Source organism: Falco biarmicus, chromosome 5 (genome assembly GCF_023638135.1).
Source record: "Falco biarmicus isolate bFalBia1 chromosome 5, bFalBia1.pri, whole genome shotgun sequence".
Classification (NCBI taxonomy): domain Eukaryota; kingdom Metazoa; phylum Chordata; class Aves; order Falconiformes; family Falconidae; genus Falco; species Falco biarmicus.
The window spans coordinates 48866479-49010657 of record NC_079292.1 but is presented as its reverse complement, the minus strand read 5'-3'; the positions used below and the strand labels follow the sequence as shown (position 1 = coordinate 49010657).

At 40.3% G+C, this 144179-nt stretch overlaps 1 long non-coding RNA gene across 1 annotated transcript; it reads left to right on the top strand.

The window, feature by feature from the left end:
- The first annotated feature begins 62841 nt into the window (after window positions 1–62841).
- LOC130150612 (uncharacterized) lies at window positions 62842–124476 on the top strand. Its single transcript, XR_008822295.1, has 3 exons — window positions 62842–63222; window positions 116709–116820; window positions 123959–124476. It is a non-coding gene; the product is annotated as an uncharacterized LOC130150612 (long non-coding RNA).
- Window positions 124477–144179: the final 19703 nt, after the last annotated feature.

Sequence of the window (144179 nt, the reverse complement as noted above, 5' to 3'; positions counted from 1 at the left end):
AATAATGTCTTCTGAAAGGCTCCTCCCTCTCTTTCACTGGTTGCATCCTCCCCCCTGAAGCACTAAGGAATGACAATGAATGGAAGACATTTATGAATATATCAGCTTATCTTGGAAAGAGATAAGGTAAGGTGACTTCTATTGGAAATACAAATTGCAAGCATGCAAGACTGCTGTGTACACATATGCTGATCTATCTGCTGTGACAGGGAGAAGGTCATGGAATAATGCACATTCTCTTTGGGTGAAGGACTTGCCCAGGACCCTGTCTGAAGCTCATGAAAGTGCTGAAATGCTCTATTGTGAAAATTACCTTTAAAAATTACTTTCTATAATGAACGAAAATTAATTCAGTGCATCTTGAACAGTGGAAGCACAACTACTGTGTCCTTAACTCATTGGAAAATGCTGACAAAGAGCTTTACATAAACACTTTGTTATTTTATCTTGTCTACACTTAGACCTACTCTAAAGTCAGCAAGGTACTTTCTCTTCATGTTGCCTATTGAGATTACTGATTTATACTCACAGTTTCACAGTATAAATTATCCTAAAGTTTCTCACCATTTGCCTGTTTTTTTAACCTCACACCAGCTTCCTCACCACTAATGCATGCACCATCTCTTACTACCTCAAAATCAAAAGAGTTTTTTCATCGGTACAAATACAAATTCACAGGACATGAGTGGTTCTCCTGCTCTGCTGTTGGATACATTCACTTTCCATGTACATTTTGGCTTGGAAAGTTGAACTCTTAATGGGATATTAGTTATGGTATTGGACTTCTAGTTTTCTATCTTTTTGGAGTAGATTTACCTTATATCAGCAATTAAATGTTAATTGCATTAGACAGCTAGAGACCAAGTCTCGGTGGTGTGATTGTGTGTAATTGGGTGTATAAAGGCATAGTTCAAGACCTTACTCTGCTTGATTGGGCAAGCCCGTTTTACCACATACCTGCAGAATACTATAATGACCTCCACCCCACAACTACAGGCAATTTTAGAATAAATCTCTCTCTCCTCTCTCTCTCTGCTTCATCTTGCTTCTATTAGAAATGCCATGCAGTTGAAATGCATGGCACAATAATCTTTTTTTCAGACACAAATGCACTTCCCAGGAGACCTTTTAAGCGACTTCATCAATGAAAACAAAAAACAAACCAAAAAACAATAACAATAACAACAACAACGTCATAAAGTAAAGAAACAAAAAACCAAAAAAAAACCAACTACAGTTAAGACAGTTTAGGAGATTTTCAGTTGCCTTTAATGGTAAGAAAGTGAAGGGTTATTTTTAACTGAAGCTTTTACTGAAGCAGCAATTCTTTTTATTTTCAACAAGATGGGAGTGTCCGGAATGTTACTTATTATTTTTAAAATAAGTCATCATTTTCACCATCAGCACTCAGATAGGAGTCACAGTGATCACAATACTAGTGGTTGAAAGGTCTGAGCATTTTTGTGGGACATTGAATAAATATCAGTAGTTCAATTTTAGTGTTCTCAAATTTGTGGAATGTGATATTTGGAAGAGTATAAGAATTGAAAGTCATTCTACTCCAAGAATCAAATGCTTTCAGTCTTATAACACTGGCTAGAAGAAAGACTTTTTGGTTTGCTTTACTTTTTCCCATAGAGGAAAAAGAATAAATAAAGTCTCTGCAACACTTAACAGTAATTGATAAAAATGTACTCACTCATTAAAAGATTTTGTTTCTTTTAGATATGCTGATCATACTTAGCTCATCAATACTCTGTATTCCTATGCAAGAGTAGTATTCAGTCCTGATATTGTAAAATGTTTTCTATTTTCAAGAGATACAAGCTGAAAAAGCTCCTATTTTTTATTTTTTTTTAATTTTTTTTTCAGGAAGGGGACACAGTTGTTTCCGGCCTCACAGTTTTGATTATCTGTTTCTACTCAATGTCTTCAGTTCATACTGCAAAAAATCCAGTCCCAGAAACTACACGAATACTACAGCATTTATTTTCTGTGTGAAGTCTCTGAAGACAAAGGAAAGGTCTTTTCAAAATGGGAAAAAAAAAAAAAAAGAAAAGAAAGAAAGAAAGGAAAAAAAAGTCCACAGCTGGCCAGAATTGTCCTTACAGTTTATTACAGTTTATGCTGTGCAGCATTCTGTATTTTGTGTTACTCAGCTGGCATCACAAGAACCTCACCTCTGCTACTGTACCTACTGCCAAATGGGACACATTCATGAGGAAGCCACATTTGAAGAAAACAACATCTGGGAACACTACATACAGTAACTGTGCCGGTCAGAGGCAGAGTTTCTTCCCTTGGATGAGAATTGTCATATAAGTGCCAAGAACGCCTGTAGCTGGAAAACTGTCATATTGCCACAAAACAGGGTGACTAACATTCTCTTTGGTACTGTTTAAAGTATCCAGGGCCCTTGAGACCCTATAAACACTGAAAAATACTATTTCTAAAATACTGTCCATAGCATTTGACTCTTTAATTGCACGCCACTGTTAGAAGTGTTGCTTATGAGCTTTTAGTTTGGCCTAAATTGCCTAAAACTGATGGTCCAAAGGAAAATGACAGAAGACTGGAAGGATCTGCTATAGTCATTGTATTTGCGCCTTGGTACCACTGGTTACTCGCCATGCAGCCAGCTCCAGAAGTGTCTCTAGCATCATTTAAAGACTGATGAGGCTTTACAGCCACTCCTACACCTCCAGAGTGTTCATGCTTGTAACTATTCACACAGGCTATTTTCATGCCCGGTTTTTGCAACTTTTTTCTGGTGCCAAGAAAAAAAGCGCTGAAGCAAGGGGAGATGCAGAAGAGAGTTAACAAAGGAGACAGACTCACACATGTACACACAAAAGCAAATACAAGAAAGAAACAGGGAAAGGAGAGGGAGAAAGAAAAAAAAAGAAAAAAAAACCACCACAAACCACAGTAAGGAGATAACAGGGAGACCACACTTTCTCACTGAATGAGACCAAGAGCTACAGGAAAGAATTTATTAAATTCTTTAGTTATTAGCAGTTAAATACTCAGTGGGGTTTGCAGAACTGACATCTGTTCTCCTGCACAATGTCCAGATCCCTTTGGAGCCTAGGGATGGCTTGAGAGATCCAGGTGGATGACACCTACCCTCTCACCCACTGGGACTCACTGACATGGCATTGGGCACCCTCACCTGACCAGTGAGATGATCTGGGTTACAAAGTCAGTCAGGAGACTAGACCCACCAGTACCTGGTGGTACCAGGAGTCAGTCATCTGTTCAGCCACAGACAGGCAGCTGACGCTGTCCTTCCCCTCCCTGTCCCCATGGGAAGATCAAGGGTGAAACAACTGCTAAAACAAGATTAGAGAGCTTTGAAATTGCATCTACCACCATTTCTTTCATCTCTAGCTACAACTTTGCCATGTAAATATCATGCTGTGAAAACTTAAACAGACCAAAGTGTTGGCCTGACTTTATTTTTTTTTTCTTCCCAGAAGATGAGAATTCCTTGCAAGAGGAGGGGTCCCCTACCCAGCAATCCAGGTCAATGGCTTTCTATTTCAGTTCAGGAACTGACAATAAAATAAGTAGTTGCCTGTACCCGTTCCAGCTAGGGGCTCCTGGCAAATAAGCAAGTTAAAGGAAAACAAACTCATAAAGCAGCAAGGATAGTTGTTTGGGTTTTTTTAAAAAAAAAACAAAAATTAAAAAAAATGAAAATTCAGCTGGTGTGTTGATTTTCATACATAAATAATGCAAAACAAAATGAAACAAAAGCCTGTCTTTGTGTGTGGTAGAGCTAAAAGACGTGTGGCAGGACTTGTCTGCAGGAAAGGAAAAGAAGTAACCTACCTAGCTGCCTGGATTGCTGTAATTATGACCTTAAGCAGAATTTATATGCAAAAGCTCCCTCCCAGGTTTTTAAAGGAAAAATATTAATCTGGCAGAAGGTAAATCTGGCAGTTGGTCAATCAGTAAGCGCGAGATGTGTGAGGAGAGACAATTACAGGTGGAGAAAGACAAGATGGGAGAAGTCATGGCTAGGGAGAGGCTTTGTAGGTTTTGATTGCTAAATGAACAGGATTCCAGAATGAGGGGATGACTGTATGGATGGACGCTGTCTGGAACTGATTTATTGATTACTGGGGCAAACACAGTAAAAAAGGCATATCTTTTTAAATTCATCTCAAAATAATTTCTGGAACTACTATATGATTCATTTTAATTAGTCTCTTCCTTCTCAGTTTTGTAATTGGTTCTTCTTCCTCATCTTTCATAACAGACAACGAGAACCAGGATAAGCAAGTGTGACCAAGGGGAAAACTTGACCTAAGAGTGGGCCTGGTATGTACCTAAACACAGTTATGTGATTACTGAATTAATCCTGTGGAAAAGATTAGATTACAGGGGCATGGGGAGGGAGAAAGGGAGGAGCATACATTCATACATTGAAATCGTGGTAGAGGGGATACTCCTGCTTTTAAATACAGTCTTAAAAGTTAGCACACACATTCAAATTACAGCTGTTAGCATCCTCATTCATAAACAGAACAGATGTCAATGTCCTCCTAGCCCCCTCAGTTCCCCAGAGAAAAAATAAGATTTGCAGAATTTCACAGATATGACACAGGTTCAGGATCCTCCCAAACCCCTCAAGCCTCCCAACAAACAAACAAAATGCACCACATTTCACACACAGGTTACATAAAATTACAAGTTCCCCTTTCCTCCAAAAGCTGCTTTATTTGCATGAGGCAGCTGCACTGGGCACAAGGTCTGTGTGCGGCACCGCAGTGAAGTATCAGCCTGGCTTTTGAGTTGTTTTGCACAGCTATGAAACCAATGCAAGGGAGAGCAACAGCTCCTGGGAGGAAGCCTGCGCCTCCCTCTGTGGCTGGTTTCACAGCGGCACCCCGGTAGAAAATAATGTGCTAGAGGCAGCCGCTGCTATTAGTACTGTAGTAGAAACAGTAAGCATGATGTGGTTTACTTTCATTCCATTTAAGTTTCAAGAATCAGAACTACGTGGCTCTGACAAATAAATATATCTGTGGCTATCGTAGCCTTTACACAGGGGCTTCCTTTTCTGCTTTTATTTTCACAGAAATCCTCTGCAAGTGATACTCCTCTGGCAGCCCAGTTATGCGTGTGTGTACGTGTGAGAGTGTGCATGGAACAAAAGGGTGGAGAGGAGCTCTGGGCTGTAGTTACTACTTGGAGTATATCTGCTTTGTACTTACTAACCTGCTGCTGCTTCCAAGAACAGCTCAGTAAATCATGCCTCTTCCACTGAAACTGCATACACACCACCGTACATTCTCAGCAGGGATCCAGATGTGAGCAATTAGGCCACGCTGTGCTATTACACTGCTTCCCATATATGAGACACAGCTAAATAAGAATAAACCAGCTCCCTCTTAAAAATGTGCACAGTGCTTCCCAGACAGGCAGTGGTTAGCCCGCAGTGGCAGATCCAGCGAGCATTTTCCAAACTCATGGTCTAAATACATGCCTAGATGATGTCCTGACTGCGTGGTGGGACGAAGTCCTACCACTCACCAGCCCTCGCTTCCCTCTTGCTCCACCAACATGAAGAGCTCTGGCTCCAAGGCTGGTGGGCAGCTATGTTGTGCAGCTCCCCCCTCCTCACACCCCACAGCCACCCTGTTCAGTAAAAAGGAGCACTCTGAAGGCCAAAGACAGCTATTTGGACTGAACCCACCATGAAACATGTGCAGGATGGCTCTCAGTCCCTCTTGGACATGAAGTTTGCCAGGCACATTGGAGGAAGCCGTCATTTCCACTTGCTGTCACTTCTGTGACGAAATCCCAGCAAAAAAAAGCACAGCTAGGGAAAGCCAGTCTGCTGGAGAGAAAAAGTTTAGGTCTTCAGTAATGTCTAAACAAATGGCAACAAGCCACTCAGGTTGAGTTTTGTTTCCTTGAGAGATTCCAGACTGCTCTGAATCCAGTAAACAAAAGCTGCCACTGGGGAAGGCAGACATATTATTTTTTTGTAGAAATTGTAGATGCTATTCTATGTTATGTGGTGGACAAAGATGTTATTCTATGTTCTGTGGTGGAGAAAAAGTTTCTTGAAGTAACTGAAAGGTGCTCATCAATCAGATGCTGAGAGCAAGGCTTGAAGAAAGCCATCCACTTCCTCTTTGAAAAGACACTGGAGTTGGATAGGCATTAAAGAGAGACATTACAGACAGACTTTGAGACATTAAAAATATCATTCCAGCCCACTTCCAAAACTGTAACACTGGATTGGCTACCAGTTGCTCACTATGATATCTGAAATGTTGTTCTAGCATTGAAGTATTTATTTGACAAGTCCACTGGACCAGGCTAGGTTGATCCTTGCAGATGACTATGGTGAAAGTAATCAAGTCATCCTACCTTTCTGTCCCTAGATTTATCTCTGCAGCATATAGACACACTATGACAGGGGCAAAGTTGGCTATGATAATAGTGGTAGAGGGAGCGAGAGACAACTATTTACAAGAAAGTCTGACACTCTCTAACTCTGTTCAAGCTGTGAAAAAAACCCTTGCGAACCACCGAGAAGAAGGGAGCAATCACAGGCTGGGTGGTGTAGCTTATGACTAGTGAGTATTTGGGGGGTGAGGGGAGAACAGCAGTAATTTAAATGGATGTAATGGCTTTAGCATGTTGGAAAAGCTATATTTATTTACTAAAAATAGCATATACATAAAGGGTATATATTGCTTATCCAAAAAAAATTAAAAAAAAGTTGGTCTTTTACTTCCCAATGTGTTTACGTCACTTCTGTACAGAGCCTGACACATACTAGCATTTTAAACATTTCTGGAGATCATGTATTTGACACCATAATCATACTTTGTTTGCTAGATCTTCAAACAGTTGGCTGCAGGAATGCATCTCGCTGTCTGACTTGCGAATGTTTTGGGCACCCTTGACAGCTACAGAGCAGAGGTTTGGCTCTGCCTGCTGGCTAACCCGCCACCTGTCAGAAAGCCCTTCCCTTTTGGTGCAGATTCCTGGTCGACCAGCCAAGCAGCAACGTTGAGTGTAGCAGGGAGAACTCTCTCCACTTTGGTTTCCCCACAGGAATGTCTGGGGCTGCTCCTCAGGAAACATCCTGCTCTAACCCTGCAGGCAGCTGAGGAAGCAGGGAATGTGCTCCTGATGGCCAGCACACCCTCAAGAAATGTTCGTCTGCAGGTCTGGGTGTATTTGTTTACTACCTTGATCAGTCTGTTACAACAGCCGAGCCTCCTCAGTGATGATGGATCTCTTTTACAGCACTCTTTCTCTCTAGTCTCCTCTCAGCCTGTCTCAGTATGCCACCCCACCAAGCCACTTAACACCTCCAGCAAAATCATTTTTGTGTGCACTTTCTCATGTTTTCTTCTTTTTGTCTTGTGTCTTCTGTTCCAGATATAGATGAGACTACTTACCAGGGGAGGCATATGCAAATAGCATCTACTTCATTCCCCTTTCTTGAGAAAGAAAGGTTACTAATGCTGGGCTTAGAAGGAAAGAAGTATAGGCGGCCTCTCACTGGCTACCATGAATAAACGGTGTTTGCATGTCTGTAGACAGCAGTAAAAGGTGACTTTTCAAACCTCCCCACGCTCAGACCATGGCCAAAGGCAGTAGGAGGATATATTTTCTCCAGCAATTTCAGTGGACTTTGAATTAGACAGATGGACCACATGACCATGTTCATGGACACGGAGCACCTACAGCATACAACAGCTATGTCTAGCCCTACCTGTTCTGCTGTTTGAACTTTCTCAACATTCGTTGGGTGACCAGTCAAGAGATCTCCCCTTCCAACTGCTGCAAAACACACTTTTCCAAAAGTCCTGATCTTCGGCAGCTACTTCCTGGGCTGGTTCTTTTGTCATTGAGTCTCTAATTTCAGCTAACTTCCCAGCTGCTCAGAATTTCACCTTGCGGTGGTCCCTGTGACAGCTTCACCAGTTTTTCATTACATTCACTCATTTCCACGCAGCCAATCCTTCCCCCCAACCAGATACTCTTTTTGAGACAGAGGAATATTTGAATCCAAACTTTAGGAGCATTCCTTGCCAAAAATTCTTCTTAAGATAAACATGACCGCCCCTCAGCTTCTGCTAACATGTTACATGAGAACAGAGTTCCTCATGCAGGGTGAGAGGACAAGCTTGCGTTTCAGTTCTTCTGGCAGTATGATGAGAATAGGGGTTTGATATGTTGTGCAGGATTTGTAAAACAATGTTTAATTACGGAGCCTTTTTTCTTTTTTTTTCTTTCTTTTTTTAATTTTTATTTCAGTTGAAAACTAATGAATAGAGTGGTATTTTACAAGCTCTCCAAAGCTGAATGCATGGAACATTTCAAAGAAAGAGTATATAAAAAGGCATTATATTTATCTCATGAAGTTAGAACATGGTCAGCAATTTATCAGGAACCTTCCTCTGTCATTTCATGCACAATTCTTTCCAGTCCCTCCTACGTGGTATATTAATGATCTCTTTCTATCCAAAGCAGTGGTAAGACATGCTTCAAAACAGTGCACTTTTGTAAGACTTTGTGTGACCTTTCCATTCTGTAGGTCTTCCCAGAATAGGATGATGAATATAGTCTAGTTTGTTTAATGTTGCAAGTGGTCAACAATGTTCCTGTGGCATGCGGTGACTACAAAGCCTACTATAAAATGCATGGAAGCTCGTTGGTATGAGAAGTTACAGTGCTGGTAGAACTGGATGGCTGTAGCCCTAAAGAAGACTTCCACAAAGCCACAGCAGGAGAAAAAATATACATCAAATCCAGTTAAAGGTTTTCTGAGGCTGGCTTGAGAGCCCTACCTGCAAAAGTAAGCGTATAGCTTAGATACCACCACTTTTAATTTTCAACCTGACTCCTAGACTGCCAGCCTGAACACCAGGCAGCTGGAGAGGATGCCGGGATGTGGCAACAGGGTGGACCACCGCAGGGTTCTGCCCAGTGCCCCACAGAACCAGCACGTGGTGACTGCTTCCCGGTGCTCCTGGCCCAGCAGCCTCCGCGCTAGAGACTGGCTACTCCTGGCCACCTGCCCCCCAGCCACCTGTGCTCCTACACATTCAATGAAATGCTGCAACAGGCTGGGAAACCTTGGCATGCCTTGGGGCAACATCGTTGTGCGGCTTCTTTCTTTCCAGGGAGGTCATGGAATCACCATTCCTTTAGATGTGTAAAAAATGTGTAGATGTGGTGCTTGGGGACATAGTTTAGTGATGGACTTGGCAGTCCTGGATTAATGGTTGGACTTGATCTTAAAGGTCTATTCCAACCTAAATGAGCCTATGATTCTCTCCTCTTTTGTTCAACATCTGTGTTCTTTCTTCCCTCTCTGCATTTAATTTCTAGATCTGTTTTTGTTTAACGCTGAAATGCAGAGGGAATAATCTACATTTTTAAAAAAGCAGCAAAGGACCCCCTGCCCACTCCATCTTCAGACACTTCTGCAGCAGCAAACCTCAGCGCGTTTTTTTCTGTTCAAAGCCACAAACTGGCCTGAGTTTGCTAAAACCTGGGCTAGCACACGTGAAACATTCAGCGTGCCTCTATAGTGTCCTGCGGCTCGAGAAATTCAGAGCGGGTCTGCCCCTTTTTCCCCAGGAGTCCCCCAGATTTGCTGCCAGAAGGCGCCGGTGCCTTTGCGAGCCCCAACACCGCCCCTGCGTGGCTGGAGCTGGCCGGCACCTGGCTGGGCCGGCAGCAACGCGCGGCTGCCTCCCACACCAACGCACTGGAAAGCGCTGGTGTGTTTATGGAAAGGGGTGGGCTCCCCCTGCCATCCCATCCTCGCTCCCTAAATTCCAGTCCGAGCAGGAGATCGGACAGAACGGGCCGTGTGTCCTCCTCCAAAACAGACTTTGCCTTCTCCACCCTGCACCCATGCCTTAGTCCTGAGCGGGCAGGAGCTCCAGCTGGTCACACAAGTCTTTTACAATATTTTATCAGCTTTCATGTTGTTCTCTGAAAACCAAGGGTCCCCTCATGTGTGCGACTACTTTCTCTTCCAGGCAATATGGTACAGCAGACTCAGTGCACATGTCTGCGGGGCAGGGGAAGAGGCGCAATGGAACAGGGCAAAAGTCCCTGTAGCACACCTTTGCATCTCCTCACATTCCTGGCAAGCCACATTATAAATTAGAGCACTTGCACAGTTGCTCTATTTTGCTTTTTGCAGCAGCCAAGAATACTCAGTGCACAGCCCTGTCCCTGCCGGAGTGTGACCGTCACCCAGTCCCTACAGGAAGGCTGCTAAAGGTGTGGACAAGAGCCATTTTCCTCATGCATCCCTGCCTAGGATTCCTCTCTGCTTTCATCGACCCAAGCACAAATCACCAAGGGCCACCAACAGCCGTGCAGTCCCCTCACTCTGCTGGGGTGGTAGAAAGGCCGAGTGCTCGCTCCTTTGGGATTTCCTTTCTCCATTGTAACTTGAAACACTTTGGCATGAACAGTGTAACCAGATGTGGCTGGGGTCTGACATCCGCAGATATCCCAGCACATCCCTTTTTAGTATAATGACAGGATTTATACCTGAGCAAAGATGTAAGGCACTGGTCTCGCTTGCCTAGGTGGGAACATGGCCTGCTCCTTGGTGCCGAAGTGAGGATGTATTTTGTGGCTTCTCTGCTCTCTGCAGCAGGCTTTTTGTTACCACATTTACTCTGTTGCAAGCCTTTTACCTTTTTTTTCCCCTGAGAAGCTGATGGCCCCTTTATCAGAACCAGTCAGCGCTAACTGCTGTATGACACAAGCCAGACGGCCTGCATCTGCTGCAGGCTGGGACAAAAGATGGAAGAGAAAGATAATAATGAAGCACAGCTGGCCGATAAGCATGTTTAAATTTTACAGAGATTAGCTGTGAGAACAGGAAGGAGCTCTTTCTCTCCCTTCTGTTTCTTTAGCTTTCTTTAATTGTTTATTTTTAGGATGAAAAAAATGCCCATTCAGACTTATCAAGCAAGTTGAAGCAAGGCACGGGGAGAGACTTGCCTCGTTAGACACATGAAAGCCCCATCGCAGCCAAAAGCAAACAGGGCTTTCCACTGCCGGGAGCCACGCAAGCTGCCGCGGGCGGCCGGGCTCCTGGCCCTGCTGGCTGGCGCTGCCCGGGGTCCGCCGGGGTCCGCCGGGGTCCGCCGGGGTCCGCCTGGCTCCCCTGGCTCCGCGACAGGCAGCGGGCGGGCGCGGGGCCGCGCCGGCGCCCCCTGCCGCACGGACGCGGTACAGCAGCGCCGCGGGCCGCTCGCCCCGCCGGGGCCGCCGCAGCGCGCACTGCGGGCCCCCCGCGAGGTGCCGGTGAGCGGCTGCGACCGGGCCCCACGGACGGGCAAGCACGCTCTGGGAAAGAAGCGTCGCCGTGAGGGCAACGAGCAAACGCACATCTGAAGGAGCTACAGCCGGAGGGCCTGACGCTGCCGCCGCCGGGTGACGTGGAAGTTTTCCCTGTGTGCCTCCCTGTGTGCCGCAAGGAGGGCGGCCTCCAGCAGCTGAGCCGCCATTGCAAAACGGGGTGTTTCGTTGCCCCCCTTCTCTCGCCTGCCTTGTGCGGAGGGCCCGTCCCTGAACCTGCACCGGCCTGTGATCAGTCCCCACAGCTGCCGCCCTGCAGTCCCCGCCGCGGGTCCTCGCTGGTGTGAGGTCACAGCCGTAGTACAGGGGCTCCCCTCTCCTCCCCGCTGACCACTGGTGCACGTGGGGGGTCCTGCAGAACATGCTCCCGCAAAGATTAATGCAGAAACTCCATCCGAGCTCGCTGTTCACACCCGGTCGTGGTTCTGATGGAGAAAGAGGCAGCGGGGCCAGCGGCACGCCGAGTGCCCGCTGCCACCCCCGAGAACAAAGCTGCTCTGGAGCTGGGCTCCCTGTGGCCACTGACCGTCATCACCCCTCGCCGGCACAGCTAGAGCTTGGGCATTCGTAACGCCATGTTAAAAGACGCTGGTTCAGGCCTTTAGGACTAATCCTTCACTGGTCATGAGGGGCTGAGACAGCACCAGACTAGGAGGGTAATTCCTTGATGCTCCCCTCCTACCTTACCTTTAAAAGAGTGCCAGCATGAAATGGAGAATGAGACAGAGCCACTGAGGTCAGATATGCTCTCTCCATGGTCATCTTCAGTGGAGAGGGGAGAAAAATTTTGTTCTGTTTTTCAGAATATATTAAGAGGCTATTACACTTATATGTGGACAAAGAAAGTACAACTGATAGAAACTGTGCTTTTTGGGTTTTAAACGATGTGGTTTGTTCACATGAGCCATCCTTTTGGGTCACACGAGCCAGCTACACAAACTGGTTTGCAAGTGCAAATGTACAGAAACCAGCTGTACTCATAAAGCTTGTTAGTTATGTCGAAGCCTGACAATCCCCATGACTCAGCTGAACATTGACCTGCGGCTTACCCTATTGTCCCCCCTGTTGTTGCCACTGCAAGGGTTTTTGTTTCATGTACATTTATGAAAAAAAACACCCACATTTTTTTTTTTCTTTAACTAAAAAAAACTCTAGGACTTGAACAGTATCTCTGAAAAGCCTGTAGTTGGCTCCAGAAGCCCTTTCAGCACAATAATGGGAACTCCGTTAAACCTAGTAGTGCTGCAGCCTCTGGAGGGCTGTGCTGCTGGGGCTCCCCCATCCACGTTGCTGGGTAGCAAGGCATGGGGTGGCCAGGGGCCGGGAGGAGGGGGTGACCAGGTAACGCCAGCACACCCCCAAGAGATGCACACAACTGCCTGGACACTGCAAGCACTGCAGAAATATAGCACATTGTTTCTCTGACTTAGATTGCAGGAGGGTGATGAGAATGATGATTTATTTCAATAGGTATAGCAGCTGGCGGCACCTGTTAAGACTGAAGCCTCCTAGGTAATTACAATCACCAGTAAAACAGTGTTTGCCCTGAAAAGCTTCCTATCTAATTATACATATTACTCCAAAATTATTACAAAGAATTTTTTCCTGTCTGGGTTCATTTATATAAATGACAAGTATTTTTATAAGTACCTTAAGTACATATCAAAGATTCAAGATGACAGAAGGAATTGCAGATGCTTTGTACATGTATATCTTCTGTAAGATCATGCTGTTTTGATAGCTCATGTAAGACAGAAATATGAATATACCATATAGGTAATTTGAAGGCGTCCATATTCCCAGGGCGCGTTTTCCCATTTCTACCTTTAAAAGTGTAAAACAAGGTGGATCGAATTCACACAGTAGTGGTACTTGTGTGCTTTGCTGCACTGCTGTCTCAGAACCCAGAATATATCAATTCACTTGTATGAAGCAATATTTTTCTTTCTTAATAGTGGAGACGGGATGGAAGAGAGCAGATTTGAGATGCCAAAAGGTGAAGGATAGGCACTGACGCAGGAAAACAAAGCTTCAACCAAGAAAAGTACCAGTGGGTCCATGCAGCTGCTGTGAGACCTGGTTTATTACCTTTGTACGATGTGTGCTTCCACATAGGAGAAACACCAATAGAAGCACTGATACTAGCATGTTATAAATAATCAATTGGATTGGCAAGATAATGAGGTAAAATACTTAAAACCTGTGGTTTTTTCACTGGTTTAAATAGGTCACTTCTTTCCTCTCTGACTCTGAATCGAATTTTCCTCTGCACTGAGGGCCAAGCATGTGACTCTTTGTAGCTGTAAAAAAGAAAGCAGCAGCAGACCCTTGGGGTATAGAGATATTACAGCAGCCACGCAACACATTTCTGCATTCAGAAAAGCTTTAGTGTTGGGTCAGGCAACAGCTACTAAGCAGGGACATATGATTTTTTTTTTCTCATGTTGTCAGAAGAAAATGTGGAACTGATAAGAAACACCTGTGGAAATGGAAAACCATCTCAGAAACCAGGGTTTGTTTAGATGATGAAGAGATAAAATCTGAAGGCATGTGTTGCAAGGCAAGATAATCTTGAACAGAATGTCTGTTTAAAAAAACAAAGGAAGAAGAAACAGTAGTATGTTTCAGGTAATCAGCTTTCTGTGCAAAGAAAGGTCCTAGAGGATCATAAGGCAACATTGGTGCAGTATGTAAAACTGCATGAGCTGCATGGATGTTGTTTATTCATTTTCCTTCATGGAAACATGATTCCATTTACATTTTATTTGCATCTTGTAAATATTTTCTTAGAACTCCAGCAGGACGCTGGAAAGCATAAAAGCACACATTACCAGCTGAACACATGTAACCAAAGTCTGCCCTTTGCTTGCAGCTCAGCTGATTTTGTCTGCTCTTGTTTAAAGCACTGTAATACACTTACCACATAGGAATTCTGTTTAGCTACGTTTAACTTTTTTGAGGGAAGATTTGTCAGATCATTTGTTTTACTTAATACACACATATTTTCATGCCTTTGTCCTGCTTGATGTGAAATAAGCATTTTTTAAAGGAAGTCCACCTCAACATTTATTTTCACAGTCTGGAAAGGATGCAGTAGTTAAATACTGGGAAATCTGCAGTGTGGTGTGTATTTAATGGAAACATTGCCATGATTCTATGCCTCGGTGTTGTGGCATTAAATCAGTGAGAAGACAGAGGCAGACTGCTGGTGTGTGCAATGCCCAGAGGAGGAGGCAGTTCCAGTAATAATTTTAGAGACTGTAAAGTGACTCTAAAATGGAAACCTCAGCAGTAGTTCTAAGAGGGCCCAGCTGAACAAAATACACAAGCGCATGCCCAGTTTTAAACATATAAGTAGTCTCAAAATCAATGAGACCACCCACAGGCTTACAACCCCTTGAAGAATTGAGCCTTTAATTGCTCAGTAACTGCTGCAAAAAGACATCGAGTTTCCTTTGTGCTACTTAATATTTAAAAGGGCTTTGCCAACATAAAACACTGGAGAAGCCCAACCCAACCCAAGTGGATAAAGTCAGGAACTAAGACAGTCTTGCAGAAGGGCTGCCTTTTGCTAAAATACTCCTGTTTCAGCCCACGTTGAGTTGTTCCTCCTGTTGAGGTCCATGCTCAGCAGCACTCATTTTAGGCAGGCTCACCAAATTACAGTTGCTTCCCTCTTTGAATGGTGAACAAAGGACAAGTTCTGGAGGTGGGAGGATTATTTTTTTTTGGCCACAAAGTCCTAATGAACCCCTTGTCAGCAAAAAAGTTATATCTGCAGCAAATCTTTTTAAGAACTACTTGGGATGCCAAGCTTCTTTGCAAGGGCATTTCTGCAGCTTCTCAAACTGTGTTACATGAGTGGCAAATGAATTTTAATGAGCTGATCCTTTTGCAGTGTATGAGGCAGGTAAGTGTTAATATCTCTGTTTTACAGATAGACAACTGATCTGCAAAGGGTCAGAAACCTCAGCTGCAGAAAATCCGGAAAGCTGAGCTGACTTTATTGGAGCTGCACTGATTTATACCAGCTGAACATATGGCCCCAGAAGATAAGTAGTCTGTGTGAGAAATCTGTGGCACATCTGGGACACTCCAGGGCCTGAGTCACAAGATCATCCTTTCTGCCCATAACGCTTGCAAACATGCCTCTACTATGCAGGAGCCTCTGCTAGCTTTTTCTCTAACCTCTTGGCAAAGCAATAATGAAATGGTTTGAATGACTGAGCCCACGGAAAGTTGAGGTTAGCTTATGCTGTTGACAAAGTTGCTTTCTCTGGTTACTGTGTGCATGACATTATTTTGTACAGGTAAGCCAAAACTACGTAAAATATTGGGGTATTGTATTTGCAGTCATATTCTAAACAGAGACGCAGCAGAAGGAATTTGCAGTCCAATATGGGGAAAGATCCTGTCAAAATCTTACAAAACTGGATCTGTGTTTCCTGTTTGCCTCACCATGTGCCATACTGTATATGAGTATATGTATATGAGGGCCAATATGCCACTACAGAGGTGTTACCCCACATACTCTTTTTTTATCACCAAGGGTTTTACATAAGTCCAACAGTGGCACATGCTATCCTAGCTATCTTTTGCCCAGGCAAGAGGGAATTTTTGGAAATACAAAAGGTCTGAATAAAGTCACATACATACTTTAATAGGCTATTAAAGAACGATTATTTTGTCACTGGGACAGCTGTTGTAACCACAGAAATTTATTTAACTATTGCTCCAGGATAAAAAAAAAAAAAAAAAAAAAAAAACCCAAACAAAAAACCCCAACAAACCAACCAATCAACCAAAACCAAACACACCTCCACCCCCCTAAATGTTAAATCACAAACCCAGTCTAATTGTGATTCAGAGATTAAAAAAAAAATATATATGTTAAGGTGAAGCCTGCACAGTTTGTGGGGAAAAAAAACCAGCAAAGCTCTTCAAGTGCAGGCTTCTGTTGATGTGTGGAATACTGTAATATTCCAAGCACAGCTTCATAATTGTATGATATTAACTTGTTACAACATTCATGTTGCAATGATAATTTCAGATAATGGTACTGATGAAAAAAGTAATGGAACCAATCAGTCAGAAGTAACAGAAAACTTGTATTACTGCATTATATTTAATTAGAAAAAGATTTTATATTGAAGGGATCAGTATTACAAACAATATGAAACAGTCACTGACAAATAAGCAACACTGTACAGCATTTCTAATTCCTAAGGGGGAAAGGAAAGTAGAACTGAACTGTACTTTAAAAAAAAAAAAAAAAAAAAAAAAAAAAAGAGAGAGAGAGAGAAAAGGCAGGAAAGAAAAAGAACAGTCTTCTTGAATAAAGAAGAACAAACACATACCCCACATTAGTCTGGAAAATGAATGAAATAAGTAATCAAACTGTTCCAGAAGAAACATAAAACTTCTTTATCAGTTTTCAAAAATATATGACAGACAACTTGCAAGGTTTTTTGAGGATTAATAGCATCTTATGGTGTGAGCTATATTTATCCTCAAATCCAGAGTATTTATTTTAGCAGGATATATTTTTAAAACACATTTTCAAACATTTGTTAAACTAAGTACTTAAAAGGGGTAAACATTAGGTGACCCTCCAACAGGGAGGGGAAAAAAAAAAGGAGAAAAGTTTGCTTAGCATCCATTTCCAGCCTGTTATTCAACAAGGAGGCAACATCTGTGAGCAGTTTCTCAAGTACTCTGCATAACCCAGCACCACCACCTGCTGTTTGGGAAGCAAAATTCAATTTCCCTTGTCTCGCACATTAAATCTCCAGTACCATGCATGCAAAGAAAAATCACCCATTTCAAACATGCAAAGAGGAGGAGGACAAACAGACAAACACAGGGAGAAAAAGGAAAAAAAAAAAAAAAAAAAAGGAAAATAAAGCAGAATTTCCCAACCCCAGTAATATACAGGAGAGGCCCATTTTCACCACGGGATGATCCTTCCTCAGGTATGGGGTGAAGAAGCTGAGCTGGTCACGCCAGCCGTAACAGCATGCTGCTTCTGCTCCCTCAGCTCAGGATTCCCATGAAATCTTTATAGACTTTGGCAGTGCATATGTCTTGCCTCCAGTGTGCTACCTGTCTTCCCCCAAATCCTGCAGCTTGCTAGAAAATAGCTTACGTTGGCTGTATTTCGGCTCTTCTGCCTATGGGGGCTGTTGAAATTTCCTTGCATGATGCTTTCATTGGGAAGGTCACATGAATATGGTAAGGTCCAAAGCTTTTCCTTCATAAAACCTGGTGAGGAAGCCCTTCATCCCTTCCCATGGATGGGATGGAAAGCAGAACCTGTACCATTCCTTTTCAATCAGTAATGGACCGAAAAGAAAGAGAATTGTACCACAGTAGGCCCTGAGAAAGCCAAGGGGAGATATTAGATACCATTTCTCCTACCTCTGTTCAAAGATGCAGCTAAAAGCTGTGTTGGCTACACCGGGGAATATGACCTTACTTCGGACTGCAAGATAAAATGATTTACAACTGATGGGAACAACTGTGAGGGAGCCAAGCTCCATAGGGGCCGTTAAATCACAGCTCAGAAGCTGCCTCTTTTTTCCATCAGCTTTCCCTTTAGACAGGTAAATCTCCAGCTAGCCATTTAGGTCTATCTGCGTAACTAATTCTTTCCAGGACCGATGCTCTGTCCTATATCTTGTGCAGACATGCACAGAGCATGTTTAAAAGGGCATGTCACTGATTAATGGTAAATGGTGCAATTCTTAACAGACAGTAAAACATCCCCCTGCTGCTAATCAGTACTGTCAATGAACTGCGATGTTCAGCATGTGCATTTCTGTGTCATGAGTTTGATGAAACGCCATGGTTTGGCTGTGGTGTCCGTGATTCTCATTCACCTTAAAGAGGAAAGGGTTTGGGGCAGGTGAGAGGGGTTGTTGTTTTCTGTTGGGGTTTTTGCTGTTGTTGCTTCCTCCAAAAAAGAAGTCGTCTTTCATGCTTTAAGGCTGCCGTTCTTACATTGTCTGTTTCCATTCAGCTCCCAAGTCAGGGTGGTTAGGTTATGTTTTATGTGAATGCCCAGCACACACCTGGCAGTTGTAGAACTAAGCTTACTATCAGGTTGAATCAGGTAACATTTTTCTTCTCTCCTGGTCTGCAGTCCTAGAGCTGTTGTATGAAGCACAGCACAGCCTGATTACCTTGGAGCATCCAGACCTTTGAAAAGTTATAGTCTGCAGTTTCTGCCCTCCCTAATTTTCCCCTTCGCTTAAAAGATTAAAAGAGCTGAAGACAATGTTAAAAGTAGAGGTTTTTTGGTTGGTTGGTTGGTTGGTTTGGTTTTTTGATGTTGGGCTGTTTTTTTAGGGGTTTGTTGTTTATTTTGAGGGGAGGGGAGGTGTTCCACCAAATGGAAGAAATACATCTTCTGTATCAAGACAGCTGCAAGTACTTCAGTTGGGAGTTGGACCAGTTAGGTGGCACTAGGGCTGTCAGAGCAGGCACACAGGAGCCCTACCACCATGGAGGACAGCCCTACAACAAGTAACCTCGACAAGGCTGAGAAGTAAATATTGGACACATGGGTTAGATATCTCTTGCCAGCTCTTTTCTGTACCTATCCCTGCAGCAGGGATGCACTGGGAACATAGCAGCAACAGCCATTGCAGTGAATTAGTGTATGGAGGTGGAAAAAAGGCTTTATATCCACCTGATAGCTCAAATGTGGGTCAAACAAGGATTGTTTCACAGACACCTGAACCCATGCCCACTTTCATTAACTCCAGGGACTTCTAGAAGGTGATCAGGTTTTAAGTACTAACCTGTTTCTGTTGGCTGCAGAAAAAGCTAAAGGCTATTGTCTTAGATTCAGGTGCCCTGTGCAGTGCTCCTGTTCAAGTGCTCTGAGGCTGGAGACTGCATCACTATTGGCACCCCAAATGACTACAGGATCAGAAAAAACACATATATGTTGAAATCATTGTGTGTATAAAACGAATACGAAACTAATACCTAAAAACATATCTACATTTTTGTAAGCGCTAAATGCATATAGGAGAGGTCTGGAATATTTCCTACTACAACCATCAGTGGATTGTTGTAGTAGAAAACCTGCAACATTACTTAGGAAATATATAGCAATAAGAAAATCTGATGAATCCCTGCAATGACATACTACAGCACTGAACTTACCAGTGACTTTCAATCAGGGTATGCTGGGAATTCCCCTTTTGACATGTTTAGAACTTCTAAAAAAACACGACATCTTTTAACTGCAAATATGCAAACTGTCAATTGCATAACAGACTAAACATGATGAAGTTCTTCCTGCACGGAGCAATTAAAAGATAAATGTATTTTCACTTTATTTACTTCAAGGAGACTCTGAGTATAGAGATTTTAAAAAACATTATTGATAAATACTTTAAAATAAATCTGGTGTTCTCCTACTCTTATGATTGTGATTTTTTATTTAAAGTGTTTATTATTGCATCAGCAGAGGTCAAAAGCTAATCTATCCATCCTTTCCTTCTGAAGAAAATTCCACTCTGATATCTCCATGTGGCCTCCCTCCCCTTTTCAACATACTTTCAATAAAAGTGGACTTCCCGATAGCCTTACAGGTTTCTAAGTGCACCCACACCATCACTAACAAGGTTTACCTGGTTATTCACTAATCACGCAAGAAGATGGCTCTCAACATTATGACTGCCAGAGAAAGAGTTCTATGGCACAGACTGAATATGAGTATCAAAGAGAAAAAGAGACTGTAATGTCATAGGAAGGTGATTAATATCTAATAACTAGTTATGACTTAAATCTAAGAGAAAGAGACCTTGCAGGCAGGCCCTTAAATGTTCTATGCTGCATGCAATAGTTTATTATTTCAGAGATCAAACTGAGTGAGATTTTCTAGTTTCAGAAATTCCTCTTCCCTCGCTGAAAACATTATGCTTCTGTCAAGCCTGAGCTCTTTCAGATATGAGTGCAAATTCTAAGGTACTCCAGTGAGCAAATACTGCCCAGTTCAGGTTTTCCAGTTTACCCATCTTACCAAAAGCCGCTTTCTTAATGCCCTTCTCAGTAATTTGATTGTGACTGAGATCAAGCTTTTCTAGCTCTGACAGCTCACTGAAGACATCAGTAGGAATTAATGATATTTTACTGGCTGCTCGATATAATTCCTTAAGGGCGAGGGGGAGAAGTGGGGGTATGAATGCTCCTCAGTTGACTAAAGTTCATCTTCACCATGTGCAAAGATGTTAGGGAATGAAATGCCGCTTTGATGAAGGGTTGGTGGGTTAATCTGCTGCTGTGGAGGCTCAGAGCAGCCAGGTTCCTGCACTGAGTCCAAGCCTGCTCCTGCAGTGCCGTGGGTGCTGCTACTGCCCAGCCCCAGCTCTGCCATGGCAGTGGGCAGATCTGCTGGGATGCTACTAAGATTACAGTCACCCACGTGAAGACACACGAGCCTTTGCAAGCCTTCATAGGCTTCTTTTACAGCTCCATCACTGAATTGCTTGTTCTTCAGTACTAGGAAATCTGGTGACAAACATTCCTTCAGAAAACCCAGCCGGATGAATTTTATCCTGTTATTCATAAGCTATCTGGCACTAAAGGGGATTCCTTCAGGGATATCTGAAAGCCTTTTGCCTGAGAACGAAACCACTCTGAAAATAAGATAAGAAAAGTGAAACCACCACTGTTATCAGTAAAAGCAGAGTTTCAAAACTATTTATGTGTAAATTCCTTTCTAATATCCATTTAGCTGTAATAGATGTATTGCCATTTACTTCCCTGCATCAGTAGTATGAATACAAAATTGTTACTATTTACAGTTAGACCACTAGTCATCTGTCCTCAGTATGTTTTATAAACTAAGCTCTCTAGGGTTACATAATTTGTTTTTATTTTGAGCTGATTTTCTGCTTCTCTTTTTTGAGCGTATAAGATGCATGTTCTGACTGATACCAGTATCCCCCATGCTCTCTTTGAGCATCTGCTTTCTACATTTTTACAATTTTTTTCAAGAAAGGGAAAATTATTAACTCATGCTTTGAGGTATGCTGACGTACAGTTTGTTCGTTTGGTAATCACATGCATGGGATATATAACCACAAAGGAACTTTATATTAAATGTGTCTCTAATTATTTATATCCTATGCTATGACCATTATTCACCTATGACTTTCCACCATACATCATCAACATGTATAGCTACATACCTTATGATAATTATTTTCAAAGAGCTTATACTCAGAATGTTACTAGATGACTCTATCAGGAGGGCTCAACTGCCAGAGCAAGCACACTCTGGAGGGCAAGAGTCATCCTCGGAAAAGGCTGGTAGTCTGATCTTCTCATCTTCCATGTCCCTATAGCATGACTGCTTTTCTTTACATTATTCTTCATCCTTTCACTTCCTTTGCTAGATTACCGCGTGTTTCTGAGCTCTTTGTCTTTGCTTTTTTATGGTTTAATAGTTCTTGGCTCACACATCCTTTTCTATTTTTTTCTTAACTCTTCGCTTCTCTTCCATTTGCTAGGAGGAATGTTAGTGGTCCTTCTCCTGACATTTCCTTCTGGACTAACAGTCTGACTCTCTGGCATGAGAAAACACGCACCCTTGCTGGATTTGTGGGGATGCTCCTACCCAACAGACTGGCCTTGATCTGTGCAGGAGAGGCCGTAGAGGCATGTGAGGTGTAGCGACAAACAGAAGATCACTGAGCGATTCACAGGTTGTACCCTCGCACTCTTCTACAGCTGTGGTCTCACCCGCACATTTCAAGACTTTGTGCTATTATGTTTCAAAGGCAAGACTGCATTTTTAAACTTCTCACTGAACTTAACAACCAATTGGAACATCTTCACTGCAATTTTTCCTGTTTTCAGGATTTTCCCTTTTCCTCCTACATTTGTCTCTGTTAAGGAAAAGGCACAAATACTTCTGGAAAAAAGACGGGAATACATATAAGCATAAAACATAAAACATACAGTCTATTAACATAAAAACCTGTGGATTCATTTTTTTAAATGACATAAATTAAGAAAACTTTTCTTGATGCTTCTGGTTTTTTTTTTTTTCTGATTTATAACAGCCCTGGGGACCGGGATCCTCTGGTAAAAGAGAATGCAAATTCTTTTTCTGTTATAAATGCTCATGGATTTTGAAGCAATTAAATACATTTCCTGTATTTCAACATGGGTCAGAATAACATCGCTTTTTAAACTGGAAATTGTATTTAACCCACCTTTTAACATACTATCAAGTCACTTCAGTATTTTTAGATATATGGCACATAACCTTCCTGTGCTGGGGGGACAAATTGCCAGTGGAGGTGTAGAATTAGTAAAACCTTGTCAGACAAACCAGTTTGTCTACATCTGTTGGAACTGTTTTTTAAATACTGAATTATTGTCTGTCTGCTCCAGGAAAGTAGAAAAAAAATTGGAATATTTATTACAGGCAATTATTTACATCCACACAATTATAATTAAGAAATTAATTTCTGCAATTGTTACATTCTTTCCTACCTGTCTATCTATTCATCCATCCATCATTTGTCAACAGACAGTCCACTAGGCTATCAAGTGTGACACAAGAGTTATTTTGTTTTAACTCCTTGTCCCCTTGTAATTTCTGAAAGTGCTCCCATCCTAGGTATTCAGAAAGAAAATCTAAGCTTACTTAAAACTCACTGTCTTGTTTTGCAGCTGAGAGGAAGAGAAGTGACAGAGTCATAATGATCTTCCTCACCAAGTCAAAAGTTTCTATCCTTTGCTAAAATGGATATTTAAAGAAAAACAAAAAGGAAAGATTTTAAACTTATAACAATTACATTGAAAATGGTGAAAATCAAATTAAAGTATTTCTTGCAACATTACTTTGGTTTTATTCTTACTTATATCCTGTGAGTATACTCTCCCACAGCCTTTCATTGGAACACAGAATTCAGCTAAACCCACCGTTGAAGACTCTGTTTGGCACTGACCGCTGCGCCGCAGGCAGCAGCAAAGGGCGTCCTGCAGCTTGTGTACCTTGGGCTACCCTTCCCAAATGGAGTGCTTGCCTGGAAATGTCTCACATTAATGTTGACTTGGAAAAAAAATTTACAAGTCAGATCAAGAAGGGTTGGGACTTAATAAAAGGACAAGGCTGATGATGCCACCACCTTTGTAAGGGATATGTTTGACGGTGGTTGAGTTGCTGCAAGACTCACTATTGCTTCAGTATTGAAGTCTCAGAAAAGAATTTGAAAAGACACAATTTTTTTACAGTAAAGAATCTCTAATGTGATACCCTAACTTCCCCGTCATGTTCCCCACAACTCCTCAGGACAATATCCTGTGGTAATCGCCACAGCCCCTGCTGCCTGCGACCACAGGGAATGCTCCCAAGCACCTTCCTGCAGAAGGTCCCATTTTTCTCTCTTTATGCAAGTTTAACTTCCTACAACATGCTCAGCTTCTTCCCATGCCACAGGTCTCCTCTGAAAACCCTGCTTTTCCCCAGCACTCCTGCAGTAAAGCATCTGCAACTGTCCTCTCTTCCTCCTGCCTAACTTTGTTGAGCCCGAATCTGAGCACAAGATACAAGATGCACTGGCAAAAGGAAGCTATAACTGCACTGCCGGGCAGCCTGCTCCCCCGGTGGGAGCCCCGTAACGCTATTGTTTCCTCATCCAGCAGCTGATTTTTTAATGGAAATTCTAAGACCTTAGTATTTAGTTCTCTATCAAATTTGACTGAACTTGGCCAATGGGATTAGAAGCTATAGGGTTGGGAGACAAACAGTATGATTGGGTAACCTCTGTTTTTTTGAAACAGAGTGAAATTAGGGTAAAAGTAACTTAAAAATAACATGTCTTATTATCAGTTTATGTAGTAGAGCGTGATTTTAGCACAAGCTTTAATTCTTTAAGAATTATCTGGGTTTTCCAAGCAAAAACCTCACAAATGAGGTTATGTAAAAGTCAGGATGTTTAGAGCAAGCCAGATATTTCAAATCTCTCTATCATCAATGGAGGAAATTAAATTCCTTTAAGTGTGTTATTTATACCCTTTAAAAGAGTCTAAAATATATTAGGATGTGGGATTTCCAACCAAATATTGCAAAACTTCCTTTTTTTCCCCATCATAATTTTATTTTGCAAACCCCCCTAACTGCAAACAAGGTATAGTTAGGCTTTCTCACACTCTGTAAGTTATTTTTCTTCCAAGGGAACCAAGATTATTAAAAGAACAGACTAGAAAAAAAACCAACCAAACAAACAAACACACCAAACAACCCTTGATAATTAGTAGAAATTAATATCTTCATTTTGTTAGCAAGTATGAAAATTAAGATGATTTTCACTGCTTGCTTTCATTTTTTTTAATCTAAGATGCACATTTCTGGTGGTACAGTAACTGCCTAATGATTATGTGAAATAGATTTCCTACCACTACCTTCCGTAGAGATCTCTCATCACCCTGATGTGTGGCTCTATGTTATATATCTGACTCCAGCACTTTTTGATACAGTAATTAACATGGCCATGAAAAAGGAAAAAAAATAAAATAATCCAAAATACTTGCATTTTCAGAGTGCTCTGAACTTTTTCAGAGGTAGTTTCAGTAACAGGACACCAGCTTGGTAAGAAGATTGTGCCCAGCACATCCTTCACCTGCAGGAAATGCAAGAGCTCTCACTGCTGTAACACAGACCCCTGCAGCATCCCATAGTACTGATGTGCTGCCTCAGCCTGCACCCCTGTGAAACCACTGCACACCCCAGCAGCACCCCACCTCTCTGGCTGACAACAAGGAAGAGGGGCATGAAAAACACAGGGGCAGGGGCAGGGGCAACAGCACAAAGATTCATTCTCAGCTTGGGCATGCAACTTCCCATCTGAAGCCCCTCTCTAGTGGGGGGTGCCCCACAAGAGTTCTGTGCCCACAGCCCATTGAGCAGTATTTACCCCTTGCCCTGAGGGACTGCAGGGGCTCTCATGCTGACAGCTTTCTACAGTGTTCAGAGGGTTTCAGGAAGGCTGCTGAGTGCAGTGGTTTGCCAGGGAGCCTTCCATTTAGATTCAACAGCACCTAAATGTTTATATTAAAAGAGGTTGAGGATGGTTTTGCAGGGAAAGCAAAGGCCAGGGAGTCAGACCACCGTGATGTTACAACCCTGACAGTGGCTTTATGTGAAACCTTAACCTGAGTGTCCCACTCCTTGTTCCTGGAGTGAGATCTCTACAAATGCATGCGGGCAGCACCGCAGAACCACAGGTACCAGTGGGGCTGGGTATGGGAGAGAGAGCCAGGATGGTTCTAGCCAGAGACAAACCACAAACATGGGTTTTGGCACTTAATTCCCTTACCTCTAAACCAGAGATATAACCATAATGTTTGCCATTTGTACTGCTTAATGCTTTCGTACTTGAAAACTGTTCTGGGATCACTGACCAGAAGGTCTGTAGTAGTGCTTCGACTTCTGAACCTTCATTAAACAGACTGTCACTGAATTTTTAAAAAAAAGGAAAGAAAAATCTTTTTATCAATTACACATCTTCATTAAAAAAAAAGGCAACACACCACACACTTGACTGAAATAATTAGAAAGTAATTATATCACTGCATAAACAGTTTTGATTTCAGACAGGTAAGATGAAAATCCAGCAGTCACTTTCCTCCCGAATGCTTGAAATAGGAAGGATTGCCTCAAGGCTTTACATTACAATTATTCCACTATGTATTATTTTTATAATCATTTCCACTCCAACTATGTGCTGACATTTACATATTATGTTATAGGTTTCAGCATGTTCCCAGCTCTGACTGTGTTTTGCACTGTAGGCTAAATTCTTCTGTTATTACTGGTGTTATTTTTCTAATGTGTCTGCCTGAACTGTCCACATGGAAGACACTCTGGTCTGATGATATGCTTTGTTGGGATTAAAACTGGCTCAATTAATAATGGTCAGTGATCAGAAGCACCTCTCAGTTAGGTTACATAGTTTAACATGACAGCATAATTCTTCTGTCTTCTTTAACACGTCACCTGTCCCTAGAATGACATAGTTCAAAATATAAGAAAAGACTAGAGGCAATAAATACATATTTTGATAATGGTACCATTAAGTAAATGTACCCAAATCCCACAGAAGCCTTCTCTTATTGTCTCACACACCAGTACAACAATAATGTCTACAAAAGTCCCAGCTGTGAAAAAGAAAGTCCCTTTTCTTAAAGCCCCTTTCTTATGGTCATCTCTTAGCCTATTAAAAACAGAATATCCCACTTAGCATTCCCCTATGGCTAGAATAGAATACAATTGTGTGATGGTATGGTGGCATTTGCACACAAGAAGGCTCTGTGAAATGCCTTTGACCCATGCAGCATGGGCTACTCATGCAGTACTTATTCTTCGTTTTTCCTCAGAGGAGTTTCTGCCAAGGTACAGATTCTCATGCCACTGTGTCTACAGAAATATATATTAAGCTGGAACAGGACCAAATTTGGAGGCCTCTACAATGCCTTGCGTTGTCAGAGTACATCAGAAGTCCAACTTCCACTCCAGTAGCGCTGGAGGATCTTAAGTATTATTTATCATAAAACTCTCCCCTTGATATCTTTTCATGTAAGTTGTCTTTAAGATCAGTATCATTTTAGCCTCTGTTGCAAATTTGTTGAGTCACACAAAATATAGGCAGTATTACTGGGTTTGGTGGGGAGAGTGGTTGGGCAGAGTTAGGTTTACTAAGACTACCACATAAATGTTATGTCCAATTCTCACAAGTCAAGGTGGACATTTGAAAGGCAGAGATGTCCAAAAAGATTAATGAGAATGACTGAGGGACTTGAAGCATCTCTTTTCTCCTTTTCTAGGCTCCAAAGGATCAGTCTGGTGAGAAATACTTAGGCAACATGATCACAAATGAATCGTAGACATGGAGTAAAAAAAGATGATAAAAAGCCACTTTCCCACTTAGCAAAAGAGGTCAGACAAGATTAAATGGCTGAAAGTTGCAACCAAGACAGCTTTCACAGAAAATGCAACATCCATTGATCTCAGAAGGCAATTAATTATTGCAACACCTCATCAACTGTTGCAGCTCATTCTACAGTAACAGTCTGATTTTTTTCTAAAATTGGATGTTTTCCTAAAAGACATACTATGTTTCATACAGGAGTTAATATGAAAGTCTCGACGCCCATGTAATAGAGTAATTCAGAGATGATGTTCCCAGTGTTTCTATCCTCAGAAACCTGATCATAGATAGATCCTTGGCCTACAAAGCAATCCCTTAGGAACCATTACTCATTGGTACAGAGGAGAGCTGTGCCCTGTAATCCCACCTTTGACCTGCTCTGTTTCTCTGAGACACTGGATTATCACCATGTACACTTTCAGTAGATTTTAGATGATAATGTTTTTCTATTTTTATCGAGGGGCACTCATTTTCACTAACTCTCAATTTACTTAGTAAATATGCATAAAGGCATGCAGGGTTTTGATACTGAAGGTGATATTCTGCTTCAGACAGAGATATTGAAATTTAGGTCTGGATGTGTAACCTCTGCATGTAAGCTGGAATTGATCTTGAAGTGCTTTTCACCCCTAATGTCTATTTCCAGGCAAGCAGAACTCTGCTTCAGGTTCTAAGTCTTCCCCACCTGTATTTTACAAAAGACGAGTGTAAAGTGCTTTTCTGTGGAAAATGGCACAGGCTGGTAACATCAACACAGAGATCAGCCAAGTGGTTGATGGACCTAGAATGAATTTCACCTGTTCAGTGTCTTCACCAAAGTTGATCACACATGTGGATTAAGCAATAGCACCTTCCTCTGGCACCTGAAAAGCTGCTGAATTAAAAGTGGACGACAAGCTGTGCAGAGGGTCCTGAGTCACTGCTCCCTGCCAGCACAAAGTGGGACTGGGTTTGGTACATGTAGGTGGTGGTGTGTCACCTGAGGCACACACCAAACAAATAATGTGAAAGCAACATCTTTTTATCTGCAAATGCACCCTCTTGTTGCATCTCCCCAGGCTCATGACCGTGTTCTCTAATAAAGGTTTCCTTTATTACATCTTAGTCTGCCTTTATACTGGTAGAGTAGATGTGCCCAAGAGAGCCAATGATCATAAATCCAACAGTCACAGAAATGCCCAGCACCATCTATGTAAGTATTCTTGTCTTTCAGAGCAGGTGAGACACCCTTCCATGTTCAGACTCCCTGGACCCTGCTATCACCAGGGCTGGGATTCATCTGAGACAGTGCAAGCTGGCCTTGACCAAAATTGTGCCAGGAACGGACACTATCTATAAACGTAGTCTACAGTCTAATTGTAGCTGAGAATTAAGAAAATAAATAAGGCTGAAGATGCAAAAAATCATCTAGGAAAGGTGAGGCATTTGGGGTAATTAATACTTTGAAAGCTTTTGCTCAGTTTAGCAGGGGCTCTTCTATAGGCTGTGAATGGAGGAAGGAGGCCAAGAAGGGCAGGGACCAGCAATCACCAGCCACCACAACTTCATCTTGACAGAGGTTCTGTGTCAGGGAGCTTTAGCAGAATGTCTGCCACAAAACATGTAAGAAACTTCAATGCAATTTACATGGACTGAACTATACTGCTGAAAAGGCACTTACAGAAAAATGATTTCTGACCCAGCACTACCTGTGTCTGGAGCATTGTGTTTCCAGGGAGACAAATGGGGTGTTAGGCACAGCTTTTTTGCTTATTTTCCCTGAAACTTAATTGTTGGCTCAGATCAAAATGCAGCTGAATGAATCAGAGATTAGTCGACATGTGTAGCTTGGTATTGTAATTTCCAGAGCATTCCTTCTAAAAGCAGCCTTTCAGAAAGTTGTTTATTTGGATAGAGTGCTAAGGTAGCTCATATACTCAAATTTTAAGTCAAACATTTGAGGCTTGCTGGTTGAATGAAAAGTTGGAAAAATAGCCTGAGCTAAAATTTCTTACTTGATCAGTTTTCCTTGTGACAGCCACCCACTGCCTCCAAACTCTGAACCATTTTTCCTGAATATTTGAAGTGTGTCTGTATTGAATTCATAGCACATGAGTGAACGCAGAAACGGGTAGCAGTACCTACTGTACCTTGGCAGTCACTTGTGATACCTAACACATATTCAGCTGTTAGCAGTGCTGGTGCCTCAGTCTCTACTTCAGGTCACCAAAGAGGTGTGAGAAGCCAGGAATGGTTACAAATGACACTGCCTCATGCCACCACCAAAGCACCCAAAGCGTACTTGCTTGCCAAGCAAATACCATTCCCCATTCCCATCTCACAATTTTCTGTTGTCTTACCACCTGGCAACACAGCTGACGTACAGGGTTTTGTGGTGCTGCTTCCCTAGTGAAAGCAAGACAAAGATGAGCCCAGGACTCAGAGAAAGTCCTACTTCAAAGCACGTGAGCATTGACTAAAACTAATTTATAGCTAGGGAAATTATCTCCATGTTCTCAGACCTGTTCCAAATGCAGTAATAAAGACACTGTGAAAAGCAAAGCTTTCTGTTCAAAAGTGGTTGCAGAGTTTCCACCTTGCCTGCCAGTGAGATAGTACTGCACTGTAACTGGGGAGTGCTGTAAGATTTTTCTGAGCTGTGAAAAAATTTCAAGTTTCCAAAAAGGACATGCCTTTCCTATTACATGGGCAAACTTTCAAGCACAACTATATACTTTCTTTAGGTTATATCCCAGTCTGAAGAAGCATAAAGATACCCCAAAGTCTTTTTTTCCCTGAGCTAAGGGGCAACACTCTTCCCACATTTCTTTTTATGAGCCTTGCCACAGTCACAGTAAGAAGTTCCACTTTCACCAATGTCTTTTTATCCTTCCAAGCTGTTTCCCCAAGGAATGGAATGCTAACAAACCACATGGTTTCCATCCCCTTCCCCACGTCAGTACATAGCTGTCTTCCTGACTCGCTGCTTTTGGACCATCTGCTGCCAGCTGATGATCATCTTATTTGAACGTCTCCCCTCCACTGACAAATCCTCCCTCCTCTTACTTTTCTTCACTGCTGTTGACAACTGCACCCTTTCCTCCCTCTCAGACCGTGCTAATGTTCGATCCTGCCTCCCCAGTCTCTACCCTACATACAAGTTCTGGCAAAATGATGCTCAGACACTGATAGGGTTTTGGTTTGCTGTATTGTGTTCTGGGTCTTTAAAAATTATAAAAACATGACTCTTCAATGAAGTCTTAGGATAATAAACTGCTTATGCTTTGACAACTCTGGCTCCACATGTTACAACTTTGTCCAGTCTAACTTTGACTATACTGATGTCAATGCCCTTCAAACAGCTCAAGAGTTGAAAGTCCAATCTTAGCCTGACTTTGTGGTCAATTCTGTCTTTAATGTTCCTCCATGCAGCGAGTTTAAATTTCTTTAACCTGAAGGTCAGCACATTGCTGACCAGCTACAGAGTTCATAACCTTCAGTCCTCATGCTAGCTCCAAAACTTCTCTTAGTTTTTTTATCACAGCATTATTTTTTTTTACGTTGTTTTCCAAGATACGCTAAAGGCTTACACTAAAATCATGTCTTACCATTTATTTACAACACACAGACTTCTCTCTGGCTTTCAGATGGGACCTCTCTGATAGATGCAAGCCTTCTGCTTTCGCATGTCATGAATAGTCTCAAATTGCACAGAAAGGATTTAAGACCAAGGCTGGGGTAGAAATCCAAGTCTGCCAGCCTAGAGGCTCCAAAACCCTAGAGGGATCTTCTAGCTGAAGTCATGAGCACTCAGACCCACCTCCTGCACTGATCAGTACTCAGAGGATAAATTTTAGGCCTCTGCTTGCTCACTTTCCACTCAGCACTAACTACATCATCCTTGTGGGTCACTTAGGAAGACAAAAATAAATATAGTCCATGGCAACCCCTCCTATATCATTCTGTGTCTGCTTTCTGCATTGTAAATGGTGTGTTATATGGCTTTTTTGCCACAGCTGTCTTTTCCAGCTCTGAGTCCTTTATCACTGTACCTATTCTCTCCCATTAGACTGAAGTGTGCATCCAACTGATACATCTCATAAAAGATTTTCTGGGATTTAGCACTTCCCCAAGAACCAACTACGGAGAAATCTTCCGCTGACAGAAAGACAGAGATACCCAGTGCAACTATACGGGAACGTTTGAGCAGAAGACCACCTGTATTCCCCTTTTGGTTACTCATTCTCCCCTTTTTTCGAGCCAAAGAGTTGCGTAATCATGCACATCTGTGCAAATACAGCGTGTGGTGCAAATACAGCGTGTGAAGAACTCCTGGTAATCTGTGTCAGCTCGCTCTCTCCTCCTTGTGGTTTTGGCTGGAATGGAGTCTGATGATGGACAAGTCAGCTTCAGATCGAAGAGATTTATCAGACAGCCTTGCACGGAAAGTATATGCTGTCCATGGGCTTTCAACCAGCCAGCTGGACACCCATTTGATTTTGTTTTCAGTTCCAAATCTAAAATAGTTTTAGAGGTCACACCAGTGTCTACCATTCTTATTTTTTCACAGCTGTGAAGAAGTCACTGACACGGTACAGGAAAAAATAACATTAAGGATTACTCAATGCTAATGCAAAAAAAAAAAGTATCTAAAAACTGAAGTTTAATTATTTTAACTCTTTCCCTTCTGGAACCTGTGCATGCAAATGCAGTAGGGTGTGACTTGGAGTAGGGGGAAGGGCAAGGGTGGTAATATGTGTGAATGAGTGAGTCTACCAGGAGGTACCTGTGTAAAGTCAGTATTTTTCCTATATGGAAAGAAAAGTCCCTGAGAATTAGGTTCATAGCATGGGCAGCTGACTAGTGGCAGAAATGGTACAGAAGTGTATTCTCATAGCTGTCTGTGATGCTATTTGTGAAGGAAGACTGGCCTCAAGAAGATCAGTTTGTTTCCTGGGGTCTGGAAATCTTGCTTCTTTCTTTTATAGAAAAGGCTGTAGTCTGGAGGCCCAGGAATGTTTCTGGGTTGTTCACGGAGGAAAGGATTATCCCTAGGACCTCTGCAGTACTGTGACAGGTGACTCATAAACCACAAGTCTCCAAACTGCAACTGAAAGCACTGATCTGTTAGGCTGACAAAAGTGACTGCTTTTGTGAGTCCACATGTAAAATACAGAGATTGACATAAATTCATACAACCACTTCATTGAAATGATTCAAGTGATCCATCTTCACTCCTGAAGGCCCTAATGGTTTATCTCCATCCAATCCATCATCTGCATTTCATCAGCTGTGATGTCCTTCCATTGCAGTCAGTCTCCACTGTCAGGTTAAAAATTTCCAAGCAAGCATTTTCAGTTTTCTCCTATCTGATCCTCATCCTTGGGAAGAGCTTCCAGCAATCATACATAAATCTACATCATTTCCCTTTCCCTTCCTCCTAAAAGCCTACTACCTCTGCTTCAAAGCCAGCTGAAGCATTGGGATTGCTTAGGTTGCTGTGGACCAAGGCAACTATATATCCCATTAACAGGTAAGGTTTCCTTATTTCTCTCCCCTAGATCTGTTTACACTTTTTCCCTGACTGCAAATGCCTTTTTGCTCAGTGTATGCTGTGCCTAACGTTGCCTGGCCCAGGACTGGGCTTTCACGCAACACAGAAACACAAACAACTATAAATTAATGTGAGTGTGCACATGTGGGAGTGGGGGAGCACATTCCCAAACATTTCTTGACTATAGAGCAGTAAAATATATCAGCGGGGCAAAATATAGTAATTTGAATTTAGTTTAGCTTTGATTTCACCTGTCAGAAAAAGAAAACAGAGTTCAAATTTGTTCATTTGCCCAGTCTCTGTCAATATCTTGCCAACAACAGAACAGATAATGAAAGATTTTACTTTTTCAGGTGTAACAAAATTGCTCTACAACAAGTAAGAAATCAGAAATTTAACTCAGTTTCTTCCCAAGAAGGCAGCTTATTAAGCTTCTCGACAGGGAAAAGCAGTCTGTTAAATGTTGCCCAGCACATGGCAGAGCTTCAAAGAGATAGTACTTTCCTTCTCAGAGGGGCCTTATTCTTAAAGTATGTAGTCATAAAAAATGAGGATTTAACAGAATGAATTTCTGTGGTTTAAGAGTTAGTTGGAGATAAAAATGTAAATGAATTATACTAGACTTTGCTATCAGTTCAATCAGTATGCTCATCATTGAGAACATCTTTATTTTTCAGGCAAACAATGACCAGATATACCTTCTGTGCTGATGCTAGAAAGCAATAATCTTACAATGGGCTTCCTTCCATCTATCAAGTTCAAAGCAGGGGGGTGTGGGGGTGTGTGTGTGTAAGAAATCCAAACTCACATCATGAACACAAAACATAAATTCCAGGTTGACTAATGAATGTGTGCACAGAAACTCATCTGTTAACAATATCAGCTTACAAAAATCAATTGGTTTAATGCATGTGAAAACATGCGGGAGGGATCACACACCAGCAGAACTATTTAAATTAGAAAAATTTGTGCTTCAAGCAGAGAAGTTTTTGATGTATGATTAAAAAAAGATTATATTGGCCATAATATGACTTATTTTGTTAACAGACCTCAGCTCAGCTGACACATTAAATCATCTCTCTTGTACCTATAAGATGTGGAATAAAACCCTATCCAAGCCTTAGTCCAAACTTTGGGAAACTTAGTTTGAGATCAGACTTCACAATTTCACTGTTCCTAATTATTTGGTTTTCAGGTTTTGGCTTTAGTTTTTATTAACTGTAACAAGCAGTTCTGATTTCACCAAAGTCCCCGTCCAAACCTATTAAGTCTGTCCTTGAGTAGTGATTTAGGACCACTAAGCTAATTCATTCTGTCTTCCCTTTCAGCCTGCTGCTTGATCTCATGTACTCTCACTGAATTTTTTGTTCACTTACTTTATTCTGATCTTCTTTTTTACCATGGGAAAAACTTCATTGGTGTCTTACAGAGCTATATTTACCTGTTTGGTGTAACCTAGGGACTGATATCCTGAAGCTCCCCTCTAGGCACTGAATTCAGGTATGAATCATTATGAACGATCTGAGGAACCACCCTAACTCAGCCCTCCCTTTCTCCTCTTTTTTTTCCTGTCAGCTGACCGGAACAAATGGCACCTAAAGAATTCTACCAAATAATTCCCTTTTTCATTGTTTACTCTTTGCTAAATGTCAAGGCATAACCTTGGATCATGCCTAGCATAGCAAGACTGTCATTCCCATTCAAGAAGAAGAGAAGAGTTTGAAGCAAGCCTGCCTGAATTTTCTCAAAGCATAAGCACACAGTGTCTTGAACTACTCACGCAGTCATGGGTTTGCCAAACATCTTTCTTTTTTTGGCCATACCTGTTCGAAAGCTGAACAAAATACCACAGGTATCCAAATGCATGACTGCAATTGCAGCTGCACCTCCCTGCGACTGAAATAGCTGAAACAGCTTCGACAACTGGAACTGCCATATATAGTCCACTGATGGAACTGTGGTCAGTAAGTCATTTGACTTTCAGGAGCATCATCCTATATTTCAGCCAAGGTCAGACACATTTATGGGATCTATAGAGACATTGAGCAAAATTCCATCTTACTAAGGAATACCATGAGATATTGTAGTGAAGCCAGAAGAAAAGTTATTTCAGTTATTCCCTTCCTTTAGATCAGACTTTTTGTTCTTTTTCAACAACATTTTCTAAGAACTATAGTTGGATTTGTAATAGCAAACATAGCTGTTACTTTCTTTGAAGTCTGTGTAAAAACCTTCAGCAGCTGTCCATCACTGTGTCTTTAACTTCATATCGTCTTCCCTGAACAAAACATCAACTTAAATACTGGATGCTGCAGAACTTGACTCATTTTTCCCCTTTGGAAGAGTAAGTAATGTGTTCGTGCCAAACAAAAGGTGCTGAAAGCTGTCTCCCGATGGCATTGTAAAAGCTATAAGCGTTGCTTTGTCAAAGACAAGCTCATTTGCCAAATCCACCAGCTGCACGTAATCAAGTATTGCTGTACCAGTTTTCTTGAACCTGTGTTTTCCAAGGTAGGAAGGATTTATTGACCCTTTCTTACTACTTCTGTCTGTTTATTTGTTTAGTATCCAGCTGAGGAGAGCATGTGTGCTATTTTTCATGAAAAGTATCATAGGCACAACACTGCTCTGGACCAGGGAAGCATCACACACCTAACTTCAGTGGTATTCTGCCAGATCAGTCCTTCACATTCTACCCATTTTGGAGACGGGTGAGTTCAGGACCCTCAGTGCAACACTGGACTACAGATCATGGACAATTCTGGGAATGTGATCAACACCACCTCTTACTTTTTCAGGCCATACCCAATTTCACTGTTTGCAAACCAAATTTTAGGAGGTTATTTTTAACGAACCATATTAGCGTATGTTAAAGAACATAAAACTCCTCCTGATGTTAAGAGAGCCAAGAGGCTGTTTCCCTGGATCATTTTCATAGTCTGTCCGTGTTTCAGATTGGGTGCATTCATTTTAAACCTCTTGAGAAATTGGTTATATATGATGCAAGTTTGATTTTAAATTAAATATTCTTTATTATCTTGATATTAATTGTTCACCCTGTTCAGGTGGGGAATCTGAATGGTTGAACAATAACCTGAATCTTTAGCACACGAGCAGCACACGTTGCCATACTGCTTAAAGGTAAAGATATCAAGTAAGCAACTGTTCCACTGTGTCTTGGCTCATGTAGCAGGTTGTAAAGAAGAGGAGAGAGGAAGCTAGTGCTGGTGTCTCCTTGGATGGAGATCCCACCCGTTTCTCTGCCAATGCCTTGATCCCATCAGCTACACTACACCACAGGTGCATAAAATGATAGCCAATGTCTCGAGCCATTTTAGTATTACTAGATCTATCACTAGACCCTTGGAAATGTGAAGATGTCATTAAAATACACAAATATATATCAATGGAAAATTATCTGTAACATCCATCCAACTCTGGCAAGAGAATTTGAAGTCCTCTGTATATTAATGCTATACAATGAACTGAAAATACCCAGTACAGAGAGATGGAAAATTAATGAACAACGTGTACATATTTTTAAGGTGGTCTTGAAGTCTCTCCAACATGAAAAGGAATTTCCCAGGAGTGAAGTCTTACTTTTTCTCATTTGTGTATAGCATACTGAGGCCATAAATCACACACAATTTTCCAGCTTGTAATGGTCAGAATTTCAAATAGTTCTGACTTCAGATGGTTTTTCTCATTTGTTTCTCTTCTAAGCTTAGGGGCAACATTTCAGTGATTGTGAATTTGGGCTTACGTTCTATCATGTTCTAAAGATTGATTTCTAAGAATGGCTGCAGTGCAAAGGTATGACTCCTGTGTGAAACAGGTGCTTGTAAAAACCCTGAGCAAGAAAATCAAGGTCAGTGTTACTGATATGGTAAGAAATTCCTTTTTGAATGGTTTTCTGTCTCCTAATGCTTTCCAGTAATAAGTCACTTTACAGAATACAAGCAAACCACAGTTAGGATAGAAACCAAGTACTCTGTAGAACACTTTACACAGAGAAAATTATTACCCATGTATAAGTTTAAAACATTCCTGAAAAGAGTAATTGGTTTTGGCTGTCATAAACATCATGTCTGCCTCATAACAAAAGGTGATTCTCATCTTTAGCTGAGTGACTGATTCACTTTTAACAGATTCTAAGAATGAGAAATGGAATTAAAAAATATACTGCCTGGATTGGAGCACTCTTGTACTCCTCAAAATAACATTCTATATTTACTTTTCAACTGAAGGATCGTGTCTTCTCTGATTGAAAGAGTACAGTATCTCACTATGCCACACAATCTGCTTCAATTTCTGTGCACAAGGCACAGTCTACTTCACATCACTCCAGGCCAAATGCAAAGTTGCTCAGTGGTAAAACTACTCAAATTAAACAAATCACAATAAATAGATTGTGTTGTGGGGAGCACAGAACAGGGGAAAGGAAAGCAGGCGCACAAGTAAATGCTATGTTTGCTGAAGTAGTGAATATCTAGTGAAGGTTATGTCATGGATCTAACTTCAGGAAGAACAGGGGACACAGAAGTCCAACCAAAGAATATCAGCATTTGAGAGTTTCAAATAAAGCAGCAACTTCTTAACTTTCTCCAAAGTGAATGGATTCATTTCACTGTGAAAGCAATATGGATCAGCTCTGTAAATTGTTGGAAAGAATCAAGCACTACAGTACTGACATTTTGGGTGACAATCCATGACTTTGATTCCTAACTCTCTTCCTCCCTTTCCAATGCCACAGGATATTAATTCCGCTGAGATATTAATTTCTATCCTTTTCTTTTCTTTTCTTAATTTTTTTTTTTCTTTAACAAACTTGGTTGATTTCTCCATTCAGTGACATCTCATTTCCACAGCACCTTGCAGCAAAAACACTTAGGATTAGAGGAGACAAACAAAACCCTTGCTCAGATAGCATGTGGTCCATGATATTTCCCAGTGCCCCATATACAAAGGACCATGTCGCTGGTCATGCCCTATGGAAGGGTGGACTTTCCAGTTGCAGATGTCATACCTCTTCTATTACCCCAAGGTGTTGACGATTCAGGATGATTCATGTTGGTTCCTAAGTTCTACTTTTCTCCCATCTCTCTCCACTGCTTAGAACCCCTCAGTCCCATGTCTTCAGATTCATTTACATCTACGATAATTAAGATTTATAGAAGCAACCTTCATTCCTTCACTGAATATTTTTTCTCTGACTAAGAACAGAAGGTAAAGTTTAGTAATGATGGCTTAGATCTCCCACTCCAGAAAGCAAGCCTGGGCTTCTTTTCTGCAAATGTCTGAAGAGTATCTGCAGAAACAGACACACAGTCTATGGGCATGGGGACGGCTGGCAAAACAAACAATATGTAAGACTGATAAAGAAACCAAATCTTTATATTAAAGTCTATCAGTTAAATATGCTTATGTATTTATATTAAATTTAGAATATTGAATTTTTTGGCTACAAAATAGCACAGTTATGCTGAAAGGACTAATGAATCCAAATTATACATACAATGTTCTTTCAGCTGTAAGAAAGTTAAGACATCTGCATCTTTTGTGGTTTAGAGGTGAAAGTCAATTTTGAGGAAGAAGTTGTTTGCAGCCAAAAAGGTTGAGTATCTTTTAACTGTGATCCACTGTATGGCGTCAATAACTACAGGGCCTGCTTGCAAATACTTCTATTTGGCTGAAATATTTCCATATCATTTTAAGGTCTGGCACCAGTATTTGTTTGGCTATCCATGGATTTTCTTACGGAAACTGATGTAAAACTAGTGGAGTTAAAGTGAATTTATGCTGGGGCAGCTGAAAAATGTGATGTAGCCCTCGATGCCTGTGATCTGGGATGAAATGATGAAACAAAGGCATTCTGCAATTTCAGTCTTGAAAGGTGGATTAAAAGCTGGTAGTACCATCTAGTGGGAAAAGAACGAATTGAAGAGCACAAATACAAGTAGCCAGAATCCTGAGTATCTAAGTACTATGCTGAGATTTAGGAAATATAATGGCAATAGATACTGCTTATAAGATTGATATGTTTTCAAATTAATGTGACAAATATATTTAAAGGAAGACATTTAGGAAAAATATAAAATAATTTGATACAATTTTTTCATCAACAGTGGCAAACTTCAGCTAAATATGATTGCTTTATAGCTTCTTTCTCCTAATTGTCAAGCCTTGTATTCTAGCCTTTTAACTCTGTTGGTTTTGGACTGTCCCATAAATATGACTAGACTCATTTAACTTTGGTTTAGATTCCTTCTTCTCTTTCTTTTCCAAAATCTACATCATAACTGTTACTGCCTCATTTTTATTTTAATGTAGCTCAAAAGGAAGCAGAACAGATTTCAGTTTTCTTTTCAAATTTATGCAGGATATTTTGTCCTTTTATCATTTTCTGGCTTAACTCTTTTAGATTGTATCAATTCTTGGAGGTTTCACAGCTCCTGGTTATATATAATATGTTAGTCTTAAGAACTAAGGAATTCTTAGTATGGACTGCTCAGTACACTCGGCACTGTAAAATGGGAGGGTAGAATGCTATTTCAAATTGTTCATCTCACTTTTGGTGACTTTGCGTAATCAAATTTATAAATTGCTCTTCCCTTTCCCTGTCTGTGCAAATTGATGAATCTTTTTGTCTCTTCTGGAAAATCAGAACTGAGTTTTGATAAAAAATCTTTACAAAATACTATTTTCAATGACTTTGCTTTTCTTCCTTCAAAGCCATTTATGCTTATGCATACCAATCGCTACATAAAAATAACATTCTTCAACAACTAGAGTGCTAGTAATTGATAACTAGTTCTTCACTTGGGACAGCGTCTCACAAGCAAGGATAATTGAAGTATTTAATGAACATTTCTGGGTCCCTGCAAATACTCTTCTCTGATCTTTCATTTCTGTCTTGCTGATGGTGAGTCACCAAATTACAGTCATCTCAAGAGGACCGTGCTATTCTCACAGGATAATTTATGAGTGAAGAGTATGAGCAAAACCTGCCCTTGAGAGCCCATCCCTGTTTGCAGTCAGCCTGCGGAACCTGAGAGAACTACGCATTCCTAGATATCTTCAACTAACCAGTAGTGCCTGAGGATGTCTCAGAGAGGCAAAGTTTTTACAGGTTTACTTAAACTTCCTGGAGCAAATTCTTAGCTCGTGTTAATTGTCATCTGTTCATCTCAGACAGAGCTAGGTCAGTTTACAAGGCCTATGTTTCTACCTCTCTCTTCCCCCCACCAACTTATGCAGTGAGTTGTTAATAATGAATGTGTAGCATATGTTCCTGTGGTTTATGGGACTTGGCGGTTGTGAAACAGTAGTCAGTTATAAGCAAAAGCCCAGATGAGTGACAGGAGTAAAAATTATTTGGAAGGATATTACTGCAGAAGTTGGTGAAAAAAATGTGAACATCAGGATTATTGGTATTAAACGGTATTTTAATCTGGTGGCAATGGCAAGAATGTGGCAGACATCTTGTCTATAAAGAGCTTGCAAACTATTCACCTCCTTTTACTGAAATGAAACTCAAGATTAACTTACAGAAAATTCAGAAGTTTAATAAAGTACAAAATCAGTAGGTGGCAACTCCCTGTGTTGGACTGCAAATGTTATTTAAGAGTAGTATTTCTACTGTAGGCTCTACAGTGCCACTTCTGGAGGACCTAGAAGTAAATCAATATATAGTAGTCTTAGCCTCAAAGAGTTCTTCACGTAAAATGTAATGCAAGCCCTTAGTAGCAGACTTTTCCACATGTCATATATAAATTATGCTACAGGATCCATATTCTGGTCAGAACTTTACCATTGTAAAGAACTTTACCATTGCCATTTACCACCTCGTCGTGTATCCAGGACTTTAAAACGACATTCTCAGTCTTTTATTGCTGTGGGTTTGCTTCAGGGGAGAGCAAGGGTGACATCCAGCGGTCTATTAAGCTATCTGTACAGACGGACTAAGCCTTCAGTGAAGTGAGATCCCACCGAGGCCTTAGGGACATAAAATGATAAATCTTAAAGCTTAGATCAAATTGACACTGCATGATTTCCCACGTGGGTCCCAGACTGCATCTTTTATTAAATCATTTCCTTTTCTCCATACATTTAAATTCAGAATTAGGAAGCAGAGAACATTAGTAAACAACAGGAGGCTAAAGAAATATTCTGAAAACTGGCTTTTGCTCAGATGAAATAGTTTCCTCCTCAAATTCAGCGACTTCCCTAGGGTGGATGTTCCAGCCATAACTGTCACTGATCAATGGTACCTGTTGATGCAACATTTATATTTGTAGGGCTTCCCCTCCCCAGATTTCCAACAGAGAAACAGTGAGAAAAACTCACTATTTTCTTAATTTCCTTCATTTTCATGCTGGTTTTGAGTATTTCAGTATCAGGGCAGTATTATGTATAACTATGAAGAGGGTAGTTTTCAGCTTAAAACACTTAATTCTTCCAAACAATGCCTTATAGAAGGCTACTTTCTCAGTCATTCCATATTCACAGAGCTCCTAGGAATGGGGGCACTTTACTGGTCAAAGATATGCAGTGAATATATTTCTGTAACTCATGGCAGCATGTATTCAACATTTAATTTTAGGAATAGAAGCAAGCATAACATTTTTTTTCTGCTCTGCCTGCCTTCCAGCCCTCTATATGTCTCAGGGATAGCCTGCAGCATCCCTAAGGCTGTTCAGGCATATATTATGGCAGACAAATGCCATACATGTGGGGTCTTGTACATTCTGCAGGGCATCCTCCAGCTGCTTGTCAGGCTGTCTTTGGGACAATGCTCACTGCAGGTCTTGAAAATCCACAGAAGGTGGACTAGATATCATATAGGGGAGGCAGGTTCCTCAGTATTAATTAACTTTCAAAAATGAGACTTAGGCCTAAAATTTTGGAGTTACATGAGAGCCTGCTTTTCACTGAAACACAATACAGTTCCACCCAAACATTACAACTACCAAAAGTCCTCCTGTTACCCTCCCCTTAGAGGAAAAAAAAGGGTGGCTTTTAAATCTCAAACTGGCTTTGAAAAATTTATAGTAATGTCACAATAGATTTTTTTTTTTTAAAAAAAAAAGCAAATAGTTTTTCTAATTAATTAATTAATTCGGAAAAATGGGAGCAAAAGTCATTGAAGTATATCTACTCATTCTAATATTCCTATCTATGTCCCAGTTCTGTAATTGCAGAATAAGGATTTCTATGACAGGTGGATTGTCTCCATCTCTGTTCAATTTACTTACAGATTAATCAATTCATGAAGATTTGACAGATTGAACATTCCTTCACTAATAACCCGAACTGCATTCACTATATTAAAACATTTTTTCTGGTCATATGTCATTGTGGTACAACTTCTGCTGTCAGGGTTAACAAAAAGCGATTTTAATAAGCTTTTGCAGTTGTTAAACCAAGGTTCCAATAAAAAAGTGTTGTTGCATGCACCTTCATGTACCATTTCTGTCTGATACTGGAAATATCAAGACTATGATGATCCAGATCAACAAAATTACCTCTGCGTCCAAACTGTCTGGTGGTATCCCAAGCCCTGATTTAGGCAGGTAGGACCCCAGTAAAGTGAGGAGGGCTCAGAGTGAAGTTACATCTTTTATTAGACCAGCTGATGCCATCAGAAGTAGATGAGCCTCTGGACTGATGACTTCAGACTGAACTCAGTGTAAAGACTGAGGCATACTATGAACAGAAGCAGAAAAACCTATGGGCTGAGTGGAGATATGCCCCCACTGTAGAAGCTCAGGTGCTTTATTTGAGCTTCTCTGCAAGAAGGTGTTACTGTGGATAACTGGCTAGCTGGAAAAGTTCACATAGACATAGTCCAGCTGGCTGGACAAAAATGCGCATCGCTCTCAGCTTATCTGAAGTAAAGCAAAATACACTGTCTTTGGCTGTCCTTGTTACACAGTAACAGGAAGATTTTGGTGGGAAAAGAATGTTGCAGGTGGGAACAGAAAACTACAGAAGAGAAACAAGGGGCGGGCTTGGTATTTAGGCAACTAACCAATAATGAGCTTAACTTTTGTAATATGTATGAGCTAATTATAAGAAGGCATAAAAGGTGACTGTAAGAGACAATAAAGGAAGTCTGCTGATCACTCATATTGAGCGACTGTGTCTTCCCTCCGTCGCAACATGTTACTTGGGGCTGACAAGAGGTGCCGATCTCAAGATGATTTTTATAGCACTGACCTTGATCTCTGCCCATCACACAAAGCCGAGGAGGGAGGAAGGAGTACGCCTCTCCCTTTTTCACAGCGATTCACTGGTTAGCTCTACTGTTCAGCGGGAGGGAGACCTGGACTACATCCCTCTTTGGTGCCTGTGGAGACCTGAAGGTCCATCTCAAAGGCCCCAGGTGAATGCTCCAGCAAAAATTATATTCAGAGTTACAGAGACAAGGCTCCCACCTCTGCTCTCACAAGTCTCTGAGCATTTCACATTTAGTGTTCAACAAAGCAGGAGTCAAGCCACCCCCATCCTTGTCCCCAGGCCATAGACTCATGCTTTCTCTGCCCTAATAATTACTTAATTATTGCCGCATGGAAAAGTTTCAACAGATGGTCTAGAGCTGAATAAATTCTATTCCTGCAGGCCACGGACTGAACAAAATTTGGACCCCACACCTCAGTGAGCCCTGTAGCAGCTGAGCCTGTGGAGCTTGCAGCAAGCCCTGAGCTTTCTACCGGATGATGTGTTTTGTGTGTGTTTTCCGTGAGTGCCTATCAAGGCTGTAGATAAAGGGGCACTGGGATCTGGGCAGCAGTTGAAGCAAGCATTTTAAGGATTGATGTTTTGGATCTCAATGACAATGAGGTAGTTCATAGGCCCTTGTGTCCTTTATTGATCTAACTGGAAACAGCTAAGGACTGTGCACATTTACAGCTTAAATCCCATTGAAAATATGTAGGGTAACTCCTTTTCATCAATGAATAGGAAAGGCTTGCCTCACACCTGATCCTTTCATTACTTTGTTTCCCCCACATTCCCCCTTGTCCTCCCTGCAGCTGCTCCTTCTCTGAGTCCTGGGTTTACAGTAATAGTCTGCACTGTGGAATGATGCTGTCCACTGAGATAATTTGTCCTTTTTCTTTTCTTTTCTTTTTTTTTTTTTTAACATTAACATGTGAACAAAGCAGGAAATCGATTAACAGATTTTAAACCAAGAGGCCATCATGATCAGCTGCTTTGACCAGTTGTATAAAACATGCCAAGCAATCTCACCTGGTCCTTTCCACAAGGAGATGCATGGGCCAGAGACAGGCATGTCATGTAGCACAGACTGGTGCTCGGCAGCACCACAAGAATACCTCAGGAGGTTCTGACAGGGCAAACAAGGCTGCGAGAAGGCAGCCCAAGCTGCCAGAATAATACCGTATGGCAGCTAAAACAGCAACACTTATTTCAGGACTGGCTTAAATATCACAGATATCCAAAAGCAATTTCTGGGGATGAAAATGAAATTTGCCTTATATGTGATGATTGTAACAATATTGGAAAAGATTGAGGGCCCACTGTACAGTTTAAATACATTTAAATCGGGCTGTGACCTGGGGAACAAGAGAGGATTGATACAAATTCTTGTTGGAAAAACCCATCAACGTATTCTGTCTCTGTTGGTGTAATTGAAGTTACACAAGATGTGAGTGAAATTAACTCAGCATCATCTGGAAAGCACTGTGTAACAGCTAAGGACTGAACTTATACAATACCTACAGGGGGAAAGCAGCTTATTTTTAGCTGACTGTATGTAGCAAACAGACGTAGAAACTGAAACTGAAATGTGACAAAACAGCATTATCCTGAAAAGAGGAATGCAATAACTAAAACCAATCAATCAACCAACTGACGTGCGGAATTAGACTCTATAACTCGAAAGTTATAAAGTAGGTATGTTTATTGCGCGCAGATGCACGGGGGATCGCTCCTCCACAAGCGTGCATACCCGAAGTGACGAACCATCTCACATTTATACAATGAACAAATGAATATTCAATTAACGCCTATACATATTTGTTACCTAAACCCCGCTTCGTATGTTAATTAGCTTATCAGTCCGTTTCCTGGAATGTGGTGGTCTTGCAGGTTTGTAGGTGATTCATGTCCTTGTGACCATCCGATCTTCTTCAGGTGATTCATGTCCTTGTGACCACCCGATCTTCTTCAGGTGATTGTGACCACCCAATCTTTTCCAGCAAGGAGACTTAGCACTCCCTCCCTTTAGATAGCATTTGAATGTCTCTCATCTTTTCTTATTCTCTTTTAAATAGCCCCTTTGTTAGAGGAAGAGGGGCAGGCGTCTCCCCGTCTCCCCTTTGTTAGAGGAAGAGGGGCAGGCGTCTCCTCAAAACTGTGGTTGTCACCGCACCCATGACTAGTCACCATACCCACATTCCTTAAGCAGACACATACAATCACAATCCATGTCCATTATCCCCATTTCACATTATTTCTCCATATCAATCCCCCCTTTTCTATTAAATTAAGTAAATTCTTTTACTTAAGCAGCCTTCCTGAATGATATAAAGCATCATACATAAGTATTACTCTTTTAAACATTCTCCAAATCCACAAATATAACATAATGGTTAGTATTAAGGAAATTCCTAAACTGATCAATAAGATCACAATGGGGTGTACCATAGTGTTAAGAATTCCTGTTGCAGAGGGTGACCAGCCAAAGAGAGTATCCCACCAATTATGGTTTCCATCCTGTTCTACCTTTTTTAAAACTTTCTTGATCCCCTCTACATCATGATGGATCATAAGAAGAGTTTCATGTCCCTTTTCTTTGGTTTCTTCCAGTATACGTTGTAAATCTGCATGTTTTAATAGTTCTTTTATACTGCTTATATTTAGTCCTATGGGGGTAGGAATTATTATCTGTGATAGGGTAAAACTGGATTTTAAGAATTGATGAGACACTACTGGGGCTGAGTAACTAAAATCGCATCCTGTGATAGTAGTAAAATTACAAATACAATAATTTGAATACTGTGCAGTCTCTTTTACCTCCCCATCTATGGTTATTGTGTTACACTTAGTTCTCAAACACGCACATCCCTTCCCTGCATATATAATTACTGTTTTCAAGTTTGCATTTGGTCGGGCCTCGAAATGACATATTTTCTGATCTGTATCTAAACAAGTATCCTGAGCCATTATAGTATTGCTTTCACAGAGGAAGCCCTGCTGTTCTCGCATAATACAAGATTCTAAATCTACTGTTTGCCACTTGTCGCCTGTCTTTCTGGCCCATGTTCTATGTTCAAAAGGGTATAGGAGCACCCCATTATGGTTAATTCCAAGGGCTACAATGGGGTGTATGGTAATTATTACTGCATTATGTATGGTTAACACAAAAGCTGTGATGGTGTGTGTGTTGGGGTCATAGGTAAAGTTCACCACATTCCACCATGACTGGAGTTTTCTTTCTACCTCCGTAGCACTGTCCCAAACCATCTTTCGAATTTCTGTAGGAAATATGCCTTCCTCTCCTTCTCTTATTATGGATGCAGCTATTGATTGCATCCACATTTGGGCTTGGATGCAACTTAGAGCCAGGGCGACGTCATCCTGTAAACCACCTAATGCCTTAGTGATGAGTTGATGATCTTCCATGTTTATTTGTTCCCACCTGGGGAGTACCTTCGATATCAACCATTGATGTGCCCCTAATGCCAATAATGAAGATTTTAGTGGTTGTTGTAGTTTTGATAGATCGGCCGTGGTGGCGGCTAGTTTATTCATTATCACCTCTGAGTCTATGGAATTTAATACTCCGAGTCCTGTTCCCAACATTCCAGTTACATCTCTCACTATTCTGTTTCGATAAATACTTCCCCTTTTTCTTAACCAAGTTGTCCATCCCTCATAAGAGGTTCGTAAGAAGGGGAAACAGGATGGCTTAACATCAGAAACATTGACTTGTATTTTTAACTCTATTCTTTTGAGAGACCATTCTGGGTTAAACAACATTTGTTGCTGACCTGTATTTCTGATTACATATGGTCCAATTGTATAAATCTTTGGATCTGGTTTAGTTAATTTAAGATCAAGTGTTAATGGGGTTGTTGTAACTGTGGTGGTGGTAGGAACAGTGGTTAGCATGATTGTTATTTTGATCTTATAAGTCAGAGCTGTTCTTGGGGATTCCTTTCCTAGGCATATTATAAAGATGGGCTCGGTTAAGGTAAAATTGTGCCAACATTCCCGTGAATTAAAGCACACGGTTGTATTTAGAAGGGTAAATTCCTTATCTACCTTTCTGACATTAATATGGGTGTCTCCCGAAATCTTGGTGTTATCCTTTTCATTATATGTTTGACATCCTACTTTTATCTTATCTCCTAATTTTCCCCATAATCGGTCGACTTTGTGTACATCCTCCCGATCCCATTGATTCCTTTGGTACACCTCATTTTCAGAAAAAACCACCATAGCTAGTTTCGTCTTTGAGTCCACCTTTCCCATTATTCCAGTGTGTTTTTTCTGAGCATGATTCCAAGGCCAATTATCAGGCTCTTGGTTGTAGGCAAGAGAGAGGGTACAAAAAAACACAAATGGTTTAAACCCACTATTGATCATTTTAAGAATCTAAACGTTAAAATCTGTTTTGATCAAAAATATCTTTGTTTGAGTTGGGGCTTACTTAATCCGGGTATGGTGAATCCAAGAATTCTGTCCCTCAACCTTGATTGCAGTGTAGGTGGTGAGTAGGACTTGAAAAGGTCCGGTCCACTGTGGTTCCAGGGTTTTATCTGCAAAACACTTAACGTATACATAGTCTCCTGGTTGTATATCGTGAACAGGTCCATCCAGACCCCTACTGCGTGTTCCCATCACATGCTTCTCAATTCTTATTAATTGTTTGTTTAGTGCCACCATATAGGAAGTCATTGTTTCTTCACCAATCTGTGAAGACATCCCCTTTTGTACCCCATAGGGTCGTCCATATAAAATTTCGAATGGGCTAAGCCCCTCTTTTGCTCTCGGTCTAGTTCGAATTCGTGTAAGAGCTAATGGCAAAGACTGGGGCCAAGTTAGATTTGTTTCTTGGCCTAACTTGACAATCTGTTGTTTGATTAGATGATTCATCTTTTCCACCTGGCCACTCGATTGTGGTCGGTATGGGGTATGTAATTGCCAATCTATTCCTAGATGGTGGCTGATCTGTTGCACTATTCTGGACACAAAATGTGGTCCTCTATCCGAGGACATTACCGCTGGGACTCCAAACCTAGGTATTATCTCTTGGAGTAGTATTTTGGTCACTTCGCGGGCTTAAGCAGTTCTGCATGGGAAGGCTTCTGGCCACCTGAAAAGGTATCCATTAGTACCAATATCGATACCCCCCTTTTCTAGGAAGTTCTGAGAAATCGATCTGCCAATGTTGCCCTAGAACATTCCCTCTGCTAATGTTCCCTAGTTTTATTTTATTTGCTGTATTGGGATTATTGCGTAAACACATTTCACATTGCTGAGTCACCTGTTTTATTACAGTATACAAGTTTCACCCTTTCAATTTCTGATTTAGACTTTTATATAAAGTATCAGCTCCCCAATGCGTCTTATTAATAATAGGGCTGTGGTCCATATTAAATTGGATGGTACCACTATACAACCATCCCTTAAATAAGTCCACTTACTTAATTTTATTTTATAATTCATGTCCTGAATTACCTTTAAGTTTTCTTTAGAATAGTTTGGCTCTCGATCTGTACTTACAGTTTGGATTTTATCATCTGGTATTAAGGATAATTCCTCTTTTCCTACCTCCTCTGTTACTCGTCTGGCCTCATGGTCGGCCAGGCGGTTTCCAATTTCCAAATCAGTGCCTCAGAGTGGGCCATGCCTCACATCAAGGTCTGGCATGGCATTTGTTCCCACCGCTCAACGCCTGCTGGGTTGCAGCCAACAGCGGAGCTCAAGATTCTTCTTGGTGGCAAACACAGAGGCCAACCCAGTCTTGCCCTTGACTATGGTAGGAAGCACCTGACCAACCTTATTCCTTGTACTTCATTGTCAATGCAGTTCCATCTGCACATCCCATAACAAGTCACTGTCATGGCAAAACACACAGATTTACATTAGTAGAACTACTACAGAGTGTATTTTATTTCAGTTTTTCTGCCAATATCCCCACAGCCTTGCTGACCAAGGGATATTGTTTTTATCTGAACTGGGCAAGCCTCCCCCTTATCATTTTACTGTAACAGGTAAAGCATTTTTCACCTTTCCTGGAATTTATTTTCAGATACACCTGGTTAAAAATTTCTTTTACTTCAGGGAGGTCCTCTTTTCTGTTGAATTAAAGATAAGCTCAATATTTCAATTACTTGATCATATTTAACTTTTAATTTCATTTCCCCTTCTTTAAACGTCTAGATGTTCTAATAAATCTCATCCCAACAAAGATTTTAGTGAATTTGGCATTCTTATTTGTTTGTTTTTTTTTTTTTTTTTTTTTTTTAGTTTGTACTTTAAAGGTTTCAGGATGTTTTCCTGGTGGCCAGCAGCTCCCACAACTGTAACAATTTTTTTATTTTTTTTTTTTTTTTTTTTTTTTACTGAAGTTTAACAAGTAAGTTGGTTTTGTATTCACTAAAATTCCACCTCATACCCATTCCCTGCCCTAGAAGGGCCGTTACCGGTCCTGTTGTACTGCAAATGCTGCAGCAATTGGGGTGACATTGTCAGGTCCTTCTGCTCAATTGTCAGCAAGAGCAACCCCTCCTCCTCACCAGCAGAAGGGTTCGGGGCAGGAGATGCTGTTCCTGCTCTGCAGGTTACACAAGCCTGCCTCTGCAGCAGCACTTCTGTTTTAACTCTTTCTTACCCTGAATGCAAATCTGCTACTTGTTGCTTTAAGTCTGTTGTTATTACGTATCATGCCGTTGCAGGCAAACAGAAAACATCCTGCCATGCATTCCAGCATGATTCAGTCGCACCTTCGAGGGGGTACAGGGGTTTGTACAAACTCACCCCAATACTTCAACACTTTCACAGGGTCTTTGATTCTTCACACACACACGCATGCCTCAGGTTTTACATACATCAGTACAAGTTTTTATATCTTACAACGTGTTTCATTCTGGTTGCTCCACAGAAGGAACCGCAACCTGAGCTTTTTAACACAAAAATTTCAACAAGAACATCCTTTTCTAGAGCCACAATCAAAGATCAGGTGATGTTAATCCCACACTCTTTCTAGTGCTAGTGCTAGTACCATAGGATCCCGAGGGGGTACTAATCCACAGTCCTTTTGCCACTCAGGTTGCCACTGGAGGACGAAGAACATGTCTGCATACGATACTTCGTCCCATTTTCCTTCTCTTCTCAGACACAACGTTAATTGCAGGAGAGTGTTATAATCTAACGTTCCTCCCTCCTGAGGCCATTTCGCATCGCTCTCCAATTTATACAAAGGCCACCACTGATTACAATATTTAACCAATTTCCTTCTATTTTCGGTACCACCCTGTCCTACAATATCACTCCAATGTTTTAATATACAACCCAAAGGCGATTTTTCACAGGGCTTACTCCTTCCATTTCCCATTTTGCAATTTTAATTACTTTGTTTTTCTCCGGCCGCCTTAGCCACCCAAGGTTGGAAACGCGGATAGAGCTTTTTACTCGTTTTGCACTCAAACGCCTGTCTCAAGCACTCTTGCACTCACACTTAGTCAAAATAATTAAGCTATACACGGAAAATCAAAATGCGCATCTCAGTCACACCATTCACACTCTCCGGGCAGCCCGCAGTCACACAAGCAGTATGTTATACGGTACCGTGCACTTATGTACAAACTCTTAGGAACACTAACAGTTCACAAAGTATGCATTTCAATGAACAATTGCCAAAAAACAAACAACAAACAAAAACCAATTTTTCCTGGTCTTAAGCAGAGTGTTAAGTTTTCCGCTATTTGCCACAAATTACCAGAATGTTAATATTTTTCAACATACATTTCATAACTCCGAGTTTTGAACATATAACAAGACAACACATAGAACAAACAAGACACAGAGCGCTATTTCAGTTGTTACATTCCAGGAATTCCCCAATTCTTAAGACAACCTAAAGGAAGTTTTTAGCTTCCTCTTTTTCCTACGCAAAAGTTTCCCTTTTACTTTTGCTGTGAGGTCCCTCTTGTTCCTGTGAGATTCCGCCTTATTCCGTCCCGCCCCCCGCTTTCCGTCACGAGGCCTCCGGGCTTTTAGGAATGGCAGTAACCTCGGGTTTGCTCGATCTGCCCTCAAGATCGCTAGCGGCCACCCCTTGGTCAGCAAACCCCCTCCCAAGGTACCTTTCCTCCTGGGGACTACGCTGCGCGCCGGACGTCTCCGTGCGTCTCACCAGCCGCCCCGTTACTAAACATACCGTTTTATCCGTGGATCCAGGGGTTTCTTTTCTGCTCCCGGGTGAACAGCTGAGAAGAGGAGGCTCCTCCGAGGAAATCTCCCGGGGCGCGCCTAGGAGCGTCCGCTCCGCAGCTGGTCCCTCAGCCGAGCAGAAATCCTCCTGCCTGGCTCGCCAAACTGACGTGCGGAATTAGACTCTATAACTCGAAAGTTATAAAGTAGGTATGTTTATTGCGCGCAGATGCACGGGGGATCGCTCCTCCACAAGCGTGCATACCCGAAGTGACGAACCATCTCACATTTATACAATGAACAAATGAATATTCAATTAACGCCTATACATATTTGTTACCTAAACCCCGCTTCGTATGTTAATTAGCTTATCAGTCCGTTTCCTGGAATGTGGTGGTCTTGCAGGTTTGTAGGTGATTCATGTCCTTGTGACCATCCGATCTTCTTCAGGTGATTCATGTCCTTGTGACCACCCGATCTTCTTCAGGTGATTGTGACCACCCAATCTTTTCCAGCAAGGAGACTTAGCACTCCCTCCCTTTAGATAGCATTTGAATGTCTCTCATCTTTTCTTATTCTCTTTTAAATAGCCCCTTTGTTAGAGGAAGAGGGGCAGGCGTCTCCCCGTCTCCCCTTTGTTAGAGGAAGAGGGGCAGGCGTCTCCTCAAAACTGTGGTTGTCACCGCACCCATGACTAGTCACCATACCCACATTCCTTAAGCAGACACATACAATCACAATCCATGTCCATTATCCCCATTTCACATTATTTCTCCATATCACAACCACATAGCAATAAGAAAAAATGCAGGACTGACTACACAGTGCGGGAAGTCTTGACGTTTTCAAAGTAAGGAAGAGTTAAAGAGAAAACTATTTATTAAAATGAGCTTTGTATGCTGTGCTTGTATTTTTACAGATCATTAAAAAGGCACTTAACAGTGACTTCACACCACACCACCTTGAGATTTGCACCTCAAGTAGGATTAATTTTTGTTTCTACTCCAATCCATTTCATTTCTGACTCCTTACACATGCTCTCACCACCCAGCCAGGGATGAAAATACGGGATACTGTGAAATGCCTTTCAAGCTCTGCACTAGGGCTGACCAAGGACAATTATATTTTGTTGCAACTCAGAAAGGTGTTAGCACGTGGTTTTTCCCACTAGTTGGTTAAAAACAAAACCTTTCAGTCCATGACATGAAAATGCTGCGGTAAAGTGTCCCGTCTGCCTTGGTAGCAGGCGTATACCTGGGTCCCCCAGCAGACTCTGCTAAAGTCCTTCCCAGAGCTGAAATACGTGGGTGGGATGCTTGGCTCCATCAAAGAGACTTCTGCAAATGCCACTTCCATGAGGGGTGAAGGGTGTCACACCTGGCAGAGGATAAGCACTTTGCTGCAGTGTGCAGGAGCAGCAGCCCCAGGTTCTTTATCCTGACCTTTGCTGCTTCACAAGCTTGCGCCTGGTAGATTTTGCACAACATTTCACCGCTTAACATTATTCAAAGCGCAATGTTTGGGGCAGGTCTAGGGGCTGAACAAAGGACAGCTACCACCACCTGCTTTGTCTTGTGGGGTCTGATCAGACAGTGGGGACCAGAGGCAGCCTGTGCCACCAGGTTATCACCCCCCTGGCCCTGGGCTCTTCCAGAGACCCACTGGTGATGAGGCCATCAGCCACAGCAGGGCAGAAGAGACAGCACAAGGCAAACACATCTGCACTGAAAGGCTCATCTCTACCAAAAACCTCTTTCCACAGGAGAAAATTAACGAATGAAAACGAAACAATGCTGTCAGGGCCTGTTATCAGTTCAAACACTTGTATTAATAAGAATCTCCGTTTTAGTTGTTGTTTCTGTGCAAAGTACCCTTTCCAAATAACCATGATCTAATGAAAGATAAACTGTCCAGATGTGCTTGTATAAAAAAATGAAAGATGTAAGACACTTTGGACTCAATAAACCCTTTAATAATAACAGAAAAAAGCTGACAGAGGAACTTAAGAATCACTTGAAGTTTTCCAAGGGAAGAAAACAAATCTGGTAGGGTCAGCCTGAAATAGTCTAAAGTGATAATCTGAAATGTGCTTTTAATACTATAGATTTCGCTGGCACATCTTTCTGCATCCTGCTTAGAGCTACCTGCATAAGTAATACATGTGTTAATTAGCTAGATATATATAGGCAGTGACATGTATATATGAATTTTATGTAAATTTTCTGTAACATACAGCTTGACTCTTGTGTCTTTCATCTGCTGATAATCTCCAAGTGTGTGGATTTCAGCGGGCCAAATAATTTTATCTCTGGTGGGAGGACTTTTGGCAAGTTTTCTATTAGTAGGAAATGAGCTGGAAAACTGGGGAAACTTCAAAGCAACAGCTTAAGGTGATCTTTCATTTCATGAACTTCAGACTGTCTCTGCTGTTTAACAACATACTGAGTTCTTTCTCCCTAATACACTTTTAAAAACTGTGAATAAGATAAATTTATAAAAATCATACATGAGAGATGTGAGAGATTCTGTCACTCTGGAATACAGGGCAATCTCCAAATTATAAAGGTACTAAGGGAATTATTACAGCCTCAAATGCTGTCTCTTACTAGTGTATTCGTTTGTACAAATAAGTGGATCGTTTGTACAAATAAGTGGACTTTAAATCCTTTTAGATCTCAAGAGTCACATTTGCTGGGGCAGGAGGCACATTGTTCATTTGTTTGATTTCTGCTTTATTTTTTCTTCCTGTTTTGTTATAAACATCCATTCTTCTCAATCCCATATCCTGTGACAGTGAATTTCTGAGCTCTAGTAGTGCCCTCAGGTACATCTCATGTGGCTACAACAAATTAGGGACAACATGAAGCCTGCTGTAACTCACACTAGGAAGGGGGGAAATCCAGCTAAAAATCCAAAGGGCACAAAAGCAATCTCTTCCAAGGCTTAAAGTGGCAAGACACAAGTAGATATAATTATAGGGAGAATGAAAAGAAGTCTCAGTAGTCATCTCTTCAAAATATCATAAAAGGTCACTGGGACTCAGAGGTGAATGATGTGCAGAAAGCATTTAACTGTGCTTTCTCTTTGAGCAACTGATCCAGTTATTAATTGTCCAGTCATTAACTGGGGCTGTGCAAACAGCTTCACATGCCATGTGAGATCAGGATATATTTGTCATCTTGAACATTATGTGCAACTGCATTTCTCTCACTTTTAGTGTAATCATTATTCTTAAAAGAGTCTGCTTCCTTCTCAGAAGCATCACTTTACAGCAAAAATACTACTGAAAGTCACTGAAGTTACTGAAAGAAGACTATTTACATAATTATTGTTCCAATTCTTGGCTAAACACCTACAAAGCAACACAACAGGGTCTGAACATAGCGCATAATCCTGTCCCAAGAGAAATTAGAAACCACAAAAGCTTTAAAAGCAACCAGTTAAAAAAAAGAAACTATATCCATATTAACAGTTTCAGTGTTTCTTCACTTAATTATGACAATCTTGAAGGAAAAACAAGGAAATGATGCAGGTCTGGGAGATTACTTATTTTTTCAGAGTGCTGGAAGAACGTGGGATCTATTGACCTGGAACAGCAGCACGAACAACAAGTCCAATGACAGTGCCTGGCAGCAGCTAAAAGCTGATGTTTCGTGGAAGGGGGAGGCTAGGATCCAGCACACACCAGCAAGCTTTCCAGAGCCACAGCACCACTGGCAACAGGGATCAATTTGGGCTTCATCTCAGTTGTTACCTTGCTGTACAGCTGTTTCTGCCATACAGTACAGCACAACTTCCCTAACCCACATTGGGTTGTGTGCCCTGTTTCTGCCTAAAGCCATCTGCAGACAGATGAAGGATACACCCAGAGATCTGATTATCTTCTCCTCAGTTCATAAAAGCGTGCATCAAAGCAATGATTAAGCAGGGAGAGAGGCAAGGCGGGTTAACTATTCCCTGATTAAAGGAAGCATTGGCAAGAAACAGAGGGAGGAATCAAATCAGACCCCCAAGGCAGGATCTGTTCCTGCACACCCCAAGTGAAGGAGAACAAGACTGGGTACCCCACAGATACTACATCTGTAGCTATCTTGTGTAACAGAAGAAAACCCTCCAAATTGCTCAAAACAGGAATAGGCCCAGATATTATTCCTCAGCTCTAAAGGACCATTACAGATGGCTCTACTGAACTGGCAGCAGCACCAAGGAAGCAAAGAACTCCAGACACCGCTGGATGGTGAAATGGGACTGGAATACAATCTCAGACCTTGGCTGGGGCAGTCAGTAACCGAGTCTTGTTAATTTGGGTAAGAACTGACACTAAGGTCAGGTTAGTCAGCCCTTGCATGTGAGATGTGGCTGGAATAGGATGGGACCAGTTCCCACCCTTACATTGTTCTACTACCATGACAGTACTGTAAATTCTATCAATCTTATCCCCGGTCTGTAAGGCAGAGCACATTTCCACACTCTCAGAAGTGGGGAGAATGCGAAGCTGACCCTATTAGCTGATGTAGCCAGTTCTGCTGCTCGTGTATCAGGGATTGGGGACTGAATGCGGATCTCTGAATTTCCTCAGTGGATGTGCCTTCCCCATCAAAGAACTCCTTGTCAGGAGTGGTTCAGATATAGAAAAGAGCAGAGGAAATCAGCTTCTAATTCTAGTACTAAAATGAACACTCCCAAAGGATCTGTCTCTTGTTTGGTAAGTGCTTATCACTGATGCTTCCACCATTTCAGGTTGCACCGTACCTATGTAAGGACATCCTGCAAGACAATGCTAAAAATGAGCCCAGTTCAGTCAGAACCAAATTCAAATACTAATTCCCTCTTAAACCTTCACTAACAACTGCAAAAATAATCCACCCTGTATTCCCTCTGTTCTTCCAAAGCCTAGTATATGGCCCTTAATAAGGTCTCATGGTGAGATGCGGTGGCTCAGGACACTAGGGCTAGGGCTACGAGCCATTGCTTTGTCAGTTCACCAGGGATTCCATTAGAGAAACCACTTTCATTCCACTGGTATTTTAAAGGCAAGCCATCATAGGTTTGTACAACAAATGCTGTAATTCAGGGTAGGCCAGATTTACCCACCTCTTACTGTTCAACCAGGAACACCAAACAGGTGAGTTTGCCCTTAGGTGACTGAAACAATGATGACTTTTTCCCTGTGAAAATTGTTGCTATGCCTCCATTTCAAAAATGAAACAACCACAGAATGTCCATAGCTTAAAAATGTGATGACACATTAATGCTTCTCTGAACTTGAAATCCTTTTAAAAGTGGCTTGGAGAATAAAGGAAAGCAGCTTCCAGAGTGTTTCACTGGCACATTAAATCACGCATTCTAAGTCCTGGAGGTGAAACATTTTTAGCATTTATGGGAGCTCTGGGCTTCTAGTTCTCATGCTGAGCCGACTATTAATATGTGACAGAAAGCATCTGTGATCTACTGCTCACAGGGTTCAAGCCCCAAAGCATCCCGAAAGCCTGTGCATAATCCTTCACTCACACAGCTGATTGACCGCACCACATATAAGTCAATGTGATGTATATGCTCTGATGTGACAGGTCCAAAATATAATGTACTCTACAAATTATTTGATCTTAATTAGAACAAGGGTCTTTAACATCACAATTTTCTTTTAGAAAAAGGCATAGGGAACTGAGCAATATTAATGTCAGAATCTGTCCTCAAAACACAGAGGGAAGATCTGTTTTAAGGCTTGTGGATATGAAGTACACATTAACAAGAGGATTATGCTACTGTTAATGGGAAAATGATTGCCATTCTCACTTTGCACTAAACCAGACTGGGGTGTGTCATTATGAACACAGTAGCTTTTTACGGAGAGAACATCAGCATGGGTCTTCTGCTGGAAAATGCCTGGCCCATTTCTCTGACGTCCATCCAGGCTTCTGTTAGTCTCCATGGGAGTGCACAGGTGAGTGCATCATTGCAGGACCAGGGCCAAGCAGTTAGGCCAAAAACCAGACCTTTTTGAATCATATAGCCTTCGTTACATGAATGTTTCTACCCTGCACTGTTGGGTTTTTTTTTTTTTTGCTGGAGGACTGAATCAAAGCTGTCTAGCTAGAAAGCGATTTCATCCACTTCAGTCAGCATGGAAATATGTCTGGTTTAAACTTGAATTTTGAGGGGTGCATTTTTTCCCCACTTTGGTCTTCCTTGAGTAATCTGATTACTCTTTTTTACCTATTGTGGCATTGGTGCCTGATATCTAGCACCTCTTCCCTGTTGGTACAGTTTCTGCCATTAAGATGTCAAGCTGATAAGCAGGGAAATTATGTAAGTGATGTCTGTGGGAATTCTGACTGAATGAAAAAAAAAAGGGGGGGGGGAAAGAGAAAAGGTGTTATGATAAATACTTGGCAAAAGTAAACATCTCCTAAGTAGAAAAGCATGTCTCCCTTTGCCAGCTTGTCTCAGAGCACTGCATGGGAGAACAGGATGTGGTCTCCTGATGCTTTGCCCAAGGAAAGCTTAGGGAAGGTCTGCAGCGCAGCTTGTGAGGTGGCTCATCACGCTCCTGCCGCAGGGATGCGTCCCTGTCGTGCCTCTTGCCTTTCTCAGGCAGCTGCTCGCTTTGGGTGGCTTGGGTGGGTTTTCTTCTGTGGGAGAGCTCGGAATTAGGAAGCTGTGATTGCAAGTCGGAGCCACGGAAAAACTTACTTTGCTCATCTCCCTGAAGTCACGGCATGGAAACATGGGTGTGAGACCCCATGAGCTGGAGAATGATTTTCCAAGGGACAGTCATTCTTTGCATTTCAGGGGTGCTGACTCTGTGATTTTCCCAAATGTGGGTAACTCAGCTGTGTGACTGTGGAGTGGGGGCCAACTCATGCACACCCTTCCCCAAAAACGAATAGCTAATGTGCACAGCCATCACATGCTCGGTTAAGTACACTCCACACATTGCAATGCCAATGGAGGGGAATGGGGATACAATCCCCTTAGCTCACCTAGAAAATCTGTGCCTGTTCTCACGTGCTGGAAACACAGTCTGAAACATAAGGCAGTACACCTGGGAACAGACCACAATAGCAATTTCCTTTACTGGCCAGATTAACAATTGTGGAAAATGGACGTGCATATCCCAGGGCCTGTTGAGGATTCACAAGAGAATTGCGGTCAATTTTACCACGTTTGGGCTAAATCCTCTAATGTGTAGTCATTTTAACTCACTTGATATGGAAAAAGCCTTTGATTTGACTACTTGCCTCCACAAAAACACATCGCATTGTTCATGTTATTTTCACCAATTCCAGTTCACCTCAATGCACAAGCAAAGCCTTTGGGTGGGAGATCAACAGAAACTGCACTAAAAAAAAAGTCACGGATACAATTCAAAGCCTACCAAAATTTTAAAAAAAACCCACATAATTTGAACTCAGAGTGATCAGAGTGAAAATTGGAGTGCTGCCACCCAGGTGTTCAGTATGGCCTTCGCATGAGCCAGAGGCCATGACATTTGCAGATAAAAATGCCATCACTTCCAAACAGCACATTAGATCATTTTAATGTCCACTGCTATACATTGCAATAGGCTGCAACTTGTCCTAGTGACAATTCATGCGTCCAGTGCTGTTTGTGTATTTTAGTCTTGCAAATGCGTTTTTCTACAAATGGGCTGCTCAGCAGTAATGATTATTCAGAGAAAAGTGGCAGACAGGGTCAGGCAGCAGCAGAATGAAAAGTGAAAACTTGAAAGATGCTAGATGAATATTTATGCAGAGCAATCTTCACTCTCGCATTATGGTGCATAATGGGATCAGCAAAGCTAACGGAATTCACACTGCGTGAACTTCCTCTGTGAAAACTTAAGTTTAATCTGCACATAAGACTGACAACCCGTGAACACAGAGAAAATGTTCAACGGCATGTAAAAACTTCATTGAAATAATGTTTCTGACTATATCAATGCTCTGGCAATGACAGAATAAACAACTTTTTTTTTTTTTTTTTTTTTTCTGGGCAGAATTTAAATCCACAGGCCATTTTTTTTTTTTTGAAATGGCATCCACACATTGTCACAGCAGACTTTGTTCTTTTGTTTCACTGCTGATTTGGTATGTCCTACTGGCAGCTGAAAAGCATCCATAGGGATCAAGTAATGAGGACAAGGACTTCAGAAGAGCCTGACACTGACCATCACTTAAAGGCTAATGACAATGAGGAGCAGCCAAGCAAATTTCTGCTCTGATACTGCAAGATTCGTCAGGGAATACTTTTCACTGCAAAATGAATGGCTGTTGGCTGACTTTGGAGAGACTGTCTTATTTTGCAAGACGCTCTTCTCGAAGCATCCAAAACTCTATCTCAGTGCATACAGGCACTGAAATCCATTCCTGTGCTGTAGGGTCAGCACAAAACCTGCAGGTCAACTTACTCCTTCTGGGCATTGCAGATTTACTGCACAGATAGGTCTGCATTTCATCCATTCTTTATATTTTCTGTAAGCAGGTCACCACACAGCCCCAAAAGCTATTACGATCCATCGTTATGCACAAAACCCCAAACAGCTCATCAACTGTGTATAAGTACCCATGTATTTACACAGATATCGAAACCCTTTATACAAGACTCTTTAAAAAGACCACTTTTTCTACAAGATACTGACATTGTTACTGGTTTAAGTCTTGATTTAAATATTAGAAGGACAGTTTTTCTCACTGTACTTTAGCATTTCCTTTCCTAAACTAGGAGCCCTGCTTCATCCCTGTACTTCACAGAATGCTTCAGCACGTCTAATCCTTCTGAGTTCAAGGATATATGAAGATGCTCTACTGAATCTGAACCTCTGTAAGAAACTGAAAATAATGCAATTCCAGTTATCTGAAATACCTGAACCCTCCAAATATTTAGTGTGTTACCTAAGAGTTTGTCTCATCTCTCTTCTCCAGAACCTACACCCCTATTCAATATTATTCAGTAGTGACCAACAACATATCAGCAACGCATGAGTAACAGAGAAAACCCATCACTTACCTTATGTGTGACTTTAAACAAGAATATACACAATAAACTTTTAAAGACGCAAAATTTAGCTGTTACTGGTCAACCCAAACTTTCCCTTCTGCTACTGGCTTGTACAAGAGCCCACATACAGCCCTGTGACCCTGCCGAGGCCCACCACCCACCCCGCCGGCGCCCCCTGCCCAGCGCTTCAAGGCTGGGGGAAGCCAGCTGGGCGCACAGGGCGCTGCGCGGCCTGCACAGCCATCCTCGGTTGAGGCAGCCGCGGCAATTCAAGCGGTTTTGTTTGTTTGTTTGCTTTTTTAACAAGGTAACCTTTTATTTCAACAGCTTTTCTTTAGCAAGCATCGCTTGAAGCAGCGGGGTCTGGGTTTCTTCCCCGTGCCACTCCGCGGAGAAAGCGGGGGATCGCCCGTGACAGCCGCCAGCCGCCGGCCGCCGCCTCGGCGATCAGCCCGCCTAACAGCAGCCGCGCGCACCCCACCCCGCGCGCGGGCTTGTGCATGCTAAAAATAGACGGGAGAGCCTGACAACTGCCTTCTGATTGGCTGTCGTTGAGGTGCCGCCAGCCTATGGGGGCGAGGCGGGGCCTGGCGGCCGATGGCCGGCTTGGCGGGCCGGGCCGGGCCGAGCGGGCGCGGCGGGTGGGGGCAGCCTGTGGGGGCAGCCTGTGGGGGCAGCCTGTGGGGGCAGCCTGTGGGGGCAGCCTGTGGGGGCAGCCTGTGGGGGCAGCCTGTGGGGGCAGCCTGTGGGGGCAGCCTGTGGGGGCAGCCTGTGGGGGCAGCCTGTGGGGGCAGCCTGTGGGGGCAGGCGGCCGGCCAGGGGGGTGGGGGAGCCACCCGGGGGAGGAGGAAGCGCTGGGACAGTCCGGTGGCGCTGCGGAGGCGGCCAGCGTGGGGGCGCCGGGCCTCCGGGCCCCGTTGTTTGCTTTCCGGACCGGCAGTGCTTTCACCGCCGTAGAGCCTAACACCTCCTAAGTGAGGCCAGGGGTGCTGCCCTTGCTCCGGCCGCAAGCGCAGCCCTCCTTCCCGAGCGGATCCCGCGCCCCGCCGGCCGCCCGCCCCCGGCCTGTGGGGGCCGCTGCCCGCCCGCGCCGCGGCGGCAGCCGCCGGCCGCCCGTGCCCGCAGGGGGCGCTCGTCGCCGCAGCCGCGCCGCGGGCCTGGCCCGGTGGTGGGGGCGGCGTGCCCCTGCCCTTGCCCCTGCCCGTTCCGGCCCCCCGCACGCACACGGGCCGGTGTCACCAGCGTTGCTTTTCTCACTGGTGTCACGAAGTGACAAAGGCTCCGTCGTGTGAGCTTAATCGCTTCACGGGGACCTGTTACGGAGAGGTTTTCACGTGTATTGTAGGTTCTAAAGACATCTTGTGGACTTCTGTGCATGAAGTTGTGCCCGAGGCAACAAATCCATAATCAGGGAACCAGTAGCTGAAAGCACCAAAAAGCAGTAGAAATGCAAGTTTTCCTCATGGAATTATCAAGAAACAGTGTTAGGGCACACAGTGGAGAATTAGGGGAATGCCCTGGAATTTAATGTGAGATAAAAATAAGTATTCACTGTACCATAAATGCATCAAATCAATGGTTTCACTGGGAGGAAGCATCAGCTTTATATATAAATATAGTTATGTAGGCATACATTAAATGTAAAGTTTGATACCTGCTAGTGCTTTATAGTCTCAAAAAGTATGCTGGAGGGGCTCGGAAGGCAGGAGCGGGAGCTGATCAGGAGGATGCTGTAGCCTAATTTATTCAAGCACTGTGTAACACCTCTGGAACTGTTATAAGATCTCAGAGTCTCGAGGAGCAGTTTGACTCCTTTATATCTCTTTTCCAGAACCTCTTTTTCTCATGGGTGCCACACAGACTGATAATCACAGAGGTGCGAGTCCAAGTGTAGCGAAGGTAAAAACTGTAAAGAGGGGAAATGAAAGACTTTCTTCTGAAGAAATTTGCATCTGCTGATATTTTCTGTGAGCCTGTGCCTTGTTTCACACGGATAGAAGGAAGCAAGCAGTTCTGCATTCTGATCCACTTGAAGTTAAATGCTTTGACACTTCTAAAAAACATTGCTTTCTATTGCTTTTACGTTAGGCACAGGTAGCTGTCGGTGCGTGAGCATCATCTTGTCCATATGAGCTGTCGATGTCAGCTTGTAATTTAAATACTAATTGCTTGCAATCTTTAGCAGAAGAAAAGTTAACTGACCACAATTCAAAGGATTTCTTAATTATAAAAGGAGAGCACTTCACAGCAAAGAGTGCAGCCAATAATTATCTACTGCCAAATGCCAAAACACGTGTGAAATTAATGTTAACTGCTGGGAACAGAAAGAAGCTGATACCTGGTGTGGCAGTTTGAGGCTTCTAGTATAAAAAAGAAAATGAGTTTTCATGTATTCTGTTAGCTTCAAATGTAACGGTATTTTCTGTGTGGTGATAGCATTCAGGAGAAATAGCATAATAAGTCGGGTGCTGTTAATTCAGAGGTGCTGCAAGTTATCTACAGAGGTACCATTCTCCACATGTATTCTGAGCACTTCTGAGGGCTTGTATCGCCCCTTGCAGCTGGTAGGACTTTTGCAGTGTGCACACAGTGACTACTACTCTTGTCTGTGGGCAGCAGCAGAAATTCTGTGGGTTTTATCCAGTTTCCCCATCTGATCATAGCCTAATCCTCTCCTGTGTCATCACCTCACAAGTCCAGCATGAAGGGGTTAAGGCTTTTTAGCAGGGTATATGTTAGTGTTTTTCTTGGATTTAACTGAAAAATTTCTCATGCAAATCATAAATGTGAAACCTTTCTAGATTTGCCCTTTTGCTATCTAAGTGTCCAGCTGGGTTTGGTTTTACTTTGTGCAGCTGTTGATACTTCCAAAGTTTAGGGAAGTGTAACAGCTTGGAGATCTGTGTCTAAAAAGTTTATACTGAGTGTACCCCTCCTTGAAGATTTATCACAACACTAGTAATAACTTTTTATATTTGTCCTTCAACGAGTACATCTTCAGCTTTTATTATTTTTTATATATTGCTTAGTAAACTTTTAACTTTTATTTGCAGATTAATCCCACCTGTATTTTTAGTTTTCTTCTTAATCTTGTCCTACACTTTATTTTCATCTTCAACACTGTTTCTTGTAATGTCATATGTAGTTTCAGTCTCTTATAACTTCTGAATAACCACTTTATGGTGACATGTCTCATAACATGCTGTGTTAAGTAAATATGATGGTTTTTGTTGATTAAGGTATACAGTTCTTAAGGGCATCTGTTCAGGGATGCATATATAATTTCTTTCACTATAATGTTTTATTTAGTCCTTTTCTGAGACACCTGTATTAAATTTTCTTTACCTTTCTGCACAGTCAGTGTCTCTCGGCTGCTTTTCTGAGGGCTTTAATTATCATGCTGTTTCTAAGACAATTACATAATTAAGTGGTTTTCATTTTCATTCTGAATTTGGTAATTATAACTAAAACACTGAAAAGTGCATTAGCTGCAATGTGAAGAGACTCAATTATTAAAATAAAAGAAAAAAAAGAAATTAAAAGAAGAGAAACACAGTTGAGAAGATTCTACTAATAACCCATAAATTAAATTAAAATTAAAAAGAAATATGGAGAGTTGAACTTACTGGACCCCTTCAGTATGTTGCTTTAAATTACAAACTTGAAGAATAATAAGAATAGAGTGCTGGAAGGACAGTGTTTCATTGTTTCGTAATTTTCTGTGTTTCATATTTTTTTAAGAAAAGACTCTTATTTGCTCTCCCTAGTTCTGGCACTGCCCCAATCATGTGTGTACTTCTGTACATGAATACTTTTCCTTTTTTATTGAAACAGATGGCATATCTTCACTTTGAAGACCCAGGCAAGGGGGGCATAGGAAATATGATAGGATTAAAATTATTTTGAAACAAGATAACATCTTTGTCATATCCTATTTCCCACACACCTGTTAGTCTTTCAAGCAAGCAGTGACAGTGAACACTCAGAAACAGGGAGCATGTTTTGGTTGTGGTGTTCTGAAACCCCTGCTCTGTTCTTTGAGTCATCTTAGGTATTCAGTTCCTATGACTACCTGTTTTTCAAAAACAGAAGTCTTAAAAGTTAGCAGCTGAGCTCCACTGAGCTCAGCAGCAATACTATCAACCACAAAGGGAGCAGATTAGGCATTTGTTCCAGCTGTATTAGAAAACCTTTCCCCTAAATCCGCCAAAGTCACCTGAGGCTCAGTGCTTTTAAAAATCAGGTCATTTCTTAAAGCATATAAACATGAGTTCAGAAGCCTGATTTTCAGCCTTTTGTTGTGCAAACATTAGACAAGCTTAATTTCTTCAGAAATACTACAAAGTCAGGGTTTCTAGAATTTAGAACATGTATATGTGCTCCAGGGAAGATTTGGAATGCTATAAGTAAAACGCATATGAGTAAAATATTTCTGGCCTCTGTCATACACATATGTATGAAACATTATCCACGCGACTGTGCAGTGCAGGACATGTGATTGGAATGGTAGTGACGTCTCTGGAAGTCCAGGTGAGAAAATGGCTTGAAGCAGTTAGGGGTCCTGATTCAGTCAGAAGTTTCACATATGGTTATGCTGCCAACATCAGTGGATGTTTAGGCAAGCATTTATGCTGTTTGATGAATTTTCACTTGGTCCTACAGAAATGTCTGTTCAAATGCATGTTTGAGATACTTAACGTTTCTATCAGAGCAGTGGCTGTGAACGTTTTGAATTTTAACATCTATTTTAACACTTACTAAATGAATACAAGAGTTACATAAAAAGTACAAGAGATGTTTATTTGGGGCCTCAGTCCTAACCTACTACTGGTAAAACAGATTTCCCAGAGCATGTGGAATTCTGTATTTGTGTCAGAATGCTTGTGGATCTATCGTCAAACTTGATCACTGGAAACCTGGACAGGCGATTGTCCTCTTTACTCATGTGAACGTTAGCCATAGAATTGTTTGGCTTCAGAACATGTTTGGAAATATATTTTAAGAATGTAGTGCTTCTAAAGCTATAATTCACATCCAGATTTATGATAATACAAATGCAGAATGAAGAGCAAAGCCTGCAATTTAGCATTTAAGTCAGTCTCCGAGTTACACTGAAAAACAGAGTGAAACCTATGCTGGCAGGCATGAGTGCCTAGCTTCTTAAGTCATCAAGTTACCAAAGAAAGGATTAAATGGCTTGGGGTCTAATTTAGTAAAACAAGTTTTCCCTGAGGTTTGCAGGGACCTTCTTGGTGAATACTGGGGGTTTTTTCTGAGAGACAAAGCATCAGAAATTTTAGCTGGTGGAATGAAATCTGCTCAGCCCAGAGCTGTGCATCTCTAACTCCAAGTCACATGGCTTTGGTATGTGGCCCATAGCTAATCTCTGTATTCTGTTAAACAGCAAAACTGGTTGTGTTTTCAGTTATGAGTTTGGTGAGCAGGCTACATGACAATCCATGAGGAACTTGAAAAGATTGATGATTGTCCTTTGGCTCCAAAACTTGGGGAGCTGGTTTGAAGGACTAAGGTCTTATGTGATTTTTTAGGGCCTTAACCACACGTGTCAGGCTAAATTTCATATCAGAAATGTTATAACCACAATCAAACGTTCCTCTAGTTTTCCCATAGCCACATTTTACAGTTGTGTCATAGTTCTTTCTGGTAAACCATGCTTCAAATATCATATTTTTATTCAACTTTCACAAGCCCGTGTTTGCCACTCAGCTTTCAGCGAGCAGTGCCAAGGTGTCAGTACCAATTCGTAACTGAGAAGGCAGAAGATCCCACAGACACATTAAGATTCATTATTGATCAGGACTTTGTCTCCACAAACTGAGGTTATTATTTTCACTGGAGTCAGGAGTCATGCTGCTTTGATGAGGAAGTAGCTTGGACCTTATCCAGCTATTGATATTTCTAAAGTGATGATCTGGCTGTAAATCTGGCCGCAACGATGCATTGCTTCACCACACAGATCTTATTACATGTGCCTGCCATTAGTAATGCTTCTGACTTTGACTTTTGAATGCCTTGAAAACAGAGCCTGGTGGTTTTAGTTTTAATAGGTTTTGTGTGTAGGGCTGTTCATCCTTTTACTCTTGTATAGTGTTGCCAGTGGATTGCTTGCTATTCACAATCATGTAAGAAAGTTGCTGTGTGTGCAAAATGTGCTGCTTGGGAGAATTGTGCAGTACTGGACTACTTTTGTAAAAAAAGGTAAGCTGCACTGGTTTTCACCACAAAACTTCAGAATTCAATATTAAGATCAAAATGACATGTCTTCTTAAAATTATGATTTTTCATATTCATAAATATCTCTGTATGAATCACTCAACAGTATTATGGGCTACTAAGAATATTTACTGCAGCTTGGAGGATTCCAGAGTCAGTGGTCCAAAGTTACTTTTTTCTTTGTTAGAGTTTGCATGAGTTGATGGAAATGTCACCAGGCTACAAAATGAATAATAAAACCTGGGTTTGGTCTCATGTTTTTGGCTGCTGACAAGTGTGCCTCCCTCAGCTCTCACTGCGTGACAGCACCTATAGCACTGCAGGAGTACCCGTGTTCCAGCAGAGCTCTGGCAGAGCAGCCACTGCAAATCTACTCCTGCACTGTGAGGCTGAAATGCAACCCAAGCAAGGCCAAGGTGGTGTTGGTTAGAGAATGAGATGGTATGAAAGCCATCTTTGTTATGTGTATGCACACGCATCAAGTCAGTGCTCTTGTCTGACTGCTGAGTCAGCCTACATAGTTAGATGCAAGGTGATACTGCTTTCACACCACTGGCCAATATTTCAAGTAAAAGCTTAAAAGCTTGATGTCTGTACTGTTTGTCTCTTCAGGTGAGATCCTCACCAAATTTAGCTACCTGCTTTATGGTGGCCTGTTCTAGGTCACAGCCATCTCATTTCAGTGCACACATCCAAGTGTACTACTGTAGGTAATGATGTCTACTGATGTAGACATTATTATTAATAGTTTGGATCCCATATTCCAAACTAGTGCAAAATATGACTGCCTTCCTCTTTGTATGCTACTTTATCAGGAGTACTTTTTTTTTGATTCCTATGAATCTATTTGTGATGAACAAGCCTATTCAAGGGCTTGATCTTCAAGCTCATTAGTAAAAATAGAAGCACATGTGATTCTAATACTAATTCTGTCTGAACCGTTGTCCAACTTAGCTGGCTTTACATGGACTTTGTCAAAGCCTGATATTGGAAAAAGTCTTTTTGATGTCCCATTAATTCCAGTTGGGATATATGTGACAATAGGAAAGAGATATTTATTAATATTTTATTTAAAGGTATACCCAGGCTTTGTGCTATGCATTTCAATGTCAAGATTTTTGTGTATTTTTTGTTGGTCTGCATGTTTTGGTGGTAATAATAGTAGCCCGGCATGCCTTTTGCCATTTGGCCTGTGCTCACACATATTTCATAAGTCAACTAGCAGAGTCATCACTGTAATTGTAGTAATTTTTGCTTTTTTATTTTATTTGGCATAAGGAACAAAAGACCTAAGCATATTTCTAGCTTTATATACCTTCTTAAATACTTCTTATGCATAGTATGGATTCAATAAACTCTTTGGCCTGGTTGAAAGGTTTTTCTCATTTGTTTTTCTTTCCTAATTTTAAATGAAGGTAAATTAATCCAATTTTAAACTGTCCAGTAGAAATATTTATTAACCATTATTTGGGTGAGTAAGAGTCCACCCACTTTGGCTTGATTTTTATGTAAAAGTACTGAAATATTCTTTAAATGAAACCTGAGCAAACTAAATTATAGCAGTGCTTTGCTTCCCTGAGTCTTGCACTTCACCCGCTGCAAAAATTAGAGTATGGAAAAAATAAAAATGTAATACCAATTAAGTAAAACTAGCACAATGCAAAAGAAGATAATTGCATTGCTCAGCTTTCACAAGGCCAACATAAGAAAACGAAGTGACTCATCTTCCTTCACATGCACAGCTTGCTCAAACATACAGACATTATTATTTATTTGTATGGTTTTGATTCTTTAGCCAAATGTCGCTACTTTATAATGTGGTTTAACCACTTAGGGATTTTGTTCAAAGTGTTCATTTGTACCTTTATCATTGAACCACATAAAAGTGTTCTAGCCTTCAGTGTAATGAAGTTGCATGCAAGTGTTACATATCATTAAATCTTACTTTGTATGAGTACATTAGTTCAAAGATAACTCTTCTGCAAAGATAAGATACAATATGCAGTGAACAAGGGCTGCTTTCTAGTGAAGGCATGTTCCTTATCAAACCAGTGTGTCAAGTAAGGGTATGCTCAAGACATAAACAACAAGAAATCTTCATATAACTTTGTAATTTTGACTTTGGAGGTAAGCAGACAATTGACTTAGATCATTTCTTAAAAGAAAGTGACTAAGATTTATAAGTCAGTTGTGGTTTTGAGAGTTTTACCTATGATCTTATGAACAAAATGTATAAAAATCTGCAATACATAAAAATTCTGGAAAGGAAGAACAGTGGTTTAAAACTTTTGAATTATCATTGCCATTGATTTTAAAATTCCGACAATATGTAATACTCCCATTAGGTGGAGAGTCTGAAATAAGGAGGAAAGATTTTCTGGGTTGGAGATGTAAATATACTTTTGTAGAGAGTTTTTATGCAATGTTCAAGCTGAACAAAGTGTAACAGTTTTGCCTCATAGAATTTAATGTAAAGGTTAAGGCTGAGCAAATGGTATTCATGCTAATTTCACTTTTTCTTTTCTGGCTGAGAGTCATTCCTGGGTTTTGGGCAGTGTGTTAGTGGTTCATGTTTGCTGAAGTTACTTGGATGAATTTGAATATGCAGCCAGTGAGTTATTTACAAACTGTTTGCGTTGACTGTGCACCCTGCTCTATTAAATATTTGCTTTGGTTCATTCTATTGAATCTAATTAATCAGTGTCAGTTCCAATATGTGCAATGTCTACAACTGCAAATGAGAGGAACCCTTTTGCTTCTCTGACTGGCATCAGGAGGTGCTTTGGCAAATCATATTGCACTGACACACTTCAGCATCTTTTTCTTTGTTGAAACAAAAATGAGGAAAAAAGGTAAACCTAGTACAAACAGATCTTTTTGTGATGTTAGTAGCAAACCCAGAAAGCTACTGTCAAAATAAGAAACTTTCTGAGCTGTATGAAAGTCAAACCATTCAAGATAGTATGACTACAGAGTGAAAGTAACTGTAAACAAAAAATTGCTGACTGGTGTCATTTTCTTGTCGGTCTTGGCAAGTATCTACTCATAGGCAAGCATCATAAGTAGTGACCCACTTCCTAGAACTGATTTTCCCTTTTTTTTTTTACAAATCTTTTGAAAGATTAGTTCAAAGGGAATAAAAAGGGTGACACTATGGTTGAACTTTCTGTAATCTAACTTGACTGAGGAAATGTGGCTGTTCCATCTGAGTTCCTTCCCCAGTTAAAGAGGGAAAATAAGCACTGTCAAAAACCAGTTCAGCTGGTGCAATAATGGGTCTGTATGGTAGGTCTGTTGAGGCTATATATTTCTTCCTTTAAACTAGAGATGCAAGAAGAGCTTACTTAAATGTAGGTCCTCAAGTTACATGAGATGGAGCCAATGCCAAAAGGCATGGGGAAACTGGCATGAGTTCAGCCAAGACCCACTGCTGCAGTCCAGGGCTGGAGCACCTGCCCTGTGGGGAGAGGCTGAGGAGCCAGAGCTGGCTCAGCCTGGAGCAGAGGTGGCTTTGGAGTGGCTTATGAGGCAGCCATCAAGAAGGTGAGGCCAGGCTCTTCACAATGAGGCAACATCAATAGGTTGAAACAAGAGCAGCTGAGACAGAATACAAGGGAAAACTTCACTATGAGAGTAGTGAAGTAGCCCCTTCCAGTCTGAATTGTGATCCTGTTTTACTGGAAAGTCTGACTTTCCAGGCTGAATCTAATGTTGGGTGAGTTGTTGGATCTCCACTGGTGCCTTCTGTCTCATGAAGTCATTAAAATGCTAAAAAATGAAGTCACATTGCTTCTATAAGAACCTTTTAAGACAGTTCACTGTTGGAAGATACTCCATAGTATCCACTCTGGTTGAGAGTTGTTTATTGTAAGCTCCTTTCACATCATTACAAAGGTGTGACGTTACAGTGTTCCCTCGTTTTCTCTTTATTTGGCGTATTTAAGATAACACTTGAACTATATTTCACTGTGAGTTTTATGAGCTTCTTAATACAAATGCTGAGCTTTTACCTGATCTTTTTTTAGTCCTTGCACCTGTAGTATCTTTATTCTCTCAAGGGCCAGCTGATGTAGCTCTTTGAATGTATGTATCTTGACATGTCTTTTTGTTCTCTGCTTCTCTGTCTCTCAGAGTTGCCCTATTAATATCTTTTCAGTATTGCTAAGGTAATAAGTTTACCAGCCCTGAAGTAGACCACAAATAAAGCAAAGCTCTTGTGTCCCTTATGTATCCTATTCCCCTTAAAACATTCCTAATTCTCCATCCAAAAGTCTTTCTTTCTCACAGTACAGAACTCATCCCGTCGTTGATAAAAAAAAAATAATAATGAAGTCAATAGGTTAGGAAAAAAACACGTAGATGCAGTGCTTAATGACATGGTTTAGTGATGGACTTGGCAGTCCTGGGTTGACAGTTGGACTTGATGATCTCAAAGGTCTTTTTCCGCCTAAATGATTCTATGATTCTATATTAAATGTATCCAGAGATTTAAACCCATTCACTAATGCTATTGGTTTTTCGGGAGTTTGTTGATTTTGACCAGTTGGTTAAGTATGATATCTTATTTTTATGACTTCCTCTCAGTTACCATATGAGAAACCTTGTATGTGTAGGCCACAAAGATGCTAGCAACACAAAGAAGTGGCATCAGACTTTAAAAGAAGGAACACAAGATACACTTTGAAGGTCAAAATCAAAGTGACAGCTCAACTATGAGTAGACCATTCCCACTTTTGGAGAGGTGAGAGTTTTCCGAGGAGAGATACAGTGTGCTGTAACATGATCAGCTTCACATACTGACAGCTGAAGTACGGCAGATGCAGCCTGGGCAAAAAAAGATCTGAAGGTTTAATTCCACCTTTCCCTTCAGACACAGTGCATCTTATTTCATGTTTCATGGGAGGTGAGGTGGCAGGGGATGGAGAAGGAAGACCTTCTCCTTGCATTCTTTTTTCAAAGAGATGTGATGCCTGGGTTTCAGTACAAGGTAGTAGATGGTGGACCACTGTCTTGTGAACCCGAAGAGGTGAGACTGAGTCCTGGGTCTGTGAATAACCATGTGTATTATGCAGGGCAATTACACATTTTACTGTGCTGATCGTCTGTTGCCCCTTTTGCACTTTGCATGTCTGCTTTTATAGGAATACATTCAGGAAAAAATGGGAGTCTGGCTGTGTGCTTGTTGAGACCCTCTAATGTTCTCTAAAATGTTTGAAAATCATATTCTGGCTATTTTCAAAAGTTAACTCAAGTCATAAAGACAACCTGTGTTCTCCACAGCTTGATGGATTTTACCAATACAGTTCTTAATTTGATTGGCATAATTACTCATTAATGCAAATGTGTTTCTGTCATAAGCAACCTGTGCTAATTTCACAGTAAATAGAAATGAAACACTTAGGAAGAAAAACTCCAAGGCAGTTAAAATGTTTTTGCATAATGGCTCAAAAGCTGAGTATTGCACAGTTGGTTCTTTCAGTCCCTTCACAGGAACTGGTTGTGTTCGCAGCACCATCAGCATGCTTTATGTAGAACAAAGCTCTTCTGAAAGTTACTTGTGTTAAATCTGCAAGGATTTGTTTCTCTTTGTAGAGAAGGCATAGAAAAAGATTTGGAATTGAAGGTAGGGATGACCTACTCCATATCTGATATTGAAAGCAAATATAAACCCAAACCACACTCTCCCTTACCTTTTATATCCTCTGTGTGTGTCTCAGTACTAGCTACTACAGCTGTTTTTTTGACCAATTTCATTCTGTTGTTTCTCATTACTGCTGTTACTGGGAGTTCTTTGGGGGCTTGCTGCAGCACCAGTGTGCAACTACTGTTTCAGGAAAAACTCCTTCAATAAAGCAACCATTGAAAGGTGACTTTAAGCCTAAAGGTATACATCTGGTGGAGTGCTTGCTCCTAAGTATTTTGGAGGGCATACTCTTGATGCTATCAGTGCCTTCAGGCCCAATGTCTGCTGCTTTCTTGCTCATTTGGAGGATTAGCATCTGAAGAGATTCTTTGGGATGTGTGCTGCTTAACATGTGTGATGAAGGTCAAAAATCTACCTCTGCTATGCCTCCTCTCCGTGATCCAGTAAAGGTTTTCCACCAGTTGTGCAAAGTAAGCATGGAAAGGGGAGAGTTTCCAGTGTCTGCTAGTCTCTGCCATCCTCCACAGACGTCTGAAGGCCGTGTGGCTGGATGTGTCCTGTCACACGCTCTGGTTCCAGTCCCAGAGCTCTCCTTTCAGGTGTTGTGCAAGGCAGCTGGAGTCTGTGAAGCCCTGTGGGGTGTCAGTAGGCAGAGTGGTGGTGGCTGGATGTCAGAAGTAATTGGTGCTGGGGCTTTCTGTGAATCCTGATCCATAGCTGTATAAGTGTGTAAGCCCTCACTTCTGGCAAAGAAAAATCTTCCCTGTCTCACAGAAAAAAAAAAAAGAAGACAAAAAATACTTTGAGCTGAAATACAGATCACATTTCTCCCCCAAGTGGTTACTCATTTCCAGGGGAGGGCAGAGTCTGTGATTATGGATCTTGACTTTGAGAGGAATGAGAAATGCTTCTTGAATTAACTGATGTGCAGGGTGAGGATGAGTGATACAGAAAGCTGGGTGATAGGCTTAGAATTACGAATTATAGCTTCAAGCTAAGACTGGAACTCAGATTTTAATTTAAGGCTCAAAGCAGAATCAGGTATTTTGTTTATGTTTTCTTTTTATGACAGAAATGCATTCCGTTTTCAATACACATTTCTAAAGATCACCTGTAGCCTAAAAATGAAAAGACATTTGAGTCAGGTGAAAAAAAACCCTTGTTGATAAGTCTCTTTTGTTATGTCCTTGTGCCACTTCAGAGTTTTTATTGTATTCCTAAAACCTTTTCAGTTACTGTTCTGTAATGATGAATCTGAGGGCATGGTATTGCCTTTACATCTGTCTTGTCCTTCAAATCTGTTATAAAAACATGTGTTCCAGAGTTCAATTGAATGTCTATATGGTTCTGGAAAAGGAAAAAAAAAAAAAAAAGAGAGAAACAATTAGGGAGACAAAAAAACCCACACCAACCTTTAATTAAAATAAACTGCAGAGTCACTATATGGGGCAACATGAGTGCACAGTGAGATTAGGAAATTTAAGGGAAGGAGAGTGACTACAGAGAAAGAAAAAGGAATGTGTTTAGTGTGTGATGTCTGTGTGTATTATATGTGAGAAGTTTTGCTAGTGTAACCAATAATAGTGTATTTTCCAGATCGCTAAGTGCTTCATATTACAAAATACACTATTCTGCACTTGGAATTAGATAGGCAAGCTGAGTTTTCTTATGCTGGTTGTCTGCCGCAATCTGGGGGTTCTCTTCTTGTCTTCAAATGGTTTAGGTATTTTTTTGTGAGAGCTGTTCATTTTGCTTTCTGTTTAAAAATCCATCAATACTTGACTGTGCTGTAAACCAGGTAAAATTGTCTACTTTATCTGCTGAGCCCTGCCAGACATTAAAACTAAGCTATGTGGTGGGAGTTATATTTCTGGTTCTCTCATCTTTGCCCAGTAGTAACCCATGCACATGGGAAGAAAGCCATTCAGGTTGAATGATGATGGCACAGAGATCTGATCTAAACTAATTGGGGTGAAGAACATCACATAAATAAATTGAGACTAAAAGTTCTTAGTGTTGGAAAGAAAGGCTGGTTTTGAAGGCTGGTGCTTGCTGAGAAGGGAAAGGCAGACTCGTAATTGCGCAGGAAAGTAAGTAGCACTGGGAATCAGTAATGAGGAGAGACAGGCATATCAGCACTTGGTGGAAAACAAAGGTGAAAATATGCTTAAAATTGGTAAAGTATTGCCTGATCCCACTGAATTAAGGTGTCTCATTGTATTTCCTTAACTCTTGTGAGCTTTAAATTGTACTGTTAATGTCCTTTTAAGGCAGTTAAGTGAGTATAGCCCTCCTCACACACCCACTTATAAAAGAGCGATGGTTTGTTTTTCACCCATATATATGTAGACTCCATCCTAACTGTCCACTTCCATCATTCAAGCTGTGAAATGTGGAGTGATTTTCACTACTATATCACACGGCTGAGAGTAAAGAAAATACTCTGAAGTGCTGGCAGTGGTAAAAGCACTACAGAATAGTGCTTTAACAGAACATTCCTTCTTTTTCCATTGTGTGTTTCTGTAGAAAGCTGGTAATACCTCCAGAAGTTTATTATAATTACAAAACACTATTAAAACCAAAAAATCATTAGCAGTATAAATTGAAAACAAACCTAAATGATTTAAAAAGAAGGGGGGAAGAAATACCATAGCAGTCTTCTAATAAACTCGCATAAAATACAATGATTAATAGAGATACAAATGTCATGAACTTTTCTGGCTACAGAAATCCATAATCACATAAGCAGTTGGTATGTGTTTCGTTCATTCATGTTAATAAAGAGCTCATTTGTTTTAATTCTAGGGTCTTTTACGTGGGCTCAAATATGCCATTTATTTTGACTTTTTTTCACATGCTTTAATTGCCAAAGGATATCTCAAATGTTCCATTCTTTCATACGGCAGAAAATGTCTTTAGAAATAAATTCTCAGTTCTTTCAATGACGTTATTTGAAAAATCTGGGTACACTGGAACAGGAAGTTTAAACCCCCAAGACTTCACTATGCTTCTTTCACCTGAATTCAGTCATCTGTCATAAATGAGGAGGGAGTCCTGTATTCACAGAGCTGAAAACAGGCCAATTTGAGAAACTGGCTTACTGGCCTACTTTCAGATAGTATCTTTTAAAAAAATAGCTTTAATCCATTTGTTTAGTGCATTATCTTTGATATAAAGAGCTGAAGAATAAATGATCCATTTCTGTGCAAAAAAATACTTGACGTTCCTGTAGCTTTCCTTACGATACTCAATCGCTTTAATCTATTGCCACTGTTCCCTAGTGTTTGTTTCATAGTTTAATTCAGATATTGCTGCAGTCTTCAGAATTTACCAGTAAAAAACTTTCTTTAAAGAAGCACATTTTCCTGTGCTAGATACTTACAGCACTGAACAACCTCTTCAGTCTCCAGGTGGATGCATTACTGAACTTCTTCCACAACCTTTTCTAGACCAGACCTCTAATGGTTTCTCAGAAAACTGCTGGGTCACCAGTGGTACAAACACAGGACTAGCAAACTCTACCTGGTTTATGATAACTGCCTCACTAGTGTCTACTTTTCCTGATGACTTCACTGATAAAAGAATTTCCATTTGGTTTAAAGCATGTACCAGACCCTTTTTGTAAAAGTGATCCGTGTTCTCCACCTATACAGCTTTCCGGTGGAAGTGTCAGGCAGGAGACATCTACAGGTCCCACTTCCAGTTCTGCTGTGGGTCTCCTGATGGCTCTCGATTGAGCCCTTTATGCTATTTAATGCTCACTGTTTTACATGGACAACAGAAAGGGTAACCTATCTTTCCCCTTGTGTCTTGACTCTTTTGTCTTCTGTGATTATACTGAGGGCTCTTTGTAGCAGAGATCACTTGTAAAAGATGCCTGTAATCACTTCTTGTAAATGTCCTGGATCTTAGCTCCAGTCTTTATCATGGGTTTTAGCGATGTAGCCCTTGAAATGTCATCTTTAGCTTTTCTGAATCAAAACATATTGTGCTGAGCTCAGAGGTGCTAGATATCATCAGTACCAAGAAAATACTTCCAGATAGCAAATAGTTCAGTCACTGTGAGCTAAAGGTATACAGCGATCCCATCCTTCTCTTTGAAGAAATCAATACGTCTGTGCTTCTTGACCTAGTGACATTTTTTTTGGTTTTTTTCATATTGAACTTCAAGTATATGAAATACGAACAGTAACTTTCTCAGCCTTGAAGGGTCTTTTAATACATCCAGAGACAAAAATCATACTATTCACAGCAGCCTTGGTGCTTGTTAAGTGTGAAGAAAAAATCTGTATAATTGCAGCTACCAACACTACTGCAAGAGGATAAGAGAAAGGCAATGTTGTGTATGAATCTTACTGAATTGCAAACTGCCTTCTCAGCAGTCAGCACTGCACGCTGGTGCAGATCGGATGCTTTCATAATGCTGTTATGCAAGGAGGGTGACAAGCACTGCAGTGATTAAGATACTTTTTGTGTGTTCATACTGTGTTTCTTTCACTTTGGAAAAAATGGATAAATCAATTGCTAAAAATGGACCATTCTAAAGTGACTCAAACATATCTCTGTATGGTGCTGACTTTTCACCTCATTTTTTGTTTTTGGTTTGTTTGGGTTTTTTTTCCCCCAGGATGCTGTGTGGAGCACAGCAAGGTAAACAGCCCCTTTTCCATGCCACATCTTGAGAGCACATGCATGTGCTGTGCAGGATGGCACATGGCTAAGATTAGGATGTGGTCTTTAGCTGACATACAGATGAAAGAGCAGTTTCTAATTTAAGACATGTGCTCTGCATCACTACACATCCTGATTAATACAAATTATTGCATTTGTGTAGGGTCATACAGTAGTTATTTTTTGATAGAGCCCTGTCAGGAATCAGATTAGAATATAAACTTTATTCTTTTGGTTAGTTAGTACCAAAATAAGCATATATATTCTAAACATATCTAATACTGCTTGAAATATCTAAAGAGATTTTTTTTTCCTTTTATTTGTCTTCCTCCGGCATTATCTCTTTGCAAAGGGACTCATCTCTGGCAGATGAGTTGAAAAGCACATCAGATAGTAAAGACTTTTTTTTACTAATAAAATCAGTTTATTTAGAACTGATAAATCTGATGTCCTAATGGAAACTGTATTTGTGTGGTTTTGCGTGTCTGTGTCCAAGTACAGTGTAAAAATACAGTGTGAATTTTTTACATTTCACATATTCAGTGGTATCAATGAACTGCTTGTGCAGGGTTAAAAGACCAAGGATTGGTAACAGAGATGGTAGAACTACTGTAACCAACTAATTAGAGATATAAAGGTATCTCCTAGTAACTCTTTTTCATTTCTAGATGACATGCATAAGCATCAAAGCTAGCTCAGATAGCCTTAATCATTTTGAACTGATGAATTTCTCCATGTTTCTTAGATTAATCTTACAAGATAAAGCAAGTAACATTTCATGCAAAATGAATTAAGATAAAGTTAATACGGAATCGAAATAAAAGCTTATTTGCAGTTTTGTGATAGTAGCAGAAATAAACGGAATATGTTAAGTTTGGGAAAAAAATACTGAGAACATTTTTATGCTAAAAAGGGTGTTTATAAGATATTAATCTGTAGGGTTTTTTTTTTAAATTCCTTTAGCATACTCCTTTCCAATAAAGTATTTTTACAGCAATGTGAAATTGGTATGCAAATACTATAGATAAGGCCAGATCATAAGCAAGGCAAAATGTTACATGGTAAAGAAGAAAATATATCAGTAATTTGGATGATCTCCTTTTCCCTTCTCCACATTTCTCCTGGGGTCACCAAAAACAAGAGTGTAGAGTCCTTTTTCTGCAGAGAGTGATGAATGAAGCACCAGTAGCTGTACCAAGTCAGGAAAGGAAACGGGAGGAAGAAGACAAAAGAGGAAACAATGGTTGAAAGAGCACCAGATATATTTATCCAAAAGTTTACACTATCCATATGGAAGTGGTACAGGATTGCTATTAATTGCAACATACCTGTAGATTTCAGCTGAGATTCTGCTGTCTTGGCTGTTATAAAAACACATAGAAATGAGAATCTGTGCCTAAAATATTCTGAGCATTTGAGGCAAAGAGGGTTCAGAAGAAAAGCAGGTGCTAACGCACCTTAGGTTCTGGTAGTGATTGTGGTATTGAGCTGGTTTTGATTGTGGTCTGACTGCTGGCCAGAAACAATATATTTTTAGTGTCTATTTATATATAAAATGGTTCATCCTACATCAGTATTCAGATCTATGGCAGAGCCTGAAATAGATCCAGGTCACCTGGGAAACTAGTTTATTTCCTTATCCTGAGGTTAACTTTTTATATATAATATAGTGATCAATTAGCTGAATGAAATCTTCTTCCACCTCCCTTCCTTGTAACTATTTGGTGACATTAATTGTATTTCCACATTATCTGACTTTCCATATTTATTCCAGTGTATTAACATTCTTCCCAGAGAATTTAATCTCTGTCTCACAGGACAGCTCTGTGTGAAATATTGAAAAAAAACCCACTATTAAGAAATGGCAAATAAAAAGAACCTGGTACCATCTGATCTTACGTCAAATGCATCCTCTGACTCGTAATGCCATAAATAAATAAAAGTCACTGATGTGAATTACATTATGTCTTTCAAGCCTGCTGCTATTATAAGTGACACTTGGGTGGAAGACAATCAAAATCAAAAGAAGTAAAGACATTCCACCCTTCTCTGAGCTTTTACTATAATCACTGATCCAAGTGAATGGGGGCGTTTAGGTGTAGCATTTGTGTCTTTTTGTATTTAATAAAATATGAAAAATAGCTTTACTTTATTACATGAAATAGGCAGCATGTTCAATGTTGAGGTGCATGTTAACATAAGGTAGTATTGTGTGTAGTTGTTCTTTTGGTATGCTGTTGCCAGATATTATAAATATTTTTATGTCCAGGGTGTGTATGAAAACTCAGTCCCTGACTACCTGGAATATATTGGAAAAGGAGTAAATGCAAAGGGTTTCTGTGTACAGTCTGGAAACAGGAGGTAATAAATTGTCAAGGGCATGGCAAAAGTGCTATTTCTGCATTCCCTTTGCAAGGCTGCTTTCCTTCTGATGGGGAAAAGAGAGGCTGCCCTGAGAGGAGCCCAGGCACAAAGATGAGTGGAGCTCCACTGTCTTACAGAGCCAGATGAGCCACACGCACAGCATAAGCTCCTGCTTCAGAAACAAAGAGGGGTATTTGGTACATTGATAGGCACCAAACTTAAGTCCTATTTGTAGTCACTTATTCAAGCTGGGTATCTCAGAGGGAGCTGAGCTGTGGGTAGGAGAGATGTCATGACTAAAGCTTTTGACAGTTGGTTCTTAAGGAAATTCCTGATTTTTACAGTCCTCCTTTTGATTTTCAGAACAATTTGGTAAATCAAGATGCAATATTTTACTTGGGATTTCACATTGCCAAGTCAAATCAAACACCAAAAAAAAAAAAAAAAAAAAAAAAAAAAAAAGCTTTTGCTTTAAATTCAGTCTGCTTCTGTGTCAGGCTTTGTGAGCCAGGGGTTACCACACAAACACGGATTAAGGAAGACGTTTTGCAATCATCTCTGGGAATGATACTTCCTCAGCTTATTTGTTTTCAGACAAAACCTTATCATGTATGCATTCTGTCATGGCACTGCTGCCAGTGATATAGCATTGACTGGCAAGAGGTTTCCTCTGTTTTTCACGAAAAGTTTTATCCTAAAATGGATTAATATTTTCTCTGCTTTTCTCACAGCTTTAAGAATATTTTTAAATGGATTCTATTTTTTAATGTGCTTTTCTGTTCTTATTACTCCCTCTGTCTCCAAAATGAGTCTGTAAGGAGAGTTGCTGCTGTTACGGTATTGCTATAACTCATTATCCACAGGCAGAAATGAAAACTGACCATGGCACAAGATGAATCTGTTCCCATCCCAGCACCTCCAACTGTAACACGAATGGAAAACGACAGCGTGTTTGTTCATTCAGGCTGTGACAGGAATGAAAAATGGGACAAAGGCAGCTCTCTTTCCATCTAGGGGTATGCTTAGAAATGCTTTGGGTCCTGAAAATCTCAAAAAATAGCTGGTTTATAGAGCTTTTTTACTTGCCCAACTTTTTAACCAAAACATTAACGTTTTCACTATGGCTTGATCCTACAAGAAACTGGCAAACTGCTTGTAAAAACAGTGAAGGTGACAGAGAGTGTACAGAAAAGACACTCAGGACATGGAAATCGTTCAGAAACAATCTGTAAAGCTTTCCCATCTTCACACCGATGGAATGTTGGCAAAAATTGTACTGGTCTTGTTCGTAGTAAGAATAGTCAAAGTTGGATTGAAAAAGAGCCCGTTCTTGGTCTGTTGGGTGAACACTTTTGTAAGGATTTCTGTATGTGTGCACCATCCCCAGATCCTTAAGTTCTAGTCTGAAAAATTTCCTGAGAGGCCACACTTTTGGAACAGATTTATGTTGCTGATTTATAGTTAGTCTAATTCTAAAGTGTTGTCCTCTATTTTTTGTTCCTTGGCCGTCATCATGGCATATGCCAATACTTGGTGACAGTCCTACCCATATACTTCAGCTCTGTACCCTTTGTATACTGTGTGTTTCTGTGTTGTTCTTTCAAAAGCATTACATAAAATGAGTCGATAAAAAGACATATGATAATAAGCATACATGCCTCAGGCTTCATGGTTTTAAAATGTCATGCTTACACAGAGAGCATTGTTTGCTGGAAGTCAGCAGTCTCAATAACCTATTATAGCTTTGTTTACTCAAGGGCACACAATAAGCTCTAATTTCAACTCCCAGCCAAACACTCCTTTGCTTAAACCCACAGTACCCCATCATGCACTCAGACTGCCATTTACCTCACGGGCATTGTTTCAGCACATGTTTTCCATAACATAAAGTTGCACCTCATGCTAGCACAAAACCAAAACTATTCTGTGAATCAAGGGCACAATTATTTCATGACTTTGGCCTTTGGTTAATTAGCCTTGAAGTAACGTGTTTCTGTTGCTCTGGATCAAGACAGCACAGTAAGTGCCATGCTCTGAGATGATGAGGGTAACAGTGAGACACTGGAACAGCCACATTTTCAGAACTGCAGAGATTATTTTTGCAACAACACACACCAAAGGACAGGAGGACATCAGAATGGGTTGTGGGTGGAGTGAATTGTGTGGAATAATTTTGGTAAAGGATTTGTGCACTGAATGATATTCTCACATCTGGAGGGGAGAAAAAAAAGGAATAGCAGAAATCAAGCAGTCAAGTTCCTTTGATGCCTCCTTTTCCTATATTCAGGATAAAATACAGCAGCCAGCAGTAAAAAAAAAAAAAAAAAAAAGGAAAAGAAAAAAAGTGGTGAGAAGAAGTGCATTTTTGTGCCTTTTAATACTCTGTCAGTTCCAGTCCATGCATGGGATTGTCTCTCTCCTGCCTGTTCTAATATTCAGTCGGGTCAGAAGTCAGCTGGAAATTCAAAAGTCTTGGTGGAAAACATTTTGTGTCATTCACATAACTGCACTGAAACAGGTTCCAGGACAGTTTTAGCACTCTGGCCCCTAATTCCAGGAAAGTAGAGAGGCATGTGGCAATTAAAAAATTAGAGAAGTTATCTGAACTTTGTGAACCTCAGATGATGTTTAATTTGGGTTCAGACCAAGTTTTGGCAAAGGTACCAAGGTGTCTTATTAAGTAAGAGCTTGTTTTATGCTCCCTGTAATTTGGACATTTGCATTATGCTAGATGTGTATATTAAATAAATATCACTGAGGTTATGAATTTTGGCAATCTTCATCATGTCTTACATTTGAAGGTAATTTGTAGTTTCATAATTTTCATAACTACATTTTAATTTTGTTAACTGCTAGAGGAATTATTTTTCTCCCTTAATTTTATTAAGCTGCAAAATGAATTCATTTCCTTCCCTCTAAGAAAACTGGAAAAGCAGGGAAAAGTCTGTTCTTGTACTCAGCTGGATTCTGTAGTGAGAGAAGCAGTTATGGGACTGCCCATGGTGCTCCTTGAGGATATGACAGCTGGTCACTGAAATCATGGATGACTTCTTTCTTGGGGATGCTTTACAATTGTTTTAGGAGCATGTTTCCTTACAGTTGTGTTTTAGAAGCACATCTTTGCCTGTTTTGGCAAGCTTCTCCGTTTCTTGTTTCACTTTTTTATCTCTGGTAAAACTTTTCCCTCTTAGTAGTTTGTTTCAGTGTTGAGTGTAACACAGCATCTTGTAAATCTTTTTTCAAGCAAAACAGAATTACAGAGGTAGTAGGGAACCCTGTGTCAAAGCAATTTCACAGGGCCTAGTGAGCGGCACCAGTGACCACTCTTCCTTCTAACCCACTGGGCATGCTGCAGTTGCTCCAGTTGTGTAGTCTATGTCTTTCAGTGTGTTCTCTCCTTTTCTCTAAAAGACTGTTTGCCCTCTTTATTCCTGCCCAGCTCCTGGCCTCTTTTTCTGGACTGTGACTGAAAATAAGCCACATTTAGGATGCATTAATTTGCCTACACTTTTTTTTTAATTGGAAATTGTGGTCTTGGCTCTTATGTTTGCTGAGCCTTATCACCGTTTCTATCTTCTTTTTTTCTTTTCCTTCCTATTTTGTCTTTCTCACTTGTGTTCTCACCAGTGGTTGCAGATAATGCTGTGGTCCCTACAGAGTGGTGTGATCCTTCAAATACCCAGTTGGAGTGGGAGCCTTCCCCACTGAGCTTAGGATTTAATGCCCATGTTGTAATGCTGTTGAGTTTGGCTTCGTGCACACACCTAAGCATAGCCAGAGACACGGCCTGCCCAAAAAGCATACTGTGCAAGCAGATGTGCAAAACAGAAGAAACCCAGGAGAGAAGCAAATGAAGGGGCTCACTCCATTGCAAAAAAAAGTAGTATTTATTCCTTTATTTTTCTATTTTGAGATACTTCCATTTAATTCCTTCCTTTCAGTATCTTAAATGGAGTTTGGAGTCTGTCAGGGGATTCTGAATTGTAGGATAGAAACCACTAATGGTACTTAAATGATTATTCAACTTTCTTCCATAAGCCTGTGTGGCTGAGAACTGGTCTTTTGTTGCCGCCAAGACCTATTATATTGAATGGCAGAGCAGTTGAGCAAGGTATCAGTATCTGGTACACAAATAAACAGTTTCTCCAGGCTGGACAATCAAAAAGATCAAATGCTATGTTTCCAAGCTACTGGAGAAGCTGTTCCTCTTTTTAAATGAGAATGTCCTACCAAGTATGACCAAAAGCCAAGACAACATGGTATCCTGACAGTGATGGGATCCAGAGTGGCTGCCTGCAGGAGAACAGGGCGAGAGAGGACTTACCTCCTGCCATAGAGTGCCCTCCAAGAGCTTTCTGTGTCTTTGTATTCCCATGGCTTGCCACTGCAAGCTAAATGGCCAGACATTACTGCGGTGGGTTTAGGTAGAGAACATGGAGGTTAATTTAACTGCCCGTGCAGCAGAGCTGGGGGAGTGGTTCATGGGAACACTTGCTTCAGTGCAAAGATGGCCAGCATAGAAAAACTTCTCAGTGGAAGTCCTCCTGGGTACAAGCCATGGCACTCACAGTGTCATGTTCTCTTCTCCTCAGTGAGGGAAAGGCTCTTGGAAAGCCACCCCACTTCCAGTCACTTCTAGTCAGGCGAGCACTGGGAGTTGATCTGTGTGATACATCTAAAGGTCCCGCCTGTCCTTCAGTGAAGCCGTGGTGGTACTCTATCCTCTGAAGGTGATCGCAAGTAGCCCAGCGAGGGGGTGTGCTGAGAACAGTACACCTCATTCATCTGCCATCAGTAAGAGAGGAATGCTCTTACTCCGTTTGGGGTGGCAGGTTACCTCATAGTCTCTTCTTGAACTAGACTGTTTTATGAGCATCACAGAACGCAGACGCATCAGAGTGTGAAAATAAACATGAGTTGGGTAGTCATGCGTTTAATGCACGCTGTGGTCCACCATCTCTTGAAAAGCTATTGCTTTGCTCCCTGAATTGCTGGTAGGTGCAATGTTAATCTATTTCAGGAAGAACACTGAGGACAAGGAGAGGTTAAAAAAGATTAAATCAGCACAATGCCGGGCTGATCTTGATTTTTTCCATGAAACATAACCCTAATTCCTCTACCTGGTAGGGTGACCAAAGCTTTGGCTCTATGTCACAGCTCACTGGGTGTGACATTCTGAAAAAAAGCATCCGCTCTTCTCCTGGCAATGATTTTCAAAAACAATTTGCACTTTATCTCTGCAATACCAAGAGATCACACATCAGCTAACACAGTCAGGTATCAGGAGTGCATCAATGGCTGACATACCTCCCAAGGTCTGTCCCCTGGTTTTGTTACTGCTGATAGTGGAGCCAGCAGTTAAAAGGGCAGAGTGAGATGACCAATTTGTAGGTAACACTAGGTTTTGTACACTAGCTGAGCCTACTGGGGCACAGTTTCTGTTAGAGCGATGATAGTATTAAAAAACTTGCAGCATAAATTTGCAAATAGGTAACCCATTTTTGTCTGCCATGTGAAGCCCCACAGATATTTTCTTAAACAGCAGGATAAAAGACAGCAACAATAAGAATAACAAACCCAACAGCTATGTATGAAATATAGCAAGAAGCAGTGTCTTGAGAAAAACACACTTTTTAGCAACTAGAAGCAAAATCCAACATAAACACATGAAGTGGGTATATGACATGTGGTACTGGGATATAGCACCACATTTTCCATCGTCTTTCGGGAAGGCCACGCATATTGTCTGTGAATGTGAAGCAGCTGGGAAGTAATCTTTATCAGCCTGAAACTTATACTGGCCATCTTTGCAGCAAGATATATTTTCAGATTACAATTCTTGCACTGCTATATGGAAAGATGTTTAATGTGAAGAGTTTAATAACGAAAGGATTTTAAAGTAAAACTAAAAGATCCATTCTTAGCTCATTATTCTCTGATATGGGAACAAAAATACTTGTTAAGGATAGTTGAAGACTATCCCTACTCAAAAACCTCTAGCTGAGTTGCCTTATGTGGTCCTATTGAAACTAGCAGTAAATCCACTGATTTAGGTAATTTCTCTCATAGTCTTCCATTGGCTCATCTAAGCATGAAATTCTGTCAAAACTTATGTTATTTCTACAATTTTTTCATCATTTTCTGCATTTTGTTACTCTCTGTAACTTGTGCTCATCTTTGCTTCCCACTTGTTCTTCTGGTCTCATGGTCTTTTTCCTTCTAAAGATTTAAAACCATTCTGCAGTCTTAATCCTAGATAACCCTGAACATTAACGACAGAAGAAGTCTTTTCCAAATATGAGTATAAACTTACTTAGTCCCTTGCTGACCATGACTTGAGAGCCCATTTTAGTCCTGCATGTTTTAGATGGACGAATAGTTTGTGTGTCAATTAGCAGCACTTCAGTGTTGGCTTTTTGTTACAAATCAGATGAAGAATCTGCGGCCAGGATGAATAAATAAAAGGAAGTCCTACAGAATCACACAGCTTTTTTAAAAATACTTTGAACCATGGTGCTATATTTTCAATAGACTGTTTCCAGTTTGGTGTGAGTTGTGTCATTTGGAGTTCAAGGAGAAAGATGCCTCTGTATGTCAGCGCAGCTGCTTTTCTTAAACATGGAAATGCGAAGGATCTGAGGTGAAAGTGTCTGTTACTCTTCTCTTCACAAACACATTAGCTTATTTTATTTATTTTTTTTTTTATCGTAACCTGGTTTTAGCAGGAGTGGCTTTAAAATAATGCTTGTGAACACACAGATAAAGGGTGGCTGTGACTGCAGGTGGCAGAGCCTTTAGATGATTTATCAAGCTTTGTGCCTTGCCTGTGGTATTACCCAAGGTGGTCAGTCTGAAGGGTATGTGGAATAGTTATGGGGTGCATGTGAGGGGCTGGGGACAGAGCTATTTTGTTCTTCTAATTTTGCACAGTACTTTTACTTTCTGTTCTTTCCCCCATAATTATTGCTTTCCTTGTCTTCTGCTTTCCATCTTAGCCTCGGCTTTGACAGGAAACTTCTGGTGATATCTAAATATGAGTCAGAACCCACCCAGAAACATGGCTTGCTTACCATATTGATAGCCTTAGGCTTTTGCTGGGTTCTTAATACCCGTTGTATAGAGCCATTTTTAAAGCACAGTGTGGCTTAAAACATATATTAGATCTAAAATCTAGGTCATCCTTCTTACTGAAGGGCAGATAAGAGGTTTGCTCATTTCCTAGTGAAAAATTATTTTTACTTGAGGATTTGAAAAGGAAAATAATTTAAAGCAGTGAGAGTGTAGATAATTATGCAGTTTGAGTTCAGGAGTGGTTTCTCAGCATTAGGCAGAGTATTGTTTAAATGCTATGGATGACAATGACTAAGGCAAATAATTGATGTCCTCTTTTAAAGGGCTACATCGGTATTCTAGGATGCAGTCAGGTGCACGCTAATGAGTTGGTGGGGTTTTTGAATGTGTGGAAACTGTGAAGGCAGGACTGGGTGCAGAAAACAATCTTTTGAGAAGTCTGTAATTTGAAGTATCAGACATGTTTGATTTTACATAAATTAAAATTTCCTGGGAGACACTGGGTATTGATTTTTGTTCACTTTGGTGAATGCTCTGATCTTCAGCCTTCCTCATTTGGCATTTGTGTAATACTCAACAAATCTTTCATTACTTGGTACCCAATCTTTTGCACACACGCAGAAAAATAGACATACTTTTATACACATATTTGTTCATACTAGGAATACATGTGGATATTTAAACTTTTTACCATGCATGCTAATGTTACAGCATGGCTTCACACACAGTAAACTAGCTTTTGGAAATTCTGGTTTTAAAATAAAGAAAAAAGTTTCTTTCAACAATGTGTCATTGCTGTTGTTATGCATGTGTGCAGGACCAACTCAATGGTAAGCAGGTCAGAAATTTTGAGGTAGATCTAGTGCTGACAGCAGCAAGGTCTTCCACACTAAAACATGAAAGAACACTGTAGGAGCTCCAAGACTCAAAAAGTACCATTCATAAAAGTACTGAAGACGGCAACGATGTCTCAAATAGAAATTTCACTGTGCAAAGATCGGTGTAATGTGCTCTTTTAGAACAGCACAATTGGAAAGAACCCCAAAGCTGTTTTAAACTCATTCCAGATATGTTATGGATGCCCTTGAGAGTGAAAGACCAGAAACTGGGTAGGAATTCACATGTTGGAGAGAAATAAAAAAAAAACAAACAAAATGAAGCCATGGCCTAGTTGAAAAATTCAGTCTAGCATATCAGAATCTGCCTTTACATCTCTGTGTGCAGTCTCCTAGCACTCAACTTAGTTGATGCCTAGGAGAAACTGGGGGTCAGTCTGTGCCCTCAGAGTGGGCATGTCAAAGGGAAATTAGTACCTGCTTTGCAGAGGCCACATATGTAAAGTTTGCTCAATCTGGCCAGTCTGGCCAATAACTCATTAGAAGAATAAACATAATCAGTGTTGAAAAGATCTCTGGTGCTAAATTTACTTTTTAATTAATTCTGCAGAACAGTAAAGAATACTTACTCTTACAATACACTCAAGATTTTTTTTAAAGGATACCATTTTATTGGTGGGATTCAAATTCACACAAATGCCTAAAGCTTCCATAGATTCCCATCCCAGAAGTGAGGAGCCTGTGCTCAAAGCATGTGGAGCAATAAGCTTCATTCCATCATACCTTGAATGATGTCTCTGTGGCCAGGAAAGTTAGAATTCATTACACAGCCCTTGAAAGTTATCTGTCAGAAGTCTAGAGTCCCTTTATAGTCCAAGGAAAGAAAAAGACATTTCTAGGACATTTTCTCTCATCCCAAATTAGATAGGTCAGATTAAGCACTCCCTAAGAGTACCCATTTGTCTCAATGTTCTATAAAAGAAACTCAAAAAGGAGACATCTGAATCATAGATACTGGAGCTTTCATGAGATCAGTCTCACGCAGCCTGTCTTGGCATGTCACATGTTGATGTTGATGAAATTGGAAACTGAAAAATGGAGAAGTAAATAGCAACTCAGTTTCATAATTTTTTTTCCCTGAGTTTGAATTCACTGTGTTGTAAAAAAGTTAAATGTTAAGAAAAAAAGACAAAACGAAAACCCCCCTCTGACTAAAAGACAGGTGTTGGTTGGGTTTTCCTACCATTTATATCTGTAAAGTCTGTTTTTGTGGGTAAAGTGAATATGAAGATGTGTCCATTCTTTGGCGTTCCCTCTTTACAAATTGTGTGAATTTAGGCTGTTACTTTGACAGGAACCTCTACAACCTTTTACGTTCTGATTCTTGAATCTAATCTTTTGATTCTGAACCACCATATTGACAGAAACAGACAAATCCAAGCCAAAAAATGAAGCCAGAATGCCTTGCCCAAAGTGGTCTTTTCAATAAACTAAAACAAAAGTGACACCCCCCCCATCTCCCTCAAACAATCATGAGTTATACCGAGAAGTGTGACTTCCCTGACTCAGTTTGGCTTGATTTTGGATCCTTCATATTTCCTTAAGTTTTTCATTGTTTGATTTCCTTTCTGCTGCCAAGAAAGAGAGGAAGAAATAATCTTGTTTCCACATGAATTCTCCTCTGGATTCTGTAATGTGAGGTTGTCTAATAAATTACATAAACAGATACTCAAAGGGTACCTTGTCCACGGATTTTTGGCCTGAACCACTGGCAATACTGTTTTCTCTTGACCTTTCTGCTTGAAAAATGTTGAATTGTTGGTTCCGCAGATCTGCACATGTTGAGTAACTCCTGTAGTAACAGAAAATGGTTTATGTTTCGTTGTGGGACCTCAAGATTTTATTGAGACTCCTGGCTCTAGGATGACCTGAGCTATGTCTTGCCCCTTATGGCATGCTCGCGCTGCTGTCGTGCCACCCCTGGTGCAGGGAGCAAGCCCCAGGCACGGTCTGGGAGGGAGCTGCCTGCACGGTGCTGCTTTCCAGCTTGGAGATTGATCTGGACGCTTGTGGGATCATGAGTATGTAAGGGTTGTGGTGTGGACCAAATCTCACTGTTGTCTAGATATTGCCTAATCCTGCTGGATCCTTTAATTTAGGTGCGTAGGTGATGTTTTGGATTACGCTATAGAAGTCTGCATAGAGGAGGCAGAGCCACAGAAGATGCTATTCTACTGTGTGACATGGTCCAAGGCTATATTTCAACTGTGCAGTGTGAATGCATATCAGGCTACAATGAATTTTGTATGTTTCAGAGATTTTTTGGTTGTAAAACGATATCTCAGACACTGGCTAGTAAAATTTGTGGACTTTAAATCTCACAATATAAATCACTTGGGGGAAGCGTTAAAAGAAGTGGTTGGAAACAACAGTAACTCATCTGAGGTAATTGAATTAGTTTATGAATAAAGGAAAGATGTGTGACCCTTATTGAGTTTTTCCTCTTTGAATACAATGGCTCCTGTTTGGAAGGAAGAAAGGAAAGAAAGGAAAGGAAGGTAGGGAAGAAGTTTTTTGCCAACTTAAAGTGGAAGCACCTCACAAGGACAGCAGTAAGGAACAAGATACTGGTGACCTAAGTATAATATGGGCAGGTTTAGAATTTGCTCACAACGTTGCATTGCTGAATGTTTAACAAGGCAGTCCAAACTTAAAGCCACAACTATTCTATTTTCAGTTAATCAGCACTAGTGAATTCACCCTATTTTAATTATCACATACTTAATTAGCTCTCACTGGTAGTGTCTGTGCTGCAATGTCTGTTTACTTTGAGCTGTGCTTTTCATTTCTGTTTGCTGATTTTGGAACCTCTTAGAGCATATCAAAGCACCATGGGCATCCAGATTTCATGCTAGAGGACACTGGGATGCATGGGGATATACTGCAGCCAGAATTCACATAGAAAATCATAGAGATCCACTCATTGTCCTGTGGTATAAGCACAGCTACTCTATCGTGAAATAAAGTTTCCATGATGTGTTTGCTTATTTTTCGTACATTTTAGATACAATTTAGATATTGAGTGTGTACATTCAATAATTATTGAATTATTGAATTATTACATTCGTAATAATATGAGAAAATTAAAATTAGCAATTATTTTTGGAAGTCATTCCATTCTGCAACTGGAATTTGGATGTTTGTGTGTGTATTCAAAATATGATAGGACCACTTGCTTTAAGTTACATAGATATGACAATCTATCCTGATGGAAATAGTCTGTAACCTGAATTACCTTTTATTAAAAGAAAGGACGGACAATTTAATTGCTTTCTGTAATGCAAGGACTTCTCTGACTAGCAGGCTGAATTTGAGTGGCAGATCCCAGCTTCCCCCTGCTGATAGATATTCTTCTGCATTGCAATTATTCAAGTAACAAAAAGAGAGTAGTTAAAAAATGAAGTTTCTGGTGCTGATTTGATTAAGGTTGCATGCCATGCTGATTAATTATAAAATGTATTTTAGAAAACCCTTATCTTGTCCTTGTTTCTTGTCACCTTCCTGTTTATCCCATTCATCATTTCAGCATTATCTTTTCATATGGGATTCACCTAACTTTAGCCATCTAGAAGTCAATAATCTAGTCTAACTGAGAGTCAATGAATGGAGAGTGTCGGGAACTTCCTGAGGGTGTTTCAGTTTATCCTGAAAAAGGTAACTTGGCCAGATTGGAATGAATTTCCTGCTGGAATTGGGCTACCCACTTAACTGTTAGACAGAATGCAGTCATCTAGCTCGGAGGAGATGCCCAACTGTAGGCAAAAGTAGGTGAAGTGTATCTTTAGAGTAGAAGCTGGTTGAGGAAGAAATTCAGGGCCACGATGTAAAATTTCTGAATGTTCTTTAGATACCTGTGGGATTTAAAAAAAAAAAAAGCCAAACATCAAAACTCATGAAAAGAAAAAAAAAAATGAAATGAAAAGCACAGCTCAAAGTAAACACACATTGCAGCACAGACACTACCAGTGAGAGCCTTACAAAAAACCTCCACCATTCCAAAACAACAATAAAACTCCTAAACCCATAGAAGCATCTTTGGCTTCTACCAACCAATAATGTTCTGTTGGCATCTTCCCAAGCTACTTCGAGAATCTTGGAAAATCTGGCGCTTTATGTCTGGATGCCTGAATAAGGCATCAAGATCTTGGGTCTGCTTGAGACCTGCTGGAACTACTGGGAAGCCCAAATCTTAAATGTCCAATGGTACTGTACAGTTCTTGTCAGCTAGCTCTTTTCTTAAGTTGGCCTGCTGAAGTTCGTAGCGTGCATACCTGATTTTTTAAATTTACTTTTGTGTGAAAGAGAAACTAGAGATATTGCATCAAATTCTTTTGTCACTTCAAGTGGCTTCTTTTTAAAATAAAATTTGTATTCATTAAAAAAAAATAATCATCTAAGAGTCTCTTCTTCCTCTTCTTGTCCTACACATAAAAGATTTAAAATTCACTTGGGAAAGAATTAAGAATTTTTGCAGTAATTTAAATTTTGTTGTGGGGTTTGGGGTTTTTTTTTTGGGGAGCAAGTTTTCTGAATGCATTTTCATCAGCTGTATATAGCCAAGCTGCTTAAATCATTATTGACTAAACACTTTGACTTAATTATCCAGCAGCATGGAGCTTCTTGATTTTCTCTGCTGGCTATGCTCAGGCAGAACACAGCCACTTTTCACTGCCTCAGAGATATGAAACAGTGAGACCGAAACCAGAAATCTGCTTCTGAAACGTAATGTCTGCAAGAATGATGGTGAAAAATTGTGGTTTATCTCTGATTATTTTAGAGGAAGGTGTCTTTACTCCAGGGTTTTGAAGATGTTGTCCTGCAGTGAATTTTATTTATTTATTTTATTTATTACAACTGATGTTTACTCATTCTTTCAGGACCACTTCCTTCTAAATTCTACACATAAGAATTAGTAATTAACAAAAAATTAATCTTCCCTTTAAGTGTTCTTGATATTGTGCACTGGAACATTTGCTTGCTTTGAAACAATATTTTTGATCCTCAAAATTAAAAAAAAATACTGCTTAGTTAGTCCTCCCTCATTTTATAGAGAACATAATTTAATCCTTCCTTAAACAGAAACCTCTGCTGGAGCAAGAAACAGCTACTGAAGCCAAGAGTATATAATAATAAACTTGTTTATGTCAGTGATGATGAGATGAGCTAGTATAATCCACCAATATGTGCTTGTTTGTTATTAACTGATGGTAGGCAGTCAGAGGCTGTGCATGGCGAAGCTCTCACCCAGCACTTCCCCGGACCTGCAGGCACAGCTGGCTGAAGGAGCATTGTCACCCCTCTGCGGAGGGTGGGGGAGAACCTGCGGGGCAGTGTTCACTCAGTCACAACACATTGTCCTAATATGCTGTACCTTGCAAACCTGAGTTTTTTTTAAGAAGACTTCATTAAGGCTCTTAATCACCAAAATCAGGTTTAAATAAACCAGCCCGAGACCCCTTACTTAGCTATTTTCTACATCTGTAGGTGCCTCTCAGGCTTTTAAGGCTCCCTGGCAGCTAAAATTCTGTTTCCTCCAGGACCATGAGTGTTGTGGTTGGATGTTTCAGCATGTATCTTCCATTCAAACTTGAAGGGAGTTCAGCAGAATGGCACTTATCTGTGTGAACCCCCGCAAGGGAGTAACCTGGTGTAACAATACAAATTAATGCTACAGCTTAATGGCAAGGGCACTTTCCCAGCATGTGTAGGGTTCCTGGTCTAGGCATCCTCTCAATCTAAAAAAGTTCAAAGGCCAGCTTTTGCTTCTGGAGTGGTGGCCTTTACCATCAGGTTATATGTACTTTTGGACAGGGCAAGCTTTCCGCCTCTCCTTCTCAAGGCATTACAGCCAAGACTCCAGAAGAGGGTAAGCAAACAATACAGAGGAGCCGAGTCTGCATCTTGGATATCGAGCTGCTTGTCTTTAACTGAGGCAGCCTGCATTGTGATCCTTACATTTTAAACTCAACAGCCATTAATTAAGTTAAACAGAGAAAAAAAAAATAATATCCTGGAATCAAAATCTAACACCTGGTCAGAAACATAGACATTAGACAGGTCAGTTTACCACACAAGCTTTTGTTCTATCCCTTTTTATCCCTCTATCCCTTTCCAGCTTCTGGACCTTAGAGACCAGATCTAAAAATGCGTTGTTTTTCTCTGGGAGTTTTCTACATGAGTGACACCTTTTCATAATGCACTTTTAAAATGTTGCTTTCTGTAATTACAGTGGAATAGTGCTTAAGAAAAGGAAGAGGAAAATAACATTTTTAGAGTAGAGAAAACATTTGATGAGATCAGAATGCTGTAGAAATAGAAATGCAGCTTGACTGCAAGCAAAATTAAGTGAATGAAGCCAGGAGGTGGAAAAGCTGTGTTCCTCATCATAACTCTGCCACAAAGGTCCTGGCAGAAGAAAATGTTGAAAGCTACAGTTTGTTGGAGCTGAAGCTGCCTTCAGAGAGCAGCTCTGTTACTTTCTTTATGTAAGAACTGCATGTTTCAGTTTGGACTTTTTAAAAATCTAGAATTTACTGATAGTCTCATACAACGTTGCACAGATGATATCTTGCTACTAAAACAACTCCTGAGCAATAAATCTAAACTCATCATATTGGACCTTTCCTTGGCCACAATTCTGTATTCACTTACTCACTGCATAATTAAGATTGATTTACGTGGGTAATCTGTCATCCATTCCCCTTGAAACGAGAAGAAACTTATTCTTGTTGTAATGTATGTACATGAATCCCTTAGAGGAACTAATAATTCTATATACTGCATAAATTTTTTTCAGATAAATCAGTATTACTAGTACTTTTGAGTAGAATTTGTACTTTTGAGGTTGATGGTGACTGATGCAGTTTCTGAAATGACATCATCCCAACTTTGACGGGCCAGTGGAGACTGGCATTTAAAGTAACACTGCTTAAAAGTAGAGCAGTAAAACGATCATAGCATTTGCCAGGTTAAAGGTTTATAAAAATAAATAGAGCATTCTTCAGATAAAAGTGAATAGATAATATATGAAGAATATGATTTATGAAAATGTGATGTGCAAATATTTGCCATCATTTATTGAGTTTGTGCTGAAAATCCTAAAATTATTTACTTTTCCTAACCCTGTGGTGTATTGAAAACTTTTTGCCTATTGTCACAAATGTTGAGTCTTACAGAATCACTCATTTGCAGAATGTAATCTGTCCTCTTCCCCACCACCACATTTCATTGTGCTCTATCAACCACACAAGAATCACCTCCCCCTCCCCTTCTTTCCTAAGTTGAAACACACGAGTATCGTAAATAATTTTCTCACACAGGCTGAGACACAGATATATGCTGTCAATGGAGGGATTTTATACTAAGTAACCTCTAAACCTGGGTTTTTTTCCTTTAACTGATGCTAAATAGGGGACCTCAGTCATGCAGACCCTCTGGTTTAATTTCCAAAGCAGTTATAGTCTTGAGTTCTTAGGTATCTTTTTTTGTGTACCAAAACAATTGTGTATACTCTTGTTGAGTGGCACAAAGGTTAATCTAAATAAATTTGTGAGGCTTTTCGTGGAGACTTGACTCTGATTGATTTGCTAGAATCTGCTGTTAAACAAGGTCTCCTGTTTTAGCAGCTGGCTAAAATACTCACAGGTGAAATCCTTCAGGAATCCCATAGCTTATACTTAATAAGATTTAATTATTTTACAACTTATCTCTCACATTAGCACTCCCCTTGCATTTGCCACATCCAAAGGAGCAAGTCCAAGTGGCGAATTACGAAAAATAATTCCAGTGTAGAAATACGGGTAAGATACACAAGGTCAAAAAACAGGCAAGAGTAATTTGCAACAACTAAATTGCTTGATGTAATACTTTGGCTTGATGGTCTTTAAGAGGAGGCTTTACATAAGTCAAAGGTCTTTGGAGTAATATGCAAATCAAAATCCTACCGCTCTCCTAAATCCTTTTAATCCAGTCGTTAATCTCAATAATGACCTAGTTTTTGGAACCTTTACAGTGTTCAGCCACTTAATCACATTACCTAGTTTGCCCTTTACAAACTTTTAGAGGAGAAATACGTGCACATAAATAACATCCTACTAAAATGTGACTGAAGCCCTCCTGAACAAGTGCAGTTTTATAGAAGAAAATCTCCTTGCACCTGCTGAAGTCTCATGTGACCTCTCTCTTTGCCATAACATTATGATTTTTAGCAGGTAGTAGAGCTTTGTGTAATACAAAGGAAGGAGGAGCTGGATACATAATTCTTACACTTAGCTGATGATTGTTAAAGAAACATCAAAGTGAAGAACGAGCAGCCGTTATATAGTCTGGATTTTTTTCTCAGTATCAGTTGCTGTGCATTGTATGATCACTGACACACCTATTTTTCTGCAAAAAAAAAAAAAAAAAAAAAAGGAAGAAAATCACTGGTTTCACATAAGTTTTGAAATTCTAAAGGAAGAAAATTGTCAGCCATGACAACAGACACAGTAACATTTCTCACATGATTCTCTTACGGAGAAGACGACCTGGTTTAGATTTAGTGGAAGGCACTTCATTAATGTCAGAATTCCTCAAAAAGAGAAGCCACAGACCAGTTAAACCACAGTATGTACAGCACTAAAATGGTCTCTAACACCAAGCACAGGTGCTCATTAAAGCCTGAAGTTCACTTACAGTGATTGCTCAGCTGGTAGATAGGCTTTGTACTTTGTGTCTGAGGAAGCATGTCAGAAGAGTTTTACACAATAGGATGGATCACTTTCTGTGTAATTCTGCCAATGAGATAATCACATACGTGCCTGGTTGTCAAATATCTGTCAAAAATGTTAAGCACATTTCAGATGAACTGATAGAACGGCGGGTATTTTGTTTTGTTTATTTTATAATTTTATTTTACTTTAAAAATTAAATTAAAAGCTCATCTATCTCTAATGTTTCATAGCTATCCTGCACTAGAATTAAAATTAAATAGTGTTTTTAGCTGTTATGCCTCAGAGAAAATACCGGAGAGTTAAAAAAGAACTGCACCTCCATGAAGTGCGTATAAAGTCTGACAGTAATGTATGCACTCTCCATAAGGATTCACAAAGGCTAAAAGCATTTGTTAGTCCTCTGAAGCCTAAAAGACCATGACAGGTACAATGCATGCTCTAGTGACTAGACACAACAACTCTGAACTGAGTTTATCATTATTGTGAGTTTTTGTTTTTTATCCAGTAAAAGAAAGCCAAAAATTATAAATATAAAATAAATGATTATTCACACTACTGTTGAGGATCTGAATGATGTGAGGGAGTCAAGAGTTTTCTGTAGAGAAGTAATATGGCTCTATGAAAATTATACTAAAAACCTTTCAGATTTAATAGAAAATGAAAATCTTTGTCTAGATTTCCTGAAGTGTCCCATAGAATTCTGTGGAAGTGATATAAATTTCTATTATAATGCATAGCCTAGTGCAACCAGGTTAACATTTTCTATCACATTAATGTATTTTTCAGGACTTTTCTCTATAGAATGGTTTCTTCAGCTCATAAATTCCCTTCTTGCTTTATGTCTTTTTAACCTTTATATTATTTTAAAATAGTTGTCCTTATGTAGTTAGCTTCTACATGTAATAAATTGATTGAATTGTTATGAAGTTTTGTATGTCCTTGCTTTACCTTTGTTTTTAATAATCCACATCTGTATTTATAAGAAGAGTTACCTATTGCACATGTCTGTTTTGAAATTCAGATAGATCCAACTGTTCAATGAGCAGGCTGAATGTCCTGGTTTCAGCTGGGATAGTTAACTTTCTTCTTAGTAGCTGGCGCAGTGCTGTGCTTTGGATTTGGTGTGAGAACAGTGCTGATGGCACACTGATGGGTTTGGTTGCTGCTGGGTGATGTTTACACTCAGTCAAGGACTTTTCAGTTTCTCGGTCCCTGCCAGGGAGAGGGCTGGAGGGGCACGGGGAACTGGGAGGGGGCACAGCCAGGGCAGCTGACCTGAACTGGCCAAAGAGGTATTCCATACCATATGGCATCATGCTGAGTGTATAAGCTGGGGGAAGAAGAAGGAAGGAGGGAACATCCGACATTACGGCGTTTGTCTTCCCGAGTAACCGTTAACGTGTGCTGGAGCCCTGCTTCCCTGGGGATGGCTGAACCCCTGCCTGCCCATGGGAAGCGGTGAATGAATTCCTTGTTTTCATTTGCTTGTGTGCACGGCTTTTGCTTTACCTATTGAATTGTTCTTGTATCAACCCTCGAATTTTATATTCCTTTCCGATTCTTCTCCCCATCTCTCTGGGTGAGGAGGGAGTGAGCAAGCAGCTGCTTGGTACTTGGTTGACAGCCAGGGTTAAATCACGACACCAAACAATGGTCTATGGTAATTATTCAGAGTAGGTAACTTGAAAGTTTTTTAGATAATTTCTTTATACTTGCTGATTTCATGCCAACCACTGCTTTTGGATATTTGTGAAATAACAGAGAATCAGAGAATCGTTGAGGTTGGCAGGGACCTCTAGAGAGCATGTTCTGAGACCCCCCTGCTCAAAGCAGGGTCAGCTTCACCAGACTACTTATGGCTATGTCCAGTCGGGATTTAAGTATCTCAGAGGATGAAGACTCCACAATCTCACTGGGCAACCTGGTTCAGTCTTTGACCAGTCTCACAGTAAAAAATATTTTTCTTGTGTTTAAGTTGAATTTCCTGTATTTGAATTTACACCCATTGCCTGTCATCCTGTCACTGGGCACCACTGAGAGGCTCCACCTGTTTTACTTCCCCCTTTCAGATGTTTACATGCATGAATAAGATTTCTTGAGCCTTCTCTGCTCCAGGCTGAACAGTCTCAGCTCTCTCAGTCTCTTCATATGTGAGATGCTCCAGTCTCTTAATCATTTTCTTAACCCTTTGGTGGACTTTGTCCAGTACGCCTTTGTCTCTCTTTTACTGGGGAGTCCAGAACTGGAGCTGGCACTCCAGCTGTGTATCACCAGGAGTGATTTGAGCAGAAGTATCAACTCCCTTGACCCATAGATCTTCCTAACACAACCAAGGACACTGTTGGACATCTTTGCTGCAAGGGCACACTGCTGGCTCATGGTCGCCTTGCTGTCCACCAGGACCCCAAGGTCCTTGTCTGCTGAGCTGCTTTCAAGCCAACTTGCCTCCAGCCTGTACTGGTGCATTAGTTTATTCCTGCTGAGGTGCAGGACTTTGTATTTGCCTTTGTTGAAGTTCATGAGATTCCTGCCAGCCCATTTCTCATACCTGTTGAGGTTCTTCTGAATGGCAGTAAACCCATCTGGTGTGTCAACTGCTCCTCCCAGTTTTGTGTCATTTGCAAACATGCAGGGCCTACATTCAGTCCCACTATCCAGATCACTAATGAAGAGCTTCAACAGTATTGCCCCCAGTATCAACCTCTGGGGTGTATCACTAGCGACTGGCTTCCAGATGGACTTTGTGCCGTTGATCACAACCCGTTAAGCTTGGCCGCTCAGCCAGTCCATTGTATTCTTACCGGCCCTGTACTGAAGTTGATGAATAGTATCAATTGCTCTGCCTTCCCACCCTTTGGAAGAAAAGATGAGTATGTACTAAGGGTAAAATTAGACACGCATGTATGGATATTTTTTATTAGAAGAACGCATGCAGTGTCTTACAGTTCACGTTCACCAAATTACATGTATTGGCCTCTATACACCTGAAAATATCCTTTCTACTGAATTTATGTAACTAAGAAAATTTAACTTGGTCCTGCAAGGTTCTGAGGATTTCATCAGAGGCTGTATGGATTTTTACTGCCTCTGGTAAAAATTTTCTGTAACATTTAAAGTAAGTAATACACCTTTGACAATTTGAAGTACAGTAGTAAATGCAATTTGCATGGGGTGTAATGTAGGAGAGCACAACACTAGTGTATGAAAATTACATCAAAGTAAAATTTCAGTCAGTGTAATGACAAACAGAAAGGAGTACGGCACATTATTGGCATTTTCAAGGTGGATTTGCCAGTGCTAGTGACTCATCTTTGAGGCCATTCTGAACATTGACAGTAATTAATAAAAATTACTATGAATAATAATAGTAATAAAAACCCACTTCTGAGGCACCAGAAAGAATGTCTTCTTTTCAATCATTTTCAAGATGCTTTCTTGATGAGCACAGAAAAAGATCACACATTTTTTTGTTTCTGTATCAGTGGCAACTACAATCTCAGTGGAAGCAAGATAGAAATCAGAAAGATAAAGAGATATAGCAATATGCAAATGTAGCAATTGAAATGGGAGTTTGCAAAAAGAAAATTTAAAAACTCTTGCAGCACTTGTGGAAAGGGGAAAGGTAGGATAGGGAAAAGATTGGAACAATATCCACATATTATCTATGTGTGATATCCACCTGTTCCACTGATACGCTTAGTTTTATGCATACAAATACTCTTAGCAAGATCAGTGACCAAGTACATGTGTAAGTATGTCCAGGATCAGTACTACTATAAAAAGAGGAAGATTTGGGATGGGTGGTGGAGGCAGAGTACTTAAGCTAAGAGTACACAGAACCACAGGAAAACTGAGGTTGGGTTTTAGTTGGAGATCTCTAGCCTGACCTCTAGCCCGACCACATGCTCAAAGCAGCACCAACTTCAAAGCAAGCTTCTCTGAGCAGTCTGTTCCAGTGCTCAACAACCCTCATCTTGATGAGGTTTCTTTCTGTAACCTGACTGGATTTCCTTTCTTGGGACTTTCCACTGTTGCTTCTTGTGGGTCTCCTAAATTATCCGTAGGGAATATGGGCAGCGCTAGAAGGCAATCCAGCACATGCAAGTTGGAGCTACCTTCTTGGATTTCCTTTCTCCATGCAAGGAGCTTCAAGTGACTGTTCTTCCAAGGCTGGAAATTCACTGCACTGCATGGATCTGTCTCCACTTCTGCTCTTCCTCAGGAAGAGAAGTGAGTGAATTACACATAGGAATTCTGTCACTTGCTATAACATATATATCAGATTTCTTGAAATCTGTATTTGAAAGAGTCTTAGTCATTCAGCTGTGCCTGTTGTACCTGTACTGCTTTATGTTGGCTTATATCATAGAGTCTTTTTATATTTTCTCAGCCATGTATCATAACTACTTCATTAAAATACTACAGTATTGACTCTCCTTTCCAATGCATGTTTTCCAGGCTTTATAAAATTAGAGTTCTGTATACATTCCTGTCTTAAAATGTTGACACGTGTGGATTATTGTTATTTTAAATAACAATATAAGGCAAAAAAATTTGCTCTGGTAAATAACATAACATGCTGCTGGCAAATCAATTCCACATACTACTTACTGTATGCTGCGTGCATACCCCCCCCATGAGAATCCATCAAAGGCATTTGCATTTCCATGCATGATGTAGTGAGTCACCTTCAGATTCCACTGACAAAAAGGCACTTTGAAATGAGGTCGAATGGTTCACGTTCAGTTCTTTTTGTGAACCAAGCCTAACAGTCAGGGCCATGTTTGCCCAAATTTGATCTCATTGAAATCACTCAATTGTATCAGTAATCACGGAGGACTTGGTTTTCCTAGTTTTTTTATTGTAGAGGCAAAGGCCTGAAACAGACTTTGGGGTCACTTCCCAACACGCACAACTCCTTTCAAAAGAGGCTTGAAAATGTCCATGTCAGTTCTGATGGGCATCAAAGGCAGAGAGTAGTTTTGGTCCTTTTTGCTAACATCCATTCAAACAACGGCGGCACAGCTTTCCCCACAGTGAAGCAGGTTCTGTGTCTCCACACAGGTATTTATGAATGGAGATATCTCTGGCAGAAGAAGAAATGTCTGGTTAACAGTGGAGTCAGTCTGCTGCTAATTGATAACCTGAAGCCCAGTGCTACATGATTCTAATGCAATCTGCCAGAGGAAGAAATCTGTGCTGGCTCATAATTCAGACGGATATTATTCAGGTGTGGAAAGAAAAGAAGTGGGGGGAGAGGGGATCAATATTTGGAAATCTCATCTATAGCTGCCATCTGGAAGCTCCGATGACTGAGCTTTCTGTAACTTGAAACATTAATCTTGGTGATGTGCAGAGGTTGGGAAGGTGAAAAGGGAACACTAGATAACAGAATGAAACCTCTTAACAATTTTATCAGGCTTAGCTTTCACTGCCGCTCACATAAAAATTGAAAGGGCAAGCCTAAAGATCTGCAGCCTTTCAATACACAAGGCCTTTAAGTATGCTCATCTTGGTCAGGAAAGATTATTTGCTTAGTCAGCAAAATAACAGCTTCCTCTGAAAGGAAAAAGGTAGTTCTCAGGAGCATCCTTCTGAAAAGCATAATCTGAAGATACTGGTCATTCCACCACCAAGAAAATGCACACAACAGTTTGAATTAATGCTTTTTTTTGTGAACATACACTTCACACATACTGAAAGAGTGGTATATTCTTGTGCTCATTGGAATTCAGCACAGAATAAGCTTTAATAAGGCATCTATTTATACAAAGAGTGGTGAGAGCCATCATGGTTTGAAACAAAGGCAAGATTAATATCTTCAAAATATCAAACTAAATTAAAGTGTAAAAGCGCAGCAAATCTAAATTTGTAATCATCTCAGACCCTTTCTATGTCAAAAGTCATTCACTGGAAGGAAAAAAGAAAAATACATGTTGGCTAATTTGAATTGTCATTTGTTTGGTTCACTTCTGATTGCATCAGGATTGTCTGGGTTTTATGTGAAAATTTTTCCTCTTTTGATTAGTGTTCCTTCGTCCTCTGGATATCAGCTATAAATCACAGCATAATCGTGACAAAATTTGGTTTTGTTTGAACGCCTATTATAATTCCATTTTGCCTCATTTATATCCTAATCAAATAAATCCCACTGGAAGTTAACCAAGAGACAAAACTAAAGCAAATGACAGTAACTCAAGAACTGATTTCCTTGACATCCAAAGTTTTAACCTTTGTGGGACAAGTATTTAGTTTGTAATGAAGGTGAAATGCAACAAAGAGAAGGCTGAGCTATCTGAAAAGCTCTGAGGCTGGAAGCACCTACTCTGCTGCCTTAAAAGTCCAGCATCAGCCCTGGAGATTGGCTTACACATGGCAATTAAGAAAAGGCACAGCTCATTAGAACTTGCAGGACAGATGGTTTCATGGGAGTGAAATAAATATTTATGTGCTATTACCTATAGGTTCCATTCCTCAGTTGTCACAATGTGCCAGTGGAGGTATAAAGTTACAAACAAAGTGTGAAATTACAAACACTGAGTACGTGCTTTAAGGTTCTCACAAGAGCACAGTGGTCCTCTAGTTTGGGAAGGCAGCACAGACCTGTAGCCATGACGCTGCAGGTGCCTGGAGGAACATCTCACGTGTCTAAGTGCCCATGAGAAATTAAGCAAGCAATAAATAGTAGGTTGCATTCCACAAAAGAAGACTTAAAGTAGTCAGTTAAAAATTTACCATTTTTTTGGTAATTACCATTAAACTTCAGGCTAATAAGATCTTTAGTTGTTTGGTTTTGGTGGTTGTTTTATTTTTTTCTCTAAAATGTGTATTAATCACAGAACTGAGCATTGGAGCTGGATGGTTCTGCTACTGGAAAATATTCTTATCCCTAACATAAAGATATTTTCTCAGGACCCCAGGGAGATAGATACTGCACCATATGAACAAAGCCTTGAAGTAGTATCCATTGTGCCAGGCACCATAAAAGCACACACAAAAATATGTCTGAAAGAGGTTTCCATGTGAGAAGCCATGTTGACTCCTTGTCCCAGAAGAGATGGAGGTGTGAAAGGATATTTGGGATGAGATTAATTTCATCTGACTTCAGACATCTACAATGCAGATCCTGTGTTTTAGTCACCATTCCCCTCGTGCAACAATGCAGAAGTAGACATTTTATGGCATGATTCACCTGACCTGTTTTGGATGTTTACTTCAGGATGAGAAAAATTGCTTTCTAGCAGTGCCTATTTCTCTCCACAAATCTGGAAAACAGCCTTCATGGCAGCTGTGCTGTAGGTATCTACACTTGGTCAAATGAATCCTCAGCCTTGTTGCTTTCTCCTCCCCTCAGGTACACAAGCTGAGGCAAATACAATCTGCTGTTGAGATTGGTTTCCAAATTTCTATTTGGAAATTCTATAGACGACTGTCACCCAATCTGTGTAGCTTAAGGAAAAAAAAAAAAACCACAACACCCCCCCCCAAAAAAAACCCCAAAACAAACCACCAATACAAACATAGATTAAATGTTGTTAATTATTTCTTGAGCAGCAAGGCATCTAGTGGGTGTTACCCAGGTGCCTCCACCCCTCCTGTGGCCCTGCAACAGGCTGCCTGCCTTTGGTCAGAAGGTGAGCTGGAGGCTTTGTCTGTGTAGCAGTGGCAACTTGGAGCCTGAAAATGTGATGCACCTCTCCTGACCACCTTGTGCTGTCAGGCCACTGGTGTTTCTTATGGACTACACTAGCCTGTTGGCACCACATTCTGTCCTTTCTTGAAATGACGTACTTCACACAGGGCAGGGAATAAAGCATGAATTAATGGTACCTTCCTATCGTACCCAAGGCAAGATAACTACATATGATCACTTAAAATGCCCCTGGTATTTGTTTTGATTATATACAAAATATAAGAAAATAAAACTGATTTAAAAGTGGCCAATTACCAGTATGAAAAAACATTAGAATTATTGTTATAGCCAGGAATTGTATCTATATACTAACATCTTTTTTGTGAATAGAGTTGTCTGATTTTGATTTGTGTGGTTTTTTAAATCTAGACACAAGTATGAAAAGGCATGAAAGCTAAAATAAATCTGGATTTAAAATGTTTACTTTGTGTAGAATTTATTATGTACTATGAGCATATATATGCCTCACTTTAGTCATAAAACGAGAAGAAGTGATCCATGTGAATGTAGTGGGATGCCTGGCTATATTGTAAATTCCTCAAGGACAGAACAGGACATCAGCTGTGCATCAGTGCCATTCTGAGCCTGACAGCAATACAGCAAGAGATGGAGAAATGTTTATAACCATGAGGTTATTCAACAAAGAGTTTCATGACATTTAAATTAATTTATTATTTTGGTCTTGAACTAACTAAGGAAACAAAAAATGAAGTTATTTTTTTTTAAAGGAATCAGTAGATTCATTTAGATGTGCTGTATGCAAAATGTTTCAATTTCATAAGGCAAAATTCCAAAGAAAAAATTTAGCTAAATGCAACTTTTAGCATTATACCAAATTTTTTTCTCTGTTTTTTTTCCTGTTTTCAGTTTCATCATCAAAACAATGAGTATTTCTCACGGCGATGTTCCCATGCTGCTGTGCGTTATCACAAACATGTTTCTGTGGAAGTTTTAAAACAACCTAGGCTTGCTTACCACTGTCAGGCTCTAGTCCAATATGTAGGGGCGGGTGTGTGTGTGTGTGTGTGTGTGTGTAGATATTAAACACAGAGCAAAATTACCAGTACTATGAACTAGTACTACTCAGTGTGACAATGTTTTCTTTGACCTTTCTGATGATGTTATGATGTCATGGCACTGTAGCTTTGGCCTATTTTCTGCCTAGCCTCCACTGGGCTAGATTTGATGGAAATAAACATCTTACATAACAGTCCAGCTGTGCACTCGGCATTTTTTCTTCTCTATTTTTTTGGGTTTGTGGTTGGTTTTTTTTTTCTTTTTTCTGAAAGGAGATTTTCCCAGCATGAATTCTGCATGCATAATTAACAATTGCCAAATTTCATCTTCAAAATCTGTTAGGATTAAGAGACAGAGCTGATGTGCTTTGTCACCCTTCCCCTGTAATCACACAGCTTTGCACTAGGAAAGGGAGCAAGAGGCAGGTTAAAACTGCAGTAATTCCCTTGAAAGGAGAAGTAGAAGGCTGTGAATGTGAGAATTTGTACTACTGGGAATATTTAAACCAAATCCTTTCAGGAAAGAGCAAAGATTAGGTACAGACTACACTCACAGAAAGAAGAAAAAAAAATACCCTGACCTGATAGCTTTTGCTATTATGTTAATAGCAAAGACAAGGATGAACATTATTGCACAGCAGATCCTTTAACATATTATTTTCTCGTTTCTTATGTTTGTTTTGATTGAATATGTAGCAGGTATGTATACAGACAAAGGCTAGATAGGAAATCTTCCTAAAGAATAAAGTATGAAATACATATACAGAAATATTTTTAACTGAAGTGAATACAGAAATAGGTGCATACATACCAAGAAAAAAAATAATATGTACAATGAATTGCCATTACTCAAGTTGCATACACAGATTTTTAAAAATGGTGCAAGTCTGCAGGGAAAATTTTGCAAAGCTTTCAGAGTTGTTTACTTTTGCAACTAAAGTCATAGGAGATACCATCAACCTCTGCTTTCAAAATCGCTGAACAGTTTAAAAATAATGACAATTAAACCCCAGTATTTTCAGTTTTCTTGTAGTTTGTCTTCTGTTTTTCCAGCCTTATGGCTTTAAGTCACCACATTTCACTCCACAAAACACAGGCAGGAGAAAAAGCTTACTTAAAGGAAAATGAGGAAGGTGAAATTTATGGTAGTCATTGGGCACTTAAGCTAGGGATATTCATTTTTTGTTCATTTATGGTACCAGCTTTTCTCTTACACTGATTTCACCTCCCATGCCTGAGTTGGCATTAGGGGGATGACATGATCAGATAAAAAGCATGCTGAATGATCAGGCCTATAATTTCCAAATCAGAAGTGTTAAGCCCTCTGTATTAGAAAAGAAATAATTGACATGCTATAGTGGAAATGAAGTAGCTCTTTTTCATTTTTAATAATTAAATACTACCTAAGCCTACGTCCTTAAGCTAATCACTTGTGCGCTTATAAGAACAGCCTGTAGTACTGCAGACCTGCAACCGCAGAAGCCCCCAGCAGCAGTGACCCGCACTCCACGGTGTAGAAGAATGGCTGCAGAAGCATGGCCTTAGAATCTCTGAAGATCTGCACAATCCAGGCCTGGTATTAGAATAGGCCTGTAATCAGAATTGTACTGAAGTTGCTGTGCTGAAGATAACAAGCAAGGTAGCCTTGAGCTATTCTTGAATCCTGAGACTGAGTAATTATGTTGTGCCAACAGGCCGTGGCTGTAACAAGCTACAGCTGCTGGGAAAGCAGGTGCAGGGCCAAGAGAGATAGGGACCGGTATGGGAAAATAGGGAGTAGCAAACCGCAAGACTGAAGCACAGCAACACAATTAGCTACATGGATAGAATGCTTATTTTAGTCATGATAATTAGGGGTGTGAGAACCGTGCGCGTTTAAAGACTACTAACCAATTATATCTCTGCTTTACGAATATGCATGTGTATCGGTTCTATATAAGTAGTGGTAGAAACTAATAAAGTTGAGCAAGATGCATAACTCATATTGAGCGTCTTCTTGACTCCGGCAAACGCTTCTTCCAACACCATGGGTTTGGGATGACCCCATTCCCAGCTGTGGACTGCAGGATGAGTGCCACTGACCTCCTCCACCGGCCAGCCCGCCTCATAAACAGCCGCCTTACCGATCTACAGCACGCAAGAGAGGTTTCTGCAGGCATTGTTGAACTCATTACCACTATCAATAGGATATGTTACTATGTTTAATAGACCTCTTAAATATTTACTTTTCTCTGGAAATAACACCTCTTCAACTCAATATTCTGTTTAAAGATACGGGATTTTTGGAATAATTCTTTACATGGTATCCTTCCTGTCTCAGGAAAAGCTATGCAGGGTACAATTTAACCTACAGTTCTCACTATATCAGATCATCTAAATGTTCTTTCTGAGACAAAAATCCTCTACTTCTTGCTTTCTTTCAATCTTTCTTTTTCACTGTAAATTGCATTATCAAGTTGGAAGCAGACAGAATGATACTGCAAAGGGAATCCTTGCCCACCTTTGAAGTGGCCTCCCAGTTTTTGAGATGAACCAAAGGATCGGAAATGCAAATATAACAACATTTCATTATCTAACTTGCCTTCAGGTTATGTACAAGTTTATGTCCGTAGAACATGAAAACAATAATTCAAATATTTGTTTAATGGATTTGGGTTTTACTTAATGTATCCCATGGGTCTAATAACTATAAAGCAAGAACACTCTGGGTTGATTCTTAAGATAATGTGTTTATTGCACTGGATATAAGCCACACTGCAAATCCTAATGTTGCCAGAAAATGGTAAACTACAGACCAGTGTGTCACATCAATTGAGAATATATGACTGAACTTCAGACCTGGCAGGAACATTTACCTCTAATTAATGTTTAATTTCAAAGGAACAGCATCTAGTATCCCAAAAATAAGTAAAATCAAATTAAATTGAGGCAAGTGAAAGAGCGTTCACTGTCTATCAAAATAAACTTCTTCCATACACCAGAACCTTCCCAAATTATCGGCTTTGCCTTGTTTTTGAACTGGATTTGAAATGGCAAGGGCAATGTATTCTAGCAACATAAAGGCTATGTGTTGATAATATTTGGTTGTAATTAATATCTTCGGCAGAATGTCGCAGCCAAGTAACAGCAATGCCAGTCCACCAAGGGACCCCTTTTAAGAAGGTTTGATTTCCTGGTGAGAGCAAATTCAAACAAAGAAATTCTGGAAGCGTATGCAGGTAAACTTGACAAGTCCATGCTCTGAGGAAATCAATCCCACAATTTCTCTCCTGTCTGAGCTGAGGAGAGAAAAGCTTTCGATTCTCTCCTGCTTCTGCACATTCTTCATCATAGATCAGCTTTAGTTTCTCAGAAGATCTTTCTGAAAGACAATTAACTGACACAGAAGTTGCTACTGAGTCTGCAAATTAGGTATAGGGAAGAAAAAAACCACCTGCAAGTGGTGTTTATGGAACCACACTGCCCTTTCAGTCATATTCCCTCCCTTGCAAACCCTGATTTTGCTTCCACCTATGAGCTTGATTCTGCAATTGAATTTCCCTTAGGCTTGAAATCCTTGTAAGAGTCACAAATAAAAAAAAAGACAAAGTGTCATGACTTGAGGTCAGGACCATAATTCTGGAAATGCCACTTTAGGAAGGACAAGCAGAGCAGCTCAATAAAAGACAAACATTGTCCCAGACTGCAGCTGAAAAATGCAGCTACTTTTAAAGCAAGAAGTCAGCCTCCACCCATATGTTGCATATTAGAGCTAAAAATGCATTGGTTACAGCATTCAAGAGGTAAAAATCCCAGGCATACAATCATTTCTGTGTGAAATGAAAGTGGAAGTTCTTAATGAAATAATTTCTGTAAATTTGTCATGTGAATAGAAATCTCTGGATCTAAACTACTACAGTTTTACAAGGCTTCAACCAAACAAATATAGATTCACTTTGCAAAGCCAGGTAGAAAAGATCCAGGTACCACACCTCTGTACCGTGTATATAAGAAGAGCTTAGAAAAGATGGAGGAATGGTAACAGTTAATTTGCCTTTCAAGTGGAAGGTGATTTTTTTGAAGTTCATAGCTAACAAAGTAAAGGATTATACACTTTATGGGAATAAGAAAAAGTGAAGTCTTACATGACATAAAGTAGCATAAAAATATAACATAATCAGAAGTCCAAAATTTAAATTGCATAAACACCAGATGTATCATCAAACGTTTTGTATTGTAACATTTTTTTATGAAAATACTTTCAGTTGATGCCACTCCCACAAAAAAGTTTTCAATACAACTTTATGAAAATGCTTAGATTTTTCCTGACAGTTTTGATGAAGAAAGTTTTGAGTTCACAAAAGTGTCAATAATGACCATTTTTCCTTCAGATATGCACTGAACATCACACATGCATTTCAGTAGGCTGATAAAATATTTTATTAGTGTTAATTGAATCAGCACTGCTTCTGTAAAAGAAATGTCCCGTTTTTCCAGAAACAACAAAAATACCAATTCTGTCTCAAAATTATGGTCAGCCTCTGTCTGTGGGTAAAACCCTTCCTGATAGGATAGAATTGTCATATCAAAGATCTCTTCCTGGGAGAAAATGTCCTTTCTCCAATAGTCACCTTTAAAAGACATGTGCTTGTTTGGTTCCTGGGCGGAGGACTTCAAAATTCTCAGAGTCACTGAAGTTTTCTAAGAGTTGCCTAAGAGACGAGAAAACTGATGTGAAAAAGCAAAAGGACAAACATAACTTCAGCGCACAAAAATGCACGTTGAAACCACAGCTCTGCTGAAATCAGTGACGCAGAGTGGTTCTGCAGCTTTCAGATTTAAACTTCCATAGCTAATTTAGGAAAGTAAATCTTCCCCTTCATCCCATCTATGTACAGCAACATTGTCCTCTTTATCAGTATAATCAAAAATAGAAAAAAATGTTGTCAAGCTTAGTAATGCTGAGTTTCTAACAAAATGAATAAGCAGATGCAAATCATGACCTCTTTATGGTAAATCAGATTTTAGTTTTGTCTGAGGCTTAGTCAAAGTTACAGCAAAATGGAAGTGGAAACTGTATGCCCATATTATTACAAGCCAGGTTTCCAGGAGAATTTATGAGCTGCATGGAATTCATAAGCCTTGGACATCCGTGCCTATTCCTCTTAAAACTGATACATACTGTGTATGATTTATGAGCAACACTGGTTAAAAATTGGATGCCAAATTGAACCTGTACCTTAAACCAATTTTATGTACATTTATAAAAATGACAGGTACAAGATACAATGTCAAAATGGAAAGGATAAACCAACCAAAAGTATTAACAAGGTTTAATTCATCACCTCCCACTTCTCCAACTACTGTTCAAGAGAAAGAAAGACATTGAGTGGATGGGGGATGGTCAGAGGTCTCAAACAGCACTCCCTTCCGTGTGATGGTACACAGCTTTGGAACATATAAGCTGGAAGTGAAAACATGAAAACATCTACTTATAAAGGATGATACTTTATGAGGCTGCCAAATTGGCTATTACTTAGCTAACAGTACACTGCATGAACTCTTAATGTTACATGAGGATTCCTGGTTAGATCTCAGACACTGAAATACACAGATTCTGTCAAACTCAGTGGCTGTGAGTGGTGATTAAACAATTGAAGTCCCCAGGCATAACTGAGAAGGTTTTCCAGACCTAAAAGACATCCTCCTTTACCTCATGCTGCCCAATGGACCAAAGTGTCACTTAGTTCTGCATCACTACCTGCGTCCAATGCTGAACATACCCCTGCCATTTCCAGGGCCTAAGAGGACTGCTCCAGACCGACAGCTTGTGACTGCTTTCTGTGCACTTAAGCCAGAAGAGTGAAAAGCAGAGTTTTAGCAATGCCTACATAACACCTCTTGCTGTTTCATTCCGTTTACATGATGTGAAGATGCTGGACTAACATGAAGGTCTCATAAGAAATCTTCCAAATTAATTCAAGCAATATTCTGATTTGTTTTCTATCCAGTTATCAGTGGTCTTTCTTCCTTTTTATGCCCTGTTCTCATACTCATCACACAAAGGTATTAATGGGTGGGTAAAACAGATGCTGTCACCCTTCTGAGTCAATGGAAATTTGCACAGGGAGTGAAACTGGCTTTATCCAGATGATGTTAGAAATAAAATATCTTTGGGGGTCGGTAGGACTGACACAAAACTGGGTGAATTTCCTAGGTTTATTGTATTTGCTTTTAATTCTTCAGGGGCCTAGGAAATATTACAGAAAAACTATGAGCCCAAATGCAACCTTTCTGGCAAATAAATCAGAAGATATAGAATACTTACAATTATAAAAGTATGTCTGCTTTATGAAAAGCCTTATTTTGTGCTTTCTTGACCTGTGCCCTTGACAATCAAGTTCCAAACTTTAGTTCATTGCATTGATGGCAATATGACTACTCATGAGTTTGCAGTTAAGTGAGTTTTTAGATCAAGATCTATGCTGACTGTATTGCATGCTTTTGTGGGAATATCGGAACAGAGGGCTCAAGAGGACCATCTAAGCCCTCAAATTCAGTTCTTTGTGATCCATATAAATATAACATAAAGTGTGCCGCGTTAGACAAAAGAAGTTTAATTTAGAAGGGTCCCCATCTACATCACACCACCTCACCACTACATGGCACATTCAAGAGTACAGAGTAGCATCTGAACAAGAGCAAAACCAGCCAGAACTGTAACATAGTGCAGGAGCAGGCCAGGATGGAAGGAAAGCAGAGGTGAAAATCTTTTTTTTTTTTTTTTTTTTTTTTGTAATCTTACACCTGTAAGAGTAGGGGAGCTCAAATAAAAATCTTCAAGATGAGCCTAGAAAAAAGAACAAATTTGCTACTTCACCGAGAGTAAAAAAAATCCCAAAGTTCAGCCAGTCTGACCCAGGGTAAAAATATTCCTAATGTCCAGTGCTTGTAGTTTATCCTCAGTGGATCAGCAGAACAACCACTAATGAGGTTTTACTGCATTCAGAAACATGAGTCCATCCCAGCCATAGCCAGCTGTGGTACAAGCGTAATGCTTCACAGGAATGCAAAAAGCCCAACAAAAAAACAACTTCTGTTGTTTATCTGAAAACCCTTCAGATAAAACACTTCAAAATCCCAACTGTTGCTTATATTCAATGGAGCTTGGTTTTGTTAGTTAATTAAAATAGAACTCATCAGACTAAAGATAGATGCCTAGTTGTAAGACATCATTTCATGATCAGTGGAAAGAAACAAGAGGCAAATTATTTTCTCCCTAAAGTACACATCTAAAATCAGTTGGATTTTTTCACCTTAAAAGTGTTTAGTACAGTCTATTAATTGGAAAAAAGATCTAAGATAACTAGCTCCAAGGTAGGTGCTCACACTTTAAACATTAATTGAATTAACTGAATCCCATGCTTACACTGTAAGAAGTATTTTATTGATTTGATTTGGAATTGCTGGCTTTTTTCTTCCAATAAATTTTCTTGCTTTTTTCTTTCCACTCTTAGTGACTGGCAAAACAGATATATTTCCTAAGCACATACATATTTTTGTCTTATTCATTCCACCAAAGTTGAAAAAAAAGAGACTACTAACTGAAAAGCATGAAAAACGATAACTGCAAATAGTATTTACCACCTGTGATTTGAGCCCAGATTCAAGTGTTAGAGATAGAGGAACTGAATTTTCCTGAGTGAAGATGTGATATTACTCATTATAATATATATGATTTACGTGTGATTATTTTGAAAGGAAAATATCTTGTAATTCCAGGGTATTTTCTCTAGGCTTATTGTCAGGCAAATTCTTAAAGCTGTTATTTGAAGTTTCCCACAGACATCATTAAAAGCTCTTTTCAGCACCAAATACCAGCACAAGCCTGAACAAGCTGCACTTAAAAGTTCATTCCCACAATCCATCCACTGGTGTTTCAAAATGGCTTGTTTCTTGCATTAATCTGTAAGGCAAAATTCCTCCTTAATAAAGCTGACAGTGGCTTATCTCACAGAAATCCAGCATATTGTGCTACTGCGTAACATAGAAAGGATGGACAAATGATTCCTGACCTGTGCAAGCACAATATACACACACTGGTTTGGGTAAAAATCCTTCTCGTTCCTGTACAAGCAGAAGCCAGTATTGCCATGGTGGGATCTGGAGAGCAAAAGAGCTAATTTGTCACCGGTCACTGCAGTTGTATGGACTCCTTTCTGCATACCCATGACCACATCCTCTGCTGTGACCAGCACTGAGAAGATCCAGCTTTCCTTGAACTGCTGCTCCACAACCTCAAGCAAGTTGCTTGGGGCCAACTCCAATTAAGAACTTTAGTGCCTCAAACAAAAGGGCTACAACAAATTTGTAACCTTGAAAATAAGCATTATGACTGCTGCCTAAACCTCGATGTGCCTGAGCTTGCTGGGGCCTCCTCTTTTCGTGACGTGGAGGTCTCCAAGCACACAGAAGTGCTCATACCCAGAGCTGATTCTGGCTTCTGGGTGGCTCAGCATGTCCTTGCTCCTGGGCACAGCTGTTCCTCAGCTTGTTTCACCCAGCAGGTCTCTTCAGCATGCTGAGCACAAACACAGCAGGACAGGGCTCCTTGCAAAACACAGCTGTGCTACCAGCTTTGGCAAATGCCAAAAGTCTCCTTGAAGCAGAGATCAGAAGGCATCATCTCCGATGGAAGTGTCCACTATGCTAGGCTGGTGAGCTGCACCCTCTCTTGCTCCTAGTGCAAATCTTGAACATTTTGCTGCACAGTGACCTGGCTTCAAAGGGAAGGTGTACAGCATGTCTCCCACCACAAACCCCTGTCATCCAGAAACATGACTTGAAAGTTTCAAGTGTTGACAGTGTTCACAGTGGAACCTACATGGATAGGGGTGGAGGGTGCATGAGAGTGAGGGTGACGCTTACCCATGCGCACTAGGTTTCCTACTCAAGCTCTGTGAAGTTGCCTGCTAGGTAACTGACTTTAGAGGCAGTCCCCTCCTCAACTTGCTAGCCCCAGGCGGCTCCTCCTCCCAGGTCTTTAACTCTCCCATTGTGCCATCCAAAGTTCTGCAGCTGCTCTAAGTATTCAGTTCTTTTCCCACCAGCTGCTCCATGTCCCTGCCACTGTGAATATCACCCTACTCCAGTGACGCACTCCTGCTTGCCCTCTTTGCCCTGCAGTGTGGGGAGAATCGGGATGTCTCAGACCTGCTTGATAAGAAGACAGAGTAGAAAATGGAAGCTGCCTGTATTTAAAAATTATATATCACCAGTACATTACCCGCCTATGTACACAACAAAAATGAAATTATTTGGAGTCAAAATCTGTGTACCCATAAGAATATTGTCCTTTGTTTCTGTTCCTCACCTAAAAAGAGGGGATTGTTGTACTCCTCCTGATAGTCCTATATACCTGAGTGCTACAAACTTTGTGGCAAGGGCCTGCCTTTTTTATTTCACTTGATATCTTATACAGAGTCTCTACAAGTCTTGTTGTGTATCAAGGGAAATAATAGATACTACTTCATGTCACTCTGAGGCTTATGGAAGTATTTCTCAGAAGCATTGGTACTTTCAACTTCATTTAAACACATTCCTTAAATGAAAATTCCTCTGCAAAATATTTACATAAACCCCACACTGCCTATATTCTTACAAAATTATTTTCTTGTTTTCAAGATGCTCTTCTGGATTTCAGTCCTTTGCCCATGATATATTTTCTCAGCCTTGCATTTTGTGTTCTGAATCATGAAGCTAAGCTTTGCTACGACAGCTGTGAGATTTAGAACTTCTGCATTAGCTGTGTGATGCTTAGCAGTAAATTTCCCTAACCTACTGGATAAAATATGCTCAGCCAAAGCAAAAGTGCTTTAGAGTTGTGTTCTTTTTAACACAACAGTGACACCTCCCACATGCTGCAGCAATAGAAATAAAACCAATAGTCATTCTTTTGCCAAGCTAGACTGAAGTCTAAGAAAGGACTTTTTTTTTTTTTTTTTTTTTTTTAACAGGATATTTTACAAATACATAAACATCTTCTGCTTCCTCAAAATGTCTTTGGTTTATCCCTCACTTTTTGGCTTTTTTCTCTGTCTTTTCTGGCTTGCCTAGGTTAAGTGTGAAAATGTAATGCTCAAAAATTTGGCTGACACACACAAAGTCCACCCGTTTTGGAAGTCTAGTTTTGGCAAAGCAGTCTGCCTTTGTTATATGCTAAACTTAAAGCTTGAGGGAACCTAAATTTGGTTTGATTAATTCAACAATTAATGGCTGAATCAAAAAAATGGTCTAAAGACATCTATTCTGCTTACAATAGGACTTTAGTACAGTGAAACAGAATTCATTAGGAGGAAACTTAATTGTTGTTAAGGGCATTGGCAGTATTCTCTCCACCCAATTCTAGGCATTGAAGCAGGTACCCTGAGTTTGAGCCTGAAACTATGCCCTGTGCCCCTAATAAGAAGCAGATAGTGAGGTATCACATTATTATTGTATTCCATGTTGCACATCCTTGGAGAATATGAAAATTAATTTCATAAATGAACAAATGTTTGCCCAAAAAATGTTCAGAATGCTGAAGGCAGATTAAGTCCATATGGCTGTGGGTCAGAATGGTCTTCTGAAGAATATTCAAGATTATAATAACACAGATAGTTGGTGCAGTCCCAAAGGGACACATTTCAAAATTTGAGGTCTGTTTATCTGCTCTAAGAGAACACCCTAGATTTACAGTGTTGATTCATGCTGTTGATTTATGTTTGCTCATATCAGGACTGTGCTTTTGAAACAGATTTCCCAGTCATCTCACCTAAACATGCTTTGGTCTATATGTTGATGTAATCTTGAAGCACCTAAAGCAGAATACTTTAAGATGAAACTAAACCAGAATTACCCAGCACTCCACTGTATGCCAAGCCTCCAGCAGCACCCCTGCTGTATGCTAGTTGCCACTGGGTATTCATTCTGTGGGAAAAACTGACCCGAAGTAAAATCCCTGTATCACGCATTATGGGCATTTGCTCTTCTGTATCTCCATTTCACTCTGTATGTTGAGATCCATGCTCCTCCTGCTCCATGTGCCATACGGCTTGCCAATGTAAATACAGCCACTGTAATATAAAGAGAACAGGCCCTAATTTTAACTGCTGTTAAGTCCAGGTTCTTTCTTTAGCATCAGTGAAGTTGCACTGATCTATATCACTTAAGGACCAGTCTACTGAAATGGTTTTGAATTTGAATTTGACTTGGAAGATAAGTCAGGAAAAAGATGTTACAGACACTGAGTTGGCAACTTCTGGGTTTTTGTTAGGTATTTCTTACTCTTCAGATGGCTGAAGAGTGACTTCAACGAAAGCTGCAAAGCAGGTGATGATCCCCTGCTCAAAACCCTTCACTGTGCTTCAGAAACTGCAGGGCTTCTTGCTAAGCTAAAGCTGCAATCCTTGAGAACTTAAATGTGGAAAGTAATAAAATAAAACAGATCAAAGCTGTGTACAGATAATGAAAACAAAAGGTTATCTAAAAAAAATTACTTTATTATATAGAGCAAGGCCTTTGTCATGCTGGGAGACCTTGGCTTCCTACATCCATGAGTTGGGCTTTCATCCATTTTATCATCAGACCCATTGAATAAAGACTCTCAGCTGGCATCTGGGTGCATAGTTTTAATTTAAACACTATTGAAAATGCAGTTTAATGTAACCACCAGATTTCATACAGAAAAACTGCTGAGTTTCTGAGAAGGACGAAATCAAAGGAAATCAAATATATTTCACTTGCTTCTAGTATTATCCATTATTGTTATTATTAGTGAGTGGCTTGTGGTTGTGGAATGAATGCAAAAGGTTTCATATTCCCGTCGTTACTGATGAATGACTCTGTTATGTAGGAAGCCATTAAACTCCTTACACTGTGTAGTTCACACTTGCTTCCTAAGCAAGCAGGACTTGGATCCTTCTAAGCCCCTGCCATCTTGTTTTGGAGGTGAAAGTGGGTGGTTGCTGTGCACCTTCTGGCTTTCAGATATGCTACTTGCTTGTATTACAGCACCATCAAGACAAAACCCATTGTGCCAGGTCCAGTAGAAGACACATGATAAGAGAAAGTCTTTGCCCCTGGAGACCTCACCATCTAAATAAATACATTCATTTTGTATTGTAGAAGTCAGCAGAGAATTGCCCTGAGGCTAAGCAAAAACCAGCCTAAAATACAATGATTGTGAATTGTTAAATAAAACAGAACAAGATGAATGTGAAGTGTCGCCATGATTCAGGTATGTTTTGTAAAGCTTCTTTGTTATTTGTCTCTTCTCATAACACTAACATTTTCCAAGCCATTAAAATACCCCTGGCACAGCCTATTAGTGTTGCAGAATGAAATGGGTATTTTCTTTTCAGCATTATTCTTTTACAAATACAGGTTTTCTACCAGTTATGTGAACTGACAGACATTAAGTACTAACAAATTTTCTCCTATATCTCCTGATTTGGAACCTGAACTGGTTAGGACCTTGTCAGTCAATGTGATGGACTTGTATCACTAAACAGTTAGAAAGGGTTTTGGAATGGGTAAACAAGCAGAATATGTAACTCTAAATCTGATGGTGCCCATCAACTTCTCCAGTAAGGCATTTTTTCCATGTGTTAGACTCATTTATTGACCTTTCATGCTGTGTGTTTCATGCTCCCACCAACTAATGCCAGCCAAAATTTTCAGTTAGAAATGCAGACCATCTGAAGAAAAGGCTGTTTCTTTGCACTTACATTTCTTCCTCATTTATTTTTGTAGTTTATTCAAGGACTCTGGAGAAATGTGAAGACCATATTATGCCCAGTTAATTTACAGCCCTCATTTTTATTGGGTTACTGTGAATTCCAGTTTTTAAATCAGCCTTGCTACGTCACAAAAAGACATGTGTGCACATCTTGAGTGCAGGGCTAATTTTTTATGAAAGTAAGTGCTAGGATGAGGTGCTAGAATGCTAATAGCGTATTTGTAAGTTACACAGCAGCAGAGCTGACAGGCGAACAGATTCTGGCATGCCATTTCAGACTGTTTTGTCACAAAATTAGCTTTGTGAAAATGTTGTTTAGTGCTTTGATTTTGGTGTTGTGGATTTTTTCCTTCTTTTTTTTTCTTTTTTTTTTCTGGAGTCTTCTAAATTGAAATTCATTATGTTGAAGTTTCAAGTTCTAATGAATCCAAATCACTTTTTACTGGTTTTCTATTTAGAAATGTTTCCTAAGTGTGAAGGACATGGGAGGCCAGGGGAGGTCAAAGTCACAGTACAAGATATTTGATGTAGTCATTTGTTAATCATTTGTACCTAATTTCTGCTTTGTTTTTGCCTGGCTTCTGTCTCCAACCATTTTTATTATTTTTTCCTTTCCTCTTTGGAAGGCCCCATTACTTTCTTTCTGTGCAGTACATGATAACTAATCCTTAAGCAACCATAAAGTTTTGGTCTGGTTATTAATTAATTTTTTATCAGCTACAAACTCCAACACAGAGTCACCTTGTGTTGAGTAAAATGCTTTTTGTCTGACAAAAGACAAACAGGCAGTTCACAGACACATTATCCTGGAGCCTGAATGAGCACAAGAGATGGCAAAAAGCCAGTCCCCTCAGCTGTGGTATACCATGCTGGGGTCACTGAGGATTTGTATCTACACACTTATTCTCTCTTAAAATTGCTGTAACCATGTAGGGAATTATTTAGAAAAGTTATAAAAGAAGACACAGCAGCCCTTTCAGGGCAAGGAGCAAACACCAGTGTGTTGTCTTTGTCCTCTTGAAGCTAACAAGGAATCTCATGTTGGTTTCAAGAGGGCTCTCATATCTCCCATGGTCACCTACTTCTCTTTCCATTGCATTCCTCCCTTTCACTAGACCATTCCACTTCCTCCAAAAGGTCATGGGATCCCTTTGATTTGCACCAGCCAAATGTTTTATTTAAATCAGTTCTGGGCAAAGGATGCAGGGTTGGTTGATCTGTTTAGCCTGTATCATTTTACTTAACACTGGTCAAGCACAAACCTGAAAATTAAATAGCTGACAAGTAGCCCTTATTCTTCCAAAGCCTCAATTACCATAACATTAGCAAAGCTGCCTGAAGCCATACTTCAGGGGCAGCTGGGTTTTGGCAGCAAAGCTGGCTTATGAGTATTTATTCATCCGCCATCCATCCCACTGCTGATGCCTTTCCCTCACACCCTCAGTGCTATGGAAGGCGTAGTTGATGGGGCCATACTGCACATGACAGAAACGGTTAAAAGAAGGACCCTCCCCAAAACAACCCTACATTTCAGTGACCCCGCAGTCAGTGCAGTGCCACACTGCACTGTGGTACTGCCGCGCCAGTGGGAAAGCCAGTGGGAAAATGAACCGTGATGTGGTGACAGGAACGAGCACCTGTCAGGTGAGTCAGGTGAGGGAAGCAAACCACTCATCAACAACTTCAAATGGCTTCTCCTTCCTCATCTGTGTGCCATGGACCAGCCCTTGCAGGAGACCTGAACTATGCCTAATGAAAGAAAACAGTGTACATGCATAAAAAATTAATAGAGGGCTCAGGATGTTACCGATGAAATAATAAAGTAAGAAAAAAGGATTTTATGACAGCTTCACAGAAAAAAATAATGCGTAGGAACAAGGTCTGACCTCTTCAGGGCGTATTATCAATATTTCATGAGAGTGTGATGAAAGGGAGCATTTAGCAACAGTGTTAAATTTCTAACAATATATACCTGTGGCAAGCAACACAAATAGTAGCTTGGACTCTCAGTCTGTGAAGTTTTTCAAGGAATTCAGAAATCGCCTTTGTGAGACACATAAAATTGAGACTGAAAATGTAGTGTTTAAGGTCACTGAGTGGAGTTTTATTAAATAAAAATTCCTCAGCAATGGCTTAAAACAAAATTCATTTTGATAGCTTTCTGACAAGGAATGTGCACAATGTGCTAAGATATATTTTAAGTATCTCTAAGTTTTACCAAATTAAATGTGTCTTGGACTTGAGCATTTCCCTCCAGGTAGAAAAGATTGAGCAGTATGCTTTCAGGTTTAACAAAATGTTGAAGAGAGCTGATTAAAAAAATGAGGAAAACTTTCTATCTGAAAACACAATTTCATTGAAATGGAAATATGGAATTTTGAGTGAATAAATCAGTTCTAATGAAATCCTCTGGGGTAAATCTTTCAAAGGAGTTGTTCTGATAACATAAAAATACTTTATTTTTACTCCTAGCTCCTTTTGTTTAGGCTTTTCAGTCATATTACAATATTATCTTCTATACTATATTCCACAATGTATCATGTACTACATAAATTAAGAAGATTGCTTTTTCCTGGAAAATAAATGCTTCAGTATGCTTAATAGTTAGTATTTATTTTTGAACTTCATATTCTCCTGGAAGTTTCTGATGAGAAGTAAGGCATATATCGAAACACTGAAATTTCCTAGAGAATAGGATTCCATAACTCCCACCATCTTTGATTTCATGCACAGTCTTTCCTTGGTACTCTGAGTGACATGCTATCCAGGATCAAGCCTGCTGATTTTTACAGTAAATTACTCTTTGAAGGAGATACCTGACCACATTTAAGGGCCTTTCCATCATTAGCGAATAGCCGGGGGTGGGGGGATGGGGGGGTGGGGTGCAGGGGGGGCGATGTCAGCGTGAGAGGAGTGAATGAGGACTCATCCAACTGAGATCTTTATTAGCCTGGGAATGTAATTAAACAAACACATTGCTCATGACATTGGGTGAATTAACAGCCTCTCAGCCTGAATGTATTCTGTCTGAAGAGATGCTTTTCCATAAAAAATTCGCCACACTACCCTTATAATATGGCCTGGAAAACCACCCTCAGGACTAAAGGAGACAGTCAGCTTTTGTGCCGCCACAAATTGCCCTCTCTGCCAAGGTTACAAGATAGGTTAGTGGAGTGAATCTGTGATGGGAGCAGTGAGCCACCAAAGAATGCTTGAAAGCAGTAGCCTGTTTCATATAGATTACTAAAAACTCACAGGCATTCAGCTGCAGGGGTTTGTGGTTGCTGCCAGCCAAGTGCAGTCAGGTTGACGACTTCAAGCCCTGCACCGTGGGGTTTTCCAGGAGAGCACTCTGCCAAAGAGGAGTGGCACTCTTATCAGTAGTTTGGGATTATTTCCTGTCTGCATGTGTTTTCATAGCTTTTGCTTAATTTACATTTCTTAAAAGTCTATTTTACAAATATACTGCATCTGCAGTGATGAGTGTAAATGCCTCATTTGTTCCTGAGTCTGGATTGTGGGATCCCATCTAGCAAAAATGCTAATGAAGAACAAATACTTCCTTTTTTCCTGAGGGAAAATTTAATTCATGGAAGTACAGCACTTCTAGGTGCATTAACACCTGCAGTACAGTAAAGAGGGGTTGGCGGTATCCAATATTGCCTTCTAATCAGTTATGCAGAGGAGTTTTCATTACAGGGAAATAATGGCAACATTTACCAAAATCAATGAACTATATTGTAATTAGAACTGAGTGAAGTTTGTGTGCATATATTCATATATATATATTTGTGTGTATATATATGAATGAAGTATGGTTATATATTCATATTATGTATATGTATGTATATAATCATATGCTCAATCTCTTGCACTCTGTCTCTCTCATATATAGAGAGAGTATATAATAAGACTATACTATATCTTCTAATTGAGGTGCCCCAGTGTGAATTTTTCACAATTCCTTGGCATGCAGTCAGTTCATGCAAAGATCTTCAAAATCTCAGACTGGTTCCTCTCAGAATCAAAATCAACTTTGACTCCTATAGTACAAGTTCGGCTGCAGTGCAGATGTTTTTTTCATGCTTAAAGGGGTCTTGTGGTTATTAAAGAAATTCTACCTTGTCAGGAAAACAGAAACTGTAAGAAAATGTAGGTGGAAGTGGGGGATGAAGTAAAGAGGGAAAACAAGAGTCAATGTACAGAGTTAACAAAAGCTTGTAAAACATTCATCTTTTAAAAGATAACTTTGGCCACAACAGATAATATAGAAAATGGAAAGTAGTGAATGGAATAAATACTGTGACTAAAGCTGCAGATTCACAAAGGGGATGAATTCTTAGCCACAGAAGAATTTGAATTAGGTCAGGAAACTATTAAGACCAGCTATATGTAAGGATAAAAATGTTTTTAAAAGTTTTTAGAAATGTAGCTGAATTCACCGAAATTCACTGGTGGGCTAAGTATCTTGTTCCCACTATTTCCTCAGTGGAGATAATGGGCATCTTTGACACCTTAACACGTTCTTTAGAACATGGTCTAATTCCCTGTGAAGTCAGTGGGATAGTAGAGGGAAATAATCACAGTCTGGACAAACGGCAGCACTGATATAAAAGTTCAAAGTAGAAGGTAACTGAAGGGAAAGAAACAATATTTCTAGATCCAGAGACAAATTAGCTCTCACTTTGAAGCATGTCAATGTGGAGTCACAGAATCAGAGAATGGTTGAGGGTGGCAGGCACCCCTGGAGATCATCTAGTCCACCTCCCTGCTCAAAGTAGGGTCAACTAGAGCAGGTTGCCCAGGCCTGTGTCCAGCTGAGTTTTGAGTATCTCCAAGAATGAAGACACGACAGCCTCTCTGGGCAACCTGGTCCAGTGTCTGACCTCTCTTACATGATTCTTTTCTTTTTTTTCTCCATTTAAGTGGGATGGCCTGTACTTCCATTTGTGCCCATTGCCTCTTGTCCTCTCATTAGGCACCACTGAGAAGAATTTGACTCCATCTTCTCTGCTGGAGGCCAGATCCTCCAACCTGAACAGTCCCAGCTCTCTCAGCCTCTCTTCGTTATGTCAGATGCTCCAGTCCCTTAGTCATCTTTGTGTAACATTACTTGTGATAGGCTGGATGAATGTGCTGGATGTGATCCATGCCAGTTTTCTAGGATCTGCAGCTGTAACTCTGTTGTTTAAATCTGGCCATTTGTTCTCGTGGATCTCCGCTTTTCTTACTGCAGCTCAGGTGTCCGTCTGGGTTGGACATTGCCGTTACTGTGGAATTGAGCTCCCTGGAGAATACCCAGTTAAGGCAACAAAATACAGAACAGTACTTTGTACTGGCCTTCCAAATACGATACTTGCTCCACAACTGTGATCAAAATTAATAAACAGTGTGTTTAAACAGCCAGGACTAAGTATCTGAGCTTTCAGCCTCTGGCAGTTCTATGCACCCTTCTTGGAGTTGTTAATTCTTGTAACCTGAAAACTTGAAACTGTCATGCTGGTTAGTTACAAAGTATGCTGGCGAAGCATTCTTCACAACTGGTCCAGGTAGAGATAAAAATCTGGCATTAGCTCTTCCCACACCATTGTAATGAAAGATAGAGACATGCAATTGAACGTTTTGGACAGCCTAGCTATAGGTGTACTCAGTTTCAACTTTGATGAGCTGCACTAACTGCCCATGTGCATATGCTTAACCAGTCCGTTTGCAAAGTGAAATGTGATCAGTTAAACTTCAACAGAGGTGGTTTAAGCTGGTACATATTCCTTTGCAATTGTGACAGCTATGGCATATATAGGGTTTATTATACCAGTTTATTAAGCTGCCAAACCCTATAGGTTTTACTTTCCTATATGCTGACATAGTGGTATTTTTACTAATATAGCTTGACTAGGGTGGGTATAGGTTCAGTATCATAAATATGCACACTCCAGTAGTTTATTCCCCTCCAGTTTAGGAATATCTTCTAGTGATAAGTATGTAAACACACATATAATTGTGTTTACATACTTCAGTGCCACTGTAACCCTGCCCAGACTGGGAAAGGCTGCTGCCTTAGTTTTGATTCTATCAGTATGGGTACAGCACTGTAATTTTTGCCCTGTCTGATTCTTTTTGTCAAAAAGTGGTGAGGAGAATGAAAAAATGCCAGCAAGCTAAACCACTATCTAATAGGCCAAATTGAGACCAGTCTGTTCATGATTAGTAACTGGTGACTGATAGAACACAAATGGATTCAATTTATGCCTTTAGCAGATATATTAATTCATGTATGTTCTCCATATGTGAGGAGATGTGACCATTTTCCAAACTTCCACTGCATCCAGCCCATGAATGGCAAACCATCATAATAATGTTTCCACAAGAAGGGCCAAATGTATATATGAAGAATAAATATTTTGTGAATGTGGTAAATGGCTCATGCATGGGTAGCTACTGTCACAGTGTGGACACGAGAGAGGACTGTGTCATGTGCAATTGCAGTCACAGAGCGTAGACCTGTCCTCCTTGTGTAGCGGTGCAGGAAGGAGGGTAGACATCCTTGTTTCTCATCAGCAGTTCTGTGCTGGGAAAGGTGCATGGGAAGTCCATAAGAAATTCAATGGTAACTAAATTTGTCTTCTGTCTTTCTTAGAAGACACATCCTGTTGGAGAGAGAATAAGGGGAGAGGAAGACTTCCTGCTCAATGAAATTACGGATCAGAAATTTAAAGCAAAGAGAATAACATGCTTTCATTTTCCTTGGCCTGGAAGGTATCAACATGTACTTACAAAAGAGTGAAGTAGGAAACGGCACAGAAGAAATAACAATCAGAAAGTAATGAGTTTTTTCAGAGTAATTTTTCTTAAATATACATTTCTTGCATTATTCATATTTGTTTAGCAACATGAATTATGCTAACTGCTTATATCTAATTACTTCATTTGAAAGCACCACCTTTTGCATAACGCCCTTAAGCTCCGATTGTGCAAGGATTTATGTATGTTTTTAACTTAATGTACCCTGGACCTTATTCCTAGTTAAACTGAGGCCTTTTTACATCAATGTAATGAATGTAAATGCACTTGACGACTGCTTTTAGACCAGTCTTGCTACTAGACCATTTTAGAGAAACCAGAGAGTGAGTAAATAAATCATAGACCCTGTGAGTAGCCCCATTGATTTCAGTTATGCCATTCACAACGGGCTGCGTGTGCCTGTCTGCCTGTGCACGTGAGCATTCATATGTATGCCTCTCTCTGCAGAATCAGGTTACTCTTACGTGTCTGACCTCTATTATGGATGGAACCTAAGTGAGAACTCATGGTAGTCATATCCTTCAACTCTTCATATTAAGTGCCATATAATGAGTTGCTGCTCCCCTTCCTTAATGATCAGGGATTGTTATTGCCTCTGGGTTGCATGATGAGATGATTAGGTTTTATTCTGAAATCTGTTATGTATGGTCCTTACATGTAGTGTGAAAAGCCCTGGAAGTCTACCACGGAGTATGAATTATCTCTTCCTGTGCCTAGATAGCTACAAACGCTGAAGGTAATGCTCCCCATGTGTGACCCTTTGCAAAACACCGAATACACCTTTTCATCTGCATTTCCGGTACAGTTAATCACATTGTGGAAAAGATTACACTAAATATATCATCAAGACCAAATCATTAACCAAATGTCTCTCAGATGTGTCAGTGAACACAGGGTGGAATCCAGAGATGATGTGTTTAATAGACTTTGAGCTTTCAAGTCAATAGTTACTCTGATTCTTCCATCCGTCAATACAGTCAAATGCTGTATTTCCAAACAAAGCTTAGATCTGACAGCTCAATATTTGTATGTGATCAGAATTGTAATTATTTTAATTTGAATGTTAATTAATTTATGTTTAACTGCCTCTTGGGATTGTGATCCATCTGGCCTGGTTTCATGTCTCCGGATAATATTTATTTGTGGTCTGATGATGAACACAAGGTGTGTTTATATATTTTTAAAGAATATCGTTTAATATCAGAATTTCTGATGAAGACTACTGGGTATTTAATAGTGAATCCATTAATTTCATCACCCAAACCTGCACCTCTGTTATTCTTTGCATCTACAGTGAAAACCTGAGTCAAGAAAGTTTCTCATGTGTACTACTAGCACACATAGGTTTTTAAAAAGCATCATGGGTTAGACTCAGATTATTTATACTGTTTCCACAGCCATTTAGAGAAAGCAAGGCATAGCTGTATTAGTTTAAATAGATAAAATTCAGAACAAAGGTAATGGACGTTTGGGAGGAACAATCTAAACTACTCACACATGACTGAGTTTTAAATTAATGGCAAGCACTGGAGTTATTGTGGACAGCTCAATAGAAACATCTGCTCAGGCACAGCCCTGGCAAAATAACGAAACAAACGATCATTCAAGACAGCTCCCCACCTTTCTGAAGCTGTGGGATCGAAATGGGATTCAGCTTACTAACCTCAGCAATTTAAAAGTTAGACATCTAGTGTAAAGAAGTTACTGAAGCTCTTTCTGTGGTCAATGGAGGGAGACTAACCTCTGGAGGACAATCCAGCTAGCTAAAGTATGTCTGAAGTAAGTGGAATTAAGTGCTCTTTTGAGGTGTCATCTTTTCCACCAGCTGTAGAAAGGCAAAGCAGTTGCTTTACACAAGAGGTCTAGCTTCTAAATAGATAAATCTGTGGAGGATGTTACTGCCTCCATGCCTTGCTTCTCAGCCCTTTATTTTGCTGAAAAATTGTGGGGCTTGGCTAATAAGTTCTTGGCAGGTACAAGCAGGTCAGAGCGTGGTCTCCACAATGCTGTTATGGATACTGCACTTATCAGGCTTTCCATGTCAGGAATTGTAGCTGTCCTCACAAACTGTACAAGGAGTCAAGACTTTGTTGTTGCTCACCCCATCCAGCTTGGACTCTCCTGACCGAGAGGTTCATGGTCACAGTATGCCAGCGCTGCTTTCCTCTGTTAGTCAGCATTCCTGTTCCCTCTACATTTTCATGGTCTAATCAGTTAAAAATCTGAGGGCTGACTTGTAGTTAAGTTGTTGAGTTTATTATTGGGGATAGCCGTGTTCCTAACTCCTCATCTGATCTCATGGATTAACATAGCAGTAAATCACAAGAAGGGCATGCAATTTCATAAACAGGGGAGAAGAATGCTGTCACAAAATCTACTAATAATACGGATTATGGATTCAGTCTCCTATATTTCATACCTCAGTGACAGTTTCATTCAGGACCAGTGGGAGCTCCTTCCCCCAATGGCGATGGTTTTTCAGTGGTGTTCTAACAGTGAACAGAGATTACTATTCACCTCTTTTTAATTTTGAATATTCAGAAGAACCTTTGTAAAACTTCAAAGCAGGTACCTGGAAAGAACTTGTGCAGGAAGTAAACATTTTGGTTTCTGGCTTGCCCATTCCCACTACAGACAAAAAGATTTACAAGGTTCACAAGAAAAGGAAAATCTTTTTTAAAAAAATCTTTAAAATCTTGGCTACCTTTAGCTGTTAACAAATGTAATTTGAAGCTCCTTACTTTTAACATGACATATGAATATACTACATGAATGTAACAAGTGGCACATCTTGTACATTTTCAAACCTAATACAAATAAACTCAGTGCCCTGTGAATGTTGACAGAGGTAGAATTTCCATACTGAAGGATCAGGCTGTTTGTTCTAGTTAATCTGTAAAAGCTATTACACAGTACAGCAGTTAGCACTGTTCTTCCAGCTGCTAATGGCTGGTTTGGCTTCAAAAGGTTCTGTGTGCAGCCTGTTAGGATTGATAAATACACAAATCAGCAAATTCTGTCTGGGTATTTTCAATAAATTGGAGGGCAAATGCAAACAGAAATGTGAATTTCAAGCTATTGTACCTCCTTATGTCTCTACAAAGGTACACCAGATTGTCCATTTGCATATGTTTTCATTCATTTGCAGAAGGCCTTGTAAGTACCTACATGCTTGTGTTAAAATATAATGCAAAAAAACCTGACCAAAACCAACCAACCAACCAAAAAACCCCCAAAACCTCAAGGAAGAGACATAAATTCTGTAGTCATGTAGTTATGGGACTAGGGCCAATTTATGATAAATGCTATATAACTAGGTATGAATCCGATGCAAGGAGAGGAAATTTTCATAAAATGCATCCAGTTTCACTCCCATGATATTGGGATACATACTGCATACTGACAGTTCTCAGCCAGGCAGGACAAAGAAATAGAAATATCTGGTCAGATGAATTCTGATATAAACTGAAAAAAGATACAGGACAGCAACACTACAGAATTTCATAGACAAAAATTAGGTTATTTTGTTTTCTCTGCAGTGGAATTTTCTTGCTAACTTCAGACAGCAACTTAATCAGATCTGAAGTAGCTCCAAAATAGTTTCATAGCAAAATTAAAATAGGGATAAGTTTAAATTAGAATTATATCTCACAAGCAAATCTGTACTTGAATAACCTAGAAATAAAGTAAACAAGAAGAATATCTAAACAGCTTTGCTGTCAGGCTGCTGTTCAGTACCTTCTTGTAGAAGGGCAGAAGAAACTTGCTTACTTTCACCCTATGCAGAAGACCATGGAAATTCCAATTCGCCACCTGGTATGTCATTGTCAATTGTTCTTTTTAAAGCCAGGATTAGTAATTATGAATTTTAAAAATGACTGATCATGCAAATCCTGGATCACTTTTATTCACACCCAAAATCTGATTCAAGAGCCACCATGCCTTTCTTACAACATTTAAGCAAACTCATCCTGCCATTATAGTAGAAAGACTACAAGCTGCACGTGAAAAACAACTCCTCTTTAAGCACGAAAGCAGATTAATTTTGGAAAATCCAAGTGAGCTTCATGGTGAGCACATTTGTCTTTTCACTCATGGCTGTAACTCTGAATGAAGTTTGAAGGAAGAGCACTCTCCCTTATCAGTACTGTGGGTAGCACAAGGGAATCCTCACTTTTTCCTGCCCAGTATATATTCAGTGTTTGCCTCAAGGAAGTTGTTGCTGGTCTTGACTCCAGAGGCAAAGATGTCTTTCACAGCAGTTCTTTTGCATTTTTGCTTTTATAGTCAGAGGTGATTAAATTTTTTGCCTTCTGAAAATGAGTAGTTAATTTTCTGAAACCTGGGAAAATAATATGGAAATATTTTAACAGTGTATGTCATGGCCTTGAAATGTATATTTTACTCAACATAAATATAGTTTCATCCAGGGACTCACCTCCAATATGTAATATTCATTGTTCAACATCTGCATGGATGCATCACACTTAACAATGTCAGTTAGTTGTGAGACAAAGGTAATGTCACATAGCAGGAGATGGCGCATTGTACATGATGAACAACCATGGAAAAGTGTCAGTGATATAACTAGAAAAAGAGTAGTTCATGAGTGTGTTGTAAGTTCAGACTGAGCCACAAGTGAACTGCTTGGCAAATTGGTTTTTTCACTTGCACAAATATGAATCTGCTGAAGATGTGCAGACTAACAAGACAGTATCTGTGATGAATAATTCAGCTGCCCAACTAGCCAGAAGTCTGCTTAATGTACCAATTGAAATAAATGGAAATGTTTTTCATTTGTTGACATATGTTATGTGCAAATTCAAAGAAAAAAGAGGGGGCATCATGGTTGTGACTTACTTAGGCTCCAGGAGTACAATACCCTGGGAAAAGTTTAAGACCATATCTGTTGAATTTGTTAATTTTGAGCTGAGTATCATTCCTGTCATAAACTCCGCATGGGTGAGAAAAGAGTCAAGTGGCATTGTGCAGCTGCTGGTGTCTCTAATCTGCACTCTGCTGCAAGCTCTTAAACAATTAGCTTCATTTTTGTAATTATTTTTGATCTGTGGTTTGGGGTCTGCAGAATATTAGGAGCTGTTTCAACAGGCATCCATAAAAGGGGTAAGCAGTGTTATAGCTGGAACATATGACTGAATTAATTTTCTCTCAGAACACCTGGAATCAATATTATCAGCCAAAACCATGTTGTGTCCTGTATTTTTTCCATTATCTCTCAATTGTGCTTTATGAACCCTGGGTGGTATAATGATGAATATTGTGACAGGAAAATGGATTTGCCGGGTTGAAGCGACACTGTACAGCACAGTGATACACACAACGCTTTTGTGTGAATCTGGGAGATATTATTTATTAATTTATTTATTTGCTTTATTGTATGTATCTGTACTGTAGTGATGCTGCATTAAACTGTAGTCCCTAGTGAATAATATTCCAACAACTGTTTCTAATCAGTGGAAATAAATTGGACCAAGAGTTTGTGTACTTGAAACAGAAAGAAGATATCACAGCAAGGTTGGACTCTTCAGCCACTGAGAAAGAGAATAGAACAAATTATGAGTCATTGCATTAATGCACCAGCACATTGATAATTCACTCAAGGTGGTGCGATGCTGGGCACTGATCACAACTGCCTTTGTGTGAACTGTGATTAAGTCAGCAGTTATCACCCCCCCAGTTTATGGCATTGGCCCAAAATGCAAAGGTGATTAGTGCTGTATGTATGACAGGTCAGTAGTTTTCTCATGGTTTTCAAGAACACCTGGTGATTCCAAGCCCAGGAGAAGGATTCAAATGGTTGAATTATTCTGTGTGTATTCACTCAAGAATAAAATATGTTAAAATATTTGAAAAAAAGCTAAAATATATTTAATTTCCCGTATTTTGCTACCACAAGAATCAATTTCCCAAAAAAGGTATGGGAAAATGGAAAGTGGGGAATTTCTCTCCCAGTTCTTCTTTAATTCTGTACTTTCAAATCTGTAGATGTGAGAGATTTCCAGGCTTTTAACATGCAAAGGCTTTCCTTGGTAATTCCTACAGAATTGCAACAATGGACTTAGTGCACTTGTCTGTCTTTGTCTCACCCATCATCCATTCCCCATTATGCTCTTTGGATTCATTAGTTGTAGAAATGATAAACTCATGATGTAGAGAAGCAGAGGATTTGTGATAGTTTCGAAGGTATTTGATGAGTACACACATTTAAAAAAAATGTTGATATTTACATTAGAGCCCTCTACCTTTTAAGGAACTGTAATAGCGTTACTTGTTTGAAATGAAAGCTATTTGTTGTCTAAAGCTACAGGGTCATTTTTGAGTCCGTAATGATGAATTTATCAAGCCTACTTTTGATTAGGTTTTGAATGTGGAAACATATTATACAAGTAAAAATCACAGCGAGTCTTTATTAAAATGTGTTTTCCAGTGCTTTAATATATCAAAAATGCTTACCTAAAAGTTGACCATCAACCATACCAGGGGTAGCATGTGCCTGTTCCCAAGCTAGCAATCATTTTAAATGTACCCCAGTGGATTTACTCTGCCATGTCTGAATTAATTCTAAGGCTGTCCTGGTCATGGTTTCCTATGAAAGATGCCCATCCTGAGAGGATCCCCATACATATTAGCACTATACAGCCTCAGTGCTACCTGCCATCTGCTAGCCACCACATGGAGGATCCCCTTGAGTGCTTTCCATGGTGCAAGCCCACTGTCATCTCTCAAGGATGCAATATCACATGGGTACCAGCTCCAGCCACATGCTGGCCAGTCCTGAGCCCTGAGAGAAAGACTGGAGACTCCCACTGTCCATATCAGCCCGGTCATATCTTGGCAGTACCCTAAGTTTGCCTGTTGGCCTCCATGTCAACAGTGGGTTGCTGTTTTCCAGGTACAAGCTTCAGGAATCTGTTCACATGGCTTTGTTCCAAGAGTTGGTATGGAGTACAGAGCTGAAGTACCTCTTTCTCTAGGCCCAGCCTCTTTCAGAAATAAGTATCACCCTTTGGGTATTTGGTGTGCCAGACCTGTGTGGGAACAGATGAGCAGTTCAGTACTGTCAAGTACCTTCTGGTGATGTTATTGAAATTTTGCAAAACACTCCTTAACTTGCCACTGTCCATGACATCCCAGTTATCATCACTGGAGTCTGGAAAAGTGAGGTGTCATCTGTGCTGAGATTATTAATGGAGCTGCTCACGGTTCTTGTGATTATTGCATCTGTAAAGGTGCTGTTCCACCTCAGGCACAGGAACCTGCAGTGAATATATGCATATATACATAACAACCACACCGGAATCTACCCGGCTCTCTTGTGGTGAGTAGAGCACCCTTTTGCCTCTCTCTTCTCCCACTGCTGATATATGCTGACACCCGTGGCATCATCAGCAATGGCATTAGCTTCTGCTGCCACAGGAACTTGTGGGGGTGACCTGACAAGCGCAGAGCCTAAAAGCAGTTCAGCTGTACCCATATGTCCTGCCAGCTGTCTGGGAAGGGCACTGCCCATCAGAGCAGGCTGGTGGAGAACCAAATCTGATGACCTTCACAGTTTGTGTTAGAGAGCAAGTCTCCCTGAAGGAGAACCCATGCACCCTCGCTCTCACACCTCAACCAGCATCCTTATGATTACTTGTGAAAGACGTTTACCGCTCACCAGAGGTGCTTGGTGGTGGCTTCCCATCCTTAGCTCTAGTTCCTTTTAATAGAAACGTTTTCACAAGGTGCCCCAGCAGCCAGCCGTTGTTCAGACATGCAGACTGAGCTGCCAGTGACTTAAGTCTCCCTCTTCTCCCATACATCTGAACCTGGCTCTGAGCATCCCGCCAGCCACAGCTACATATTGCTGCCAGAAAAAGGCTGAGTTTGTTTCCTGCAAATATTTACAAGGGTCTTAAATGTCCTCTGAGGCCCTAGTAGTTCCCCTATGGAGAGATGACACAATAGAGAAATTACCGATTAAATAAAATGCAATTACCTTCTCCTGTAGTTCCCAGAACAAGGATTTTCTGGGGAACCAGCCAAAGGACAGAAGAGGAGAGTGGGCAACATGCTGTAATCTTTCAATCCCAGAGCACGGGGAGGTCCATAGTCAGATTCCCAGAGCACTGTAAAACCATCCTGTGTATCTTGTCTCCCCTCCTTAGGAGGTGAAGCACTGAACCTGGCTCCAGATACTGTTTCAGCTCCTTCAAAACAGTGACTGTGTACTCTGCAGCCTTCATTCCCTGTCAGGTATGCAAATTGAAGTTTAGAGGAGGTTTTTGTCAGAAACAGGCTCATCTTGAATTTCCCATTTGGTTTCTGGATAGCCTAATGAAGAAAAATTGAGCAAAATGCCATAGGCATACCATAGGGTAATACTGTGACAAAGTATCACAAGTGACTCAGAGGCTACCATAGTAGTTTTTTTGGGTTTTGGGGGGGGGCTGTTATATCCAAGGTCTGAATACTGCAGAAAGCAATGCAAAAAAAAACACAATGAAAAAAACTAGATATGCAGGCTTTGTGATTCACCACTAAACAGCTCTTTCAAGAATCTTCTTGTTGTTAAAACTGGTGTTGCCACACTGGTGCAGAAATTATATACTGTAGAAATAAATCAGGCACCAGGAAACAAGATCAAAATTCTAGATCCCAGAAACAACAGGATAGATCACTATGGCTAGCTAACACGCTCAAAGAAAAAAAAAAATAATTATGGTTTCTTGACCTACATTCAAGTAAAATGCTACTTTTCAACTGCTCTTAAATCTTTTTTCAGCTTTATTCTAGAAAGGGTATTGCAGTTTGTAAGAAGCTGGAGCACATCTGCTTTGGTTTAAAAAGGCTGTGATTGCAGAATTCTAGACAGGACAGAAACTTCTGTCTTAAATGGTAAAAACATTCTTAATCTAGAGAACAACCATTTTTTAATTATTTTTTTTCTGTCCAGGAAGAGCTGCTAAACACAGAGAGATTATTTGCAATTTATATCAAATATCTGTTTTGCCACTTTAATTACAATACATTTTTTGCTTTTCCTTTTCTGATCAATTGTGCATTGTTCCATTTTTCCCTTCTCTTGTCTTTACTGGGACTTGCTGATTGGATCCAGTTTGTCTTCTTTGAATGCTACATGTTAATTCCTTTCCATGTTTCTGGCTTCAATGTCTGTTAGTCCAGGATTCTGGAAATGAAATGGCACATATTTACCTGTATATTCCAAAAATCCAACTAGAAGAAATCACTTTTCCATGTTTTAGGCTAGATCTAAAGGAGTTATTTTCTCTGATGTTAAAATTTCTGACTCATTCACTCTTTTTTTGGACTCGCTTGGTGTGACTCTTCAGAGTCACTGAATTTATCACCACTCCTGGATATTCCATAGTTAATATTAATCCTTCCATCCTTTGCTGGACAGGGAATGACTTGTTCAAATCACAGAGCAAAGTAATTATTCAGCTGTGCATAAAATGCAAGAATCCAAGGTTGCTAACTCTTAAAACTGTACTGTGAATTTTGTGATAACAAGTAGGTCTTTAAAAGTCTCCAATCTTCAAGTCTTGTAAATGTGTGACAGCACAGATCCATGAGAGTCTCAGCCTTCACTCAGTGTGAGCCCACCTCAGGAAATAGAGGTGAAAGAGCTAGACACCCAAATGTACTTCCTATGGTGTTTATCAATGCTGTTTGAAAACAGTTTTATTATTCTGGGGGACCTGACACACTGCGTTTAGGCACCAGGCGTGTGATGGTGTTGGTGGTGCTGATATCCGTTCCTTCTGTTGTTGAGACTTTCAGTGTTTGGGAGCCAGTGGTTTTACCAATTCTTCCTGTCCTAATCAGGATCTGCATCTGTTACAGGAACTGTGGGAAAAATCAAGACAAATTCTCACTCTTAAATGTTTTCTGTTTGAATTTAGGGGCAGCATTTTACTGCAGATTTCTTCATATGAGTGACGCTTTTTTTAATGCTTGATGATGATTTATGAAGCCACAAAACCATTCAGCACAAACTTGTTCAAGCACCATAGCGATAACTAATGCAATTAGCACATTTGAGAACAGTGAAAATTGCAAAATAAGCATGCATCAGTCACTAAAGCAATAGATTGATTTTTCAGTGTGTGTTTCAGTGCTTTTATCAATACCATGTGTCAGTGCTTTCGGACTATGTCATTCTCCAGTCTGCTCTTTGCTGGCTAAATGTCAATAGAAAGTATAATATCTGAACTTATTAGTGCTTTTAATCAACTATAAATAATTTGCTACTATTACCAGATACTATTTGACAGTCAAAGAAGTACAGACAAGCATGGAAAAATGTCAGTGATAGAACGGCATGAATTATATTAAGCAATTAATTTACCCATTTCTGGGCCTTTTTTCCTCCTTTTGGAGGCACCTTCCTTCCACGTACTGCCTTCTTTCCTTCCCAGAAGGGACAGGAAGACAGGCAGATCACATACATATAGATCATTTCCTCAGCTTGCTTTCAAAACTGTAAAACACTTCTTTGAGTATTCTAACTCTGATCCACCCAAGAGATAATAAATAGCTTTTGTTTTGAATACTTGAGTAATGTCCCCTAGTGTCAGCATGTGGCTAAGTTTAACCAAACCTAAATAGGAACGAGAGACCTAAAATAAAATTCTGTAATACATGAAGCAACTAATTCAAACATCCATCTGTGTTAAATTTCAGGATGATGGTTTTTTTCTATGTTAAGACTAGAAAAGTTATCAAGGGGGAAAGCTGGGTTCAAGGTCCTCTGTAGAGTATAAACATTTTCATACATTTGCTTAAATGTACCATCAGTAAAAACACAGATGAAGGTCCTTCACTGGTATAAATATCAGTTTCTTTGATTCTTGTGGACTGCTGAAAAATTATCCCAGGTGAGGAACATGTCGCTTGTTAGCCAGAACTCTGCTTCATCTGGATGTGAAGAAAGCTGACCCAAAACTGGAATAGTACATGCTGGGATTTTTTCATTGAGCGAAATCCACAATTTAGGACAAACACAAGATGAACAGAACAGTCTGTTAAAAGACTTTAACTGAATATAAACTGAAATAAATAAAAGCCTGTCTTCAAAATGCAGAACTTTTAAGTTAGTCCTCACTGCAGAGGATTGAGCAAGTCTCCTATGAGACTATGATTTTCTTGTTCCAAATTTTGAAAATCATGAAGAGACATTTTTATATATCATGAAGAAGGCTTTACAATAGATAATACTGTTGTATAAATTATTTGTAAGTCTATGAATTATAGAAGCATTTAATCCTTTTCTGTAAAAAATAATAATTAAAAAAAAAAAGCAAAAGCTACAGGCTTGATGAATGAAGACCTAGATGATAAATCTTGCTTAAGTTAGGCCAGCAATACTCAAAACACATTATTTACTGACTGGCTGAGCCAAAGCATTATTCTCAAGAGAATGTTTTGCCCTTTTAGTAGAGTTAAATAAGTAGTGGTAATAATATTTAGAACAACCTTTTGCACAGCAGAGCAAGAAGATGACTTTTGCTTGGTAACTGTTTAACTAAGTCCAGCTGCATCTGTCACTTGGGAGCTGAGTTTCGGGAGGGTAGCAGCAGCTTCTCTTTGAAGTAAGTCCAACAGGCCTCATCAGGGACATCTGTGGTACTCAAGAAACCCTGAGAATGCTTTGGGCCAGCTTAAACTTCACCCTTATTATATAGGACCTGAAATAGGAGCTATTTGGGGATTCCCTAATTAGTTTTCATATTGATCATTAATCTGCAAAAGTCAGGCAGGTGGTGTTGCTTGCAATAACCAGTTTTGTGCCGTTTGTACCTTCCTGAACATTTTTTGGTGTACAGTTAGACTCCAAGTGTTCTGGTGCTTGGATACCCTTTCTATTATTTATAGGCAGGATAGCTCTACCAGGGAAATCCTGGCCCCAGCTGAAGTCCTCCATGGCTGAATTGTGACTGTGAAGCTGTCATGACTGTTCTGCTGGGACCAAAACTGCAAGTCTTTCAGAGAAGACAGATACTGTAACAGGCTCTGTGGCTGAACATTAGGCAGGAAGCCAAAGGATGAAAACAGGGTACAAGAGGAAAGCTGAAGGCAATGCCCAGGTGGGTATGGCAGAGGGAGAATGTGTTCTAGCCTGTGGGTGGAGGACAGGCAGTCGATGAAGAACGGTAATACTCCAGTAACTTGTTTCAAGCTGAAAGGGCAGTGTTTTTGTTTATATTGAGGAAAAATGTGAATTTTTACCATAAGAAAGGGGTTTGGCTCCTGAACATCAACGCTCCAGTGTTTGTGTGGGGTGCGTGTCCTGTATCTATGCTTTCCTCGCGTGAGTCTGGTGGCCTGCATCCAGCTGTGAATGGAAGGGAGCTGCCGCCAGCAGGGCATCTCAGTGAAAGCATGCCATTCTTTGAAAGGAAGCCTCTAGATGTCCACCTGGAGAAGGTGTGTTGGTGACCCTGAGCGGAGCTGTTCTGTGAAGGCTGAATACACTCGAGAGAAAGGAACGGTTTCAGACGTGCTTCCCAGGTCTGTGCCTGAGCAGTTATTTCCTAGCTCTAGGCAGCTCTATGTGGGTTTGATTGGATTGCCATACTGAGTCACCTAGTTCTCCCCCTATAAGGATTGCAGGCATCTAATTCTGTGTTCTCAGCTATCAGCTGGTTGTTAAATGCCAGGTAGAGAATCTTTTAATTCAGAGACACCTCCGTCCTGTGCTGTATGTGACCAACGGGAAGAGCAGTCCTGCCCTCAGTCCCTGTGGGGCATGCCAAGAGTTCAGTCATGCAATTCATTTCACAACGGTGTAAATATCACCCCTGCAGAGCTTATTGTAGATTAAAAGTAGAGATTAACCTTAAACTAGTTTGGCCAAATTTGACGATTTAAGCAGCAGTAAGTTGTTTTGTTGTGTTTGGATTTTATATCAATCACATATTTCTATGGTCAACGTAGTTATAAATCTTTTCCAAAAAACCCAGGCAGATAATCATATACTCACTATGATCTGTATGTTTACTGTCAATTTTGGAAACCTGAAGGATGAAGACATTTAAAATATTGTGACTAATCTGTTTTACTGAGGAATCCTCTGCATTTATGGCATTTCTGCTGGGGATTCTGCCGAGGACTTTCCAAGGTTTGGCCCCAGTGTAGCATCAGTGAACTCTGGACCAGCACTGCGGCACTTTCTGTGGTGGTGAGATTGAACTTTTGCTTTATTTATACTGCCTCTGATACTGGAATGATGTTTTACATTGTTAGTTTCTCCATACAGGGAAAAATGAACCTCCCAGCCTATTTGCATCCACTAGCAATAAAGACCCAATTTAATGAGAAAATGAATATTTGGACTTTACACTTTAGCCAGCAATGTATCATTTCTAGCAGCTGTGCTTTTTATTCACTCTGACTGAAAGAGCTTCAATGACAGCAGCCAGGATCCTCCCCTTCTGTTCAGTTTTTCCATAGAAGGCAAAATGAAATAGATGACTCTAAAGATAGGCCAGTACTATTTTAAGTCCTTTCTTTTTCATGGGATCATGCCAATAAACAAAAGAAAAAAAAACTCATTCCTACCTTTATCCTTTATGAGCCAAAACACTCTTTCAGGGATATCAGCTATTTCTTCCTACCTGTTTCTTCAAATTCACATTCTTCCTCTTTCCTTTTTATTTATCCTTCTTAGCTTCTTTTATCCCACAATAAAAAAAAAAAAAATTAGCTCTGTGTCAGATTAGGGTTTTTTTGAAGACAAAAGAGTGTTATTTAATTGTTCTATAAGGTTTTAAAGCTAATGGTTCAACTCACAGGTAGGAGAACCACAGTGATTCATATCTTTCCTTGTAAGCAACATCACCCGAAGGGCATTATGCAACTCTGGTTTTGATAGGGTTTTTCTTTTTTTCCTGAGGCATAATGACTCCAGAGAGACAGAACATAACAGTGATCAATTGGGCTGCTTTCTTTTCCATTCCAGTTTTACACAACAAAGGGATCCGCTGATTTTATTTGTCATTTATTTATGCTTTAAGCAAGCCCAGTTTGGAAAATATTGGCCTGTCCAGTAGGTACTTCTTGGTCCCTCAGCATAAATGTATTGTTTCCCCTGTCTGAGATTATGAAGCAAGGTCATCTATGGTGTTACTGTGCTGAAATAAACAACAATATTGAGAGCTGCAGCCTTTTCTAGTTAAAGCTACAGAGAATTTTGTTGCTGGGAGCTGGCTATAATGGGATAAAAATCAGGAGTTGACATGTTGTTTGTTGACTTCGAGCCAAATCTAAAACATGCTGTAATTCTACACCAGTCCAAAACATCAGTCTTGAAAAGCCCCACATTTTTGCATCTGATTTAGTGTTTGCTTGAAGTGCTGAGACATTTTTCTAGGTGGATGCAGCTTGGTGTCTCAGCACCCTCGAACGACAGTGTGCCTAGGTCTGTCTAATCAAGTCAAGGTGTGGGACCTGGGAAGTCCACATCCAGCTCCTCCATCCTGTAGATGCCATTGGGGTGAACTGAGGATCTTTGGGTAGGATTCCTTGCCAAAAGGAAGCTGTGGTTCCCCTTGGCTTTAAGACATAGAGGGTGGTGATGATCATTTTCTGTCTAGTGGTGTTATTGTTAAATTATCTTTCCAGCAAATGGATGTCCCAGGTTTACGCTCTTTTGTCTAAGCAGGAGATTTAAGCCTCTTTTCTAAATATTTCAGGTGAATGCCCTAATCAGTGAGCTGGCAAACCAACAAAGAGTTTTATGTACTCTTTATGTAGTGAGGATATATCAAGCTGTAGCCCTATATATAGTAGTGTTACGCTTGAAAGGGGAACACTTGCCTCTGATAACCTATTCCCAAGGCCATAACATAAATAAGATGGTGTTTGAATAGCATGAATGCTATTCCTCTGCCCCTGTTGGAAAACAGGATGAGTGAACCAGGCTCAGTTACTCAAAAGAGAGCCAGTAGGTACCTGTTCTTGGGAAACTCCTCCAGACTGGGTGTCAAAACGGCCTGCAGCCTGTGAACCAAGAGCAAGGCATCTTTGCCCCATAGGGGAGCATGTTTGAGACTCCCCCTTGAAACACAGGACACAAGCCTTAGCAGTGGTACCTGCTGGGTAGCACAAGGCATCTTCCTGCTCTGGGACTTATGGGGTCTCCTCTGAGTCCCATTTCCATAGGGCCACTGAGCACATTGGGATCCTAGGTATGATTCTCAGTTCTCCATTGATGCCAGAACAGTAAAAACTAAGTGTCCCAGTGACTGACAATGAGATAGCAAGGCAAAAGGGTGCCTGTGGCTCCCTCACCCAATAGTACCACTACTCACATGTGGCTGCAGAGCCCCCCTCCCCATGACAGCAGCCACATCCTGTCCTGCAAAAATCTGAAAAGCTGAAACATCCTGACTCTTTCTGGCCCTGTGTCCTCTAGTCCAAAATATGCATGGACTTGATAAGCCTTTTGTTTTCTTGTAATTCTGCATATTAGTAGCGCAGATCTCATTACCACATATTGGTCACAATATCCTCTTTATAGCTACAAATATCTCTGGCATAGGTAGTTTCTAATTACCTTTATTCTCCATGGTAAAGATGTGAGAGCAGTGATACATACATTATTAGCATGCAACTGGAGAAGTTTGAAACCAACGTGCTGCTGATTTTTCCCCTCACTTCTTAGGAGGGGTCTTCTAGTTCATAGCAGCCACAAGGTGTGTATTTTGTATCTAAAAAGGAGATAGTTATGAGTACTTTGCCAATTATTAAAAAAAAACAAAACAAAAAAAATAAACCCCAAACAAACAACGTACTGTTCATTAGCTGAGAAATTAAGCTTTATGTTTCTAGAATGGTACAGTTCATTTAAGATACTACTGACCCAGATTTGTATTTCTGTACCAAATTGCTTCAAGTGAGTAATGCACAGTCTATTTATAGGGTCATTATTAAATCAGCACTTGCATGGTTTAAAGCCCTTTGTGCTAGATTCACAAGGGAGACTCAGGCACTCTTGTCACCCAGTGGGTAGCAAGCTTGTGTTAATATTCACAGGAGTGGTAGTTTGGAGTCGTTTTCCAAAAGGAGTAGCTCTTTTTGAGATGCCAATACTGCTTGCTATAAAATGGAAACTCATCTGACCTATTTTTGACTTCTACTTCTGGGCGAGATGAAATATACCCCTAAGTGCCTCTTTTCCACAATTCATTGGATTATGCTTTTACAGTGGAGTAAACAAAAATATTTTATTTTTTATTATTATTGTTGTTGATATTATTCATAAAAGTGTTAGATTTGTCACTTCAAAGTAAAAACGATGCTAAACACACTAAGGGCGGACAGAGAGGTTGTTAGCATAATGGACATACATGCTTAAGGGCAGCCAACATTAAATCCGTAGACACTTCTATAAGGATGAAAAAAAATAGTAATAATAATAGTAGTATTAATGATTATCATTATTATTATTATTATAGCAACATTTTTTGATCATAAAATCCATTTCACCAACATAGAAGAGTTAGCAGAAATACATACATTCTTGTACAGAATTCAGAAATACAAACATGTTTTTTGATAGCTAGAAAATTTTGAATTGAAACACCTAAGGAAACAAATGTCAGGGTAGATAGAAAAAACCCTGTAATCTACTACAATTCAGCTTCTTCATCATTGGCAAATATGTATTCAAAGATGTCAGACATTTGCTCCAGTGCTATTTTCTCTGACTGGCCAGGCTTTATTTAACATGCCCAGGCATAACTGACTTGGGTGAGGATTTTCTTCCCTGACCCATGAAGTCTTCCAAGGCCTGAGATAGGATACCTCTCACCTAATTTAAAGAGAGATGGATATCTAATGCAGTTTAGATTCAGCAGAAGTCTGAGGGATAAAAACAGGGGAAATGAGGTGTGATTCTTTACAGGAAAAAATGCAAGACCTCATATAAAAACACATCCCAGGGCATTCTGGACATTTCAGTTACTGGAATTCTGGTGTGAAATGTCTTTGTGTTGCTGGGAATCCTACTCATCTGTCCCACGGCTGTCTCAGAAGAGGGTGTGGAAACAAACCAAGTCCTGTCTTTGCCCCTGGGTGTAGTAACATTTTTACATGACAACATGTATTTTAAAAATATGGAGAGAGGGACCGAGTCAGGACTGCAAAGCAGCGTCCATGGGAATGGTTAGACCAACCCTCAAAGGCCAGCTTGCCAGCCCGCTCAGTTCGAAGCATCTGAAATCCCTTCTCACACTGGATGTTGTTTCAGGAAGCTGGGTGAGGCTGTAGCCATTCCAGCAAGGTCTGCAGACTGAAGCCGGAGTTGCCTGTCAGGGGCCAGATGTGCAACTGACATGAGCGTCCAATTCAGCCTTCACTGCTGGAGCAATGCCAGTGCTAGGCTTTCAGTTTGGGGGGGGTGGGGGGTATGTCTCTTGAAAAAATTGCAATCACAAAGATAAAAAGGAGTGTTTGTCTAAGGAGTGTTTGTCTGTCTTTGCATGTGTGTGAATGCGTGCAGCTACTGAAACTCTTAGACTAGATACAGCATAAATAAATGTTGCCCTTTTTAAAATTTCACACTTTATTTAAAGCTATACATTTGCATTTAAAACACTTTGTTCACTATGTGAACCATATACAATTTATATGATAATGGGTCTCTGAAACCAAAACACTGTTTCTGTGAGTAAACTAGCTTGGTGATTATGAGATCTATGTATATACAAAGTGGTTAAAAAAATAAGCACACTTGGTTATCAAAATATTATGTAGAATTATCTTCTGAAAAAAGCATTTCTATTTTTTTCTTGGTTTGGGTAATGACTTAATACCAAAATATTAGATACATCAAAAAAACACCCACAGGTACATATTCTGTGAGTCAGGAGTATGGTAAATGCATTGTGTTTTATTTATGAAAAGGAATGATTTCACTAAGTTGATGCTAAAAAGATGTTTTCTAAAATACTGTGTCACAAATGAAAAAATAAGAGCACACATGATATTTGTAGCTGAATTACATCTGTGGCATAAACGTACAGAAACCAGAAAAATCACAGATAGGACATACTTTTTACTGCAGAATTTCCTGACTTGTTGGTTTCTATCTCATCCTTAATGCTATCTAAATGCTGTTTCAGCCTATGAATTGAATTTTCTTTTCATTTGGGCAGATCATATATTCATTTGTCGACACTCTATCTTCATCCATCAATGCATTATGCCAGGCAGCTTCATCCCCTCCTGAAAGATAACTTTGGATTATGTCATGGCTCAATTCTGTATTGCCCCTACAGAGATAATGAATTTGCACATGTAAGAGGATCATTTACCAATGGGGTTCGGATGCTGTTTTGAGCATATAATTTCCATCTGCCACAGGATGATTCCATTTGCAAGAATCGATCTCCTGGAGGAGGATTTCTTAGCTGTGGTAAGCACACTGTAGGCACAGTGTAGCAGAGTGTGTTGTCTGACAGGAGAGGTAGAAGGGATCATCACATTGCTGCTGCTGCTGCACCCAGAAAGGCAGTGCTGCGGGGACGGGTTTGCATCGCTTCACACCGAGGCTGGAGAAAGGAACAAGGATGGGGTAAACAAGCCCTTTCTTCTTGTAGCAAGGGGTTGCAGCTCAACAGGACTGAGAGGAGGAACACACATGTCGGGGTGGTATGGTGCAAGCACAGGCATAGTTAAGCCACTTCTGAACAGGTTCAGCTCCAACTCTGACAAACTCTGTTAGATGCTGAAGCAGGCACTGCTGTGAGATGACCTCTTTTAAACAGCTTTAGGGTTCAGCTTAATGCCTCCCAGAGAAGAATTGAGCTCATACGTAATTAGTGTGAATAAAATTATGCATTTCATCAGCTGTAAACAATAGTAATCACACATAGCAACTTCACTTGTGTGGAGTTTGGCAAGAGGGAGTACAGATGGATGCCTAAGAAAGTATTCTGCAGGGGCTCCCAGGGTGGGCCAGGAGCAGCTTGATCACTGCAAGCCTTAGATTGCCGCAGGCATCAATAAACAAGGTAAAGGAGATCTTGCATATTACATCAGTTTTCATATGCCAGGAAGACCAAGTTATGCATAAGGCAGAAGGAACCGCAGAGGTAGCTGGTCAACTTAAGGGCTATGAGTATTTCCATCCCCTGCCAAAATTTGCCAGAATTGCATCCCCTTTTGTTCCAGTGTTGTCTCTCACTTAGTCATGAGAGGCAAAAGACAGTGGTGAGTTTACAGGAGCAGGAGGACAGTATCTCTTTGAATGGCCTGAGAGCTACTGAGTAGAGTTGCACAACTTCCAGAGTGGCTGTGTACATGTGGAGCTCAAAAGTCCTAAGTTAAGTAAAATTTCAAGAAACTCAGAGTCCTTCCATTTCTGTCTGTTCTCAGTGCTGTAGAAAGCACGAAGACTCACTCAGCATATTTGAAATCATTAACTTTATTTGCTATAGAACTGGAGCTCCACAGACCTATAGCCTGTTCCCTTGGTGCAACCAGCATCATACTGGCAGTTCCTCCGGCTCCTCCACTCGTGCTGATTGCAACAGGAGATTCAGGTTCATTCCTGGTCCTGGTGACATATATTCATGCCATGTGAGGAGGACAAGGTGTTTCTGTTTCATGCAAGTTACTGATTACAGGCATACTTTTTGTTCAGTGTGTTTTCACGTTCATTTTCAGAGAAACATGCATGGTTTTTCCCCAAGGTCCATCTTTGCTGTCATATTTTGGTGTATTGCATGTCACTGTTCAGTGTGCACTGTGTCATAGCATGATCACATCAGCTGTCATAACGTATAAGTTAATATGACAATTTGTGTCCTAATGCAGCTTGACAAGATGAAATTTGCAAAAAATAAACATGATTCCTGCCAATACCCACCGGTCATAATGACTTCAGGTGTACCTCCCTTAATTAATCACTAACTAATTATAGTTTCCTGATGAGGTGCCAGAAACAGGGTGCAATATGGGTATTGTGTATCTATGTGACATATTTCAGGCTGGCATACAGACTTACAGAGATATTACCTGTATACCAT